Source organism: Phocoena sinus, chromosome 1 (genome assembly GCF_008692025.1).
Source record: "Phocoena sinus isolate mPhoSin1 chromosome 1, mPhoSin1.pri, whole genome shotgun sequence".
Taxonomy (NCBI): domain Eukaryota; kingdom Metazoa; phylum Chordata; class Mammalia; order Artiodactyla; family Phocoenidae; genus Phocoena; species Phocoena sinus.
Genome location: NC_045763.1, coordinates 104,477,105 through 104,599,000, shown reverse-complemented (window position 1 = coordinate 104,599,000; position 121,896 = coordinate 104,477,105). Strand labels below are relative to the sequence as shown.

Here is a 121,896-nt window from a genome sequence, read left to right as displayed (position 1 = left end):
GATCCATATGTGCCACACTAAAAAAGAAAGAAAGTCAACTTTTTTCTCCTAGTTATCTGCACACAATATTCATCACTGAGAATTTGGTCAAACAGCGGAGGAGAACTTACCCAAATCCTAGTTCCCTTCTTCCTCTGTTGTCATCGGTGAAGCTAAAAAAAGTTTCTGAAAGTAGCAAGTTGTGTAGTATTGCTTATTATTCCTGCTAGAGAGGCTCAGTCTTTGGCTCACAGATGTCAGTGACAAAATCATGGCTGCAGGCAGTCTGCAAAGCAAGAAGCAAGAGCCACCAGGGAAAACAGACAAGGGTCTGGGCAGGAGGGGCCACCTTTACGAGGATCTTAGGGAAAGCCACGTGGATAGGAGGGGAGAAAACACACAAATAAATAAACTTCTAAATTAAGATTTAAATCCAGTTGGTGAGTCAGAGTTCCACCGTCCCAAGAAAAACCTGAAAAGTTGTTAAAAAGTCAGAGCTTGGATTTTCTTTTTTTAAAAAAGTGAAAAGTGTATGTAAACATTATAAAGTAAACAATTGAAAGTAATTTTGAGGCTTCTATTGGAACATAGCTTAGGCTCCTTCTGGGGATATTTTTATGATTAGAAAAAAAAAAAAAAAGCCAAACTTTTTATCGTTTCTTTGTGTTAGGCGGTGCAATTTCATCTGTGTGAACCGTGGCTGCGTCCTTCCATTCATACCAGTGCTTCTGGCAGGAACCTTTTCCAGAAGAGCACTTATTGGGGGCCCTATTTGGTACAACAACCGAGTACATCTTGCACTTTGAACGGGACTCACATTCCAGCCAAGTTTATGCCCCTGGAAGGAAGGAGGCCCTTGGTACAACGCCCTGGGATTTCTCCCCACTTTGTACCAGCCCAGTGGACAGAGGGTGGGGCTAGGGGGGCGGTCAATGCCTTAACAGCCCCAGCCTTGAACTGCAACAGCAGTTTGAAAGGAAAAGGTACAGTGTATGAGCACGTGTCACCTTTCCTGCCAATAAGTGTCAGTTGTGACCCATCCGTGGTTTTACGTACACCTGGGGCCACCTGGTCACGTCCAAAGCCAAGTACCCTTTCCTCCTACCAAGGGCCTGTACCTCAACAATCCTAAATCTTCTTTTAGGAGGCATGATAACTGCAAGGGCTCAAAGGGCACTGGCTGTTCCTAACACAGCACCTGTTTCCACCTCCTGTTTGCACAATCACCTGTGACCCACCTCCTCTAGAGTGGCCCAGTTAGGAAATGACATGCAGGAAACAGCCAAATCTAGTGCTATCAAGGCCTCCTTCCCTTCCTCTAGTCATCCGTGCTCTGATGGGGCGGACCTGCTGCCCGTCTTCCCGCCACAGATGCTAGGCCTGGAATTCATTTGTGCTGCTACCATTAGTGCAAAATCTAGTTTCTATTACGTGAGTGGTCCCCTCTGTGGGCAAAACCAAAAGGAAAAAATTCGGTGGAAACTTGCCTCCTGGGGGTGATTTGGTGATAAGTGCAGAACGAATCGTGGGTGACAGAGGGAGGGAAGTGGAGGGGAAGATGGTGAGCCCGAGGAGTTGGCTGTCTGGCCCACTGTGACAAAGAGCTGCACATGAATGGCCATCATTTTGTATTACTTTATTGCTCAAAACAAATGGATCTTTTTCCCCTTTGGAAGACAGAGCAGTATTAGATCCTTCAGAGCCAGGATAAAAGCACAGAGGATTGCAATGTGGGGCGTGAGTCACCAGTGAGCCTCAGGAAACCCCACTGAGATGCTTCCGAAAAGCCAGCGCTGTGCAGGGGGAGACACTTCGGGGGGCGGAAGATCTCTTTGGGTCCGTTGTCCTTCTGGTATGAGTGATCAGGCAAAACGGACTGTTCTCAGGATCTACTTTGTAGGCAGTTCACATGGCAATATAAATTGCTGGGTTTCCTTTGTGTTCCTAATAGGAAAGCAAACATACCACAAAGCATACCCTTCCTCACTAACCCCCTGCAGGGGATTTTAAAAAGACTTGAAGGACTGAAAAGGTCATAGAAAATGCATGGTTCTTCCAGGTAATTTCTGATTCCGTGAAGTCAGTCTTGCAAGCAGCAATTCACCTCCACATTAAGGAGCCCACTCAGCCCACGAAGGTTGTGGGGTGTCCGTGGTTCCCCCTGCAGACGCACAAGGCCTTTGCCTCTCACAAAGGGCGGGACAGAGAATAGAGGTGGCTTCTTCCGCCTGACACACCCTTGGCACCACTGACCCTCCGGGAACGAGCTCCAGACATCTAACTCCCAGGATCCCCCTTCTGCAATCCCCAGGGCCCCCTGAGGCACGGTGGCCTCCGAACTACGGAAGTGACTGTCCATTCCTTTCCTTGTCCCCAACCTCCTCTTCCTTGCAGGCCTTCTTACTGCCCTGGACAGAGGTGGCTGTGCATTTTTCTTCATATGCATTCTTAAGGCTAAGGTGGCAAGATAAGGTGCTTGGTGGAGAGCCAAATTCTCGATTCCAGGGCCATTTCAGCACTCATACATAAAGCAGATACGAAAGAAATGGAAAAAGGGGGCAGAGAAGCAAAAAACCAAACCAGAACAAAATGCATCTGGGCTCAACAGGAAGTTACGGACTGCAGGTTTAGATTTCAAATGTGGTCTAAACCCCCTGAAAATGGGGGTGGGGGAGGGTAGTAAAAGCCACACATTAGCCTTCGGCACTGGGCTGTGTTGTCCCTCGGCAGGGGTGGAGGGTCGCCTTTAGCAGCTCTCTCAGCACGTGCCTCCGATTCAGAAGCCGGCCCTTCCATTCTCACCCGAGACAAAGAACTCTGAACGCCTTCACCCCTTCCTCACCACAACCCCTCGAAACAAAAGGTAGAAACACACACAAGCCAGAGATCTATAAACCAGTAGGAGAAAAAAATTAGACAGAGGTTAACCATTAAAAAGCCGCCGTCGGGAAAACACACACTCGATTGTTCTATCAGAAAGTGCCGTGGGAAGAAGAGCCGTGTGCTGGTAAACATGTCCGCGCTCAGAACTTGACATGCAGAAAAGAGAGAGCGCCGAGTCCCACCTGAGATTAGAGAGGACTGGTTTTTAGTGTAACACACATCACGTAAAAAGATCACTGTCCTCTTCTCGCCCAAACTGCTCCTCGAACGTCCCTGCATCCCGGCCTTTCCTGGCACCGGCTAGTCCATCTCCATGGACATGAGCCGGCGGCGCTCCCGCCTGGTCTCCTGGACCTCCTTCTTACAGCACCAGTGTGAGCTGCAGTACCCGATGAGGCAGGACAGGAGCCCGATGACCGTGGACAGGCCGACGCCGATCAGCAGCGGGTACTTGAAGGCGTTCAACACTGGGAGGGAAAGACCAGAGGGAACGGGTCAGTGATGCGAGGCGGGCCTCGGAGAAGACCGCCGCCTCTCCCCTCTCCATTGCCACGGCGTCTCCACCAGGGATCTGACCTCATGCATCCTGTACCCAGCACCCGGCACGGTGCTTGAGACAAGAGCAGCTCGGCCATACGTGTCCAAAAAATGAGCAAAAGTCTCCCCACCCAGTTCTGTGCGGGAAGGCAGTAGAAAGCCAGAAAAAAAAAAAAAAAAAAAAAGATTCTCCTTCAATGTCTTTGAATGTCAACTTGCTTTTTAGGGTTTTGGCAGGAGATTGATTTTTAAAAGTCAGTATAAGGGCACCACACATTCGGCAGCAGATGCATCCTTAAAAAACCACACATAAATCAATTCTATGCATCAGATAACTGAAGTGTACTAGGGGAGCTATTTTAAGTAACACTATAGTAAATTATCTAGCAAAGTGAATAATCACTCCCTACTTGTTTAGTAAATCTGGGTTTTCATAGCGAGTGACTGCAAGCAAGACATTTCTAAGAGGCAAATATGGTATAAATGACTAAGTTGAGGGAATGTACAAATACTGTTTAGATCCCACACCCTCAAATCCCACGTCCCCGTCCCCCAAAGTACCAGCACGCCTTGGGTGGAGGCTGGCACTGTTGTTGTTTGCCTGACATTTAATACAACAGCCCCAGGAGAGATTATTATCCCATTGAACAAGAGGGGAAACGAAGGATTAGAAAGGCTAAGTCACCTGTGGAAGAGCTGGGGTTCCAATTCCAGTCTCCGCCAAACTGACACATCATCAGGGGAACACACTCAAAGGCTCCTACTTAATCCTTGGTGGCACCTGGACTTGAATTCTCTCCGAGTGTTTTCAGTTAACGTTTACTCTGACACTTTTTGCAGAGAAGACATGTTTCTCATTAACCAAGGAACAACTGCCCACACTCTGAGAGGCCAGGGAGCAGAGGCGTGGGAAGGGGTCCCGCTGACCATGGTGCTTTAGGCTGACTGTGGTGGTCAGTGTGGGCCAAGGCTGGGAGCTCCCCCTCCCATCCAGGAGGAACTCCCTTTACCAAGAAGCAGAACTGGCAGGAGGACAAGAGGGGCAGGAGCCCACCTGCAGCCCCTCCTAGAGACCTGGACCCACTCTCCTGATCTGGTCTCTGCCCCTGCCTGGTAGTATCCGTGCCAACAAGAGGACACAGCAAAGTGGGTGTGTACAGAATTTAGAGAAAGCATCGAAAATCCTTCCAGTAAGTCTTTAAAATCATTTCCCGGTGGTAGCTCCAGCACACACGATACCAAAGCTGGGAAAACAGCAAGGGCTGTGTGTGCTCTTTCTGGGTACAGGCCCGGGCCAGGCTAGAGAGAAAGCAGGCACATTCCGCAAAGGGTGGGAACCTGGATCCCGTCAGCAGCAGCAGAGCATGGAGAGAAGACATTCCCCAAACACCAAGAGGGTTATCTGCGTGTCATTCTTACCATCCATCTTCACAGTTATAAAGATGGGCTTGGACTGGATCTCTGCCTCTTTCTGCCAGGAACCGGTGGGTGATTTCACCCACGGGGTCACGGAACAGTAGTAGTTGCCAAAGTCCTGGTCCTCGGAGCCATGCACTTGCAGCAAGAACTCTAGCACGCTCACGCGCTCCAGGCTGAGGTCGCTCTTCCAGTCCCTCTGGGCCGTGTTCACGATCCCCTTCCGATCCAGGGACGACAGGAGGACGGGAGCCTTGTCCAGGCCGAAGGAGTGCACCGCAAACCAGGCCACGTCAAAGGCCATGTCGTCTATGGATGACCAAGCCAAAACGCTGGGGTCAGTGCCACAGGCAGAAGTACCAAGTACGGCTAACATGCCTGTAACCTGACTGTGGGCCAGCACGGCTCTACGTGCCTTGGGTCTCCCCAAATCCTCTCAACAACACCCCATGATGAAGGTACTATCACACTTCCCACTCTGTGGCGGGACCAAATAACTGAGGTCACACAGCAAGGAAGTCACAGAACACGTGGCTTAACCCAGGAGTCTAGCTCCGGGATGCACCCTCTTCACCACGCCACTGCCACTACCCAGCTGAAGGAGCACAGCCCCAAACTGTCTCCTCCAGAGAACACGGGATGAAAGGCTGGTGGTATGTGGTGACGTCGAACGCTCTGTCTCCCAAAGAAAGCAGGGTCCTTTGGCATTTTAGGCAGAAGGACCCACGACAGGAAGGACACGAAAGTCATAAGGAATGACGTGGACATAAAGTGAATCGTACAAAATGGAGAGTTGTAAACAGTTTAGATTTTATTGTTCACTGTGATTTTTTTTTTCCCCCTGAAGTGCTTAAGTTCAAAACAAGAGGAAAAAAATGTCAAGCTGAGAAAATTGAACACAGTTTAACAGTCCCAGAGAGTAATGCTGCGGAATCATAAAGTACTCTGCAAAATTAAGGTTCTAACAGCCTCACATAAATTAATATGGGCATAAGAGAAAGACGGTTTTGGCACAAGTGGTCGTTCTCATAGAACGTGGAAATAGAGTGTACATCCTAAACCTCTGACCTCTTCTTTTGACTGCTACCAAGTGATACCAGCTGTGTCAGGTCTGAGAGTCACCCAGCAAGCAAGAAAGGACTGGGAGGCCACAAACACTGCTTTATCTTACGATCGCTTGACGGGGCTTTCTGTACATGTGTTAAATAACATAATTTTTGTTAAACAAAAAGTAACATCCATTTAGTAAAAATACACTAATAACCTCAAAAAGCATATTATAAGGCAAATAAATTACATTCAGATTCTTACATATTAAAAAAATAATATAAGCAAAATTAGAAGCAGGAATTTTTTTTTTTTTTTGGCCACATCACATGGCTTGCGGGATCTTAGTTCCCCAAACCAGGGATCGAACCCTGCAGTGGAAACGTGGAGTCCTAACCACTGGACAGCCAGGAAATTCCCCAAAAGCAAGAATTTCTAAAAAATTATTCAAATGATAATTCCTTTTCAACTCAGTCTAAAAATGTTAAGGGCCACAGGCAAATCTCAACTCTACATATGTGATGTCAGCCCTCTACTCTGATGCACCAAAATATCATTTTTTCCTCCCCATCGACCCACCGTGGCCCTTGAACACAACATTTGATTGTTCCGAGGGTGAGGGTCATCTCTTGCAAGAAGACCAACACCCTGGGGGCAGAGGGAGTGCGGTCCTCACACTCAACGTCCTCACACCCTCACAGTGCCCAGGCAGAGTGGGCCCCCAGATCACTCCCAGGTCCTCAGTGAAAACTAGCTCGGTGTCGCTGTCACCTGCAGGCGCCGGGTGGTTACTGAAGGCAAAGAGTCACAGCTGTGTCCCCATTACTTGTGCCCAGACTCTGACCCCAGTCCCGCTGTGCCGTACAGTACGGTGGCCAGGCTGCAGGGTCAGGCTACCCGGGCTAGAATCCCAGCACTGGCTCTTGTTAGCCTAGTGACCTGGGTGAGTCACTTAAGTTCCCTGTGACTTAGTTTCCTTATCTGGAAAAGGAAATTACAATAGCACCCATAGTTAGCTAGCTTTATAAAATGCTTAGAACGGCACCTGGAATATAGTAAGCACTCAGTAATAGTTGGCCGCCGTGAACATCCTTACCACCACAGTTCAACATACACGGTCTGTACTAAGAGATGCTGTAACAGGAAGGGTACTGCCGCCTGCAGCAGATGCTCGTGGTGCTCTGCCCCAAACAGCTGGATCGCTGGGCCCCCAGATGCTGCAGGTGCCGGATGCTAAGCTCTCACACCGGTACCCTTCTCCAGAGGACTGGCCTTAGCTGACAGAAGCCACCTCCTGGAGAGCCACTCCCGTAGGTGAAGAAACACTACCCCTCCCCAGCCATTCCCTGTGGATAATGACTGACAAATTAGGGTGGTGGGGATATAAAAGCCCAGTCCCTTAGCTCAAGGAGGTCACACTCCATGGTGCAACCCATGTTCTGGAGCTCCCCACAGGGAGTTAGACTTGTTTTGAAGATCTTTGCCTGGCTTCCTTCCCTGCTCTATCCTGACTCCCTCATCGTTTCCTCCTGAGGGCACATCTTCAATTAATCACTCTCACGCTTGTCTCGGGCTTTGCTTCTAGGGAACCTGACCTAAGACACCACCTCTAAAGGGCCGTGGTCTCCCCCTGCCTCTCCCCCTGCCTTGGCACTCGGCCCACTTGGGCCACATGTCCTTTCCGGAAGAGAATCCCTTCACAGCCCACAGGATGCGAGAGGAAAAACGAAATTACGACCTGTGTTTAATTATTCAGAATCTTCTACCCATGCAGTCTAAGAGTGCAAAGTTCTGGAAAATTGTGATCTGCAAGATAACAGCTACCTATAGCTTTTGCAATTACACTGGAGGAAAAGACTTATATTAAGGGCACAGTTGGTGACCCATCAATTTACTGAGAAAGAGCATTTAAATGATTTATTTTTGTCTATCTCTATAAATGAGCTTTTTAAATTTTTAAAAACTTTTTTTATAAATGAGCTTTAAGGGTAAAAATGGTATTACATTATTCCAACTTTTGAAAAGGATCTCCCCGCCCACCCCGCCTTCCTGGCAGTCTCCGCAGACGTGGTGGCTCAATCAAGACCTACAGGCTCCTCCTTCCTAAGCCCCAGGACAGAGCTGACCCCTCTATTGTTTTGGATGGGTTGTTTTCTTTGCCTTTCCTTACATCTTCCACAAACTCTTCTCCTTTTTCCTACCTCTAAAGCTCAACCACGTTCAAGTCCCCTGTGAGAGTCAATTTCGGTATCAATCAACTCGTCCAGGGGTCAGTAAACTACAGCCTGCAGGTCCAATCCAGCCTACCACGTGTTTTTGTAAATAAAGTTTCACTGGAGCACAGCCAGGCCCATCTGTTTACATTGCTCTCTTCGGCTGCTCTCTCTCTACAACAGCAGAGTACAGAGATCATCTGGCCCACAGCGCCAAAAATACTTTCTACCTGGGCCCTTTACAGAAAAGGTTTGCTGACCCTGAACTAGCCGCACCTGAACCTTCAACTGGAGTCCCTGCGGTAGCCGGACCTCAGGGGGTGGTGGCCCGAGCCCCTCCGCTGTTGGTCACCCCAGATCCAATACAGCCCAACCTCACTTCGCTGACAGCCTGCCCTTAACACAGAATGTAGACCTGTCTGCTCTGTATTTCTTCAGAGTGTTAATCGCTATCTGATACTATATCATATGGTGATTTCTTTCTTGTTTGTCTCCTTAACTAGGCTGCAAGCTCTACGAGGGCAGACATGGTGCATTTTGATCACTCCTCTATTTCCAGCAACTAGAACAGCACCTGTTTATAGGAGTTCAATAAATAGCTGAATGAATGGATGAATGAATGAAAGACAAAAAGCGAGGGAGCCAGACTCTGCCAGTGGGTTGCAAATGAGACTGAATCAGCCCCCGAAGTGGCCACTAGATCACCCTGAGAACACATTCAAATGTCTGGTTGTGTTTCCAAATCGTCAAACAGATAGTTGCATCCATTCAACACATCCTTATTAAACACCTACTGAATACTGCCGAGCTAGGCAGTTTCGGAATAAACAGCCAATCCAATCCCTGACCTCCACATCTGTGTAACGTAGTGGGGATGATATGAGAAACACTTACAAAAAGAAATACGGGGAAGGGGAAGGATGGAGAAAAGTACCTGGATCCAGGGCTGCTCCTTCAACAGTGATGATACAAAACAATTTGATGAGATCTCCCCGGATGACTGATGGCGCGTCCGAGTGCACAGAGGCATTAAATATAGGACCTGGAAGAAAGCAATGCCACTTCATGATCCTCTTTCACACTTCTGTTTAAATCCTGTTCTTGGTGTGCAAATGGGCATCTAAATGTGGGATCCCCTTCCTTGGAACTGAGCTAGACATTCACAAAATAGGTGTCCTAAGATTGCTTTCCTTCTATTCAGAGAGACATGTGCATTAAGTATACGAGCTTCATCTTAAGGTTACAACCATGGTCTCATTTGAAGGCCACCCACCTCCCACCCTGGTACAGCCTGGGCTGTTTCTGGCTGCACATGGTTCACTTCCAGGCCAGAGTGGCTCAGATGCCAGAGGGTTCAGGACTAAATCAGGGACGCTTTTGGTCCCGAAAGAGTGAGCAGCCTCATTGTATTGGGTGCTGGCGACGGGCCCTGCTATTAAGAGGCTGAAATCCAGTAATGCCAACAATGACGACATTTCTATAAAGCACGGTGGGAGCACTGAAGGCGATTCATTCCAATCTGCTGTGAGAAACTGAGGAAACGTGGAAGCTCCTTTTAAGAACTACCCAGGGGCTTCCCTGGTGGCGCAGTGGTTAAGAATACGTCTGCCAATGCAGGGGACACGGGTTCAAGCCCTGGCCTGGGAAGATCCCGCATGCTGCGGAGCAACTAAGCCCGTGCCACAACTACTGAGCCTGCGCTCTAGAGCCTGCGAGCCACAACTACTGAAGCCTGCGAGCCTAGAGCCCGTGCTCCGCAACAAGAGAAGCCACCGCAACGAGAAGCCCGCGCACCGCAACGAAGAGTAGCCCCCGCTCGCCGCAACCAGAGAAAGCCCGGGCACAGCAACGAAGACCCAATGCAGCCAAAAATAAAAATACATTTACAAAAATAAATAAGTAAAAATAAAAACTACTCAGATAGGATCTGTCTTGCATACCTTTCTGAAACTCTCCCTTGATACCCAGTTTACTTTTATAAAAGACCCCTTTCCTTCTTCCAAAGGCCAGAGGATGTTTCTACACAAACCATGCTGACTCCTCACTGTATCATCGACTCACGGCAAGGCAGAGTTGTTCCAAGTTTCTAAGTTGTAAGGCAATGAGCCTATGTATGACCAAGAAAATGTGAAGAATTAAGTAAAAAGAATTTAGGGCTAGAAGTTAGTAACATTTACCACAGGGTCAGTTGGATGCATTCGACTGTGGGCTATTATTGTGCCATTTCATAACTAGGCACAAATAAATGACTTAATAAATTTAAAAAAAAGTAGGTACGCCTTGTATGCAAGAAATCTGCAGCTCCGATCCCCTCCTTAGGCAGAGAGAAGGGCTAGGTACTGCATTCCGTTTTTAACCCCTTTACAGCTCACTTTTAGGTGACAGTATTACATAGCTTTAGGCCAATCTGATCCTAAGAGCTTAATATTCACCATATGCCAATTCCTAATGTCTAGGAATAGGCAAACCTGAAGAAGATTCCAGAACACCAATGCTAGGGGATTTCCCTTGGGTTTTCTGGAAAGCAAAGATAGATGGCCCTGGACAATGATTCTGAAACTCACTAGAAGCTAAGAATACAGGTGTAACTACCTTTAAAATCAGATTACCAGAAAGGAAAAGGTACTTTTTGTTTTAACATCCAAAAAAAAATGACTGTGAGAAAGAGTAAAAGGTCAGATGAACCAATGAGGCAAAAAACTGAAAAGACTATACTTTCATTTCAACATGAGTAGTAAGATGAATTCATCAGATGGCTTTCTTAACACCGAGTCCATGAGTAATCCGTGTTTTGCTGGGAGAAGGGTGAAGGACGGTTGTAGAACATGGAAACCTTGAGGCATTAGGCAGCCCTGGGCAGGTTCTGCTGGGTACTCAGATTCAGTCTAGGGCATGGAGAACGTAACAGAATGGCAGTCCCAGGACATGGGGAAAGGGATGAAAGCAAAAAGGACAAGGAAACTTTACCTACTTCTAGACATCATATCCTTCAATTAACTCGGCTCAGCCATGGTTCCCTCAGGTCCTTACCACCCTGGATTTGCTCTGTTTATAGCAGTGAGGTGGGAAAGGATTAAGCCAGTCGCTCTGAGTTGGCTCAGTGGTAATGACTGGGGGGACTTCATGCCATATATGGTCATCCATGAGGACAGGTTAGTAGCGACCATGGTGAGCAATGGGGACTGAATTTTTTTTCTCTGACTAGAAATTTCATGGTTATAAATAGAACTATACTATGGGGCTTCCTTAAAGTATCCAGACCCCTTCTAAGAGAACACAAGATAATAAAACACAAGGAGATCCTCATAATGGATTTAGGTTCTTATTTACTTAATTTGAAACAGCAGAGAAATTTGGACATATTTCCTTTACCTTATTTGGATAAATTTCCTTACCTAATTTGGACAAATTTCACTTTCTTTTCTTTATATTTCCAAAAAAAATCCAAAATGCCTTCTAGGTCACAAGTTACTGTTCTCATTTCCCCTCATGGCCGTGGGAACAACAGAGCATTTGTGCCATGCTCACCATGCAGACAAGGACCAGGGAAAAAGCCTGCATTGTAAACTATTCACAGCAGTGGATTTCCTTCGAACGAAATGCAACTCACTGTTAATGTGGGTCATTATCCCAGGCTTAGAAATATTTTTATTATGGTCAATTTCTGTGGTAATGCTGTTTTCTTGAGGGGATGTGTCTGGTTAACTTCACAGATGACAAACTACAGCACAGATAATTTAAGTGAACAACCAGAGTCACTACATGTCCCTGGATCCCTAGTCTGCAGAGTACATGGACCACTTAGCTTTTAAACACAAACATTGACACAAACCATGCGCCAACTCTCGCCCCTACAAAAAGGTTGCAAATGACAGTATTTGTGTGAAAGCCAAAACTACAGACTGTCTGCATGTCCATCAATAGGATAATGGTTAACCAAATTCTAGCAAGTGTAGTCATTAAAGTTGGTATTTACCTAGAATTTTTTATAACATGGAAAATGCTTATCTTATAATGGTGGGGGAGGGCAGAAAGCAGGCCATAAAATTGCATATACAGCCTGATTTCAAAGTTATGAAGAAAACATGCAAGGGAAAAATTCTAGGAAGACGAATACCACCAGTTAACAGCCTCTGGTAAGATTATGGGTGATTCTTCCTTGTATTTTACTGTATTTTCAAACTTCTCTGTTAAGAGGAAAAACTTTATTATTATTCTTTTAAAAGGCCAAAGTCCTTCACATCATCACATTTAAACCATATTATTCCTCCTCATACTTTGAATCAGTAGAAGTTACAACTCAGTAGGACCCCTTGGGGAACACAGTCCGCATACCAAGAGGCAAGTGTCCTGAAAGCAGAGGACGGAAAGGTGGACACCAGGAAGGATCTCTTTGTTACATGCGTTTTACCGTGTGCTGCTAATTTTTAGGAAGTAAAGGCTCTCAGTATCAAGTCAATGTTTTCTTGGAGCTATTCGGGGCTATGGCATTGTGCTGGGTGCTGGATTTGATGGCAGCTCCTCTTAATTAAACTGTGAACTGGCCATGACAACTCCATGGATTAAATAAAGCAAAAACCTGAGGCAGTCTATTCAACCTGTAAGCTACAGTGATTTCATCTGTTATGTTGAGATTTAAAGAACTGAGAAATAGATTCAATTTCCATTCCTCAACTAGAAATACATACAAAAGATTTTATGTCTCCCCTCTTTCTAAAAACAGTTTTAAAGAAACATCAAATAACAAATGTAAAACAAATTGGAATAAAATCCTATAGGCAATAAAACAGATACACAGATAAAGGGCAAAAACCACACATAATCATCTGAACCTCAATAGTCACAGAAAAAGCGTTTGACAACACCCAACACTTCATCGTGATAAAAACACTCAACAGATTAGGAATGAAAGAAAACTTCCTCAACTCAATATTTGGTGTCTATGAAAAACCCACAGTGACCGTGATACTTAAGGGTAAAAGATACTTCATGGGGAAAGTTCCCCCTAAGATCAGGAACAAGAAAAGGATGTCCACTTGTGTCACTACTATTCACCACTTTACTAGATTCCAGCCAGGGCAATTAGGCAAGAAAAATAATTAGAAGGCATTTAGTAAAACTGAATAGAAGAAATAAAACCATCCCTATTTGTATCAATAGATCACATGATTCTATACTTAAAAAGCCTAAGTAGGCTGGGGGGAAGATGGCGGAAGAGTAAGATGCGGAGATCACCTTCCTCCCCACAGATACATCAGAAATACATCCATACGTGGAATAACTCCTACAGAACACCCACTGAACGCTGGCAGAAGACCTCAGACCTCCCAAAAGGCAAGAAACTCCCCACGTACCTGGGTAGAGCAAAAGAAAAAAGAATAAACAGAGACAAAAGAATAGGGACGGAACCTGCACCAGTGGGAGGGAGCTGTGAAGGAGGAAAGGTTTCCACACACTAGAAGCCCCTTTGTGGGTGGAGACTGTGGGTGGCGGGGGTGGGGGGGAGCTTCGGAGCCGCGGAGAAGAGCACAGCAACAGGGGTGCGGAGGGCAAAGCGAAGAGATTCCTGCACAGAGGATGGGTGCCCACCAGCACTAACCAGCCCGAGAGGCTTGTCTGCTCACCCGTCGGGGTGGTCGGGGGCTGGGAGTTGAGGCTCAGGCTTCGGTCGGAGGGCCGGGAGAGGACTGGGGTTGGCGGCGTGAACACAGCTTGCAGGGGTTAGTGCACCACAGCTAGCTGGGAAGGAGCCCGGGGAAAAGTCTGGACCTGCCGAAGATGCAAGAGACTTCTTCTTCCCTCTGTTTCCTGGTGCACGAGGAGAGGGGATTAAGAGCACCGCTTAAAGGAGCTCCAGAGACGGGCGCGAGCCGCGGCTAACAGCGCGGACCCCAGAGACGGGCATGAGACGCTAAGGCTGCTACTGCTGCCACCAAGAAGCCTGTGTGTGAGCACAGGTCACTATTCACACACCCCTTCCGGGGAGCCTGTGCAGCCCGCCACTGCCAGGTTCCCGTGATCCAGGGACAACTTCCCCGGGAGAATGCACGGCGCGCCTCAGGCTGGTGCAACGTCACACCGGCCTCTGCCGCCGCAGGCTCGCCCCGCATCTGAACCCCTCCCTCCCCCCCCGGCCTGAGTGATCCAGAGCCCCCGAATCAGCGGCTCCTTTAACCCTGTGCTGTCTGGGTGGGGAACAGATGCCCTCAGGTGACCTACACGCAGAGGCAGTGCCAAATCCAAAGCTGAGCCCCTGGGAGCTGTGAGAACAAAGAAGAGAAAGGGAAATCTCTCCCAGCAGCCTCAGGAGCAGCGGAATAAAGCTCCACAATCAACTTGATGTACCCTGCATCTGTGGAATAACTAAAGAGACAACGAATCATCCCAAATTGAGGAGGTGGACTTTGAGAGCAAGATTTATGATTTTTTCCCCTTTTCCTCTTTTTGTGAGTGTGTATATGTATGCTTCTGTGTGATATTTTGTCTGTATAGCTTTGCTTTCACCATTTGTCCTAGGGGTCTATCCGTCCGATTTATTGTTGTTGTTTTTTTACTATTTAAAAATTTTTTTTCTTAATAATTATTTTTTATTTTATTTTATCTTACTTTCTTTTATTTTCTTTTATCCTCTTTCTTTCTCTCTACTTTTTCTCCCTTTTATTCTGAGCCGTGTGGATGAAAGGCTCTTGGTGCTGCAGCCAGGAGTCCGTGCTGTCTGTGCCTCTGAGGTGGGAGAGCGAGCTTCAGGACACTGGTCCACAAGAGACCTCCCAGCTCCACGTAATATCAAAGGGTGAAAATCTCCCAGAGATCTCCACCTCAACACCAGCACCCAGCTTCACTCAATGATCAGCAAGCTACAGTGCTGGACACCCTATGCCAAACAACTAGCAAGACAGGAATACAACCCCACCCATTAGCAGAGAGGCTGCCTGAAACAATAAGTCCACAGACACCCCAAAACACAACACCAGACGTGGACCTGCCCACCAGAAAGCCAAGATCCAGCCTCATCCACCAGAACACAGGCACTAGTCCCCTCCACCAGGAAGCCTACACAACCCACTGAACCAACTTTAGCCACTGGGGACAGACACCAAAAACAACGGGAACTATGAACCTGCACGCTGCAAAAAGGAGACCCCAAACACAGTAAGATAAGCAAAATGAGAAGACAGAGAAACACACAGCAGATGAAGGAGCAAGATAAAAACCCACCAGACCTAACTAATGAATAGGAAGTAGGCAGTCAACCTGAAAAAGAATTCAGAATAATGATAGTAAAGACGATCCAAAATCTTGGAAATAGAATAGACAAAATGCAAGAAACGTTTAACAAGAACCTGGAAGAACTAAAGAGGAAACAAGCGACGATGAACAACACAGTAAATAAAATTAAAAATACTCTAGAAGGGATCAATAGCAGAATAAATGAGGCAGAAGAACGGATAAGTGACCTGGCAGATAAAATAGTGGAAATAACTACTGCAGAGCAGATTAAAGAAAAAAGAATGAAGAGAACTGAGGACAGTCTCAGGGACCTCTGGGACAACATTAAACGCACCAACATTCGAATTATAGGGGTTCCAGAAGAAGAAGAGAAAAAGAAAGAGACTGAGAAAATATTTAAAGAGATTATAGTTGAAAACTTCCCTAATATGGGAAAGGAAATAGTTAATCAAGTCCAGGAAGCACAGAGAGTCCCATACAGGATAAATCCAAGGAGAAACATGCCAAGACCCATATTAATCAACATGTCAAAAATTAAATACAAAGAAAACATATTAAAAGCAGCAAGGGAAAAACAACAAATAACACACAAGGCAATCCCCATAAAGTTAACAGCTGATCTTTCAGCAGAAACTCTGCAAGCCAGAAGGGACTGGCAGGACATATTTAAAGTGATGAAGGAGAAAAACCTACAGCCAAGGTTATTCTACCCAGCAAGGATCTCATTCAGATTTGATAGAGAAATCAAAAGCTTTACAGACACACAAAAGCTGAGAGAGTTCAGCACCACCAAACCAGCTTTACAACAAATACTAAAGGATCTTCTCTAGGCAAGAAACACAAGAGAAGGAAAAGACCTACAATAACAAACCCAAAACAATTAAGAAAATAGGAATAGGAACATACATATCGATAAGTACCTTAAATGTAAATGGATTAAATGCTCCCACCAAAAGACACAGATCGGCTGAATAGGTATAAAAACAAGACACATATATATGCTGTCTACAAGAGACCCACTTCAGACCTAGAGACACATACAGACTGAAAGTGAGGGGATGGAAAAAGATATTCCATGCAAATGGAAACCAAAAGAAAGCTGGAGTAGCAATTCTCATATCAGACAAAATAGACTTTAAAATAAAGACTATTAGAAGAGACAAAGAAGGACACTACACAATGATCAAGGGATTGATCCAAGAAGAAGATATAACAATTGTAAATATTTATGCACCCAACATAGGAGCACCTCAATACATAAGGCAAATACTAACAGCCATAAAAGGGGAAATCGACAGTAACACAATCACAGAAGGGACTTTACCACCCCACTTTCACCAATGGACAGATCATCCAAAATGAAAATAAATAAGGAAACACAAGCTTTAAATGATACATTAAACAAGATGGCCTTAGTTGATATTTATAGGCCATTCCATCCAAAAACAACAGAACACACATTTTTTACAAGTGCTCATGGAACATTCTCCAGGAGAGATCATATCTCAGGTCACAAATCAAGCCTTGGTAAATTTAAGAAAATTGATATTGTATCAAGTATCTTTTCCAACCACAACGCTATGAGACTAGATATCAATTACAGGAAAAGATCTGTAAAAAATACAAACACATGGAGGCTAAACAATACACTACTTAATAACGAAGTGATCACTGAAGAAATCAAAGAGGAAATTAAAAAATACCTAGAAACAAATGACAATGGAGACACAACAACCCAAAACCTATGGGATGCAGCAAAAGCAGTTCTAAGAGGGAAGTTTATAGCAATACAATCCTACCTCAAGAAACAGGAAACATCTCGAATAAACAACCTAAACTTGCACCTAAAGCAATTAGAGAAAGAAGAACAAAAAAACCCCAAAGTTAGCAGAAGGAAAGAAATCATAAAGATCAGATCAGAAATAAATCAAAAAGAAATGAAGGAAACAAAAGCAAAGATCAATAAAACTAAAAGCTGGTTCTTTGAGAAGATAAACAAAAGTGATAAACCATTAGCCAGACTCATCAAGAAAAAAAGGGAGAAGACTCAAATCAATAGAATTAGAAATGAAAAAGGAGAAGTAACAACTGACACTGCAGAAATACAAAAGATCATGAGAGATTACTACAAGCAACCCTATGCCAATAAAATGGACAACCTGGAAGAAATGGACAAATTCTTAGAAATGCACAACCTGCCAAAACTGAATCAGGAAGAAATAGAAAATATGAACAGACCAATCACAAGCACTGAAATTGAAACTGTGATTAAAAATCTTCCAACAAACAAAAGCCCAGGACCAGATGGCTTCACAGGCGAATTCTATCGAACATTTAGAGAAGAGCTAACACCTATCCTTCTCAAACTCTTCCAAAATATAGCAGAGGGAGGAACCCTCCCAAACTCATTCTACAAGACTACCATCACCCTGATACCAAAACCAGACAAGGATGTCACAAAGAAAGAAAACTACAGGCCAATATCACTGATGAACATAGATGCAAAACTCCTCAACAAAATACTAGCAAACAGAATCCAACAGCACATGAAGAGGATCATACATCATGATCAAGTGGGGTTTATTCCAGGAATGCAAGGATTCTTCAATATATGCAAATCAATCAATGTGATACACCATATTAACAAATTGAAGGAGAAAAACCATATGGTCATCTCAATAGATGCAGAGAAAGCTCTCGACAAAATTCAACACCCATTTATGATAAAAACCCTCCAGAAAGTAGGCATAGAGGGAACTTTCCTCAACATAATAAAGGCCATATATGACAAACCCACAGCCAACATCGTCCTCAATGGTGAAAAATTGTAACCATTTCCACTAAGATCAGGAACAAGACAAGGTTGCCTACTCTCACCACTCTTATTCAACATAGTTTTGGAAGTTTTAGCCACAGCAATCAGAGAAGAAAAAGAAATAAAAGGAATCCAAATTGGAAAAGAAGAAGTAAAGCTGTCACTGTTTGCAGATGACATGATACTATATATAGAGAATCCTAAAGATGCTACCAGACAACTACTAGAGCTAATCAATGAATTTGGTAAAGTAGCAGGATACAAAATTAATGCACAGAAATCTCTGGCATTCCTACACACTAATGATGAAAAATCTGAAAGTGAAATCAAGAAAACACTCCCATTTACCACTGCAACAAAAAGAATAAAATATCTAGGAATACGGAGACAAAAGACCTGTATGCAGAAAAGACAAGGAGACAAAAGCCCTGTATGCAGAAAATTATAAGACAATGATGAAAGAAATTAAAGATGATACAAACAGATGGAGAGATGTACCATGTTCTTGGATTGGAAGAATCAACATTGTGAAAATGACTCTACTACCCAAAGCAATCTACAGATTCAATGCAATCCCTATCAAACTACCACTAGCATTTTTCACAGAACTAGAACAAAAAATTTCACAATTTGTATGGAAACACAGAAGACCCAGAATAGCCAAAGCAATCTTGAGAACAAAAAACAGAGCTGGAGGAATCAGGCTCCCTGACTTTGGACTATACTACAAAGCTACAGTAATCAAGACAGTATGGTACTGGCACAAAAACAGAAACATAGATCAATGGAACAGGACACAAAGCCCAGAGATAAACCCACGCACATGTGGCCACCTTATCTTTGATAAAGGAGGCAGGAATGTACAGTGGAGAAAGGACAGCCTCTTCAATAAGTGGTGCTGGGAAAACTGGACAGGTACATGTAAAAGTATGAGATTAGAACACTCCGTAACACCATACACAAAAATAATCTCAAAATGGATTAAAGACCTAAATGTAAGGCCAGGAACTATCAAACTCTTAGAGGAAAGCATAGGCAGAATCTTCTTTGACATAAATCACAGCAAGATTCTTTTTGACCCACCTCCTAGAGAAATGGAAAGAAAAACAAAAATAAAAAAATGGGACCTAATGAAACTTCAAAGCTTTTGCACAGCCAAGGAAACCACAAACAAGACCAAAAGACAACCCTCAGAATGGGAGAAAATATTTGCAAATGAAGCAACTGACAAAGGATTAATCTCCAAAATTTACAAGCAGCTCAATAACAAAAAAACAAACAACCCAATCCAAAAATGGGCAGAAGACCTAAAGAGACATTTTTCCAAAGAAGATATACAGACTGCCAACAAACACATGAAAGAATGCTCAACATCATTAATCATTAGAGAAATGCAAATCAAAACTACAATGAGATATCATCTCACACCGGTCAGAATGGCCATCATCAAAAAATCTAGAAACAGGGGCTTCCCTGGTGGCGTAGTGGTTGAGAATCTGCCTGCCAATGCAGGGGACACGGGTTCGAGCCCTCGTCTGGGAAGATCCCACATGCCGCGGAGCAACTAGGCCCGTGAGCCACAATTACTGAGCCTGCGCGTCTGTAGCCTGTGTTCCGCAACAAGAGAGGCCGCGATAGTGAGAGGCCTGCGCACTGCGATGAAGAGTGGCCCCCACTTGCCGCAACTAGAGAAAGCCCTCGCACAGAAATGAAGACCCAACACAGCCATAAATAAATAAATAAATAAATAAATAAATAAATAAATAATTTACAAATATCTAGAAACAATAAATGCTGGAGAGGGTGTGGAGAAAAGGGAACACTCTTGCACTGCAGGTGGGAATGTGAACTGGTACAGCCACTATGGAGAACAGTATGGAGGTTCCTTAAAAAACTACAAATAGAACTACCATATGACCCAGCAAACCCACTACTGGGCATATACCCTGAGAAAACCATAATTCAAAAAGAGTCATGTACCACAATGTTCATTGCAGCTCTATTTACAATAGCCCAGAGGTGGAAACAACCTAAGTGCCCATCATCGGATGAATGGATAAAGAAGATGTGGCACATATATACAATGGAATATTACTCAGCCATGAAAAGAAACGAAATTGAGCTATTTGTAACAAGGTGGATGGACCTAGAGTCTGTCATACAGAGTGAAGTAAGTCAGAAAGAGAAAGACAAATACCATATGCTAACACATACATATGGAATTTAAGAAAAGAAAAATGTCATGAAGAACCTAGGGGTAAGACAGGAATAAAGACACAGACCTACTAGAGAATGGACTTGAGGATATGGGGAGGGGGAAGGGTGAGCTGTGACAAAGAGAGTAGCATGGACATATATACACTACCAAACGTAAAATAGATAGCTAGTGGGAAGCAGCCGCATAGTACAGGGAGATCAACTCGGTGCTTTGTGACCACCTAGAGGGGTGGGATAGGGAGGGAGTTGCAAGAGGGAAGAGATATGGGAACATATGTATACGTATAACTGATTCTCTTTGTTATAAAGCAGAAACTAACATACCATTGTAAAAAAAAAAAAAGAATACAATTACTTTAATTAAAAAAAAAATGACCACACTAACAGTGTCCTCTGGGCTGATGGGACGCACTATGTTTATAAACACTGATTAGGGGACTTCCCTGGTGGCACAGTGGTTAAGAATCCGCCTGCCAATGCAGGGCACACGGGTTTGAGCCCTGGTCCGGAAGATCCCATATGCCACGGAGCAACTATGCCCGTGCACCGCAACTACTGAGCCTGCGCTCTAGAGCCCACGAGCCACAACTACTGAAGCCCACGAGCCTAGAGCCTGTGCTCCGCAACAAGGGAAGCAACCAGAATGAGAAACCCTCACACTGCAACAAAGAGTAGCCCCTGCTCACCGCAACTAGAGAAAGCCTGTGTGCAGGAACGAAGACCCAATGCAGCCAAAAATAAATAAATAAATTTATATTTTAAAAACCCACAAGTACTAGTATTTCTAAAGAAATGTTTCAACTCCACTATAGGAGGAAGACTCCATCTAAATCTGGAGCAGACACGTGATGACTTGAGAATTTCTGAAACACCTGTCTATCTTTGAAAGAAGCACAAAATTTTAAAGTCTCAAGATTGGAAAGAATGTAATGGTCAAATACTGTGACCAATCAGCTTGTGTTTTAAGTCCTTCTCTCTATATTCGCCAAATGTCACCACCAGCCTATGAATCACGCCTCTGATGATAAGAAACTTGCTTCTTCCTGAAGCTCTAAGTGCTACACAGTCATTCCTTATAAAGACCAACTTGAATCCAAGGCTTTTTCTGTATTACAAGTGTTGTATTCATATTTGTATTCTTAGGACCTAGTAAGACACAGGAACACAAGTGCTCAGTGAAGTTGGTTGTATCAAATTGAAAAATTTTCCTTAGGTCATATATTACATTGCAGTCTAGTTAATTGTGCACAAATTTTATTTTCCCAACTGGATTGTAAACTCTGTGAGGAATGACATCTTGTTTTATGTATCTTTGTATCCTCCGCATCCCCTAGTATGGTATTACGCACATAGAATGTCCCAAATAACTATTTGTTGAATTTAAAATGTGAATGAATAAATCTTATTACTAAGCCATTTTCAGGGACATAGTTTTATACTGCTCTTCAAAGCTAAGGACAAACACTTATATTCCATTTCTAAGACTTAAAAGAATGACTTCAGTTACAATTTTCTTATACCTAGAAGTTTCTACACAAAGCAGCCTATTAGATTATGGAAGAAGACTGGTACTTACTGCTTGTTAATTTTTTTTTTTTGCATTTTTTAAAATTGAAGTATAGTTGAGTCACAATATTGTGAGTTTCAGGTGTACAACAAAGTGATTCAGTTATATACGTTTTCTTCAGATGATTTTCCATTACAGGTTATTACAAAATATTGAATATAGTTCCCTATGCTATATAATAAATCATTGTTGCTTATCTATTTTATGTATAGTATCAATAGTTTGTATCTATTAATTGTATACTCCTAATTTATCCCTCCCCCTCTCCCTTTCCTCTTTGGTAAACATAAGTTTGTTTTCTATGTCTGTGAGTCTGTTTCTGTTTTATATATAGATTCATTTGTATTATTTTTTAGATTCCACATATAAATGATATCATTAAAAAAAAAGCCTAAGTAGTCAACAACAACAAAAAACTATTAGAACTAATAAACAAGTGCAGCAAGGTTGGAGGATACAAGACCAATTTATAAAAGTCAATTGTGTTTCTATACACCTGCAATGAACAAATTGAAAAGGAAATCAGGAAAGCAATTAATTTATGATAGCATCAAAAAGAATAAAATACCCAGGATAAATTTAATGAAAGAAGTTCAACATCTGTACATTGAAAGCTACAAACACCACTGACAGCAATTTTAAAAGATCCAAATAAATGGAAAGACATCTCATGCTCATGGATTAGAAAACAATATTGTTAAATAGTAATACTCTCCAAACTGATCTACAGATTCAACACAATCCCTATCAAGGTCCCAGCTGTCTTTTCTGCAGAAATTAATGAACTGATCCTAAAATTTATCTGGAAATGCAAGGGACCCAGAATAGCCAAAACAATTTTGAAAAAGAACAATGCTGGAAGGCTCACACTGATTTCAAAACTTGCTAGAAAGCTATAGCAATTTAACAATGTGGTTCTGGTATAGGAAAAGACATAAGGATCAACAGAATAGAAGTGAGAGTCCAGGAATAAACCCTTATATTCCTGGTTAAATGATTTTTGACAAGTGTACCAAGACAAGTCAATGGGGGAAAGAACAGACTTTTCAACAAATGGTGGCAGGACAACTAGGCATTCCCATGCAAAAGAATAAAGCTGAATCCCTTCTTCATACCACACACAAAAATTAACTCAAAATGGATCACAGCCCTAAATGTAACAGCTGAAACTGTAAAACTCTTAAAGGAAACCATAGGTGTAAATCTTCACAACCTTGGGTTAGGCAATGTTTTCTTAGATATGACACCAAAAACACAAGTAACACAAAGAAAAAATAGATAAATTGGACTTCATCAAAATAAAAACTTGGGTGCTTCAAAGGACCCAAGAAAGTGAGACAATTAAGAAAGTGAGAAGACTACAGAGTAGGAGAAGATATTTTCAAATCACATATGTTGTTAAGGGACTTTTGTATTCAAACTATGAAAAGCTCTACTAGCCAACAATAAAAAGACAAATCAATTTAAAAATGGGCGAATGGTTTGAATAGACATTTCTTCAGAGAGGATACACATATGACCAATAACTATATGAAAAGCTGCTAAACATCAACAGTCTTTAAGGAAATGCAAATTAAAACCACAATGAAATACTACTTCACATCCACTAGGTTGGCTATAATAAAAATGATGGAAAATAATAACTAGTGAGAATGTGGAGAAATTGGAACCCTTACACACTGCTGGTGGGAATGTAAAATGGTGCAGCTGGTTTGGAAATCAATTTGGCAGTTCCTCAAATAATTAAATAGAGTTACCATATGATCCAGCATCACTCCTAGGTGAGAAATGAAAAATTATGTCCACACAAAAACTTGTATGCTAATGTTTATGTCAGCATATTATTATTCATAATCGCCAAAAGGTGGAAACAATCTAAAGGTCTATCAACTGATGAACAGCTAAAAAATGTGTGGTATATCCTCACACTGGAATATTATTTAGCCATAAAAAGGAATGAAGGATTGATACATGATATAATGTGATGGACCTTGAAAACATTTTGCTAAGCAAAAAAGCCAGTCACAAAAGCCCACATATATGCTTCAAATCATATGAAATGTCCAAAAAGGCAAATCTATAAAGATACAAAGGAGATTAGTGGTTGCCAGGGGCTAGGAATAGAGAGTAGAGGGAGTGACTACTAACGGGTACAGAATTTGCTTTCTGGAGTGATTAAAAAGTTCTAGAATTAGATACTACTGATGGTTGTACAATATATATCTGTGAATATACTAAAAACCACTGAATTGACAGTTTAAATGGGTGAATTTTATGGTATGTTAACCATATCTCAATAAAGCTATCTCAAACAAGCAGATAGATACACAACAAAAGAAGCGTGTGTTTCCTCTGCTCTTTCCAAATCTAAGGGTTTAAATCAATATTTACTCTTAATCTACACATTAAGAGATTATTAGATGCCAGAAGATTATTTCATTATACACTATGATAAGTTATAATAATACAAAATATTAATAGAAAACAAACTTTACTAAGGTATAGTTTACCTTTAATATAAACGGTAATAATTAAATTCAACAAATATCTTGCATTCATTGTATTGATCAGTTAATACCTGAATCTTTACAGGTGAGTATGAATATACACATTCAGAAACTTCTAACTGGAACCCAAGGCACATTTAGTGGAAACATTCAGTATTAAACTCAAAAGTGATGATCCTTCACTTTGATATTCTAAATAAGATTGGGAATCAAAACCTTTTAAATCTCTACCTGCTGAAACACAGATACACACACAGATTTGTCAAAGGAGCTTAATGAATTTCACAGATAAACATTTCCATTTCAGAATATGTATGTATGCTATTAAAAAAAAAAGTGGAACTTTCCACCTTATAGCATAAAAACATTTTACTTACCAAAGATAAAATCATTCAGAATGGACACCAAAATGCTCATTTTAATTAACCCTCCCATAGGTGAACACCACTAATAGTTATTCTTAAAAAAACAGGTTGACAGATATATTCACCCATACCACCACAGCTCTGGAGACTGGACTAATTGGAAATATTTTTCTAGTCCAAAAGCAAGGTAAAGCATAGCCCAAAAGGTTGGGATACTCATCCCCTGTATGGAAATACTGCTCTGATAAGTTGGGCCAAGAACAGTACCCATCACCTTCAGTCCTAGGGACCTCAAAGAGTGAAAGCCACAGGCTGGATAAGACTTGGGTCTTAGCTTTGAACCTTCCACTCTTGGCAAGTCATTTAACCCCTCTGGAGGCTCAATTCCTTCTTATCTTTATACTCCATCCAACATGTTCCTTGAAGGATTTGATATAGGTGTATGTCAGCTGATCTATTTTTAAAAATGAGGGTAGTATGTTCACACAAAACCTTGTACACAAATGTTCACAGCAGCATTATTCATAATAGTCAAGAATTGGAAACACTCAAATGTCCATTAGCTGATGAATGGATAAATAAAATGTGGTATATCCACACAATGGAATATTATTCAGTCATAAAAATGATGTGCTAATGAGAATTTATTTTGCGTTAAATGCTACAGTACAAAAAGAAGGGGATGTGTGGTTTTTTGGTGTTTGATTTTCTTAAAAAACAGTAAGTAGTATTTGTAGTTGTGAGTTACATAGGTTTATGTGGAGAGAGCACAGTTTGCTATAGCCACCAAAAAAAAAAAGAAAAGAAAAAAAATTGTCTCGCCAACACGTCCCAAGCACTTTGGGATTCCTAAACTTATTTTCTGATATAGAAAATACGATATTTACTGGCATTTTTTTTGCGCTTCTCAAGACAAAAATGGCAGGGCTTCCCTGGTGGCGCAGTGGTTGAGAGTCTGCCTGCCGATGCAGGGGACACGGGTTCGAGCCCTGGTCTGGGAAGATCCCATATGATACCAAGGAGCAACTGGTCCCGTGAGCTACAGCTACTGAGCCTGCACGTCTGGAGGCTGTGCTCCACAACGGGAGAGGCTGCAACAGTGAGAGGCCCGTGCACCGCGATGAAAAGTGGCCCCCGCTTGCCGCAACTAGAGAAAGCCCTTGCACAGAAATGAAGACCCAACACAGACAAAAAATAAATAAATAAAATTTAAAAAAAAAAGCTTTAAAAAAAAAAATGGCATTAAGTAAAAGTTACATGTAAATTTGATTCACAGGTACTTTAAGTAAAAGTTACATGTAAATTTGATTCACAGGTACTTAAAAACTTAAAAGCTGCAACTGAAAGAAAAGGTCCCCAATATTCAAATCATTATATTTTCTTTTTCTGACTACATTATGGAGTTTATACCTCATTTATTTCATATATGTTTTCTTTAAAGCACTGTTCCTTTTGACATTAAAGTTTTCATTGTACTACATTTTTCATGTAACACCAAATCCAGGACTGCATTCTACAGTGCTTTTTCCCTCACACTGCTGCCTAAAAAAACAGCTAGCGCTGTGAATTTATAACATGTCAAAGATGACACAGAAACTACATTTATTTTTGTTCTTTTTAAAACGCTGTGAGCAACATTTATCAAGATATTGTGTTAAATTACTGGCATTCTCTCGGTACTAAATAAAAGGCTGCAACTCTCTAACATTAAAGCATATATATGTATACATATGCATATATATATAACAACAAAAAATTAAAAATAAATTTAAAAAAAGAATGAAGTACCGATACATGTTGCAACATGGATAACTCTTGAAAACATCATGCTAAAGTGAAAAATGAGGGGATGTAGCAAAAGCAGTTCTAAGAGGGAAGTTTACAGCAATACAATCCTACCTCAAGAAACAAGAAACACCTCAAATAAACAATCTAACCTTACACCTGAAGCAATTAGAGAAAGAAGAACAAAAAAACCCCGGGCTTCCCTGGCGGCGCAGTGGTTGAGAGTCCGCCTGCCGATGCAGGGAACACGGGTTCGTGCCCTGGTCCGGGAAGATCCCACATGCTGCGGAGTGGCTGGGCCCATGAGCCATGGCTCCTGAGCCTGCGCGTCCGGAGCCTGTGCTCCGCAACGGGAGAGGCCACAACAGTGAGAGGCCCGCGTACCGCAAAAAAAAAAAATAAAACCCAAAGTCAGCAGAAGGAAAGAAATCATAAAGATCAGATCAGAAATAAATGAAAAAGAAATGAAGGAAACAAGAGCAAAGATCAATAAAACTAAAAGCTGGTTCTTTGAGAAGATAAACAAAATTGATAAACCATTAGTCAGACTTATCAAGAAAAAAAGGGAGAAAACTCAAATCAATAGAATTAGAAATGAAAAAGGAGAAGTAACAACTGACACTGCAGAAATACAAAGGATCATGAGAGATTACTACAAGCAACTCTATGCCAATAAAATGGACAACCTGGAAGAAATGGACAAATTCTTAGAAAAGCACAACCTTCCGAGACTGAACCAGGAAGAAATAGAAAATATAAACAGACAAATCACAAACACTGAAGTTGAAACTGTGATTAAAAATCTTCCAACAAGGGCTTCCCTGGTGGCACAGTGGTTGAGAGTCCGCCTGCCGGTGCAGGGGACAGGGGGTCGTGCCCTGGTCCAGGAAGATCCCACATGCTGCGGAGTGGCTGGGCCGGTGAGCCATGGCCACTGAGCCTGCGCGTCTGGAGCCTGTACTCCGCAACGGGAGAGGCCCGTGTACCGCAAAAAAAAAAAATCTTCCAACAAACAAAAGCCCAGGACCAGATGGCTTCACAGGTGAATTCTATCAAACATTTAGAGAAGAGCTAACATTTATCCTTCTCAAACTCTTCCAAAATATAGCAGAGGGAGGAACACTCCCAAACTCATTCTACGAGACTACCATCACCCTGATACCAAAACCAGACAAAGAGTCACAAAGAAAGAAAACTACAGGCCAGTATCACTGATGAACATAGATGCAAAAATCCTCAACAAAATACTAGCAAACAGAATCTAACAGCACATTAAAAGGATCATACACCATGATCAAGTGAGGTTTATCCCAGGAATGCAAGGATTCTTCAATATACGCAAATCAATCAATGTGATAAACCATAGTAACAAATTGAAGGAGAAAAACCATATGATCATCTCAATAGATGCAGAAAAAGCTTTTGACAAAATTGAACACCCATTTATGATAAAAACCCTCCACTAAGTTGGCACAGAGGGAACTTACCTCAACATAATAAGGGCCATATATGAGAAACCCACTCTCAATGGTGAAAAACTGAAACCATTTCCTCTAAGATCAGGAAGAAGACAAGGTTGTCCAGTCTCACCACTATTTGAAAATTTTCTTGTTTCTTGATGTAGGCTTGTATTGTTATAAACTTCTCTCTTAGAACCGCTTTTGCTGCATCCCATAGGTTTTGGATCGTTGTGTTTTCATTGTCATTTGTCTCTAGGTATTTTTCTGATTTCCTCTTTGATTTCTTCAGTGATCTCTTGCTTATTTAGTAATGCACTGTTTAGCTTCCATGTGTTTGTATTTTTTACGTTTTTTTCCCTGTAACTGATTTCTAATCTCATAGCGTTGTGGTCTGAAAAGATGCTTGATATGATTTCAATTTTCTTGAATTTACTGAGGCTTGATTTGTGACCTAAGATGTGATCTATCCTGGAGAATGTTCCGTGTGCACCTGAGAACAAAGTGTAATCTGCTGTTTTAGTATGGAATATCCTATAAATATCAATTAAATCTATCTGGTCTATTGTGTCATTTAAAGCTTCTGTTTCCTTATTTATTTTCATTTTGGATGATCTGTCCATTGGTGTAAGTGAGGTATTAAAGTCCCCCACTATTATTGTGTTACTGTCGATTTCCTCTTTTGTAGCTGTTAGCAGTTGCCTTGCGTACTGAGATACTCCGATGTTCGGAGCATATATATTTATGATGTTATATCTTCTTCTTGGATTGATCTCTTGATCATTATGTAGTATCCTTCCTTATCTCTTGTAACATTCTTTATTTTAAAGTCTATTTTATCTGATATGAGTATTGCTACTCCAGCTTTCTTTTGATTTCCATTTGCATGAAATATCTTTTTCCATCCCCTCACTTTCAGCCTGAATGTGTACCTAGGTCTGAAGTGGGTCTCTTGTAGACAGCATATATATGGGTCTTGTTTCTGTATCCATTCAGCGAGCCTCTGTCTTTTGGTTGGAGCATTTCACCATTCATATTTAAGGTAATTATCGATATGTATGTTCCTATTACCATTTTCTTAATTGGTATGGGTTTGTTTTTGTAGGTCTTTTTCTTCTCTTGTGTTTCCCACTTAGAGAAGTTCCTTCATCATTTGTTGTAGAGCTGGTTTGGTGGTGCTGAATTCTCTTACCTTTTGCTTGTCTGTAAAGCTTTTGATTTCTCCATCGAATCTGAATGGTATCCTTGCTGCCTAGAGTAACCTTGGTTGTAGGTCCTTGCCTTTCGTCACTTTAAGTATATCATGCCACTCCCTTCTGGCTTGTAGAGTTTCTGCTGAGAAATCAGCTGTTAACCTTATGGGAGTTCCCTTGTATGTTATTTGTCATTTTTCCCTTGCTGCTTTCAATAGTTTTTCTTTGTCTTTAGTTTTTGCCAATTTGATTACTATGTGTCTTGGCCTGTTTCTCCTTGGGTTTATCCTGTATGGGACTCTCTGTGCTTCCTGGACTTGGGTGGCTATTTCCTTTCCCATGTTAGGGAAGTTTTTGACTATAATCTCTTCAAATATTTTCTCAGTCCTTTCTCTCTCTCTTCTCCTTCTGAGACCCCTATAATGCAAATGTTGTTGTGTTTAATGTTGTCCCAGAGGTCTCTTAGGCTGTCTTCATTTCTTTCCATTCTTTTTTCTTTATTCTGTTCCACAGCAGTGAATTCCACCATTCTGTCTTCCAGGTCACTTATCCGTTCTTCTGCCCCAGTTATTCTGCTATTGATTCCTTCTAGTGTAGTTTTCATTTCAGTTTTTGTATTGTTCATCTCTGTTTGCTCGCTCTTTAATTCTTCTGGGTCCTTGTTAAACATTTCTTGCACCTTCTCGATCTTGGCCTCCATTCTTTTTCCGAGGTCCTGCATCATCTTCACTATCATTATTCTGAATTCTTTTTCTTTTTCTCCATTTCATTTAGTTGTTTTTCTGGGGTTTTATCTTGTTCCTTCATCTGGTACATAGCCCTCTGCCTTTTCATCTTGTCTATCTTTCTGTGAATGTGGGTTTTGTTCCACAGGCTGCAGGATTGTAGTTCTTCTTGCTTCTGCTGTCTGCCCTCTGGTGGATGAGGCTATCTCCACTCTCACCACTATTATTCAGCATAGTTTTGGAAGTTTTAGCCACAGCAATCAGAGAAGAAAAAGAAATAAAAGGAATCCAAATCGGAAAAGAAGAAATAAAGCTGTCACTGTTTGCAGATGACATGATACTATACATAGAGAATCCTAAAGATGCTACCAGACAACTACTAGAGCTAATCAATGAATTTGGTAAAGTAGCAGGATACAAAATTAATGCACAGAAATCTCTTGCATTCTTATACATTAATGATGAAAAATCTGAAAGAGAGATTAAGGAAACACTCCCATTTACCACTGCAACAAAAAGAATAAAACACCTAGGAATAAATTTACCTAAGGAGACAAAAGACCTATATGCAGAAAACTATAAGACACTGATGAAAGAAATTAAAGATGATACAAACACATGGAGAGGTACACCATGTTTTTGGATTGGAAGAATCAACATTGTGAAAATGACTCTACTACCCAAAGCAATCTACAGATTCAATGCAATCCCTATTAAACTACCAATGGCATTTTTCACAGAACTAGAACAAAAAATTTCACAATTTGTATAGAAACACAAAAGACCCCGAATAGCCAAAGCAATGTTGAGAAAGAAAAACGGAGCTGGAGGAATCAGGCTCCCAAACTCCAGACTATAGGACAAAGCTACAGTAATCAAGACAATATGGTACTGGCACAAAATCCGAAATATAGATCAACAGAACAGGATAGAAAGCCCAGAGATAAACCCACGCACATATGGTCACCTTATTTCTTTTTATTTATTTTTTTTTGTGGTACGCGGGCCTCTCATTGTTGTGGCCTCTCCCGTTGCAGAGCACAGGCTCCAGACGCACAGGCTCAGCGGCCATGGCTCATGGGCCCAGCCACTCCGCGGCATGTGGGATCTTCCTGGACCGGGGCACGAACCCGTGTCCCCTGCATCGGCAGGCAGACTCTCAACCACTGCGCCACCCGGGAAGCCCTGGTCACCTGATTTTTGATAAAGCAGGCAAGAATATACAATGGAGAAAAGACAGCCTCTTCAGTAAGTGGTGCTGAGAAAACTGGACAGCTACATATTAAAGAATGAAATTAGAACACTCCCTAACACCATACACAAAAATAAACTCAAAATGGATTAAAGACTTAAATGTAAAGCCAGAAACTATCAAACTCTTAGAGGAAAACATAGGCAGAACACTCTTTGACATAAATCACAGCAAGATCCTTTTTCACCCACCTCCTAGAGAAATGGAAACAAAAATAAACAAATTGGACCTAATGAAACTTAAAAGCTTTTGCACTGCAAAGGAAAACAAACAAGATGAAAAGACAATCCTCAGAATGGGAGAAAATATTTGCAAAGGAAGCAACTAACAGAGGATTAATCTCCAAAATTTACAAGCAGCTCATGCAGCTCAACATCTAAAAAATAAACAACCCAATCAAAAAATGGAAAGAAGACCTAAGTAGACATTTCTGCAAAGAAGATATACAGATTGCCAACAAACACATGAAAGAATGCTCAACATCACTAATCATTAGAGAAATGCAAATCAAAACTACAATGAGGTATCACCTCACACCGGTCAGTGTGGCCAACATCAAAACATCTACAAACAATAAATGCTGGAGAGGGTGTGGAGAAAAGGGAACCCTCCTGCACTGTTGGTGGGAATGTAAATTGATACAGCCACTATGGAGAACACTATGGAGGTTCCTTAAAAAACTAAAAATAGAACTACCATATGACCCAGCAATCCCATTGCTGGGCATATACCCTGAGAAAACCATAATTCAAAAAGAGTCATGTACCACAATATTCACTGCAGCTCTATTTACAATAGCCAGGGCATGGAAGCAACCTAAGTGTCCATCGACAGATGAATGGATAAAGAAGATGTGGCACATATATACAATGGAATATTACTCAGCCATAAAAAGAAATGAAGTTGAGTTATCTGTAGTGAGGTGGATGGACCTAGAGACTGTCATACAGAGTGAAGTAAGTCAGAAAGAGAAAAAGAAATACCGTAGGCTAACACATACATATGGAATCTAAAAAAAAGAACCTAGGGGTAGGTCAGGAATAAAGACAGAGACGTAGAGAATGGAGTCTAGGACACGGGGAGGGGGAAGGGTGAGTTGGGATGAAGTGAGAGAGTGGCATGGACATATATACACTACCAAATGTAAAATAGCTAGCTAGTGGGAAGCAGTCGCATAGCACAGGGAGATCAGCTAGGTGCTTTGTGACCACCTAGAGGGGTGGATAGGGAGTGTGGAAGGGAGACGCAAGAGGGAGGAGATATGGGGATATATGTATATGTATAGCTGATTCACTTTGTTATAAAGCAGAAACTAACACATCATTGTAAAGCAATTATACTCCAATAAAGATGTTAAAAAAAATAAAAAATAAAGTGAGAAAAGCCAGACACAAAGGTTACATATTACATTCCATTTACGTGAAATGTCCAGAATACGCAAGTTTATAGAGACAGAAAGGAGATTAGTGGTTGCCGGGGGTAGGAGGTTGGGGAGCTAAAGGGTGTCAGCTAAGGGTGCAGGTTTCTATTGGTTGTAATGAAAATGTTCTACAATTAACTGTGGTGATGGTTGCACAACTCTGAATATACTGAACACCACTGAACTATATATTTAAATGGATAAATTGTATGGCATGTGAATTACATTTCAGTAAAATTGTTTAAAAACATGAAGCCATTGGATCAAAACCCTAGGGTCCCTTCCAGCTCAATCTAGGATTCAACAGGGTTCCCTGCTCACCTGAGGTTTGGAAGTCTATCTCAATAGGATTGGAGAGACTGGTTGCTGCTTCTCGCCACAGGCTGCCCCTAACAGGAGACCAGGCTGTCACCATGCAGCGGTACAGCCCTGCATCCGAGACCTGAGTCTGGTACATTCGATAGCGAAATTCATCTTCCTGCACTTTCTCTAACACAACGCCATCCACCCGCGATGCATCTGTCCAGTTCTCCAGCTTCACCACAGAATCCTGGTCCAGGGAGATGATGTACTTGGTTTCGTTAGGACTGGAGAGGTCCCCAACAGGCTTCTCAGCCATGATGAGAACCGAGTAGCGTGGCGATTTAATATTTTTGGAAGACACTTTGCAAGTCATCTCAAATGTATTTCCGGCAGCAAAGAAAGGCTTGGGCTGCCTTGCCTTCACCACAAGCACGGAATCTGCAACGAAGTACCAGAAAGACATGATTTCTAACAGGATTAGGTAAATGGATATGCATCTGAAAGCACAATGTCAGGGAAATAGGAATTTATTTGCAAATTGCCGCAGAGTAGCGTTTAAGAAAATCTGGAAACTCAGAAAAGAAATCACGTGTGTCAGTAAGCAGGCTGAAATCCACCACACTGGAAGAGGTAGAGCAGTCTGATTCGATTTAATGGGTGTGAGGGAACAGGGGATGGATGGGTGAGAATTTGTTTTTAAGGATTTTCAAGTCCTTGAGAAGTTTCACCCAGAGAGAGGATTTGGGAAGCTGCTGGTGCCCCGAAGGGTGTGAGGGAAAACTCGCTTCTAGTGAACTGGGGAAGACAGGGCTCTGGGCAATGCCATTTGCCTCTCCCCTCTGAGGCTCCACTGGGTGCAGGGAAAGTACACTTAGCCTAACCAGCCTGCTTGGAAGAGCAGAGCAAGGGAGCAATGGGTTCTCTCTGTTTCATCATATGATGGTAACATTATAAAACAGATTATTACTAAAGTGACTGGGGCTTACACTTGTAGATCCAGTCATTTCCACAGAGATGCTATATTAACATTTTGAACCAGTGTCCAGGGCTACTAACTTAAAGTGTGTGACTCCCTGCCTCTCCGTCAAAAAAAAATAATCCCTAAGCATATACACATTAGAATTCATCTGTATTATAATAGCTCAGTGTCAGGCACTTGGAAGGTACTTAAATATTTGTTGAACGGATGGATAAATGAATTAAACACAACTCTTTTATCTTTTAATGAGATAATTCTATAACCCATCTGGTACCAAACAAAATTTTTATGTTGGGGTTATTTTGGGAATAGTTGTTCCACCGAACCTATCAGGAGGACATGTATGTTACAGGGTCTCTCCAGAACCACTGATTCCTGAGGTTCCACTGAGCCATTCACATTCTTTCTTGGAGTTTAAATTTGTGAGATTAGAAGAGATCACTAAAGGTTAAACAAAAAGAAAAGTCCAAGGACTATGTCCTCAGGTATCTAATGTCCGAGGATCAGGAAAATGAACAGAAATCAGCAAAGGAGGCTGAGAAGAAGACTTACGAGGTTGGAGAAAAGCCCAGACGGTAGTATCCCACAAGCCAAGGAAAAGCCAAAGTATTTCCAAGAAGAGGGAATGATCAACTGTGTTAAGTCCTGCTAATAAGTCAAGTAAGATGGCTAACAACTGGACTTTGCAATACGTCAATCACTAGTCATCTTAACAGCCGGGGCAAAAGCCACGTTAGAGCAGATTAGCGAACAGGAAGAGAGAAAATAGAGACACTGAGGACAAACGAATCAAATCCTTTGCCTATCAAAGGAAAGGAACAGAAATGCGTGGGCAAGGGGTATGGGGAACAGACAGATGGAGGGGAAAGCAAGACCAAGATGAGTTTAGTTTTAATTAAAAAAAAAAAAAACTCACAACAAGAGATCTAAAATAGGCCAGTGGGAAACAAGGGGAGTAGTGATGTAGAAAGATAGGTGTGTTTACAGGATAGGCTGTTTGGAACTGAGAGTACTGAGCTCTCAGTCATCAGAAGTGAGATGTCTAGTGCAGGGTGTGAGCTTGGGAGTGAATAACCAAATAGGACAGAGGTCATAATGACTAGAAAGGAGGACAGGGGACTGAGAATGAAAGGTTTCTCAACCTTAAGATGCAGCTGGGAACCACCTTGGGAGCATCTGACAATTCCAATGCCCAGATTGCACGGAACCTCAGGCCAATTAAGACAGAACCTCTTGTGGGACTCAAGCATCAGTATTTTTTTAAAGTTCCTCAGGTGATTCCAATGTGTGGCCAAATGTGCCCCAGCGCCCATATGGACAGTGAAACTAGCAAGAGAGGAGGAAAAGTGGAGAGTGGCTGCGAGACAAAACTGAGCATCTTCAAAGAACGCGTGAGGAGGACCCAGGAGTTGATAGGTGACGGCAATGAGAGGAGGTGGAATGATCTGATGACAGGAGATCTGAAACTGGATGTTTTTAGGGAGGAGGGAAAAGAGCCTGGAGGCTGCAGTGAGGGACCAGGAGGGCACCTGACTCATCTAGGCCCGGTTACACTGTGGGAAGAAAACACCACCACTCAGGAAGGCTCCAGGGGAAATGGTGTCCTTGGGGAGAGCGAGGTGGGTCATGTTTACTGTGAGGAAGAGAAAGGACTATTCAGAGATGAGGTCAGGAAGCAGGAGATTTTGCCAAGCCCTAGAGGGCCCTGTTTGGGGTTTGGGGATTTCAGAGGCGTGGCAATGAGGCGACAGAAGCATGTGGTGGGCTGTACGGTGCTTCACATCCAGGGCACGAAGGAGGACCCGGGAGGCCTGGCCTTCCTGCAGTGACGGACTAGACCAGGGATAAAAGACTCGACAAGTCTGACATCCCAAGGCACACAGGGCTCTGAGCATTCGGAAGGATACACATCAAAGAAACTGTTTCCCTTAAGTTCTTGTCAGCTCTCCCCCGGAACACTCTCTCTGAATGGGTGACTGACCGCTCCGGGGCAGGTGCAGTGGCCTGGGGCTGCCCGCTCATTCTGGGGCATCTGAAACGTGCCTGCATCCAGCGGGAACTCACGGACCTGGATACACTCTCAAAGGCGTGTGCAAAGTTTGGCTTCAGATCACCCAGCGGGGCCACAGTGTCGACGGCGTACACCAGGCACACTGAGAGCTCCTACAAGATGATCTCCTACCACCGACCAAGCCCCAGCCCTCTCGCTGGACTTACCCTTCTCAACGTCATCATCGTAAAGGGGTTCGTGCTGAGGATAAGAGGCACAGTCACTGGAGTGTGAATTTCTTGGATCCCTAGTGTACATGGAAACCTGTGCCTCTGAAAATGCACAGTGGGATGACTTAAGCCAAAACAAAACAAAAATGTTCATGAACAAGGAGGAAGTGCCTACCTTCTGATGCCCAAAATATGCTGACAGGTTTGGAGAAGACGTCCTTGCTCTTCACCCAGCTGTTGTTACGCTGTTTGGTCCAGGCAGACACAACACAGTAGTAACTGCCCCTGTCTTCCTCTGTAGTCCTTTGGATTCGGAAATTGAACGTGTCTGTACGCTCCTTAGAAAAAATGAAGTCTCCGTCCTGGGCCCGTTGCTTGCTCCTCTCTCCATACTTCAGCGTCCAGTCCCCGTTCATGACTGCGAGGAGCTCGCTGGCCACCACGTCATCGCTGCGCCGGTTCACCCTGTAGTACCAGGACACCGTGAAACGGACACTCGCCTCGGTGCTCTCCACATCCACTATCCGGCATTCCAGCTCGGTGAGGTCGTCTGAGAACTCAGGGACCTTAGAAGCATTCAGGTACACCTGATAGTCTGGTTCTGAAAGAGAGAGAGGGGCCAGGATTAAAAATAAAAAAAAAAAAAATCAAATCAGACAGAGCAATTTACCAAGACTTAGCAAAAGGAACAAGATAAGCACTATTGTTGTCCTGACAATTAAATGCCCGTTCTATTAGCTACAGTGATAGAAACGGAAGTCTTCATGTTGTATGGGAAGGATCCTCTGAGAGTCTGTTATTGCAAAACTTGCACAACACTCTCCCCACTGTCCCGCCTCAAGAAAACCTCCCAAGGCCAGAAGTTAAGTGTCCCCACTCAGAGTCTTGATCTTTCTAGAGGGTGAAGCCAGCTGTTAGTTTCCCCAGGAAGTTGGAGTCTTCTGAGAAGAATCTCTTAAGAAGTTTGGTGTCCATGCTCTACCAAGACGTCCTCTGGCATGCCAAGCAGTGCCCACAGACCTCCAAAGCCCCCACTGGCACAGCACTGGAAAACCCAACCTCAGAGTACATTCTAGCTCTTGAGGCCAGTCAACCCACCGTGTCACGGGTTCCTGCCATCCTTGGCTTTGACCCAAAGGCAAGGCCCTCAGGTCATCATTCCTCCTGTGGACAGCCATCCCCCAACTCCCCAAATGGTATTTTTTTCACTGACACACGTAACTCTCCCATTCAATTCTGCCAACCTTGAAGGCAGCTCACTGTGATCCTGGCTCTAGTAGAGCCCGCTCACTATGACCATCCTGCTTCCTGCCAGGCGCAAATTCTGATGAGGGAGGGAGGGAAGCCAGCAAGTGCTCTCCTAGTGTCCCCACTGCCACTGTCTCAGTCCTGTTATTTTTCACTTGTATAGAACCCCTCCTCCTGTGAGGTTCACTGTTTGCATTTAATCCATTTCTGCAACTCCACATTTCAAAGCCTCCCAGGAGCTGGTATGAGGACCCCCTTCACTGCTTCCTTTCCTCTACCAGTACCTCCTCTGCATGTCACGTCTAATTATCTGAAGTTCTCCAGTCACTGCAGTCTTGCACCACTGGGTGACCTGTTAGCGGTGGCCTCTCCTCTTTTTTTTTTTTTTTTTTTTTTTTTTTTTTTTTTTTTTTTTTTTTTTTTTTTTGCGGTATGCGGGCCTCTCACTGTTGTGGCCTCTCCCGTTGCGGAGCACAGGCTCCGGACGCGCAGGCTCAGCGGCCATGGCTCACGGGCCCAGCCGCTCCACGGCATGTGGGATCTTCCCGGACCGGGGCACGAACCCATGTCCCCTGCATCGGCAGGCGGACTCTCAACCACTGCGCCACCAGGGAAGCCCTGGCCTCTCCTCTTGACTGCCCTGCAAACTTGCTCTCATTCTTCAGTGTCACCTCCTCTGCGCTCCCTTCCTGGACACCCTTTCTCTGTGTTCCCATAAACCGTGTAGGTACTGTTGTAAAGCAGTTATTACTCCTTGCTTGAAGGTCTTGTCCCTAAGGTTCAAACATACAGCCGTGTATAGAGTAGTCACTCAATAAATGTTTGCTGCCTTGATACTAAGACTTCTGGAAAAAAGCTACATTTTTCTCCTGTAGCGCTTTGCCTGCTAGGAGACAAATGATTCTACCTAACCAGAATTTTCCATTTGCCAACACTGTATTCACATCACCTCCATCAAACAGTTTAGTTTTATTTAACGTTGCTTTTATTGATGACTCATATAAATTATAAACTGAGGTCAAGGAACTGTTGTTTTGTGATTTATACTTCTAACGAAATGTATAACATCATGACTTCCCCAAGAATGACTCAGTGGCCAGGAAATGGAAAGAACTCAAACTCCTAATTCCCTCAAATGTCATCTTCACAAGCATTTAATTGCAAGTGAGCCTGGACCCGGTTCCATAAAAAGCTGAACCAGGGCTTCCCTGGTGGCGCAGTGGTTGAGAGTCCGCCTGCCGATGCAGGGGACGTGGGTTCGTGCCCCGGTCCGGAAAGATCCCACATGCCGTGGAGCGGCTGGGCCCGTGAGCCATGGCCGCTGAGCCTGTGCATCCGGAGCCTGCGCTCCGCAACGGGAGAGGCCACAACAGTGAGAGGCCCGCATACCGCAAAAAAAAAAAAAAAAGTTGAAGCAGCGCAGCTCTGCCAGCTGATGGGAGAATGTCCTCAGTGATGTGGACATTACAGAGAAATATGCTAGAATGTCATCTGCCACCTCGTTTCACAGGTGAATGTGCAAAGATACACAGCTTGGGGGTTTCCTGGCCCTGGGCAGCGTGCTAACACACACGCTGCCTCTCCAGTGACTGCTGACTGTGGAACAAACACTGAAATGTATTTACACCATCACACACATATGACGAGGTATTCCCAACTTAGCCCACATCCAGGGTTTCAGACCCTTTCCTCATGTGGGACTTCAGCACAGCAACTAGAGTGAGGACAAGGACAACCAAGTTCATTCAATGTGGAAAGGACAGACTTGAACTGGTTGTGCGCACAGCAAGACTGCCCTCCTCAGTCCTGTCAGGACCAAATGGGAACACCAGATCATCAAGAGCCCTCGTGAAGCAGCAGCAGCTTGCTCCACTCCGAGCACAACGCGAAGACCCTTCGCATGTGTCACCACATTAACCTGAACAACAAACTGTGAAGCAGTAAAGAGCAGTGGTGAGGAGCCAGGGGTCTGGAAGTCAGACTGTATTTGAATCCTGGCTCTGCCTTCACTTGCTGTGTGACCTTAGGCAGATTACTTAACCTCTCTGGTGCCTCATCTGTAAAAATGGGGAGAATAACAGTAACCACCTCATAATGTTATCATGAGGATTAACAGTTAAAATAATACACGTGAAAGTGCTTAGACTGGTGCCTGGTCCGTGTATGTGTGGCAGGGGGTGTGGGGGGTGTACGGGCAGAGGTGTGTGTGGAGTGAGGTGAATTGGGTTGTGAATGTGTTATTCTTGAAATGCAATGGAGACACCAAGTCAAGATGCTAAGGACACAGCTCTGTGCCAGTGTTCGAACCTGGAGTGTAAGAAACAGCTGGGGCCAAAGCAGGGGAACAGACAGACAGACAGACACACACACACACACACAGCTGAAACCTCACTCCAAACACACACAGCTGGCTCCTCCTCCCAACTTTCCAACTGCTGCTCCTGGTACCACACCCCACCGTTCACTCTCCCAGTCCCCCCTCTTGAAAGGTGTGCCATATCCCACTCTCTTCAGACGGTGCCTAAGTCTCACCATTCTCCCTCCTCAGCGTCTCTTCCACTTCTCACATTCCAGGCCTCACACACAGTAGGTGCTCTATAAATATCTGTGCACAGAAGTGAAAACCTCACGACCACCATTCCCATCCTGGCCCTCTGCCACCAGCCAAGACTATTATAATAACCTTCCAACCTGCCTCTAGGCTCACACCACCACCAGGTCATCTGTTCAAGAAGCCTCCCAGGGGCTTCCCTGGTGGCGCAGTGGTTGAGAGTCCGCCTGCCGATGCAGGGGACACGGGTTCGTGCCCCAGTCCGGGAAGATCCCACATGCCGCGGAGCGGCTGGGCCCGTGAGCCATGGCCACTGAGCCTGCGCGTCCGGAACCTGTGCTCCGCAATGGGAGAGGCCACAGCAGGGAGAGGCCCGCGTACCGCAAAAAAAAAAAAAAAAAAAAAAGAAGCCTCCCAGTAGGTGGCTTTTCTCTCACCTACTGAGTGAAGAACACACTCGCCAGCCTGGCATTCAAGGCCCTGCAGGGTGTGAGTCTAAGCCCTCTGTCCAGCTCCACCGCCCACTGCCCTCTTGTACACGCTCTAGACTCTGTGCCAGTGGCGCCTGTTACCACTCCCTCATCACCTCCTCTGCTTCTTCCCGCCTGTTGCCTCTGCCTCAGAGCCCGGGACACCTGCTCAGTAAGGCGCTGAGTAAACGACTGAGCTGATTCCCCCATTCCACTCCCTCCTCTCCCCCTTGATGGATCTGTTTAAATCTATGTATCCAAATGTGGAGAAAGGAGAGTCCAGGGGTTGCAGTGTGTGTGCATCTAGTTACAGGAATGCCAGCTTGGCAGAAGAGCAAAATCTCTTCATTGACTGGTTGGTCTCCTTGTTCTCTGTTAAAACTAAATCTTAGGCCCGCAAAAGGAGGATCCTAATGCAAAAACAAACACGTGGCTTCTTGTGGACTTACAAGGCATAAGTTCCAGTGATCTAAAGGATGTGCAAAGGTCATCTGAACGATCCCTCAGCCTTGGAGGTCGCCTTCAGACTTACACTCCTAGAAAAGATATGACTCCACTACGTCAGAATGGTAGGTGTGTGAGTGGGTGCCTATTTCTTTTATGTTTTGGTGCATGTATGGAAATCTTCCTTTATTGTTGTTTCACAATTTTAAAACTTGTTGGCAGAGATTGGGCCTATTCCTCAAGGTCCGTCGTGCACAGACCTCTTCAGGTAGCCTCTCCTACCGAACAGGAAGCCTCCTGTGAACTCACCAGCCTGTCCCAAACTCTACTTCTTATTCAGCAAACATTCACAGAGACCCTACCACCCGCCAGGTTCTCTGCTCTCTGAGGACTTTACTTGAACATTCCCTTGAACTTCAGTTACAGGTCTGTCTGCCTCATGGACCTTCTATAGGGCTCTTCTCAGGGTCTGGGACCCATTATTTGATTCATCTGTGTGTGCTATGTATGCAGTGCCTTGTACATAAAAGACATTAACACACTTGCTGAATTGGACTAAATTTAATATTTTGCATAAAAATGCTCATTTTCAGCATAAGTGTTACACTACTGATTACTGCTGTATTCTGCTTGATCTCATCAAGAAATCATCTAAGAATGTAATAGTGGTTATGTTTAAAAAATGCTTATCAGTTAAAGATGCGTACTAAAGTATTTAATGGCAAAATGACATGATGTCTGCGATGTGTTTTACATTCTTCCAGAAGGAAAAGAAAAGAGGGGGGGGCTTCCCTGGTGGTGCGGTGGTTGAGAATCTGCCTACCAATGCAGGGGACACGGGTTCGAGCCCTGGTCTGGGAAGATCCCACATGCCGCGGAGCGGCTGGGCCCGTGAGCCACAATTGCTGAGCCTGCGCGTCTGGAGCCTGTGCTCCGCAGAGAACAAGAGAGGCAGCGGTAGTGAGAGGCCCGCGCACCGCGATGAAGAGTGGCCCCCGCTTGCCACAGCTAGAGAAAGCCCTCGCACAGAAACGAAGACCCAACACAGCCATAAATAAATTAATTAATTAAAAAAAAAAAAAAAAACAACAAAAAAAAAAAAAAAAGAAAAGAGGGGGCAGGGGAAAGAAAGAGAGAGAGAGAGAGTGTATGTACGTGTGTGTGTGTCTAGGGGAGGGAAGAGAGATGAAATAAGATTAGCAAAATACTATTAACTGTTGAAGCTGGTGGTTTGTTCTACTTCTGGGTAAATTTCTACTCCAAAAGTTTAACACAAACAAACAACCCACCCGCATCGTAAGCCCTTTTAGAGAATACTGAGGCCAGTCTAAGGCACGACATCACTAACCTTCCAAGAAACAAGGATCTCTCCCTAATCTAGCTCCCAGGACGACCTGCTCATTTACACACCACCTCCTGAAGCTGTGGCCTCCCATACTGCAAGCCCCACCAAGAAAGACTTTGTTTTTTGATGATGGGTCATTAAACTCCTTTGTTATAACTTCCAAAACAATGAAAATGTCCCGAATCATTGGCTAATTTGTAAAAGCAGATATTTTGTGCCTACCACATGCAGGGACCCGAACCCGGGGATGTCACAGATTACCTCATTTATTCACTCTCACAACAATTCTGTATGGAAGGTACAAGGATACTAATAACTGGCATTTATGGAGGGCTTCCTGTATGCCAGGGACCAGGCCATACACTTTCCTTGCATGCTGGTTTAATCTTCAGAACCACCTTACATGATAGATACTATTTTCACGTACTTTTCCTAAACCAAACCAAACCAAAACCGAAATCGAAGCCCAAAGGAGGTCAAGTTCAAAGACAGCTCTTGCACAGTGCGTGGGGGGTGGGGAAGCAGAACCATAGGAGAGGCGTTGGCTCCGTGGCCTGGCTCCCACTAGGGCCGAATCGCACAGCCTCATTACACACCCAGTTATTCATGCTTCTCAAAGCCAGCTCCATCCCAGAAGACAAGAGGGATGATAACAGCTGAGGCACTGATCCTGAACTGCGTACAACAGGGCCATGTTCTAATGCCCCCTTTGAAGTTTAGTTAACTTGGGAGAGCTAATTAGCTGGACAGGCTGCAAGCACGAGAAACAGGAGGAAGAAGGCCCTTTCTTCTGCCGATGCCAGTTTTATTACCCTGAACTGGGCAGGTACTTTAGATGCAGCTGAGCGAGTTGACTAATTGTCAAAGAGTCGCCACTATCATCATTGGTATACAACAATTAAATATTCTCTGGGGGGCTTCCCTGGTGGCGCAGTGGTTGAGAGTCCGCCTGCCGATGCAGGGGACGCGGGTTCGTGCCCTGGTCCGGGAGGATCCCACATGCCGCGGAGCGGCTGGGCCCGTGAGCCATGGCCGCTGAGCCTGCGCGTCCGGAGCCCGTGCTCCGCAACGGGAGAGGCCCCAACAGTGAGAGGCCCGCGTACCGCAAAAAAATAAAGAAAAAAAAATTCTGCAGATCTAAATCTTATCTTCTGTAGACGGCAAAGAACTCTCAAGTCTCTCCCAAGTACTTAGCAGATTAACAGCTCCTTTTAAAGAAAAATAATTACCTTCCTCGCTGGCACACGGCTGGAAGAGGGAACGGTCCGCAAGTGGGGAAGAATGCAAATCAGGTGCCTAAGCCCGAGTAGCACCACTCGGCTCTGCCGTTTCCTGCTCCTGTATCTGAAGCCCGTGGAACCCTCTCCAATTAACACCACAGAAATCTGGGACTTCGGGCAGAGAACTCAACCATGAACTGATTAGTATCCAACTCTTGCCAAGGGCTCATTTAAGACATCTGATAGCAGAGAGAGATGGCTTCACATGCAGATTAACCAGCCATTCCTCCCGATTCTCTGTAGTTTTCGCCATATACTAAATTGGATCAACACAAAGCGACATTCGTCCTCCACAGTAACTCAGTCTCTTACAAAAACTCCTTCACACACTTAAGATTTATGCCTTCAGCTTTTATGGGGAGTGGATATAAGAAACATCCACTTAAACAATCACTTAGAGCGTGTGTAAAAGAACAGTTGAAAGCACTGTCCATTATGCTATCGAATGCCCCTTAAATTCAGTGCCAAGAAAAAGTTTGTCTCTCTTTTGTTTGTTTTCCATCATCAGAGGAGGACTGTATAATCACATCTCTTTTGCCTCAACTCTCCAAAACTTCAGAGGCAAATTCAGTGCTCAAATGCAGTCACTAATCCATCCCAACCATCTTGCAATACCTATTCTTTGATTTTTTTTTTACCCCTTTTGATCTTGATTTTATTTTTGTGCCTCCTGCTTTAAATTGGACTTCGTTTTGCAACCCAACTTAAATCTTTTTGCCTTCAAAAGTAGGGCATCCATCCTAAGTAAAGAGATTTTTTTCTTACCCTCTAAAAAATTATAGTCCTCCCAGCTGCTACAAGTGCTCCTGGACTTGACAGACCCATTCACGTCATTGCCCCGATGTCTCTGGTTAACACGATGGAACGTGAGAAGACCCCAATCAGCTTCAATCCCTCATCTACTCAGTGCACCCAAGCACATGAGGACAAGGACGACCCAGCTTTTAGGACTCTATGCTTTAGAGTTTCAGGAGTGAAGCTGATCCCCAAAGCCAAACTGTTTCCACATAGGATGACAATACTCGGGACAGACTCCCCTCAAGATGAAAATACTTGGGACAGACTTGACCTAGGGCCATAATTCTGTCCAAGCCATTCTAAACATTTCTTTGGAAATAAAAGGAACAAGCATTAACCGCTGCATAGATTCTACTTTCCAAAGATGATGCAGTAACGTTTCCCATCTCACATGCCCTTTCTGAAATGTGACCTTGCTGGTCTCCCATTAAGAGATGGCGTCTCTTTCTCTACCCCCTTGAACTTGGACAGACCCTGTGATGGCTCTGACCAATAGAAAACAGCGGAGGTGCACTGTACCAGTCCCAGGGATAGCTTTCAACTAGCCGGGCACTTCTACTTCCTGCGTCTTGGCAGCCAGCCGCCACGTAAGAAGAATGCCTGTCCTGAGAAGACGGCGCCATGAGAAACCCAAGCCACATGGACAGGGCCTGGATGAGACACCACTTGGGGACAGAGAGAGATGCCCTGGAACGTGGTGACAAGTGCATGAGAAAGCCATCTGGAAGGGGATCCCCAGCCCTAGCTGTCCCAGCTGTCACCATGTGCATCAGAGATGAATCCCATTGAGTTCTTCCCTAATTCCTGACCTTCAAAATTGTGAGCAAAATGAAAACCAGTGGTTTTCAGGTGGGGATTGGGACAGTACCTCACTCGCACTGTTTGCGGGGATCAAATATTTAATGCGTGTAAAGCCCTTGGCCTAGTCCCTGGCACGCAGTTAAGTGTTCAATACACGGTAGTTATTATGTTTAATATGTCAGGTAGCAAAATTGAGCATTTTGTGTAATAGATAGATGACCTATCTAAACAGACTACTTCCTGTCTTATTGCCACCTCTCAGTTAGCCTCAGCAGGCCCCAATTTACATGTGGCATGGTATCCACATGCATACGCAGACATGTTGTAGATCTAGAGAGAATCACACAGTGTCAAACCAGGCCTGATCACTGCTGAGCGGGAGTGGTGTTAGTGGGAGGTCCTGGAGAAAAAGCCTACTGCTGTACTCAGGCCCAACTCGCCTCCTGACAAGTGTCCAGGGAGCTGTAATGGTATGAGTCACAGGCACAGGGAAGGAGGAGAGATTTAAGGGGAAGACAGGAGAAGAATACCACTTACACTCCTGACAGGTTTGCCCATGTGCAGTATCTCTGAATATTCTGAGCTGAACTTATTGTTTTCTTTGCAATTCTTCTTTTCCTATGCACATATTTTAACATATCCATGTGTTGGTGCTGGTTTATCTACCCATCAGGCCAGTGTTTACTGAGTGCCCATTACGTGCAAAGAACTGTGAGAGATGCGGGGTCTGGGGCCTTAGATCAGCCAGGGAAAAGCACACTGACAGCTTTCGCAACAACCGTGTTGGATCCTCAGAATAATAACCAAACCTTTTCCCACAATTTAGTCTCTTTATTTCTTCCCACTCTCTGGAGAACACAGCCACCAACAAATCCCTTCCAGCTAAAAGAGCCCATTCCCTCCCCGAGTTCCCGTCCTGTTTCCTGACAGTCTCAGCATCTCTCTCCCGGGGTAGGCTGGGATCAGCGCATGAGGACTTCAAAGAGGCCGTCTAAGTCGGTGGGGGAGGGGTGCGGAGCATCTGTGTTGGGAACTGACAGCACCGCACAAGGCACCGAGGATCAGGGCTGTGAGACACATTCAGCTCCAGGGCTGAAAACTCTTCTTCTGGTGCCGACAACATCTGTTTTATTTTGAAGGTTGCTAAGGAGAGTTCTAGCTGGGCTAACGTTGTTCCAGTTCAGTACTTCATGATGAGTTTCTCGCACGGGGTTCAGACGGCAGGAATAAAAGCTTGCCAGATGAACCCGCTCCTTTCACTTTGCAGATATTAAAGAATCACTTTGCTACCAGGGATGACTAACACCCCGCCTGGTCTCGCTCAGAATTGGACGGACCCTCCGCTTACTCTCTTATTACTCGTCTTCTCCCTGCCCCCTCGGTCCCCACTTGCCAACTCCCCATCTTTGCCAAATAACAGCTTATTAGGAAGAAACAGACAGTGAATGTGCCACAAGCCCAGGAGAAGATTTCACTGCAGAGACAAGGAAGAGCTGAGAAATGAGTTGGGGCTCACGGCGGGAGGATGTTTAGCATTAGACAAAGGAGGAAATGATTTCCGAGCCTTTGAAGATCTGTTTTACCTCCTAATAGAGCAATGCCAAACGCCTTCATGCGGGCTCGGAACAGTCAGGGGACAGTAGAGAGACCAAGCTCAAAACAGGGAAGAGGCTAACCGGCAGGCCTGTCTCCATCTTTGCAGTAATGGACTTGGGAAGCGAAGCACTCCACACTCCACCCCGCCCCATCCTGCCTAAGTCCACTTGCGATTAATTACAAGATAGTAACAAAATTAGGAAAAGTCGGCCCTGGAGGGCAAGCATTCAGGAAAATAAGAGATGGGGAAGGTGAGCCTGGTAAAAAAAGAAGAGGATGTGACAATGACCTTCACATATATGACAAGTAACAATAACATAGGTGGCAAGGAGGGCAACAGTTGAGGGCCACTCTGTTCCTCCCTTGGGAATCGGACGTGGGGAGAGAGCCCTCCAAAAGAGCAGGGGAAGCAGGAAGCCCCCTGGATTTAACTGGTATCTGTTAAAAAAAACAATTCATTTGGGCATTCCAGGGCATTCGGTGAAAAAAACGTGTTCCATTAACTAAAGGAATTCTTTTTCTTCCCTGGGCTTTAGAAAAGCCCCAGCTCCTGCCAGAGTACCTAGGAATCTAGGCAAAGGAAAGGGAGAATGGCAGTGTTCTCCCTCCAACAAAGATCCATTTCAAAGAGCCATTCAGCAGGGCCCCCGACCCTGCAAATCTCGACAACAAAAGGAATATATATCCTCTCAGAGGAGGGTACTGAGACAACTGAGGCCACATTATCTAAACATTTCCCTTGCCTGCCAGATTCTATTTCAGCCAGTTTTGCTTTCTCCCCCAGCTTGGGATCTATGCAGGAGAGAGTATGCTTGTCCTGATATCAAGAAGGCCCAAACAATGCAGAACACACAGCTCCCTTACTCCTCTCCATATCCCAGAGGAGGGATTAAGCCAGAGAGGTGAAGAGCCATCCCTCCAAACCACTCACCTAGCCAGGTCACAGCCACAGCACCTGGGGCCGACATGGCCTCTGCCACCTTATGCCAGCTCCTGTTGTGCCCGGGTGTCCAGAGCGCCACGTGGCAGAAATAGTAGCCAGCATTTTCTTTGCTAACATCTCGAACCAGTAAATGGTAGGAGCGTGCATCCACGTGACTCAAGGCCATGTGAGGAGAGCTGTGCACCAGGGAATCATGGTCCAGCCGAGCCAACACATGGGGGCCGGGCAAGGTGCTGTCGGGCGTCCTGCTGAAGTACCACGTCACCGCGGGTCGGACGTCGTCCGCTCGGTCCGTTGTAATGTTGCAGGTCAGGTCCAGCTCCTTTCCTTCAGCCACAGACACATTCCTGGCCACAGCGGCTCGAAGAACTGGAAAATTGAAAACAAGGACATCTAGATAATCTCCATCGTATTTGCTGCTTCCACCCCCGTCCCCTTAGATCATCTCCTTTTACCTTCTTATTTGCAACATTCAAGTTAGAAGGCTTTGTACAGTTTTAAGTGCTTGAGAAATGTACTGAATAAATGAATGAAACATACCATATTTCTTTTTCTTTCATTAAAACAATAACAAGCACTTATATATATATGCTTACTATACGCCAGGCACTCTTCTGAGTGCTTTATAAATTTCATCTTCAAAACAACCCTACGAGGTAGTACAGTTATCATCTCCATCTTACTGATAAGGCAGTTGAAGCACAGAGAAGTTAACTAACGTGCCCAAGGTGCCACAGCTAATATGTGACAGAGCTGAGATTCAAATCCCGGCTGTCTGCCTCTAGGGACTCTGCTCTTAAGTGTTACGCTATTATCACGTACACTATCATTTGAAAACAAGTCTGCTGAACATTACAAGACTAAAATTATACTTTCTCCATATGCACGACAGGCCTTGGGTGACTTTCAGAGAAAAGACAGCTCAGCTCTGGCCGGTACATACTATCAGTTGGGGGCCAGGAGCTGGAGGGTAGGAAGTGAGGGTGAAACCATCTTCTGGGTAAAAGGGGGCAGGGAGGATCCTAAACAGAAGGACTGGGAAAGTGAAACCAGACAATATGCCTAACGAGTCAAGTCTTCCAAAGGCTATGCACTTAGAGCATCATTTATTCTGGTCCACACACCCGCCTTAAGGTCAAGAACAAAGCATATATTCTAAAACCAAACCACAATGATTTCTGGATTACCCATGCCACTGCCCTCTCTGTGTGGATAATTAAAAGTAGACTATATTTAGACGAAGCACTGAAGGATTTGGTGTAGTCTCCAGGCAGATGTGGTTTCAGCATTCCCCTGTCAAAGCTTTTTACACGGAAACATTTTAGTTTATTCAAGGGATTTTGTGCAAAGAAGTTGAACATCTGTAATCAGAGTAGAAAAACATGCAACACGTGCTAATGCTCTAGGAACAACTGCTTAGATGATAACTAGCCGACACCTCCCAGGGGATTCAAGTGGACGCACAGCACGGTCCTGGTCTTCTAGCAGGAGTCACTCGGCACCAGCTGCGGTCCCGGGTCAGCTCAGCGACAAACGCTGTCACTCAGTTCGGAAAAGACGCAACCCCAAAACCCATGCCCTTTGGAGTAAATGACTTTCATATAAATATTTCCAAAGGCTGACGATATTTCCAACAAGTGTTTCAGGCCAAGTTCAACATCTGCCTTGATGATGACAGAAAATGAGGTGGGCATAGTATTAGAAAAAGGAATTTGAAGTCTAATTTCTCACCTCCACCCACCTTCTTCCAAATTCCTCCTCCTCCTTCAACCTTTAAACGAGCCAAAAATAATAAGAGATATCTTTTGAGAGGAGTCAGTATGGAAACTGCTACCCTGAGCCTGTGCTGCGGTTTGAACCTCCCCACGTACAAACCGTGGTCAGGGATCCCAGAATACTGCCAGAGTCCCTCTGTGCCGGCCACCACTACTGGTGGTAAAAGAAGGCTCAGGAGGGAGCCAGCTGAGGAAAGAAGAAGTGGGCAATATGCAGCTGTGGACAGTGTGCATGGAGAAAACAGATTCTTGCGTTTAGAAATACTGGCAGAAACATCTCTTTAGCAGTATAGTTCACTTTCTAATTTTTTTTCCCTGCAAGTGGCTAAAAACCTTGTCACATCACTAAGCATAGTTGTCACATGTTCTATGGGATTGGAGGGTTGACTGCTGGGACAGGATGAAGCACGGTGAAGGGAAAACAAGAATCAGTTCTAAGGACTCGTAATGCAAGAGGGGACCTCAGACTAAGCCTGGAGTGATGCAGGCTTTCTCCTACTGGATATAACTGAACCTATAAATTAGACACCAACATCTGCATCAACCAGACCACTCCTAATATAGGGGGGTTTACTGCCACCTACATGACCTACAGCCCCACCATTTAAGTAGCTTTGTGCCATTTATCATAACAATGCCATAAGAATACTTAAGAAGCTAGCTATGGACAACATTCGTAGCAGCACTATTTACAATAGCCAAGATATGGAAGCAACCTAAGTGTCCATCAACAGATGAATGATTCAAGAAGATGTGGTACATATATACAGTGGATTATTAACCAGCTGCAAAAAAGAATGAAATAATGCCATTTGCAACAAAACCCGTAGGGTATTATCCTTAGTGAAGTAAGTCAGACAGAAAAAGACAAATAGTGTATGTTTTCACTTATATGTGGACTCTAAAAAATGAAACAAACAAATCAATATAACAGAACAAAAACAGACTCACAGATACAGAGAACAAATCAGTGGTTACCAGTGGGGAGAGGGGGAGGGGGTGGGGCAAGATAGAGGAAGGGGTTCAAGAGGTACAACTACTAAGTATAAAATAAATAAGATACAGGATGTAGTACACAGCACGGGAAATATAGCCCATGTTTTATAACTTTAATGGAGTAAAATCTATAAAACTATTGAATCACTATGTTGTACACTTGAAACTAACATAACATTGTAAATTAACTACACTTTAATTTAAAAAAAAAAGCTAGCTATGGAGAATGCAGGTGCTGAAAATGAGAGAAAGACCATCACTGTAGTGTGGTGGTTCTTAACCTGGGGTCCACAAAGAGAATTTAAGGAATCTGTGACATGGACAGGAGAAACAAATTGTCTTTGTTTTACTAACCTCTACGTGAACTATAGCAGCTCCTCTCATTATGAAACTAAGCAACAAACCAGCGTAGTATTATCTGTCCCTGGGACCTTGTTCCCAATAGAAATCACAGATATTTTCACATCACCTTACAACTGTTGCAGATATCTTAAAATATCATTTATATTCATCACGTATCAGAAATTACAGTAGTTGCTAGGCCTGCCACTATATCTTATTATTTAATGCAATAATAAAACACTATATTATTATATAACAAATTTGTCTTAAAATATTTTGATTACTATTCAATGTAATTGTTTTCCTTTGTCAACCTCCACATGGATTTTATGAATCAAAACATATTAACTCTGAGAAAAGGTTTGTGAGCTTCAAAGGACTGTCAAAGACGCCCATGGCACAAAAAGCTACGAACCCCCAGGCTCAGGTGAGAGCCAGACACTACTGCCTGCCTAATAGACTCAGGGTGTTCAAGTCTTATAACTATACTCTGGGTTTTGTGGCTTGTTGGAAATGAAAAAAAAAAAAAAAAAAAACCTTTACAACTGAAATTCTTGTATGAAAAGATAATTCACTGCCAAGCTGAAATTCTTAACCCTCCTGCCCCGTTAAAACAGTTGTTTGATGCAAGCTGAATATCCATGGTTTCTTAGGTCAGATTCCTGGCAGAACACTTCCGAAAAGGCAGGTGACCTGAATCCATCTGGGAAGTGATTTCTGCAGCCAGGAGAACCAAGACTGAGTGTGACCTGCAGCCCCTCTTGTCGGCAAGAGCACCTCCAACCTCACTGACGGCCACGGTCACTCAGTGGCCAGTCAGTGCTGCTTTTCCCAAATCCAGCTCCTGTGTCGTGGTGTAAACGCTGGGTAGAGTGCTCAGGACAATGCAGCTTGCAGAGGAAAAACACTCCCCGTGTGTATCGTTTCCTGCTTTCCTTCCAACCTCAGCAACAGAGCGACCACACACTCTTGTTTATAGTCAGGAAATGAGTCCAGCCAAGGTCTTCCCAGTTTACAAAACAGGAGGCAGCAGCAACAGCAGCAGGGTACTCTGAGATCTGGAGATGTCAGACTCTCGGCCAACCAGGTCTATCCAACCATCCACAGCAGTGACATCACCCTGAGATGGGCTCTTTATGCTTTCTCTCTGCCAAGCCAGAAGCTCCGTGAGGCCTGGGAACGATCCTTAAGCATCTCTGACCCCAGAGCCCAGGACAGAACTGAGCACACAGTAGGTTCTCTACTGATGCCTGTTGGAAACTGAGTCAAAAATGGCCTGTTTTTCTTTCCTATTTGTTTTTCTTTTATTTTTATGGGTTTTCGAAAATGTATTTTGCATTTCCTTAATTACTCCTCTAGCAGGAGTAAGAAGGATTTTGTTTGTTGTTTTTGAAAAGGCTGGTTCACAGATGACAAAAACTTCTTGCGTATAGACCCCAGGGCTGAATGCTTCCGGGGTATGTGGAATAGAGGACATAAGAAGAGGCCCAGCCCTAGGGAATCCCTCACCTACAAGGGGATGTCACATCTGAGGGGACCTGAAAGGCAGGTCTAGAGGACCCAAGTCAGACGAGAGGTTTGGGGATGAGCCAGACACGTCCCCAACAGCTGTGGGGAAGGGCAGATCCAGAGATTTAGGAAACACCAAACAAAATGAAGCCAAGGGAGCGGGCTGGGGGCAGCTCCACCCCAAAGCCCCTCTGACCACCAGGCCGGACCTCTCCTGGCACTTAAAAGGACTTAATCTTTCAGTCACAAAATTCTCATAGTATCTTATGCAACCTGCAGCTTCCCAGGGGTCTCGGCATTTGGCACAAAACAAATGCATCCTCCCCAAACCATTAACACCACCCTACTCCCTCACCCGTCAACGTGAGGCCTCCCAGGAGGAGCAGAAACGTTGTCAGAGAAGAAAAAGGCTCCCGCCCGAGTTCTTTACACCACATTGCCCTGAATAATATATAGTCTAAAACATGCAATTTCCAGAAACTCACCTGTTGGCTGGATCACCACGGTGGCCACATCCACGGCTTTTTCTTGAATTTCTTGCCAGTTACCCTGCTCTCCGATCCACTCGCTGACGATGCACCTGTAGGAACCCTGGTCGGAGGCCAGGGCCCGGGACACGGAGAGGCGGTACCCGTCGCTCCCCACGGTGTCCAGGCGCACGTCCCCGCTGCGGTAGCGCTGCTCGTAGCCGGGGCCGGGCCGCAACCTGCCCTCGTGGGTCAGGGAGAGGATGCTCCGGCGGGCGGGGCCGCGCCACACCTCCCAAAGCAGCGCCAGGTGCGTGTGCAGCGGCGACGCGGTGGAGGCCGAGCAGCGCAGCTCGAAGGGCTCGCCCTCACGCAAGCTGGGGCCCGGGGAGGGCTGCGGGCCGGCGGCCACGCGCAGAGCATCCGGCAGCACTGCAGGGAGAAAGCGGAGCCGTCAGCACACCGCCACCCCAGCCACTGCGCAAGTGCCCAGCACCGTCCGGGGCTTGCGGCACAATTTCCTCCTCCCCTCCCCTGTTCTAAAGCCCAGATGGGCACGGCTGCCCATTGTGCTTCATCTATGATCTCAACTTTCTGACTTGAAAAAAGAGGAGACACTAATAAGACCCCTGGCTAGAACTAGGTGGTGCAAATTCCCTTTTGGGAGCTGTGCCTTGGAGTTCTACTTCTGCCACCTTTAGGCAAGTCACTTTACCCCTCCGTGCCTTGTTTTTCTCAAGTCTAAAAAGGGATGACAACGAGACCTATCTCCGGAAGTTGACTGAGAATTAAACCAGTTATAAGGGAAGGTGCCCAGGACGGTGCTTGGCACTCAGCAATCACAATCAAATAACCAGCCGCTACTGTCCAACACTCCTTTGTTAGGACACAGGCTGGAGTAGAGAACCTGGGGGATCTTCTAGGAGTTAAGGCAGTGTAATCCACAAAGCACAAAAGCACAGGAGAGCTTCCTGTGCCTTGAGGCCTGGGGAATGTCTAAGAATGACTAGGGTGAGCAGAGGGTATCTGTAGGGTAGGAACCCATCCAGGAAAACCGACGCCTCAGCTATTTAACTATTAGGACCCACTGGGGAAAAGCTGGGCTCTTCCACAGTCTAGAAAAAAGGGGCCAGAGATCAGGGAAGCGTCGGCGACTGCTCTTGAGGAAGGGAAGCCACACGTGAAGTAACCATCGAGGAGGCCCCTACCAAAGGGCAGGGACAACCTCTCAGGCTTGCCTACGGGCTGGCTGAGAGAATCCCCAAACACCACTGTGCATCATCTCCTTGGGTTTTCCTGCCATCCCACACTCAGAAACGAATTCAGTGTCCTTGAGAAGGGACTACTCTAAATAACGGAAAAAAAAACCTGCTACATGTTTAGAAGGACACATCACAAAGACCTATCTCTATTGCAAATGAATAGAATGACCTTCTACTATACACATCAGTCTGTGAGTCCAGCTAACAGGACTCAGTTCCCAAGACCAGTTATCCCTGAGGCCATGGATATATAGTTTGAAGACCCATGAAGCTGAAGGCCAGAGAGACACTAGACCACGCATGGCAGCCACGAGAGGCTCCACTTGGGCAGCCAGCCAGTCTCTTTCACGGCCATCCATCTGCTTTCCTGACCCCAGGAAAGCCTCTCCTTACTCCCGCCTTTCAAAGACTGGAGAACAAACAGAAAGATACTGGGCAGTGGGGGCGGAGGGGTAGGTTCCCCCCCGCTGCCTCCAACTCCTCAAGATGAGAATTACACATGGAGACGAGGGTGCATCTGACCTAGTGGAGGTGCACCGTGTGTGTGATGACTACAAAAGCAATGCATTATTAAAATCGTTTGCTCTTGCCCATTTACTAATTAGCTGTGTGATTTTAGGCAAGTCATTAACCTACGCTCTTCCATTTCCTCATGTGTAAATTAGGGAAATACCCTGCCCTCTCTTCTTCATTGGGTTGAGAATTGAATGTGTGAGTTAATCAAACGGGACTTGGAAAATGAAAAAACAAACGAACCCAAACATTCCAGATACATAAGGTGTGATTACTTGCACAGCCAGGCCAATAAGGTTGCAGTGACCACATCGTTCTTTCTCCACATATGACCCCTACAACTTCTAAATCATGAAGGGTACAAAGAAAGACATGAGCTTGTAAGTATCTGTTAGCCATAAACCTGAACAGAACACCAGTGTCATCATGACCGTCACCTTCTCATCCCTAACCTGACTGTTTTACTATGGCATTGCTCTGAGGCTTTACATGTCCTAACTCACCTTGACCTTTACGGAAGGTTTTCCAGAGGAGGAAGCTGAGGCATGGGACATGCCCACGGTCACAGAGCTGACAAGTGGGAGAGCGAGCCACGGGACTTACTGAGCGCAGGCAACCTGGCTCACAGCTGGAGTCGCCATCACATACCACTCTGCCTCAACTCACCAGCCACGGGAGGGCTCACAATCATAACGGAGTGAAGAGAAAGGGCCCTCAGAGGGCACCTGGCCCATCCTCTGCCTTTAATCAGGTAAGACATTATTCCTCCATCGGACAGAGGTGGGAGCAGACACCCAGAGGACTTCAGTTTCTGGCACAGTCCCGCACAGCTGAGTGGCAAAGGAAAGTCCGGTCCCCCAGCGCAGCGACGCCCCCCGTGAGGATGTACCTTTAACTTGCACTGTATCCTCATAGTTGCCCTGGACGGTGGCGTCCGTGCTGGGGGTGGAACACTTGTAGTGGCCTTGGTCTGAGGGCTGGACGTTCTTTATGTGCAGTTCCACGGCGTCGTTGGCCGTCCGCCACAGCACGATGTCACCCCTCTGCAGGCGCTCACGGTACAGCTGGGCGGGGAAGCCCACCTCCCAGGTGCTGGCGAGCTCCACGAAGCTGCTGCCCGAGGCCAAGAAGCTCCAGTCAAAGTTCTGCTCGCTGGGGCCGTCGTAGTCGCTGACGTTGCAGGGGATGACCAGTTCAGTGCCCACCACCCGCACCAGACTCCCCGCGGGGACCCTCACCACACGCCCTCGACAAAGAGCTGCAACAACAAGAGGTGAAAGGCAGGGCTTGAATCCAATAAGGTCTTCCCAGTATAAATGTGGTAAAACTGTGGGCGCTCCGGCTCCCAGGCACATGGTGGACACGTGACATCGACCAGCTGGGGAAATGTGACACTGACCGGCGTGCTGCCAGTGTCTGTGCAGAAGAAGGCTGAGCCCACCCCAAGGACCCCAAGCCAGGAATACCCCCCTGCGGTGAGTACCTCTCATGCAACAGTCTCCTAGGATATCCAGGGAGGAAGAGAAGCACTAAAAGTAGGCTAACCATGAGCTTGAATAGCTTTCTCCCTCCTGTTACTATTTAACCTACTGTGATCACTCAACATGAGGCAGAAATACTTTAGGTTTTGTGTGAAAGAAAAGGACACAGCTAATCAAGTATTTACATTTCTTCCCACCCAATGTCAACATTCTTCCCTAGAGACCACCCCCTGGGGGCTCCTGAGACCTGATTTACAATGATGGCTGCCAATTTTTAAATCCTAGAGCAGCCTGCTGATAAAATGATTTAACCCTGGTTATCTGACATTGCCTATAAATTAATTTTAAAATATGACGACTCTACCAAGTATTAATTTTCTATTTTCTGGCTCATTTCCTTCTCTCTACTCTTCACCCTGATCTAAATTCAGAAAGAGGACAGAGAAGCACAAAGGGAGACAATGCCTGCTCTGGCTGGTCGCTGGGCATTGGTAGGAATGCAGCGGCTTACTGGGGATGAGAGGCCTGGTGGACAAAGCCAAGAGTTCACTGGCATTCCCTGCCCCAAGTGCAGACCTCACAGGCCTCTGGGATGGCCCTTAGGGACCGTCACCTGTGTGTCCTTTAAGATTGCTTCTTTGGGGGTGGGATAGGGAGGGTGGGAGAGAAGGAGATGCAAGAGGGAAGAGATATGGGAACATATGTATATGTATAACTGATTCACTTTGTTATAAAGCAGAAACTAACACACCATTGTAAAGCAATTATACTCCAATAAAGATGTAAAAAAAAAAATTGCTTCTTTGCAATGAACTTCAGCACATTTTTTTGCAGTGCATTTATACCTGTGTTAGCATTTCAATTCAGACCAAATGAACTTGCACGGCTCTTTCCTGATGTTCTATGAATAGGTATAGCATTAAGAGATACAGGAGAGGGCTTCCCTGGTGGCGCAGTGGTTGAGAGTCCACCTGCCGATGCAGGGGACACGGGTTCGTGCCCCGGTCCGGGAAAATCCCACATGCAGAGGAGTGGCTAGGCCCGTGAGCCATGGCCACTGAGCCTGCGTGTCCGGAGCCTGTGCTCCGCAACAGGAGAGGCCACAACAGTGAGAAGCCCGTGTACCGCAAAAAAAAAAAAAGAGATACAGGAGAAAGCATGGGCTCTGAAATCAAGGAGACAAGTTTAAACTGAGAGACCTCTCTTAGCTTTGGCTTCCTCCACTATAAAATGAGGAAAGAAGGCTTCACTGAGTTGATGAAATAAAATGGCTAGCTGAGACTCTGCCATGTAGTAAGAGCTCGATAAAATGGAACTTCTATTATTTATTTTCAGTTCTGTGTTTCTGTCATTTGTTATGGGTTGAATTGTGTCTCCCTACCACCACCCCCCACATTCATATGCTGAAGTCCTAGCCCCCAGCACCTCAGAATGTGATCTTATTTGGGAATAGGGTTGTTGCAGATGTAATTAGCTAAACCGTAATGAGGTCATACTGGAGTAGGGTGGGCCCCTAATCCAACGACCAGTATCCTTAAAAGGGGGGAAATTTGGACAGAGACAAGCACTCAGGGAGAGTGCCATGTGAATATCAAGGCAGAGATTGGGATGATATGTCTATGATCTAAGGAATGCCCTGCACCCCCAGTCCCAGGAATGCACACTGGGGCTGAAACAAGGTCAGAGTCCTCCTTGCTCATTTTTGCTGAAGCTGCTCAGGAAGACACTTTCACCTACTTTGGAATCAGGGTACTACAGAGCTGCTTTGCTCTGAAGCTGCATGTGGGCAGCCCTCCTGACCAGGTGAGGAAGCCATCTACAGCAGAAGAGACCCAGGTCAACAGTGGGACCAAAGAGGCACAGAGAGTGTGCCCTCGTGACTAGATGGCATCATCTGAGCCACTAGATCTGCCATACCTTCTAAATCATTCCACATGCACACACACATACACACAAACACATACACACACGTGCACGCACACACACATACACACACACGTCTTCCCCTGGACATTTCAATTCCTTGCAATTCCACTCACACCCACTTATATTCCTTAGGCTAATTTCTGTCACTGGAAACTCAGGGCACTGAAATAATACCCAGCAAGCAGTGAGGTCATCATCACCACATTTCACAAAGGAAACAGGCCATCCTTTTTACATTTAATTTCAGAGATGACTGGATAATTCTGACTCTCCCAGAGAGACACTTCAGAAGGAAGCTTCAGGACTTCCCTGGTGGTGCAGTGGATAAGACTCCACGCTCCCAATGCAGGGGGCCAGGGTTCGATCCCTGGCCGGGGAACTAGATCCTACATGCATGCCGCAACTAAGAGTTCACATGATGCAACTAAGGAGCCCGTGTGCTGCAACTAAGACCTGGTGCAACCTAATAAATAAATAAATATTTTTTAAAAAAAAAAAAAAGAAGAAGAAGGAAGCTTCATGGTGGAGACCCGTAAGAGGGAACACAGCCTAACGCTTATCCTCCTTGAGCCCAGTTTCCATATGTGAAATGGAGACACACCCTTAGGGCTGTGTAAGGATTAATTGAGCCACAGAGCACTCACAACAGTGCCCTGCACGCAGTAAGGGTCTGCGGTTACCCGCTTTGCAGGCCGCCTCTAGAATAAACCTGATCACAATCATTCACTTTGCTTCCTTGACAGGTTTACAAAGGAATTTCCTAACATGTAAACCTTTGCAATTTCTAGCCCTTGTCAAGAAGTTCACCAGGGTTAACAACCGGCTCAACGGGGCCCTTCCGCATGAGGCTACATTCCTTGTAAGGTGTCTGTCTTTATTCTTAGTGAGTGGAGCTCAGCAAACTGAGCCAGCTGCTTGTGTCAGCTCTCCAGTCCTGCTTCCACAGAGTCACCCAAGTCATCTTTTTAACGCACAAATCATATGTCACTTCACTGGTCAGAAGTATCTCATGGTTCCTCATCACCTACAGGATACACTCTATCTTCCAGACCCCCCACTGCGATGCCCCTGGTTCATGCCACCTTCCGTCTCACCTGAATTATTGCAACAGCCTCCCAACTGGCTGCCTGCCTTCCCTCTGCTCTTGCCCTCCACTCTCAACACAGCCAAGCCATCTTTTAAAAACTTAAGTGTATTATATCCTTACTCTGCTCAAAGCTTTCCAATCACTCCCCATGTCACTCAGATAAAAGCCAAGTCCTCACAGAGGCCACCAAGACCTCACAGGACCTGGCCCTCTTTTCTTCTCCAAGCTCCTCCCTCCACTGCACTCCAGCCATGCTTTCCTCCTAAGACTCTCGAGCAGACAGACCTATTCCAACCTAGGGCTTCTGCACATTTTTCTCGGTCCGGAGCACTCTCAGACGTAAACCCCACTCCATCACCAGCTTCACATTTCATTCTAGTGTCGCCTTATTAGTGAGGCCTTTCTTGACCACTTAAAATTGTACACACCCACCCTCATTCTTGCCAAAATTTCTTCTTATCACTAATATTCTTTATGTGTATCCATATACTTTTGCTATTATTTATTATCTGCCTTCTCCCACCAGGATGCAAGGTCTAAATGAGCAGTGATTTTTATCTGTTTTGTTCACTGAGGAATGCCAGTGCCTAGAACTGGGCCTGGTACATAGTAGTTGTTCAATAAATACTTGCTAAATAAATGAACGAATAGAAGACACACAAGATCCTTCATAGTCTACCATTCCAGCTTCATCAGCTACCATTCTCCCAGCCCTTAGTCCTTAGACTTCAACAAAACAAATGGCCCTTCAGTCTCTGGAAATGCCATGCTCTCTTGGGCCTCACAGCCTCTGCTTCTGTGCTTCCTTCATCTGGAATGCCCTCCCAGCAATCTCTCAGCCTCTTGCAAGAAGCAGCTCCAGCACCACCTCCTGTGGGAAGGCTTCCCCATCTCCCCTGGGGTCACTTAGGCACTCCTGCCTCAACTCAACCTGCAGAAGTACCTTCGACGCAGGCTATGTCACAGTGCCGCTGGAAAAAGCCAAGCAGATAGGAACAGATGCTTGAAAGATCAAATGCTAATCTAAAAAATATATAAACCCGAGCAGTGTCGTACATGCAGAACTGGGATGTCCCCTCATCTGTGCAAAGCAAGATTTTGAAGTTTAGTTAACAGAATTTCAATTTGCTACCAGCAGTCTGCTATTTAGCACATATTTCCTTTAATATTGTTAAATAACAGCTAATAATATTTAAAAAATAAACACAACTTGTAAAACATAGAGCAGCATATGGCTCTTTCCAAATCAAAAAGAATATCTGCAAAGCCACACATTACCAATTTCAGTTGAAACCTCTTGTAACAGTTGACTAAGGGGAAAAAAAACAAAATTTTCCTCTGGTTTTCCAAATTCTACCAGTATTTCAAATGAAGAGTCCCAAACACTTTGGCACCTGAACTGTTTTAGGTTAGCTTTCTATAAAAATGTCTTTACTAAGAAACAATTTAAATTTGTTTTCAGGGGTCAATATAAGAAACCATTATATGAAAAGCATTTCTTTATTAGTTTTAAAAGGACTACTGAGGCCACTATTGTGTTGTTCGATGACACAAGAATCCATATGATAAAAGTCTCTTAAAATTTAGTACCAGAAAAAAAATACCAGTTGATGGACCATTGTGTGTTCTTTCCCCAGCAAACTAGAACTATATAGGCGTCTCTCACCACTCAGGTCAGTAACCACAACTCAAGTACCTTTGATACTCAACACAAATTACGGTACCTTAATAGCACATTTTGTGCAGTATATTAAGGCTCTGATGCTAAACCTCTCTCTCATAATCCCAATTACTAAGTGGCCCAGCACCACATCACCGTGCCCTGGTGATGCCCAGACCCTCTTAGATAGGTCTCAGAACCCTGCACTGCTTCCTAATTCCTGTTTTTAAAATTTCTGCCTAAACCTACCAAAACAAAATAAAACAAAGAACACACAAACAACCCTGAATACAATTGTTACTGCTTCATCATCTCTTTTACCCGTATTCCAACTTCCAAGTCCTGTTTTCCCCGACATATATAAAATTCATGTGTCCTTTTGTACCTTAGCTTCAAGGAAGTCTAGTACGAAATATGATGGTGAAATATGGAAACCATTCACAATCTAAATTTCTAATAATTATCTCTCTCCTCTACCTCTTACACCTTCCTGTGCCTTCTCTGTCACCCTTGTACTTTTGATTTCTTTACCCTTAGTTTAAGGTTTATTGCATGTATGTGTGTATTTCACTGTAAATTGCCTCAAGTATGTTTTTTGGGAGGAGGGGAGATAAGTGAGGTATAAATTTCAAAAGACTAATAATGGAGATGAGACACTTTCTGCTATGATGGACTAGCTTGTATCAGATCAACTCCCTGCCCCCTGCCCCCACCCCAGAACAACTACAAAAGATGGACAAAACACAAGAAACAGATCATTGAATGCACTGGTGATCAATCCAGGTATCCGGGACTAAGGGGCCAAGATCACAGAAACACCCCAAGGTGGGCCTGACAACATGCACAGCTTTTTCTCTTCAAATATTTGCCAATTTTAAGTTGTGCAGTAAAAGGTAGTACTTCAGAACTGCCAATGCCTCATGGGGCCAAGAAGACAGCAACTGAAGTTCAGGGCCGTTAAGAAAGTCATAGTCTAAAACAAGCAAACAAACACAAAAAGAAAGTCATAGTCTGAGGTGGGGGGAGTTGGTGGGGGAAGATTGGTAAGTGTCCGAGAAGTTAAACAGAAAATAAATATTAAGAGGCTAAGAGGTTAAGTAAGTTTTTCGACCATCTCACAGTACTGGGGAAACAAAAATTGGAATTCCGAGTTTACAAAAGACGGCGGACTATAGTAAACACCCCAGACTGAATTACAGCCCTGGAAAGGGCTATGCCTTTGGAGTAAGAGCAAAGCTGAAGAAACAACCAGCTCTCAAGAATACTGAAATCTTGTCTCAAAACATCTCAATTCCTCACTGGATTACAGTGAGCTTCTCTTACTGTATTAGCCTGCTAGAAAGAAAAATAAAAAAATAAAACGTAAATCTCCTTGTGAAGAAGATAACATCACACAGAGCCTCTACAATTTTTCAATATTCAATCAAAACCTACCAGACATTCCGTACAACAGCACCAAATGACTGAAAACAAAAGACAACAAACCAGACAATAGAAACAGATGCACAGGGATCCAGATATTGGTGTTATCAGACGTGGACTTTAAAATAACTATGATTAATTTATTAAAGAAATAGACAACAGGATTTCACTTCTTAACTTTATTAAAATAATCAGATTAAAATCCTAGAACTAAAAAAAAAAATCTAAAATTAAGAACTCAATAAATGGGTTTGATATCAGATTAGATGCAACATTAGTCAGTATAAGATATCCAAACTGAAGCACAGGGTGTAAAAAAGATGAAAAATGCAGAAAAGAGTCTAAGAGACACATGAGAGACAGTAAAAAGGTCAAACACGTGTAACAGAGTCCCAGGATGAGAAGGAATATGATAGAATTAGAATTAATTTCTGAAGATATAATGGTTAAGGTATTTCTTAAACCGACAAAAGACATCATGCCACAGATTCAATAAGTACTATATACCTAAAGCAGCACAAATACAAAGAAAACCACACATAGGTACATCATTGTAAAACTGCTGAAAGGCACGGAAGGGAGCAACAATTCAATGATACCTGACTTTCAATAGAAACAATGCTCTTAAGACAATGGAATGACATCTTTTTTTTTTAATATTTATTTTATTTATTTATTTACTTGGTTGTACCGGGTCTTAGTTGCAGCAGGTGGGCTCCTCAGTTGAGGCATGCAGGCTCCTTAGTTGTGGCACACGAACTCTTAGTTGTGGCATGCACGTGGGATCTAGTTCCCTGACCAGGGATCAAACCCGGGCCCCCTGCACTGGGAGCGGGGAGTCTTAACCACTGCACCACCAGGGAAGTCCCTGGAATGACAACTTTAAAGCGATGAAAGAAAGTAACTACCAACAGAGAATTCTACACAGAAAAGATATCGTTAACAAAGGAAGGCAAAATCAATATGCTTTCAATCAACTCTCAACCAGGGAAAGAGAATTAATAAAAAGAAATGCTAACGAAATACCAAAATGATATACTAAAGGGAGTTCTTCAAATAGGAGGAAGATGACCCCAGATGGAATCATGGAAATGTAGGAAGGCATAAAGAGCAACAGAAAGGGTAACTGTGTGGGTAAATCTACTGAATGGTGACTATGTAATACAATATTAGTAATGTCTTCTGGAATTTAAAACACATGCATAATTAAAACATATGACAACAACAGCACAAAAAGCAAGGGAAAGAGTGAAATAAGTGGAGCCTAAATGTTTTCTAAGGTCTTGCATTTGATAAAAGGATCATCAGTAGACACTAATAAGTCGACAATGTATGTTCTAAGCTCTAGAATAACCATAAAAATGAAAGAGTGGATAACAAACTAATGAGAGGGGGATAATAAAAAATACTTGATTAATCAAAGAATCTGTAATTTCAGCTAAAATCATATAAGCTTTTCTCAAGTATTTACTTTGTAATGTATTCACTTTGATTCATCATCAAACTTCTCTCCACAACGCTAGGATAGAGTAAGAGGAGGAATAATAACATACTGCACCTCTCTTATATGCCAGACCACCCCTATCACAGAACCAAGGAAACTGAGACTCAGAGAAGTTAAATAACTTGCTGAAGGTCATAAGAGCTATGAAGTGAGGGACTCAACCCAGGTTTACCTGGCCCATGCACTGCACTGTCAAGGCAAAGATGGGCTGGGCTGGTTTTGTCTTCAACTGCATTGTTGATACTACCATATTCTGTTGATTTTGTCTTTGCTCTGAGTAGGAAGAAGCAACGGCTTGAAATTCCCTATAAAATACTTCCAATTCTCCACGGGCAATGTGAACCAGATAGGTAACAAAGTAACCAAAATGAGTTACTAAGGGAAGAAATATACATTCTTGGCATGAACTAGAGGAGAGAAATCCCGTTTTTAGAGAAACGGGATTGTTAAAAATAACTTCCAGTTTCTTCAAAAATTTTTTTCTGATAGACTGCCTTCATTATTTTAAGTGATACTAACTCTACATCTCACACTTTCATGTTCAAAAAAGGTGAAGAGAACTTCATTCTAAAAACATATGGGAAGGACTTTTGGAAGCCCACCTCTCTGACTTTTCAGCGGTGCAGATAATTTACATGCAAGAGGTAATTGTTTCCAGATTCCTATTTGCCTACCTCTGAAGTACTCCAGAAAATAATTAAATGCCTTCAACTTTCTTCCATCATGTAGAATGGACGGAGATAGGCAAGAAAAGTCGGGCAAGTTTTTCAGTGCAATTATTCCTGCAATGTTTATTTCAACAAGCACTATTGGCAACCATGAGGAATCATTAAGAGAGACAAGCTAATGAAGATGAGACTGTATTTATCCACCCTCTTCCACCCCCTTATGATATCCATGGGAAATAGATTTTATTTCCTGGGTTATCATCAATATTACTCTAAATCAAGGCCTGTAGAGTACAGCAGATCTGCAAAGGATTTTTGCAATTGTTCCTATTATTGCTCAAATTTTATCACCTCACCGCGCTGCCTAGAAGCAAATAATCTGATTTTACAAACGGAGCCATTTGTAAGATAAGTATTGTAAGTTACTGAATCCAGTAGAACAGGTAGAACGGAAATACCGAAACCGAAGAGCTTGTGGTATTTCACTCTGCCTTGTAAAATGACAGCTAAATCCCCCTTCTCCAGTCCTTACAAGGCCTTTAAGAGAGACCAGGGGCCTATGGATTTCTATACGAAGTTCCCAGTCCACACGTGATTTAGAAGTGAATACACAAGAAGGTTAAACCTGTAAACTCTCACAGAGCCTTTATTGCAGTATCTGACTTAACGAATGCAAAACCTTTGTCTCTGCTGGACTGCCACTGAGAGGTCTGGCAGGAAGGGATCATGCCGGCTTTCATCTAGACAGTCCCTAAGTGATGAAAATGCAGCAATGTACACATTAAACAAGTTACAGCCAGCGGAGAATGTGTAATGAAGTCACATATGGCAGTACTTCAAAATCCCATCCAAACACCAATAAGGTTCTACTAGAGTGGGCCTTAGAATCATTTTTTTAAAAAAGGTTCAGCTAAGACCTCAGAGAGATAAACTAGACAAATGCAGTATGACTCATTTAACAAACAACTACTGAGTAAGAAGCCCTCGTGCTGGATGATATGTGAGAGAGGAAGGTAAATCAGCCTTGGACCTTCTTTTAAGGGACTTATGGCATGTTGAGTCATAAGGGGCACGTGAAAACTCTAACAGGAGGAAAGATATAGTAGCCAAAAAGAGGTACTAGCAAGTGCTGTGGGGTTCCTCAGAAAGTGAGGGTGCGTCCCTCCAAAGGGATTAGTGAAAAGCTTCATGCAGTGTCAACATTTAAATTGGGCCTTTGAAAAATGGCTGGGGAGTAGGGGTTGTGCAGGGGACACTGCGAGGAAGATGATCAGAGTTAGTTAAACGGAGGAGCATAAGCAAAGGCCTAGGCGGGGACATGTGGGGAGTGGTGAAGAGTAGGGCGAGCGGAGCAGTGCAGTTAAGAGCAGGCTGGAGTGGACACACACACGCGTGGTCAGTCGGGAGCCCTCTACGTGATGATGGGGCCGGGGGTTGGGGGAAAGGTTGGTACAAGAATCAAAAGAAGAGCAAGGGCAGGGAGTCCCTGGTGGCGCAGTGGTTGAGAGTCCGCCTGCCGATGCAGGGGACTTGGGTTCGTGTCCCGGTCTGGGAAGATCCCACATGCCTCGGAGCTGCTGGGCCCGTGAGCCACGGCCGCTGAGCCTGCGCGTCCAGCGCCTGTGCTCTGCAACGGGAGAGGCCACAACAGTGAGAGACCCATGTACGGCAAAAAAAAAAAGAAAAAAAAGAGCAAGGGCAGGAACGGAAAGGCAGCAGCTCTAAGAGCCATGCTGGAAGAAGAATCCATTGATAGACCCGAGATGAGAGACATGCCAAGGGAAGCTGAGCGCCGCCAAGGAAACACAGAGGAGAAAAGTAGTCAGTGAGATTCAGACAAGCTGAAAGGTCCGCCAGGTATGGAAACCCCCCAGTCCAAAGCTATCTGAGCCCCAGATAAATGTGGAGTCACATGCTTGGAGAGGAGATCTAGTGAAGATATGGGAGATGTGGAGGTCCATGGGGTCACCGGGGGACAGAGTACAGAGAAGAGGGAAAGGGACAAAATCATAGTGAGCTCCTATTATTGAAGACACAAGCAGAAGAAAAAAGGCAAAAAGGAATAGTAGCCAGTTAGGAAGAAAATCAGAAACGGCTTATGTCCTAGCAGCCAAGGGATGCAAGAATTCCAAGAAGGAAAGGCTGGAGTGATACCTACTGTTTTACTTAAGGACATACCCATCTACTTGCTCCTGGGAGGCTGCGAGCTCCTGAGGCAAGACCTGGTTCCTATACTATCTGCATCCTGCACAATATCTAGAGTAGAATCCTATTATGCTTCAGTTTGGAAAAAATGAGCAACCATGTCAAACCTGCAGAAAAGTCAAGGCAGACAGGTGCTGTGAAAAGACTTCTGCACTGATGACCACGCAACCACTGGTAACCTCCACAGAAGCGCATTTGCAGTAATGTGGTATGGGACTTGGAGAGTAATAGCCAGGAAAAAGGAATAATCAAGATGTAAGTAAGAGAGCGTACAGCCGTGAAAAGACCCCAAAGCAGGCAAGAGGAGATGAAGGGCACAAGTGGGCAGTTTATCCTGGAAAGTCAGCCAGTTGGTTCCTCTCAGCACCTTCTAGGCACTGCGGACATTCGGCCAAGAGTCCCTGCTCAAAAGAAGCTTGTGTTCCAGTTAAGGGGAGAGTGGGAAAACAAGCCCAGAGCGCTGATAAATGCTATCAGGATAAAATAGGCCAACGTGCTGGTGACTGGGGATGGGGGAGGGCTGCTTTTAGCCAGTGTGGTCAGGAAAGGCCCCTCTGAGCAGGTCACCTATGAGTTCAGACCAGAACGAGGAGGAGGCAGGGGTAGAACTCTGGGGTAAGACTGCTTCAGGCAGAGAGACCCGCAAATATAAAAGCACTAAGATGGAGCAAGCCTGGTGTTCAAGGGATAGAAGAAGAGATCAGTGTGACTGGATTATAATGAACGAGGGTGCAGAGGCCTTGGAGTCTGGTTGAAATAGGAAGCACATAAAATTAGGGAATGATAGAGCCTGCTTTATTGTAGAAAGCCCTCTGGTTGCTGTGTGAAAGACGGATTACTGTGGGACCAATTTGGAAGCAAGGACACCAGAATGGAAGAAGTTACGGCAGACCAAGCAAAAGATGATGGACGTTTGGCCTCAGCTTGTAGTGGTGGTGATTCTCAGGAGTAGTCAGATCCAGGATATATTTTGGATATAAAATGAAAAGACACGCTGCCATTTTGAATGTGGAAAGTGAGGAACACAGGAACTGGTATGATACAGGCTCTGGCTTGAGCACCTGGGTGCATAGTGAAGCCACTAACTGAGAGGGGAACGTAACTGACAGGAAGGAATTTGTATCAGGCAAGGCTAGAGTTTTCTTCCAGCCCTTTGAAGTCTGAGGTGCCTGCTGGACATGTGAGTGGGGGTACAGTGGAGTAGGCAGTAAATTTATGTGTCTGGCGCTCGGGGAGAGGTCCAAGCAGAGACATTCATTGGGGAGTCATCAGCACATAAACGGTATTCAAAGCCACAAGTGGCATGGGATCACATAGGGACAGAGTGTATACATACAAAGGAAAAAAGAGCCAAAGGTGGAGCCCTTACCTTTTTCAGAATTTAGGTTTAAAGGATGGGTAAAAATATAGCAAGGTTTGAGGCAAAAAGCTTGAGGAACCTTAGGTTGGTCTCCAGTGTCCTCAGTGAAAGTAGCAGAGAGGGGTTTAGATCCTGGAGATTGTGGACAAGGTTTTAGAATAAGAATTAGAAGGAATATAGTGGAAAACCATCACAAAACTAACACAAGGTTCACTGAGGCAGTAAAGACACCCTAACTGGTAGCAAACTCAGGTGGGCAGGTTGTAGGATTTTCCCCAGCAAGATGATAAAGCTCAGACTTAGAGACTATGGTTGGTGTGGGTTACTCAACTACAATATGAGGACTGGCAAAGAAATGCGGCAGAGGGTCCTTAGGATGTTAACAAGCTCACTGCTGGCATGCTGACCACCAGGATGAGAGCCCAGGAAGTGAAAGTGGCTTCGGAAAAAAGGTCAGGGGGATCACAGTGAGGATGAAGAATAAGTTCAACACATACGAGGGGATCTGAAAGGAGGAAGGCAAAGCACTTGTGGTCACACAGGGAAATATCAGAGTTGACAATCAAGAGGTGATAAAAAATTTTTTTAATTTTTAAGAATTTTTCAAAAATTAAAAAAGTAAATAAAATTTTAAAAAATTAAAAAATTAAAAATTTTTAAAAATTAAAAAAATTTTAAAAAGTAAACAAATTAAAAATATAAATAAATAAATATTTTAAAAATAATAATAAAAATTAAAAGTATAAAAAATTTAAAAAACTAAAAAAAAAAAGGTGAAAGAACTCAGAGTGATGACATGGTCCAGGTGTGGCCATTAAATCTCACAAAGTTGTTATTTTTCTCAGGAGCTAAGATGACCATAGAAGGCGAAGTTCCTGAGTCCTTGCTGACCTGAGCTGGCTGCAGAAACACAAGGAAGGGACAATATGACTAACAGACCATGGGGGTGAAGAAGGGAGGTACAGAGATCTAAACCTTGCTCTCACTTAACATTTACACGACAGTTTCTGGCTCTGGTCTGCAGTCATTCATATCTGCAAATCTTCTTTTAGCCTTCATGCCAGGAGAGGAGGGACAGTAAGCATCTGTTTCCCCAGGTCAAACAGGACCTTGGTGATAGAAGGCTTCGCGCTCCATGGGAACTGACAGGCTCTTCAGTCAACGCAACTTTCCTTAGCTTTTGCTGCTGAGATAACCATGCCCTCTGGCACTACAGACAGGAAACGCAAGGAAGACAGGAGATGCAACTGAGGAACACAGCTGCAAGTCACTTCTTAAAGACTGGATCATTAACTAAGTGAACTTCTTACCACTGAAGCACTAGATCACCTAACCAGGATGTCGCTCCAGTTCCATGGCCTTTGAGAGATCCCAGGAGGCCAGTCATGCCAAATCCTTAATTCCACATTATGAAATTGTGCAGGTTTGTGTTGAGTCAACATGGCTAAGTTGGAACTACACTTCCTGGAAACCTTCTCCCTGTGCAGTTCTGGGTTAGAGTTGGACAAAAGAGACGTTAAGTGTGTGTGAGATTTGGGAGGTGCAAGGGAAGCAACAGCCATTATGCTCTGGTGGTCGTCAGGGTTCAAGGCAGCAAGAGACAGATGCACAGGTGTTGGTGGGCTCCAGTTTGTTCTAGCTCTTCTTTCTGCTCTGCGTTTCTTCCCAAATGCTATCTTTACTGACCAACTCGGCTCCAAGACCACCAGATGCTTGATTGAAAACTCATAGGTGGTAGCTATAAATAGGCAACTACCCTTACGCAGACTCTTATACCAGACCCCCCCCCCCCAAGTCCCGTGTGCCCCACTCGCAGTCCCACTCTGCCTGGCTTCCCGATTCCTCTGCCGGAAACAGCCTGTCCACCCCCGCTAGTGCTTCGGGGGGATGACTAGTGGCTTTTCCTTGATCCCTTTTCAGACCTTCATTTCCCCAGCTCCTCCCAAAATTGTGTAGTCTAATTCCTCTACTAAATGGCTTATTCCATAATATTCACAGTGGCTCTGCTCCTCTGATGGAACACTGATACATAAGCCAAGTACGGAGCAGAAAGCTTCGCCCTCAAGGACTCAGTAACTGACAAAACCCACCTTACATTTATAGCATGGCTTTAGAGTTTTCAAATCCTGTTCACATGATTTAATACTCAGCCTTGAGAGGATTAAATAAGGAAACTGAGGTTCCGAGAAGTTAGGTGACCAAAGAACAACACAAAGACGCAAAAGCCACTTCGAGCCAATCTGTACCGGTGGGTAACCAAAATAACTCAACAAAACATGAAATGATTCAAACAATTCTCTGTCCAAGGATCAGAGACAGAAAAAGCTGAGGCAAGATCTAGCCACAAGGATTATTTTAGAGTGTTCTATAAACTTAACAGCTGCTAGAGGCCCCAGCACTGCCTAGCACCCCTCACTACTCAGCCATTTTCAATCCTCCCCATGTTTGAACAGGCCAGCAGAGTCTGCCAAGTTCTGTGTGAACACCTGGTCCTCCTTTCAGTCTAGGTTAAGGAGAATGGGAGCTTCACATGAGTTTAAACTTGCATCTGGGCATGAACGCACCTGAGCTGTTAGTAAAATTCTCCCCGACTCCTTCCCTTGAGGAACTTTGTCCTCTTTCCCCCAATTTTACTGTTTTCTATGCCCATTTTCTGCTCTTCCTTTGCCTTGTCCATCCTTTCTCCCCAACAAGGCCTTAAGCCTGCCCTTGATATTTACAGACACACTGCCAGATGCCATGGGTGGTACAGAGGTCTATGCCAGCTTCCCCAGTGAGGCCCAGTGAGGAGTACAGTTTGGTAGTTAGACTTGAACAAAAAAAGACTCTGAGTTCACATGCCCTTTAAGGAACAGACCCTTGACTCCATTGATCCAATATTTCATTCCTTCACTCAGCAGCTCTTTATAGCACACCTACTGGGTGCAGAACCACATCATCAGGTGAGTCGATGAGCCAACACCTAGCCGAGTGTCAAAGTTAAGGACGATGGAACAGCGTGGCAGCCTCACAGAAAAGTGGGGGGAGGGATAACTTAGGAGTCTGCGATTAACAGCTACGAACTACTATATATAAAACAGATAAACAACCGAGTCCTACTGTATAGCACAGGGAACTATAGTCAATATTTTGTAATAACTTATAATAAAGAATGTGAAGAAGTTATATATGTATAACTGAATCACTTTTCTGTACACCAGAAACTAACGCAACACTGTAAATTAACTATACTCCAATAGAAAAAAAAAAAAAGAGGGCTTCCCTGGTGGCGCAGTGGTTGAGAGTCCACCTGCTGATGCAGGGGACACGGGTTCGTGCCCCGGTCCGGGAAGATCCCACATGCCGCGGAGCGGCTGGGCCCGTGAGCCATGGCCGCTGACCCTGCGCGTCCGGAGCCTGTGCTGTGCAATGGGAGAGGCCACAGCAGTGAGAGGCCCGCGTACCGCAAAAAAAAAAAAAAAAGAAAAGAAAAGCTGGGAGGAGATGAGTCCTGCAACAATGAGAATCTTTTAAAATATTAAGTTAATAAATGACATGAGGGACTTAGGGAAGACAGAACAGAAAAAATAGACATTCACTCAGGACATCAGGCTTAAACTCCTTTAGGTGACATTCCAGGCTCTTCACAATCTTACGACTCTCTCTCCAGCCTCAACCCTTTCCCTCTGAAGCCCCTACGACTTAACCCTCCATTCCAGCCACCAAAAAGTTTTCTTCACACGCAAGCTTTTGTAAACAGGTGTATTTACTCACGCTCTTCCCTCTGCCTGAAACAAATAACCCGTGCTTTCTCTAGCAGACAAAGCCTACCGATGGCTCAGACTTAATGAAGGCCATCTTGTGGAAACCTTTCCTGATCCGCCCCCAGCCCCCGCCTCCAGCCCCAAGCACAGTTCAGAATGTGCCTACTGAGGGTCGACTCGGCATGGACACCGTGACCATCCCAGGCTCATTTGCTCGTCCGCCGCCCTCGCGGGACTGCGAGCTCCATGGCGGGGCAGAGGGCTCGCTGCTCATCACCACATTCCTAGCCCAGCAACATGCTTGCGGATGCAATGGCTGGGATCACTCCTATCTCAATGAACTTCTGCAAACTGGAATTTTAGAGCCAGAACTAATCTTTGGACCATCATCTAAGTGGGTTAACAGGAGTTACTTAAATCTCATTTGTTTCAGAAATTGCCCCTCATGGATGAATTTTCAGAAAAGCTCTTCGATAAGCTCATCACAGAAAGGGAAAAGCATGCAGTCTGAGCAACCATAACGCACAGCATCATCAACCGAGAGACCAGTTCTCAGCACCCCAGGAAGTGATATCATCTCAATATTCCAAACCCCAAATTTTGCCACATCCGTTTTATTATCACTCTTCGGGGCTAAAGAAGCCAACAACTTGGGTGCTTTGGATCCTTACAAAAGTTTCCCAATCCAGACATAGCACTAAAGCCTAAAAAAAAATGCATATACAGGTAGAGGATACAAGTAGTGATACAAACAGGTATGGAGGATTGTGTCAGCTGTCCCACCTTTTCTGCAAGAGCACCTCTGTCTAAACTAGCCCAGAATGCTCTCCCTTTTCATTAAACTTTCAGCATTTTTTTTTTCTAATGACCCTTAGACACTTCTGGGGTTTTTTGTTTTTGTTTTTGTCTGCGCTGTGCAGCCTGCAGTATCTTAGTTCCCCGACCAGGGATCGCACCTGTGCCCCCTGCAGTGGAAGCTGGACCGCCAGGGGATTCCCCTTAGACACTTCTTCGAGCCACCTCTTTTCCTGGGTATATGTCCTGCCTCCACATAGAGACTGGCAGCTACAGGAGTCGGGTCTGTGACTATGTCCTCATATGCCCGGAGCTCGAGACTAAAGCCTGGCACAGGGTAGTTAATAAGGAGTAGTTACGACCCAGGCCAATGGTGAGACAAGGCACATGCTGCAGGCAGCAGCCCCTGCCCCTTCCCGCAGACGTGGCCAGAGCTGGCCACTTAGGAGAACAGAGATGGCAAGAAGGCAGCCCGTGGTTTGGACTAACCCAGCCACCAGGCACGTGAAGCCTGCACTGGAACCGAAGAAGTACGCTTCCCCACGCTGTGAGCCACTGACACGAAGCCCAGGAAGGAGCAGATGCCAGTCGGGGATGGGAGAGGCTGTGACAACCCCATAAAGGGAGGAACGGGTGGAGGGGGTAGAGAGAGAACAGTGAGAACCATGAGTCGTTTGTCTTCCACACGAGCTGCCAAGGAGAAAATGGAGAAAATCACATGAGGAAGAATGAGGACTTTCTCATCCCTGCCTTTTCACGTGTGGACTCCATTTCTCCTCCCCTACCCCATCCCACCAACCTGTCTTAGAAATGAAGGCACCTGCCATTACTTCGGAAATACTACGGTAGTAACAGAAAAGATAGTACGCACACAACGAAAGATAGTGAGGAGCACACAGATAACCTCTGTCCCTTTATGACTTAAGGCCCACAATACAGACTTTATATATGTATTTCATACATGCGTTGTATATGTCATATACATTATACATGCACACATGAGATACATAGGCGTTTTCTAAACACATCATTTAATCATTCAATAACTCAAAGTCCTAAGACACTGGGGTAAACAAAAACAGACCTGGCCCTGCTTTCATGGTGATTACAGTCTGGGGTGAGACAGACACTCAACCTAGTAAACAGAGCATTATAAATCGATGGCCATGCTCTGAAAGAATGGGTCCAGCGAGAGCCCAGGACAAAGGAACGGACACAGCTGTGTGCTTACTTTACAGGCAGCCTCCCCCCGGGTCAGAATGCGTGCTCACCTCTCCCAGGAAGTGAGGCTTGAACTGGGCTCCAAAGAGTCAAACAAATAGAAGGAACTCCAAGACAATATATAAACACAAGAGGGGCAATGTGTACGCAGATCACATAGCTGTTTCTAAGGGCACGGAGTGAGGGATGCTTGGGAAGACTTCAAGCGGAGTCATCGAAACTTAATTATGGGCTTCTTTACTCTGAGGTCCAAATGGTGTCAATGAACGCACTGGAGAGAACACAGAGCTTGCTTTACCATTGCCATTTCCGTAGGACCAAACATACCTTGCTGTGGGATAACTCCTGTTAGGCCTGTACAGGGGGGTACAACTGGGCAGTATATACCACCTCGCTGCCTCTGTGACACCCCCGAGCTGTGGTAACAGAAGCACTGTCCCCCGTTCCTTACAAGCCGGGTTCAACACTAAGCTTTCTGGGACTCATATTGATGTTCGGAAAAAACTTGTTTGCGGAATAAACTGTTATTAAAGTGGGACTCTGATGAATAGACCACACGATTGCATAAACCTTGTTTCCACAGAAGAAATTCCCCATCCTTCCTCTAAAACTTATGCGTCTCTTATCTGGGGACAGTCTTTTGAAGAGATGCTCTGATAAACTAGCTAAGGGGAACTACATCAGCAATGGTTTTGTGAGCCATTTTCCTCTTAACAAACAACCAAAAATAGGATTATGGCCTGACTTATCACCTTAGTTTAGCAGGCTAGCTTCCTGTGGGCCCCAGCAGACCCCGCCAGCCTCACGCATATGGGTTCTTAGCTTCTCTGTGGGTGCCGACAATGCTGCTGACACCTTTCAGGGTGATTCTGATCCCGTTCTTCCAACCTCCGTGACCCAGAGTTTAATATCCACACTCCCTGAGGTCTCTCTTACTGTTCCAGCTTAAGTCAGCTAATCCCCAAATGGAACACCATCCTGCGCACGCTGATTTACGCCCCCCTCTGAGAAACGGTGCCGCTCATTTTCCTACCTGAAACGCTTTTCCTGCCCTTGGCTCAAACCGCCTTCCAGACCCACGTGCTCCACGGAGCCTCACGATAAAGCAGCTCCCGGCCTGTTTTATCCCTATAATTCTGACAGCTCCATACGCACAGCTATCCCATAATGCATCCACTTAGATGTTTAAAAAAGCACCAACAATCCATCCTGCTGTTCAGTTGTAACTGGCTCGGTTTCCATTTTGGACTCCATTTCCTAATTCCTTTGTCATCTTTCACAGTGTCAGAAACATGGTAAAGGGTCTCTAAATGCTGCTGAAGTACTAAAAAATAAGGCCACAAGGAAAAGCAGGAACGTCATATATCAATAGTTGGGCATAATGTATTTATTCGCGACTGTGTTCACTTCGACCAACGTGACCGAGTGCCTGCCACGGTACTATGGTCTTAACTTGGAACATACTGTATGGATTTCCCAATCAAAGATGATGGACTATAATGCCTTCTAATAAATAAGGAAATATATGGATGTGCCAGCCTTCAGAAAATGGAAAAAATGAACAGCTGCGCCAAAAGTGGTTTGGTTTTGCTTTTTTTAAACTCCTCACTGCAGCATAAGCCAATAGCAGCACACTGGACAGACACCAGATCAGCTAACATTCTGTTCTGAGGACATCCTAGAGGGGCAGTGCATTTATAAAGCACTATCCACCCCTTTGCCCCCAGAATAGCATATGACAGCAAGCCACCTCAAATGCAGTGGAGAATTCACTCCCAGAGTGTTCTCGATGAGCCCCCAAAAGACCCATGTCCAAGACATGGGTCAAAACCAGCATCCACAGGTGCACCTCAAAGTAGCCAGAGGGCTGGGCAGCAGCCGGCATGCAGTAAGGACTGAGCTCATAACACATAACCAACAGCATGGAGGGTTCCAGAAGGTTTCCTTTTCACTGTTAATGTATCCAACATCACTTGTGCCCTCCCCTTTCGGGCTAAGAGAATGAAAAGGAAGAAAGTCCCCAAATGCTAGAACACATCGCTTAGCCAATTAAGGCTACTGATTGGCAACGTCGGAATTTCAACCCTCCTACTCTACAGGAAGGTGGAAAATCCAAAGTGGTGTCAACGTTTGGACCCAGCTAAAGGTGTCCGTTGTCTCTTCTCGCTGTGGTTTGGGGTGTCAGGAAAAGGAGAACCATGGTGCATAACTGTCTACTGGTTCGACATGAGAGCTAAATGGGGAAGAAAACACAAATCACATTGCTGAGGGCTGAAACTTGATTACTCAACCGCAACTTACTTGTGGCTGATATCCTCAACGAAACTTACTTAAAAAAAAAAAAAAAAAGGGGCTTCCCTGGTGGCGCAGTGGTTGAGAGTCCGCCTGCCAATGCAGGGGACACGGGTTCGTGCCCTGGTCCGGGAGGATCCCGCATGCCGTGGAGCGGCTGGGCCCGTGAGCCATGGCCGCTGGGCCTGCGCGTCCAGAGCCTGTGCTCCGCAACGGGAGAGGCCACGGCAGTGAGAGGCACGCGTACCGCAAAAAAAAAATCAGTAATAAGGAACAGTCTGCCATCTAGAAACGCTTTATTGGTTTTACTGTTTTTGTGATTTTTCCCAGAGGTCCATCAAAAAATGCAGTTAGTGGTGGGGATACCTCGGTGACCTAGAGCACCGTGAGGAAAGATGCCAGTTTCACCACACAGGATGGGCTAGGAGGAGGAAGTAGTTGCTGCTGCAGTGACAGAACAGCAAACAGCTCCCAGAGCCCTCAGGGGCACCAAAGCCCCGTTGCAGAGAGGTGCCAGGCAGATGAGATAAAAGGTGCAGGCTGCACACAGGAGTGCTGGGCAAGATGGGCGAGGAGCCAGGGCTGGACCAAGCGGCCCATCTGGACCACAGCAGGGATCAGCATGAACTCGAAGAATTCTGGAGATGGAAGGGGGCCTTGGGATCAGCTAGCCCAGCCCCTTACCTTACAGAGGCTAAGAGCTATTCAGCAACTTGTTCAAGGTCACAAAACTAGTGAGTGGAAGATCAAGGGCCAGAATCCCAGCCTCCTGTTTTAAAAGACAAGGACACAAATGTTATCACATCTTAACTAACTGTATCAATCCCTTTCTATGTTTTCCAACATGTGTTTGACTCTGAATATCTGTACTAAGACAGAGAGCAGTATAGTGTATTGTGGTTATGAGCCCAGACTCTGCAACCAGGCCATCTGGGCTTGAACCCAAGCAGCTGGACCACTTGTGTGACTTTGAACAAGTTACTTCACCTCTCTGTGACTCAGTTTTCTCTTCTATCAAATGGAGGTCCTAACAGTACCTACCTCACGGGGTTATGAAGCCTACTAAATGAGTTAATATATAGAAAATGCAGGGCCTGGCACAAAATAAGTGTTACATAAAAGATAGGAAGAAATTTTTTTTATTTATTAATTTATTTATTTTTGGCTGCGCTGGGTCTTCGTCGTTGGGTCTTCATTGCTGTGTGCAGGCTTTCTCTAGCTGCAGCGAGTGGGGTCTACCCTTCATTGCGGTGCCCGGGCTTCTCATTGCCGTGGCTTCTCTTGTTGCGAAGCACAGGCTCTAGGTGCGAGGGCTTCAGCAGTTGTGGCACTCGGGCTGAGTAGTTGTGGCTCGCGGGCTCTAGAGCTCAGCCTCAGTAGCTGTGGTGCACGGGCTTAGTTGCTCTGCGGCATGTGGGATCTTCCCAGACCAGGGATCAAATCCGCGTCCCCTGCATTGGCAGGCGGGCTCTTAACCACTGTGCCACCAGAAAGTCCCAGGAAGGAATTTCTTAAGGAGGAAATAATCCTCATGTTGGCTCCTCCCCGGCCTACCTGCTCCCAACTCCCATTCATCCTAGTCACAGGTTAAGACCTTTTCCCTACAACACCTGGGACTAATGCTTCTAAAACGTCACTGCTTAGTCTCCTAATCCCTTCGGCCAGACCCAGTCAGATGTTAAATTGGCCAAAATGACATGAGAGGTGAAAACTTTGGCTACTACTCACCCAGCCCACTACCCCTCGGATAGGCACTTCCAAGACCCTGGACTCAGAAGTTACCTCTTTTGACCCTCACCTCCTGCCTTTCTGGCCCACCCACTCCCTTGTGCCTCTGAATCTGCTTTTTTACCCTCATCCTGTCCTCCAGGCCCTCAAACCTTCTGCGACTCACCAGGCCTTCCAGCCTCTCAGCTGCCTGTCCCACCTGGGCTCCTTGGCCAACTGTCTCCATGATGCTGTCAGAGCTTTCTACAGATACCCGCACCCCTCCTCTCACGGCAATATCACACCATGTCCCTGCCTTGTTCCCCGGATGCTGAACCTGGTGGAAGAAAGTCAGGAAACCAGGCTGAGTGCCTCCACTACAGACCTAAGCTAGCCCCACCCTTCATGGCTAACTGACCGCCTACCACATTCCCACAGAGCCCAGCCCGTCCCACTCTCCTCTAGCTCTGACGCTCTGAACATGGCCTTTGCCTCAGAATTCACCAAGGAAGCCCAGGCCACCACATAACCCATGTGTGAAGCCCTCTACTAGACAAGCGTTTCTCAAAATTTAGCACTCGAATCCCCTGGGGATATGGTTAAACCACAGACTCTGATTCAGCAGACTAGACTGGGCCCTGAGATTTTTCCCAGGTGCTGCCGACGATGTTAGTCCCCAGACCCCACTTTGAGTAGCAAAGTTCGAGGGATTTACATACGTGAAGTTCAATGTGTGCATTTTCCTAGACACATTATTTTTAATCTTCATGACAAACCTGCAAGAGAGGTAGCAGTCCCTTTTTACATGTGTAGAAAATGAGATTCCAAGAGGTTAAGAAACCTGTCCAGTTTCACAGTGCTGAAGGGTAGGATTCAAATGGAGGGCTGATTCCAAAGCCTGAGCCCTATTTTTTCTCTCCATATGTGATTTTGAAGAGCAGAAACAGTTTAGAAACACACGTCATGGTTTATTTGTAATATAAACTACTGAAATCTTAGCTGATGAAGATGGGAGAAAGATGGGTTATAATACTGCCCCGGAGTCCCCGTGCTGGAGATTCCAACTGACAGCTGAAGGCCTCAATGCAGCTGTCAGAAGGTTAATTCCACCAATCAACATGGACGAGGACACCCAGAGGAACATGGGGGAAACTTTCAAAAATTTATACAGAGAATGAAAGGGAACATATAGATGACCTCTAGCTGATAGGTCTGGGGATTCTGTGGCCACTCGCAGGGCTAAAAAGGCTGAGAGCACTGCAGAAACCATGTGTCCTACAGCACACAGCTCCTGCCCTATCCCCCTCCACCTCTCCCTTCCATCCTCTCCACAGCCTCCAAATCCAAGGCTTCTCTTTCTCTCTCTGGTTTTCGTGCAGCATTTGACTATTCCCTCTTTAACAAATCTACCTACATCCATCTCTGCTTGGCTTCTGATAGAGTGATCTCCTGGTTCTTCTGCCACCCCTGTGACTACTCCTTCTAGAACTCTCCCATTTCCTGCCCCCCAACTACAGGCATTCCCATGAACTTGCTCTTGACCCTCGCCTCCATCATCCAGGTGGTGCTGCACCTTCTGGGGATACCATCCACCACACATCTAGTGCATCCTGTCCCACCGTTGGAGGGCAGATCTGAGTTGGCTCTGTTCGCTGCAGAATCCCCAGCGCTCAGAACAATGCTTGGCCTGGAGCTGCAGGCACTCTCTCAATATTTGCTGAATAAATAGATGAGCTACTCGCCATGTCACTGAGCTTCTCATCTTCCATCTTCAAACTGCCCATCCTAAGGCCAGGCTGGGGTTCAGGGGCTGTGGTTCCCCAAATAAGAGACAGAAATGTCGATTTCCATCCAATCACAGCACACATAGGAAATGGGACTAGCTGTATGGCTCTCAGGGTAGACAGGGCTTCAGGTTTCGAGGCTGCTCTGATCTGTGGGCTCCAGGGGCTGAGGGTGTCAGTTGTCACAGTCAGTGCTTTTGAGATCTTGGAAAATTTTCCTCCACACCAACTGTAGTCTTTGTGAAGCAACAGAATGAGACCCAGTAATGAGACCTACCTACAACCCACCTGAACCCCATGTGGATCCCTTACCATGGCCCACAAGCTGGGAGGTTCTAGCCCAGTCCAGCCCTAAGTAAGAACAAGGAAGTAACAAGATTATTAGTACGTTCTTGGCTTGGTGTCACTTTTAAGGTCTGAGAAGTGACCCATCTGTCTGCATTACTGCCTCTGTTTCAGGATTCCAAGGTAGCACCCATCCCGAAATGTGCCTTGAAAACCCTTACGCTCAGTTCTGTTCTCCACGGTTCTAAGCCAAATTTATTCTAGACAGTGCAACAGTGGCCGAACACTGTTTCCCCATTCCCCTGAAATATCCTGAGGGATGCAAATGCTTTCACATTTGGCACTTATAAAGGTGCAAAGCAGGATGCAATTAAGGTCCCCAAACATCATACTTAAACTTGAATCAGGCTGCTTAGTGACTGCATAATCCTGCACAAACACATAGGGAGTGTTGTGGAGAAATCAGCCTTTGAAGAACACAAATGTGCCCATGGCGCCAGCATCTCTAGTCTCCTGGAAATAGCATTGCTGGTCCACGACAGTGTTAACTACTGGGTCTAATTCTGTTGCTTCGCAAAGACTACAGTTGGTGTGGAGGAAAATATTCCAAGATCTCAAAAGCACTGACTGTGCCAACAGCAGCGCTTTGCCTTTTCCAGAAGATAAACTACAGAGAATTTTTGCCGGTTCAAGTTATTTTCCCAAAGCGAAGAGTCAAAGGGCCTTGCTACCCTGCCTTTAAGAAACCAAGGCGATTAAACAGAATAGCTATGAACTGCCCTGACAGCTCCCCCCAACTTCGTTCGATAAAGTGAGACGCAGACACGCTGACAGACAAGCACACACCTTATTTAACTGCCAGACACGGCACTAGTATGGAAATGTACATTCAACCTATGGGGTAGAAATCAGCTCAGCAGCTCGGCACAGAAACAAAATAGACATATAAATGCCGACTAGCACGACTACCTTGTAAGGAATGATCACTGACAACTAGAGTTCCTATTCAGCAGGCTACAGCCGGGGCAGGCATTAATCAGCTTGGCAGATACAGGAATTCTGTTAACAAGGCTAAAATGAGAGCCGAGCACTCTCTGAAGTCCACAGCACTTCAAAGACCGTTGCGCTGGATGGATTGACTAGGGTTCCTCCTGCCAGCCTTTCTCCTCCAGCGCTTTCTGGAGGAAGCTGCAATTTGGTCCCTTTCCTCAGAGCAGGGGTGGTGACGCCTTAGGGGTTGCAGAGATGTCACATCTATGAGGTGCATCCTGGCACTGCCTCTCCCTTCCGGAATCGTGCCTGGGCTGCACTCGCCCCAGACCTTCCTCTTTTTAACCGCACTTTTGCTTTCAAACCAGTATTATACTTTTTCGTCTAAACTCATCTTGAGTGATACACAAAATAAGATTATGGTGAACATCGGTCAATCTTTCCTTAGTTGAGACCAAATTTGGGTCCTGTGATCAAATTCTGGCTCAGCCATGCAGTAGCTGTATGATTCTGGACAAGTTATTTAACTTTTCTGGGTGTCAGTTTCCTCATCTGTAATATGGAGAAAATAGCAGACCTTTCTCAAAATGTTGCCGTGAGAATTCAATAAGAAAATGTCCGTAAGAGCCTGACGCTTGGTATGCACGCTATAAATAGCAGCTATTATTACTCTGTACCTGTTAGGTGCAGAGCCCTGTGTAGAAGCTATGAGAAAAGACCAAACAAAATACTCAGTATACGGACACATGTACCTTATATATGAGTGGCTATGCCTGGGCAGTGGGAGGGTGGGCACATTCATCCTTTTACCTTATATCCTTTATAAGTGACACCAAGACTGCAAGCTGTCCCCCAAATCTGTTCTTCTCTTCTTCCACAGTAGCCAGCACACGGCTCCCACATTCCTCTGCATTTCCCGGCTTCCCTTGCAATTAGTGTGGCCTGGACTAAATCCTCTGCCATGGACTGTGTGCAGAAGTGATGGGGGCCACTGCCGGGCTTAGCCCAGGAAGACTACATGCTCTTTCCCCTTTACAGGACTGGAAGGGCAATGGTGACAACCCTTTCTAAGTGATCTTAGAAACTAGGGGCTGGGGCTTCCCTGGTGGCGCAGGGGCTTCCCTGGTGGTGCAATCTGCCTGCCAATGCAGGGGACGTGGGTTCGAGCCCTGATCTGGGAAGATCCCACATGCCACGGAGCAACTGGGCCCGTGAGCCACAACTACTGAGCCTGCGCATCTGGAGCCTGTGCTCCGCAACAAAAGAGGCCGCAATAGTGAGAGGCCCGCGCACCGCGATGAAGAGTGGCCCCAGCTCGCCACAACTGGAGAAAGCCCTCGCACAGAAACGAAGACCCAACACAGCCAAAAATAATTAAATAAATAAATATAAAATAAATTTCAGAAAAAAAAAAAAAAGAAACTAGGGGCTGAAGACAGCAGAACTGCCCATCAGCCTGGGAGCCAGAATGCCTGTGTGCAACAGCGATCAGACCCAACCATTTCATCCAAAACATCCCCAAGAAGAGTTAGGAAAGACACTTCCATTGTTTGAACCACTGTTCTTTGATTCCATTTGTTAGAGCAATTTAGCCTACCTAATACAATAATACATTACCCTTCTATGTTATTTGGATTTTAAAATATAGATGTAATGTTTTTGTTGTTTAAAAACTACTTCGATGGATTTGCAAGTATTTTTTTTAAAAGACACACATTAAGAGAGTATCTTAGTGACTTCCCTGGTGGTCCAGTGGTTAAGACTCCACGCTCCCAATGCAGGGGGCCCGGGTTCGATCCCTGTTCAGGGAACTAGATCCCACATGCCGCAACTAAAGATCCTGCATGCTGCAACAAAGATCCCACATGCCGCAACTAAGACCCGGCACAGCCAAATAAATAAATAAATAAATATTTTTTTAAAAAAAGAGAGAGAGAGTATCTTAATCCCCCTCCACAATTTTCATACCTTCCTCTCTAATTCATGCTCCACGCTAGGACTGGCCTCCTCAAACACATCACCACGTTGTATCAATCTCACACTGCAAATTTTCAATGGCAACCCATGACCCACAGAAAAATGATATACACGTGCATTCATTCAGTCAGCCAATATTTATGAAACACGTACTCTGTGCCAGACACTCGATTAGTAAGAGGAATACTATAGTGAACAACACCAACCTGGTCCCTGCCCCACGGGATACAATCAGGGTGAGGATTTAGACCAGGAAGAGATAATCATATACAGTGAGATAAAGAAGTGCTCTGATGGGAGAAGCACAGGCTGTGTGGCAGCACCCACAGGCCAACAAGCCCACCCACATAGTGAAGACTTCAGCACTGCAAGAATAGCCTTCAGAATCCATCCCAGACCCACTTTTCCAGTTTGCCCTCCTAGTATCCCTCCTCCCACCTTCAGTTACCTGGAACTTACATGCCCTTTTTGAATGAACCAGGCACTTTCACTCATCCACACTGGATGCCTTTCCCCAGAGCCTGGAAGGCTCTTCCATCCTTTCTTTCAAAATACTAATTATCCTCAAGGCTTAGCTTAAATGTCATCTCTTCAGCAAAGTCAACCCTGACCCCAAGTCAAAATTAATCACGCTCTTCCTTGCTTCCTACCAGCGCTTGGTTTCTATGTCAGGTATTTCATTCTGGCTTGTAGTTGGCTGCTTTATTAACTGTCTGCCCACCCCCACTGACCACTCAGTGAGACACTGTGTCTTGATCATTTGTCTGGGACGCTCTTACGGACACACTGGGCATTCAAGAAATGCTGTATTAAGTGGATGGATGAGACGAGTCAGACATGGGCAATGGAAGTGAAAACCTGCTTTATGAAGCTGAGTGGGTTCTGTTGTGACTGTGATAGGTACACTCATTTAGGGAAGCTTTATGGAGGAAGTAGTTTTAGGGGGAAAAGTAAATACACAGGTAAGAGGAGAGAAGCAGGAGAGGCATTCCCAGGTCATGGGAAATGGAAAGGCCAGAAGATTCACATACATTCTATGTAAAGGATAGCAAACAGGTTCCTTAGAATGAAGCATCTGAATCAGACAGAAGACTAGAGGGGAGAGAATACAAGGGGCAGAACATCCTCAGAAGGAAATCATAAGGGACTAATGAGCTAAGGTGGGACCTCCAGAAACGATCCTTCAGGAAAACGATGAACTTAAAAGGGAGGCTGGAGGAAAAAGTCCAACAGGTACAGATGTCAGATCTGTGTGGGGAGCTGTCAGAACCCGAGCTAGGACAGTAACTTTAGATACAGGAAGGACAGGGAAGACGCTCGAGTCTGCACTATGGGAAAAGGAACAGAGTTGGGCGACAGTATGAACGTAGAGGTCAGAGAGTGACAGCAAGATTATGCCCAGGTTGCAATACAAGAGCAAAGATGATCTAGCATATCATTATATTGGGTTTCAGGAATCAGTACAGTGCTAGAGTAGGAGTACCACAGGGAGGGCCTCCCGGAGGTCACACGGAAGCCACACCAAGTGAGACTCGGTACAGCAAGCTATCAGGTGAACATGAAGTGCAGGGACTGTTAGGGGACAAGGCATTGGCTGGTGACACCACACACACTGCCTGTGTGTAGTTGACATGAGATGTCCAGCCAGGGCAGGATATACTGGAATACCTCCGAGACTTCCCCAAGCTGTACTTTCCCCACTTCTATTTTTGCTTTTGCTGGTCTCTTTGCCCCCTCTCCCTTTTTCTCCCTCACCATAGTTACTCACGGACATTCTTTTCAAATTTCTACCTGGCCTCACCCTCTTAACTAGTACAGGGGCTGTGAATCGCACAACTTAGGGGAGGGCCATTCACACAGAGGACGAAGTGAACAGCAGCTCCTAGAGTTGTGCACTCAGTGCACGGTCTGTGCAACCAGTAGCCGTGGCCCTGCTTGACCCAGACACATCAGCCAATTATGTAATGGGTGTGGACTACCACCAGCAGTGTGCAACAAACGGAAAACTTACAAGGGTCCCAGAGTGAAAGGAAGAGAATAAAAGCACTAGGACCACAGACCACAGAAGAGATGCTACAAAATTAGGTGAAAGATCTGGACGCTTTCTGCACCTGGTTGCAGCTAAAGCAATGTGGCTGGGTGAGCCCTTTTAGGGGCGGAGCTCCAGAAAACCCCTCAGACATGAAGGAAAAAAACACAGTAGCAGCTAGAAAGCCTGCCCCCGCCCCCCACCAGCAGCAGGAGTCATGGGAGTTGGGACAGTGTGGAGCCTGGTGCCAGATGGACGGGAGTGGCTGTGGAAGGTCTCCACTGGGACCCTCTGACCGTAAGTGCAGAGTAGTCATTTACCCTGGGTGCAGCTGGGACAGACACCACACACCATGGTGCTTTATAAAAGATTCAGCTCTGCCTTCTCTAGCGGTGTGGAAGAGAACCCCTGGTCAGGTCACAGAATTCCTTCTGTTCTGGTTGACAGTGACCAAAGGGCTTCAGGAATAGCAAAGCTTTTAAGAGTCAGCCTTCCTGATCCGTGGTGGGCACTTAATCAGCAGATTATTTCTGTGGCTGATAACTACTTGGTTATATTAATATAACCATATTATACGATGTGAAGATGGTGTCTGTGTGTATGGGTGAATGGAAGATGGAGAGGGGAAAAAAAAAAATCACACCAAAGATTCCTTGGGTTGGGGGAGGGCGCTGGGCCAAATAATCAAGAGGCACCACGGTTGAGAGAGGGTGGAAAACAGGGGACAGTAAGGGAGAAAAAGTAACAGGTAGGAAAAGTTGAAGAAACCAAGGTTCCCAGGTCTTTGTGTGCAAATATGCAGCGAGGCAGCTTCAGAGGAGCTGAAGGAGAAGACTGAGGCAGAAGAGCTAGCCACAACTAACATGACAGAGGGACCCGCGCACCGATTTTTACTGTAGCGCTCGGGGCCACCCGGTGACCTTCGCAGAAGGAAGTTGGCGGATCCTCTCGCTTCCCTGGAAAGGCAGCCCGGCGCGGGGGAGTGTGTGTGGAGTGCGGTTCGGCCGGTCTCGGCCATGGCGGGGCAGATCAAAGCCGCGGATTTCCGCTCCCGAGCCGGGGACGCGGGCCGGGACCACAGGCACCTTCCGGGCCGGGAGTTCAAGGTGAGCCGGCCGCGGGCGGCTAACAGGTAGGGAGGGCCCGGGGAAGCCGGCCTGGGGCCACTCCCCCCCGCACATGTGCGGGCGAGGCTCGGCCTGGAGCACGGCGACTCGCACCCCGCGCGATTCGCGCCCGCTCCCCGCCGGGCCCCGCCGCCCGCGGATCCCGGCCCGCTCTCCCGGGAGTGGCCCCGGCACCGTCGGCGCCCCAGGCCGCGCGCGGCAGCCGCGCCCCACCGGTCCCCCCGCGCCTGGCCGAGCCCCCCGCGCCCCGCCGGGCCCCGCGCGCACTCACCCAGCGACAGGAGCGCCAGCAGCAGAGGCCTCGGCGCCAGGCGCCCCATGCTCGCCGGGCGGGAGCGACTCTCCCCCTCCTCCTCCTTTCCCGCCGCCTCTCCTCCTCCTCCTCCTCCAGCTCCGGCTGCTCCAGAGTCAGCGCTCCTCCGCCTGGGCCGCGCGCCTGCTCCGCTCTCCTCGCAAGCCGAGAAATCCCAGCGCTGGGGCCGACGTGCGCCCCTCGCTCCGCTCCCGCCCGCCCGCCCGCCTCCGCCCGCCTCCGCCCTCCTCCTCCAGCCGGCCGGGCACCGGGAGCCGGGCGCCAGGGCCGCCCAGCCGAGCCGAGCGTGTAGCCCCGACCGCTTCCCGAAAGCAGGAGGGAGGAACCGCAGCGCTCGCCCGCCCGCGCCTCCCATCCGGCGCTTTGCCAGCAACAAACACAAACTTTCCCAAGCCCCTCCCCGCTCCAGGTAACAGAGGCAGGGCCGGGGCCACCCGCTTAAAGGGGAGGAGACGCCGAAGCCCCCCCATCTCCCCCCTCGGGGCCCCCGCCCCGCGGCAAACTTTCCTCCGACCTTTAAAAGTTGGCCTTAGAAAGACTCATCTGGAAATCCCATCGCTTGAGCTCCATTCCGAGCCACCCCGCGTTCCACCACTCTGGAGTCACCCACGCGGGGCTCCAATTCCCTCAGCTAACTCCCCGCACCTTCACCCACTTGTCCTGAGCTAAGCACCCCACCAACCAGCCGCTTGGACCTGGCTAAATATTATTCAAATATGACTGAAAGAGATGTAAGGACTTTCTTTGTTTTTAAATATTTCTTTTAGTTATTTATTTGGTTGCACCAGGTCTTAGTTGCAGCAGGCAGGCTTCTTAGTTGAGGCATGCATGTGGGATCTAGTTCCCTCACCAGAGACTGAACCTGGGTCCCCTGCATCGGCAGTGCAGAGTCTTAACCCCTGTGCCACCAGGGAAGTCCTGAGAGGAAAGGACTTTAAAGGCTGCGGATTCTCGCCTCCAAGGTGCAGAGGCCTTATTAAGTGTTTGGTGCCTTGCCCTGGGATTCACATCGAAGTGTCAAGACCAGAACCCAGATCTCACAGGCTCTGCTCACTGCCCTGAGGCTGGGTGGGCCTGCCTCGCCTCTCCTCACCCACCTCCTTCCTTCTCAGGGGTGCCTATGGCACTGATTAACACTCCCCACAAATAGACCCATGGGGGGAGGGGGGCAGACCCTGGGAACCCAAGTGTATTAATAGCTACAGTACTTCATATGGAATGTACTCTTTAGACTTTTTATTTATTGCTTTAAGTGGACACAACTGTTTGCCAATAAAGATTCTTTTTTTCCCCCCATAATGGGGCTTTGTGCTTTTGATTTGAATACAAAAGGCCCGGTATTGGGGGAAAAAAATTAGTGTTCATTGTTTAAAACTTGACAAGGATAATTCAAACATACAGGGAGCAGAACTGGTGCCCCCGCTCCCCAATACCACAGCCTTTAATTAATATATGCAAAACAAATCACAGATGTTAATGGGAAACTGCCCCAGTTGGGGAGAGGAACATTGCTTTTACTCTGATAATCATTATTTCCACTAACAAGTGTTTCTTATTTCCACTAACAAAATTGCCTAAATTTAGCCAGGTATGAACCCTTCTGCAAGAGGCTCTTAAAAATTCATACCTGGTGGGACAATAATGTGAATGTACTTAACGCCATTGAACTGTACACTTTAAAAACAGTCAAAATGGTAGATTCTATGTTATATATATTTTAACACGATAAAAAAATTTTATTTTTTATTATTTTATTTTATTTTATTTTTGTTGGGGGGGCTGCATTGGGTCTTCACTGATGCGCGCAGGTGCCCTGGCTTCTCATTGCAGTGGCTTCTTTGGCGGAGCACTGGCTGTAGGCGCACGGACTTCAGTAGTTGTGGCGTGCAGGCTCAGTAGTTGTGGCACATGGCCTTAGTTGCTGGCCTGTGGGATCTCCCCGGACCAGGGATCGAACCCATGTCCCCTGCATTGGCAGGCGGATTCTTAACCGCTGTGGATTCTTAACTGCTGCGCCACCAGGGAAACACAAAAAAAATTTTTTTCAATTCATTTTTGTCACCAAGCCTTTTTTCATGCCATTTACCCACCCTACAATTCCTCTCCATTTCCCATCCCATAGAATTTTTCAGGCAAATTTTTCAATTTAATTCAATCAACCTTAAATGCAAGCCTAATATTAGGCCTTGGGGGATGCTGGAACTACAGAGAAGAGTAAGGCCTGGCTTCTCCAGAAGCTCAAATCTTTCCCTTTCTTAACTATGCACAGTGCTTAATGTCTGAAGCACACATTCTGGCACTTGGTCACGATTGGTTTAGCACATGCTATGGACCGAATGTCTGTGGACCACCCAAATTCATATATTGAAGCCCTAATCCCCAATGGTGTTTGGAAGTGGGGACTTTGGAGAGTAATTAGGTCCTGAGGATGGAGCCCTCATGCATGGGATTAGTGCCCTTATAAGAAGAGACATGAGAGATTATATCTATGCTACGTGATGGTATAGCAAGAGGGCATCTGTCTGCAAAGTAGGAAGAGATGCCCTCACCGGGTACTAAATGGACCAGCACCTTGATCTTGGCCTTCACAGCCTCCAGAACTGTGAGACATAAATGTCTGTTGTTTTAAGCCACCCAGTTTATGATATTTGTTATATCAGCCCAAGCTAACAACATACACATCGCTCTCATCTCTGTCTAATAACGGAAGGGCCGAAGAGACTGTCACATGCTCATTTTACATCTCTCACATCACTGCAGAGTCCATGTTTGCTAAAAACTCTTCTGTTTAACAAACAAAGTGCAAGTCTGGGTGTGTGCCTGGCATATGGTAGGTCTTTAGTAAATATCTGTAGAATGAATTAATGCTAGGCACTGGGCTAGAGCCTGGGAATACAGGAGTAAATATAACAGTTCCTGCCCTTGAGGTGCTTACAGTCTGTGCATCCTGACTTAGTAGGTGTGACAGCATTTGCAGTTGTGACACAAGGGAGTGGCCAGTCCTGGGGAAGCTTGTCCAAAAAAGCTCAGAGGGGATGACTGTGAACCAAGTCTTGAATGATCAGCAGGTCTTTATCTGTGAGGTGGAGGGGTGATCTTACAATAGATGTTGTATATTTAATGTGATTCTTCTCCCCTGCCTTCCCCACACCTAGATGTTATTAAATCAATGGTGCATCTCACAATCATGGAAACAACAGTGGTTAGTTGAAATGGAGAGAAGAAATAAGACTGTCCAGGCAGGGCCAGTAGACTGAGGACTAAAAATGGGTGGCCTGTTGGTGGTGGGCAGTTAACTGTGTCATGAAAGTCAGCCCAAGACAGCTGTTGTTGTAGCAGAAAATGAGGCTACATTAATAACTCCAGATGCTTGGTCGTAACACCACACCCTTTGCATAGCCCTGACTACCAAAGGATAAAATATGTTTCGAACTAAAGGAACATAGCACCTGAAGCAGACCAGCACAGTTTGTTAAGTCATGACTCTGGAATCTGATGATGCTTTTATTATGGAAGATATTTTTTTGCCAGAGCGAGTAACCCCCTATACAGGTAAGGCCCCAACGAACTGTTCTCAGTTTGCTTAGTCTGTAAACTTGCCTGGGGCAGGAAGGCTCACTGACCCACACCCATCCCCAAGGAGGTGAGTCCCGCCTCCATGAGTTTCCTGCTAGATCACAGAGACCCTCAGAGGCTCTGGTCACAGCAGCCAGCCATTACTGTCTCTTGATTACACGGATCTGTCTGCAGACATTACCCCTGAAAACTCCATGAGGGTCCCACAGACTCACTCCTAACAGGTTTTCCTGCTGAGATCAGTAAAATCACATTGTTTAAAGTTGAACATGGAAACGTTAAAAGGTCCCATGGAATGAATTTGCCGATTTTGCCGATTGTCCTAAGTTCACCCAGACCTTATGTGTTAGCTTTGCCACCTCCACCAGCCCATACTCCCTCTCTCTCTCTCTCTCTCTCTCTCTCTCTCTCTCTCTCTCTTTCTGTTTCTCTCTCTGTCTCTCCAGATGACCTGGACGCTACTTTAGCAGAATGGCCAGCAAAGGCGTGTGTTCAATGGCGACAATTCATTACACTAATCAATTTCATTAAATTGTCCTTGAATTGTTTCCAGGTGTCTATTTCCCCTATTGAAGTTAAACAGGGGATTACTAAAAGTAATTACTAAGTAATTACTAAATTTCAAAAAGAAATTTAAGATTTAATCATGGAATTAGAGAATGGAATTAAGAGTTAAAAAGGGAGGGGTGGTGAGAGGAAGCCTTCATTTCCTGATGAGTGAGAGTCATTCAGTGCTGGTGAAGCCGTGAGGGAAGTTGTGGAATGCCCATCTGACAAGCTTCAAAAACAGTAAGGGGCCTTATCTGTTTGAAATGGGTTAAGCGTGGTCCTGCCGATGGCTGTGCTCTGTGACCTCTGGCCTCAAAGACCAAAATGGGAGATAGTGAGGAAAGTGTCCTGAGATGCCTGGAACTGCCCCTGATTCCTGGCCAGAAGTGACTTCCAAGCACTTACTCCTGCAGGGACACTGGGGTGAAAATGTGAGAAGAAAAATAAGAAAATGGAATGAGACAAGTCTTTTGCAATAAAAGCTTTCTACAAAAGTGAGGCATTATGACTATATTACACGTATGCATAGCCCTTGCCCTAGAGGAGTTTATAATCTAGTTTAATGTATCAAAAGACCTGGAATGCTGTAAAGGAAGGGGAGAAGATTGATGCCAGAAGAGCAAAGGAAATTGAAAGGGAGGCAAGGAGATTAGAGAGGCACCGGTTATTGTGTGTAGTATTGTGCCAAAATACTATCATCCGGGCTGAAAATACCTCCGACGATGAATAGAGACAGCAGAGTCCATTACAAGAAGGAAGTGCAGCCACATCGCAGAAGTTGGAAATAGTTAGAGGGAGCTCGGGATGTTGGGGGAGATGATTTACCGAAAGCTAGGGCTGCCGAATGTGATGGTACCCAAAGGTGCCCACCTGGCCTGAACTTGTGCCCTGGCCCCGAGCTGGTGTGCCGGGGAGGGGGCTTTCTGCCTTTCCTGGAAGGTACTTTACCCCGGTCTTCACACAGAAACATGGGTGGGGGTGGGAGTGTCCCCCTTCCTTCCCCTGACCATTCCTCCACCAGCCTTTCTCACCCAACTTGAGCTCTGCGTGAGGGTTCAAATGGAACAATGCCTTAAGTTCTAGGCACTACATCTTAAAAACACTTGCAAACTAAAATGCATCCAGAGTAGAGCTACTAGCTAAAATACAAGATGCCCAGTTGAACCTGAGTTTCAGATAAACAAAGAATACTTTTTCAGTATAAATATGTCCCATATATCATATGAAGCATACTTAAACTGTAAAAGTATTCCTTGTTTATCTGCAACACAAATTCAGCTGGACATTCTACATTTTTATTTGCTAAGTCTGGCAACCCTCATCCAGAGAGGAGTTACCTTATATGGAAATAGGTTCTTCTCGAAGACTTGGAGAAGACAACAGGGAGCTCTGAATAGTTATCTTCAGATTATGGTGAAGTTTCGCGTTTCAAAGGAGGAATAGACTTGCTTCGGCTGTTATGTTGAGTCACTGGGTAAAAGTTGCTAAGAGACTGAATTGGCCTCATTTGTCATTACCAAGTTAGTCATCAGTGATGAGAGGAGCTATGTTATTTGGTGTTATCCTCTCCTCTCTAAAAAGCATTCAGTGAAAGGTTACATGCCTACCTGTAAGGGGGGCCATGGGGGAATTACTGTGTTGAGTGGGGCACTAGACTAGCTGCCTTCAAAGGAAGTCCTTTCCAACCTCAAGACTGTGTGATTTAACTAAATCCAGGCAACTCTCTTTTCTAGTTCCTCTTCCAAAGTTAAGTCTTTGTCTCTGCTGTTTCCTTTTCTTGAACCTCCACCCGTTTGGGCTGGGCTGGTGTGTGCCCTTGCAGCATTAGAGAACAGGGCACGGTCAGATGTCAAAGCTGTATGGAAAACTAGGATAATACCCCTGCTACCTACCTACTCTACTGCTGGGGACTCAAGATTAATGATTGCAAAACCAAGCTACCATTTTTGGTAGATATCTCCCCATTTTTATCCATTTTGTAGCTCATAATGGCCCTCAGCAAGTCACTGAGCAGAGAGATACATTTTTGCAACCTTGTCTGTCCTGGAAGGTACTTGGGGTTTTGCAAGCCAGCCACTTCAGGGATACTTTACTGAATGGCTTTCCTTTCCCTGGGGCAGAGGCCGGTTTGTAGCCCCTGCTTCAGTAATTCTTTCTGGCCTAAAATTGTTGTATCCGTGCTTTATGACATAAAGCCTCTGCGGCTGGCCTGGATCACCCATTTGCCTCTAAGTTAGAAAGAATGCAAAGTTACTTTCCCCGAGGAGAATCTTGGCGGCCTGCCCACGAAAACCCTGGCGGTCTGCTTCCCAGCCGTAGTGGGTGTGCTTGTGTGGCCCCAGCCTCTCACAGGAGGATGTCAGAGCTGCTCCAGGTGGGCTGATTGATGGCTAGCGCAGTATTTATGGAAGATTACCGGCGTCAATGCAGTCGGTACGTTTCTTTAGGTACCCTGAGATCTACCCCTGAATTATGAATTAAGCAGACCATCAGTGAGCTTGATATCTGGCTATATCCTATCGGCACCCCCATAAAGTTGCTTTCATGGAATTGCATTTTGTCACGATGTGCCATCAGTCTGTACTGAGGGATGTCCTAAGGAACAGTCCTAAGGACAGGTTTACAGATCCTCTTCATCACATTAGGCAACAGCCTCTCTACTTAGGACCCAGCGAGAAATTTTACTCTGGTCCCAGTACTACAAAGAGTTGTGCTTTTCCTTAGCGACTGGTTTCTTTTTACCTAATGGACTTTGTAAATATTATAACTGGCAGTTTTCCTTTTCATGGTAGTGGTTAGAAAGCTTATGGTCAAATCTGTGGCCTTCCTCTAGCAGAAAGGAATAGGACTTCCAGCATAATTTTTTTTTTTTTTTTTGCAGTACGCGGGCCTCTCACTGTTGTGGCCTCTCCCGTTGCAGAGCACACAGGCTCCGGACGCGCAGGCTCAGTGGCCATGGCTCACGGGCCTAGTCGCTCCGTGGCATGTGGGATCCTCCTGGACCGGGACACGAACCCATGTCCCCTGCATGGGCAGGCAGACTCTCAACCACTGCGCCACCAGAGAAGCCCCAGCATAAATTTTGAATTACCTCACTTCCAGCTCCTCCTTCCCTTGCCACCATAATTTTCCCTTTCCCTCATTTTATCTTTTTTCATTTGCATTTCTTTTATTCTGTTCAGGCAGTGACACAATGTAGGAAGCAGTTTCCTATCCTCCCTACTGTAAAATTCTATTCTACACCTCCTGCCCTTCAAGAGACATTTTAAATTCTAACTCCTCATTTGCAGATTAAATACAATGAGGTAATAATCACAAGAAACGAACTCTGCTTCCAGGCAAAGGCTGGAAGGTGATTCGCCTGTGTCAGCCACCCTTGAACTCGGAGTACTGTTGGGATGAAGAGGGCACTGAAACCCATCAGAGTCTTCAGAGCTCCTGAGAAAGCACATCGTTTCCAAGAGCTGCAGGCAGCGGCCTCTCCTCCACTAACCCTTGAAAAGTGTGCTGTTCCTTCGTCTTCACTGATTAGCAAATATGAGAAAGAGCTCGCTCTCTCCAAGCACACAAGGGTTGGAGGGTTGGAGTGGTCTGCGAGTGTCCTGGGCAGATGGATGGTAAGTGACCCCAGATTCCATGCAGGCAACCGCTCAACCGCTCAGTGTGACGGTCCTGCCAGCCCTGAACTGCTCTGCTGCTTCTCACTTCTTAGCGTCTGCTGCCATCCTGTCCTCCCTCTGCAGTGCCTCTCACACTGCTACATGTAGCCACCCCTTAGGTTAGGTTCCCTTGAAAGCAAAACCTGAGACCCTGACTTGGGTGTGAGTGGCTGATTTGGCAAGTGATCTCAGAAAGCAGTACTGAGGGAGCGGGGGGGCAAGTCGGGGAAGGAAAGAGAGAGAATAAAGAGTGTGTTCTCCAGGGGGCCATCTGTGTCCCATGTGCCTCAGAACTGTCCCCCAGGAACAGAAGCCTCAGGCATTGGCCCTCTGATTGTCATGTCTCAACAGCTGAGGTTGGCCCCCAGTGACATTAACTCCTCCACGCCTCTGTCTGCAGCTTCTGGGCCCAGAGTCCTGATGCAGGCAGGTGGAAAAACACGGGTGTGCTTGGGCTGGGCCACTGACAGCATGCACTGAACTGTCCCCTGTCTTGGCTGCGTGGAAACCATGGGAGGGGCCCAGGGCTGTGTCTCGGGGCATCTACTATGGCTACAGCCCTCCCTGTTTCCCCAGGCTGCTGTCCTCACCATGCCTTGTGCATATCTCTAGCTCTGTATTTAATGCATGTGCCTTATAGTTGCACAACTGTCCTGTATTTACATCTGTCTCCCCCGCCAGAATGAGAGTAGAAGCTGTGTTCCACTCACCCAGCACCCAGCACGGTGTTCGACACATAGCAGGCCTGCTTAGTAAATGCTTCCGCTCCAACTGTTAGTGTAATTTTATCCCTTATCTATTGAAGTGCCATATAAAATTTTATTTGAGGAAAAAATAATCCAAAACCACTATCTACTCTAACCCCCTCGTTTTACAGATGAGGCATCTGAGGCCCAGAGAGCCCAAGTAACTTGTCCACGATATCACAGTATATTAAAGTGATTACGGAGTATTAAAATGATTTCACCAAGTACGCCAAATGCAGACAAGGGAGCTAACTGGAGTTACAGTGTGAATTATTAGCACTTCAAACGGAGGGTATGACCACCTCTCTTCTGGGTTTCCAGGAGGAAATTGCTTAAAATAAATTTACTTGGAACGTTCTTGAGATCTGATTAAAGAGGTGAATGGCTCGAGTGAGGCTCTCTCTTCTAGGAGAAGATATTCATCCTCTGTAAACACATTTGCAGGTAACGTACCAAGGACTTTGAATCAAAAGGAACTCATTTAGCATTTCCTTCCACCAGGCTGTTCATCTGACAGTGGCAGCTATAGGAAGAATGTTGTGTTTGTTTTTAATAAAAAATGAGGTGTGAATGGTACTACTATCTTAATAAACTGGAAAAGCCTTCTGCCAGCCCTTGCCTTTGCCCATGCTCCCTTCCTACCTCTAGACCATCCTTCTATTGCTGTCTTGGGCACATGTTCGATATACACAATGCCACGGGTGGTCAAAGATTATGATGAAAACAAGAAAAATAAGATTTGACCACTTCTCACTGCATGCTAGTATTAAAAACAAAACAAAACAAAAAAACCTGAAACCCCTTATTTTGTGGGGAGGGGGGTTGTCATGTGAGTCGTGAGAACTAGTCATTCCTGCCAAATAAGAGAGTTAGGGGGCTTCCCTGGTGGCGCAGTGGTTGAGAGTCCGCCTGCCGATGCAGGGGACACAGGTTCGTGCCCCTGTCCGGGAGGATCCCACGTGCTGCGGAGCGGCTGGGCCCGTGAGCCATGGCCGCTGAGCCTGCGCGTCCGGAGCCTGTGCTCCACAGCAGGAGAGGCCACAGCAGTGAGAGGCCCGCATACCGCAAAAAAAACAAAACAAAACAAAAAAACCAAACAAACAGAGAGTTAGGATTTATGTGAACAGACCTACTCGTACTAAACTTTTATTTGCCCATACATGGGTCAACATTATTCTAGAAAAGAGGGGCTGGTGTAGCATTTCCATGGTCCATGACACTGTGACAAAAACAAAAAAGAACCTGGTGAGTGTAAGGCAGACATCTTCTCCTCATCTGTGTGGCCCATTCTTAAAAGTTTTCCTTTGGACACTCATCTAAGCCAGAAGCACCTAAAATCAAATGATGGAGAAAGCAACGGTGCTGTTTTTCTTCAGGCGATGTACGATAAAAGTTAAGAGACCTGAAGTGGAGTCACACAGCATAGGTAAACGTTCAGGCTCTGCCACTGACAAAAGCTCTCTGACCTGACCTAAGTGATTTAAACTCTCTGGGTCTTTTTCCACATCAGTAAAGTGGGGACAAAAATACTATTGTTTGTGGGATAACTGAGCAATGGTAAATTACACATTTCTGTGGTAGAAGTTGTTGGTTTGTCACTCAACGATGAGTGCCCCCACCTCTACCTCCACCATGACAGACACCCAGATGCCACCAGAATGTGTGTCCCATTCCACCGTGTGGAGTTATCACTGAGAATCAACTCTCCTGCAGGGAACTGTATTTCTACTCCCTTTCCATCTAGATGTGAGTAAGTATGAGCAGAAATTCCATATGTAACTTTGAGGGGAGCAGGTTAAGAAGTAGTTCTGTGGCTTCTTTATAATCTCTTTCCCCCATCTGCTCAGTGAAGCAGACACCTAAGGTGACAGAACCACGAGATGGGGAAGAAACATGAGTCCCCGAATCTCTACATGAAGGAAAGCTGCCCGCAACCAGGAGCACCTGCCTTGTCCTGTCATGCTAGGGAGAAATTAGCTTGGAAGGTGTTCAGTCACTGAAATGTGAGGGTTTACTTGTTACAGCTGCTACAGTTACTCTAAGTAATATACCTCCCTTCCTCTTTTCTAACAGAACATCACTGTTGCTGAGAAGTCCACCCGCTTCTATTGAACCGTATAGCTCAAGGGAAACTGCCTCCATCCCCTGGCCCAGCGGGTAGTTCCTGATCGCTCTACAACATGAGCTCTCTAAAGCTCCAAGGCTAAGCTTCATAAATTCTATTCCCTTGTCAGTGATTAGTTTAAGCATGAACATGTGAGCAAATTCTGGCCAATGAGAGGTCAAAGGAGGTCTTCTGGGAGGGGTTCTTGGAAAGGTCTTCTTTTTCTTATATAAATATCGCTACTCTAGCTTTCTTACCATTACTGGGTTTTTGTTTTGTTTTGATTTTCTTTTTATTATTATTTTTAAGTTTTATTGAGGTGTTATTCACATATAATAAAATTCACCAATTTAAATATACAGTTTGATGAGTTTTTACTAATCTAGACAGTCATATAATCACAACCACCACAATCATAATAAAAAATATTTCTACCTCCCCCAAAGTTTCCCATGCTCCTTTGAGGTCAGTCTCCTCCCTCTGTACCCTGTCCCTGGCAACCACTGATCTGGTTTCTATCACTATAGTTTTGCCTTCTCTAAAATGTCATATAAATTGAATCATACAGATATAGTCTTGTATGTCTGGATTCTTTCACATAGCATAATGCTTTTGAGATTCATCCATGTTATTATATGTATCAGCAGTTCATCCATTTTTATTGCTGAGCAGTATTCCATTATAGATATAACACAATTTGTTATCCATCAGTTGATGCATACTTGTGTTCTTTTAAGTTTTTGTCTATTATGAATATAGGTACTATGAACATTTGCAAGCAAGTATTTATGTGGACATACATTTTTTTCTCTTGGGAAAATGCCTGGGAGTGGTATTACTGGATCATATGTTAGGTTTGTGTTTAAATTTATAAAGCACTGCCAAACTGTTTTACAGATATTTTGGAATATATTATTTGACATTCTTACCAGAAACATATGGGAGTTTCAGTTCTTCTACACCCTTGTCAGCACTTGGTATTGTCAGACATTTTTAACTTAAGCTATCCTAGTGGGTCTGTAGTATAATTTTAACGGGTTTTTAATCAGCATATCTCTAGTGACTAATCATGTGGAGTATCTTTTCACGTGTTTATTTGCCATCTGAATATCTTCTTTGGTGAAGTGTCTATTCAAATGGTTTGCCCATTTTTAATTGGGTTATTTCTCTTCTTATGAATAGCTTATAGAAGTTCAATATGTGTTTTGAAAACAAGTCCTTTACCATATACATGTTTTGCAGATATTTTTTTCAGATTCATGTTTGCATGGTACATCTTTTTCACCTCTTATCTTTACCTATCTGTGACTTTTTACTTAAAGTGCAAGTTTAGTAGATTGTATCTAGTTGGGTTGTGCTTTTTATTCTGTCCTGACAGTCTCTGCCTTGTAATTGGATTGTTTGAAACATTTACATTTAATGTAACTTCAATATGGTTGAGTTTAATTCTATGATCCTGTTTGTTTGCTATTCATCTCAACTGATCTTTTCTTTTCCTGCCTTTATTTGGATTGAGTTTTATTTTGTTTTTAAGTATTCCATTTTATCTTTTCTTTTGGCTTTTAGGTATACCTCTTTGCTATTCTTTTTAAAAGTGGTTTCTCTGTTTACAGTCTGCATCTTTAACTTGTCACAGCCTACCTCATATATATAGAAGAGGTTACAACACTACTTCCATTTCCCTTTCTCCTCCCTTGTGCTATTGTTTTCTTTAATTTTCTTCTACATTTGTTATAAATCTCAGACTACATTATTGTTATTTTTGGGTTACACAATCAATTACCTTTTAAAGTAATTTAAAAATAAGGAAAAATGTCTCATATTAATCTACATGCTTACATTTCCAGAGCTCTTCATTTCCTTGTGTGGTTCCCAATTTATATCTGGTATTGTTTTCCTTCCACTTGAAAAACTTCCTTAATATTTCTTGTAAGTGTACTACTGCAGGTGATAAATTCTCCAGTTTTTATTTGCCTGAAAATGTCTTTATTTTGTCTTCATTTTTTGAAGGAACAATTTCCCCTGGATGTAGAATTCTAGATTGTAAGTTTTCATTTTCTTTCAGCACTTTAAAGATGTCATTCATTGTTTTCTGGCTTCCTTGACAAAAAGTCAGCCTTGTCAGCCTTATTTTTGTTTTCCTGTACACTGTATATCTCTTTCTGTGGCTACTTTAAAGATTTCCTCGTTATCATTGGTTTTCAAAAATTTTATTAAGATGTGTTTTGCTGAGATTTTCTTTGTATTTATCCTCTCTTGGGTTTATTAAAATATTTAAGATCCGTGGCTTATAGTTTTCATCAAATTTTGAAAAAATTTGGCCACTATTTTTTCAAATGTACTTTTTGCTCCTGCTACCCTTTTTGTCTTTCTGAACTCCAATTATATGTATGTTAGTCACGATATTACCCCATAGGTCACTGTGGCTCTGCCCATGGTTTGAAAAACATTATTCTGTCTGTGCTTCAATTTGGATAGCTTTTATTGCTATCTCTTCAAGTTCATTGATCATTTCTTTTGCAGTATTGATTTTGCTGGTAAGCCCATCCAGCAAATTTTTCATTTCAGGTATTGTATTTTCAGCTCTAGAGATTTCTTTTCATTATTTTTGCAGTTTCCATTTATTGCTTCATTATCTTCGTGTTCTATCTTGAATTCTTCGACATATTTATAATAGCTGTTTAAATTATTGTTTGTTTGTGTTTTCTTTTGGCCACACCACATGGCTTGCAGGATCTTAGTTCCCTGACCAGGGACTGAACCCAGGCCCCAGCAGTGAAAGCATGGAGTCCTAACCACTGGACTGCCAGGGAAGTCCCTAAAATTCCTTTTTTGAAAATTCCACCTTGATGTCATTTTTAATCTGTTTCTACAGACTGTTTTTTCTTCTGGTTAAGAAGAGGCACATTTCTCTGCTTCTTTGCATGTTCAGTAGCACTTGGATGCTAGGCATTGTGGGTATTATATTGTTGAGTATCTGGATTTTGTCATCTTCCTTTAAGGATTGATAGGCTTTATATGGGCAGGCAGTTAAGTTACCTTCAGATAAGCTTGATTTGTTTTTTTTTTAACTATTAAAAACTTTTTTTTATTCTTAGAAGTAATGTATGCTTATTATACAAAAGTTGGAAGTCTAAAAAGTGTAAGAAAAGGAAATAAAACAACACAGAATATAATTATCCAGCAATAACCACTATTAATATTTGTATATTTCCTTTCAATGTTTTTTACCCCTTAAGGATAAATTTCATTCAAAAAATACATAAACAATATTATAATGAATAAACAGCTCTGTTTCCTGCGGGTTTTTTTCTTTTTTTTTTTGTGGTACGCGGGCCTCTCACTGTTGTGGCCTCTCCCGTTGCAGAGCACAGGCTCCGGTTGCGCAGGCTCAGCGGCCATGGCTCACGGGCCCAGCCACTCCGCGGCATGTGGGATCTTCCCGGACCAGGGCACGAACCCGTGTCCCCTGCATCGGCAGGTGGACTCTCAACCACTGCGCCACCAGGGAAGCCCTCCTGTGTTTTTTACATTACATTTTCTCATGTTATTAAAAGTCTTTTATAAACTTTTTTAGCCTTTTATTTTGAAATAATTTCAGATTTACAGAAGAGTTGCAAAGGTAGCACAGAGTTCCTGTGTCTCCTTGTTCCAGCTTCCCTTGATATTAACACCTTCCATAACCACAATACAGGCATACCTCACTTTATCGCACTTCAATTTACTGCACTTCACAGATATTGCATATTTTTACATACTGAAGTTTTGTGGCAACCCTGCATTGAGCAAGTGTATGGGTGCCATTTTTCCAACAGCATTTTCTCACTTTGTGTCTCTGTGTCACATTCTGGTAATTCTCACAATATTTCAAAAGTTTTCATTATTATTATATTTGTTACAGTGATCTGTGATCAGTAGTCTTTGATGTCACTATTGCAAAAAGATTGCAAATTGCTAAAGACTCAGATAATAGCATTTTTTAGCAACAAAGCATTTTAAATTAAGTTATGTATATATATTTTTTTAGACATGACATTATTGCACACTTAACAGACTACAGAATAGTGTAAAAATAACTTTTATACGGGCTGAGAAACAAAAATTTCATGTGACTTGCTTTATTGTGATAGTCGCCTTATTTCAGTGGTCTGCAGCTTAACCTGAAATATCGCTGATGTATGCATGTACATTTTATCTTGAGTTGCCAGCCAGATTTAGCAAATAAAAACACAGAACACGTAGTTAATCTTGAATCTCCGACAAACAGTGAGCAATTTCTTAGAACAAGTATGTCCTAAATATTGCATGAGGCATGTGTGTATATGTATATACACACACACACATATGTATTTTTACAAAACAGATTGATTCTTTTGAGGATTTTTTAACCTTTGCTAAGGCAGGTAGCCTTTAGGGTTAGTTTAACCTTACCATTAGCCTTACTACTAAGGCATGACCCTTCTGGAATCTCTACTAAATGCTCAGGTATACAGAGAAGACTCTCCATTCTAGCTGGCTTGAATACAAACAGCTGTCATTCCTGTGTGAACAATGGGAGTTGTGCTGCTTCATGGGTTGTTTTATTGTCCAGCCTTGTACAGTTTTACTCTTGAGTTTATACAGCTTAGTATTCGACCAAAGACCAAAGTTTCCCCTTAAACAGATCACGGGGGGTTCTTTCCCTCTGTAGCTTTAGTCTCTCTAGCACTCTGCCCCCCATTCCAAACTCCACATCCCCAAATTCTGATTGTGTCTCCCAAGCTCAGAGTGGCTGCCTGCTCTGCATGGGTCCCCTTCCTGCTCTGTAATCCAGAAATGTCTGCAGGAAGAAAGCCAAAGCAATGGTAGGGCTCATCTAATTTTTTTCCCCTTATCTTGGGGCTCACCCTGCACTGCTTGTGAACAATGATGGAAAACAGTTTTTTCATATATTTTATCCAGCTTGATAGCTGTTTATGACAGAAGGCAATTCCAGTATCGGCTACAGCTTGATGGCCAGAAATGGAAAAGTCTCTTTTTTCTTATTAAAAAAACAAAGCAAAACACATACACACATGGTGTCTTCTTTCTTGGATGCTGCCGTGCTTGGTTGTGATGATGGTTGTGTTAGCCAGGTTATAGGTGTGAGAAAAGCTGGCTTGCAGACAAAGCCAGTATGATAAGAATGGTAGGGACAAAGTGGGAAATTACCTGGGTCCTTGGTGACATTGTTGATCCACTGAACTAATCAACCCAGGAAACACTTCTCTGCCTCCTTGGAGACATACTGCTATGTGAAAAAATTTTTTTTCTTAATTTTTAAGCCAGCTGGTTTGCAATTTTTGTTACTTGATGTCAAAAGTATCCTAATTAATACAAATTAATGTACTAATAAAATAGCTAATGTTCAGTAATTGTTAGTAATTTAAAAAATACAGTTGTAAAGCACTGTGTGCTAACTAGCTCATGTGCTGAGAGATTTATGTATATTATCTCACTTAATATCATGGTCAACCTAGCAGGTAGTTAGTACGAACCCCATTTTACAGATGCAGAACTTGAGGCTGAGAGAAAAGCACATTTTTCAAGCTTACAGATTTAATCTGTGGCACTGCCAGGATCTAATCACAGGCCTCTCTGACTTCAAAGTTACACTGTTCGTCTTTCTAATATTGGTTTTCAAGTCCCTGAACTTAATCTAGACCATAGTTCTTTTCATTAAAAAGGAGAAAACCAATCAACGATAAAAGTACCTTTCAGGGCTTCCCTGGTGGCGCAGTGGTTGAGAGTCCGCCTGCCGATGCAGGGGACACGTGTTCGTGCCCCGGTCCGGGAAGATCCCACATGCCGCGGAGCGGCTGGGCCCGTGAGCCATGGCCGCTGAGCCTGCGCGTCCAGAGCCTGTGCTCCACAACGGGAGAGGCCACAACAGTGAGAGGCCCGCGTATCGCAAAAAAAAAAAAAAAAAAAGAAAAAAGTACCTTTCAAGGTGGGAATCCAGGACACCCAAATGTTAGCTCAGTTGGGGGAGAGAAAGTTCTAATCTAGTCTTGGGTCCTAACTTCCCCTGCCTGCCGGTTTCTGAGGATAAAGTTTTGCCTGCTTTCTGCTAAGTCAGCACAGCTGGCTTAATCTGAATAAAGACCACCTGAAGCAAGAAAGCACCTGGGAATTAGAGTTCGGTCCCCAGCAGCTAGAGATCCAGATGTACAGCAAGGCTGAAACAGCAGGCAGGGAGTATCATCAGGGCCACCTGAGTTGAGGGAAGTTTTCAAGTCAGAGTCAGGGCCACAGCAGGTGGGAAACAGAAGTTGCTGGGAGAAAGCCAAGTCCCATGTCATGGCCCTGCTATCAGGAAGCTGAATTGGTGCTAATTTAGAGATGCTGGAAAGAGCCACAATCCTTAAAGCTTACTCTGTCTGTGCTAGGAATGCCAAAGTCATAGTTTTAAAACCTTGAGGGATGTAAAAAAATGGACTGCATTCTGGTGGTATACAAATAGAGTAAATCCTTTAGGAAACTCTTTCCTAAGTCACTTAGTGTAAATGAAGTTTCTGAGAGCTGCTATCAGCAGAGAGGAAGAAAGAGATAGAGAGACAGAGAGAGAAAAACTCAGGAGCAGGGCAAGAAGATGGACAATACTGAAGCAGGGAAGCAAGACTAGAGCTGGTCTCCAGTGGGTCAACGGCACTGAATCCAGTCGATCCTTCTGCAATGATCGACTCTAGGCAGACTCAAGACAAGAACAGGGGGTGGGGGACTTCCCTGGTGGTGCAGTGGTTAAGAATCCGCCTGCCAATGCAGGGGACACGGGTTTGATCCCTGGTTCAGGAAGAGCCCACATACCGCGGAGCAACTAAGCCCCTGCACCACAACAACTGAGCCTGTGCTCTAGAGCCCACGTGCCACAACTACTGAAGCCCATGTGCCTAGAACCTGTGCTCCACAACAAGAGAAGCCACTGCCAGGAAAGGCCTAAGCACCGCAGTGAAAGTAGCCCCTGCTCGCCGCAACCAGAGAAAGCCTGCATGCAGCAACAAAGACCCACACAGCCAAAAATCAATGAATAAATTAAAAAAAAAAAAAAAAAAGACAAGAACTTCCTTGATGGTGCGGTGGGTAAGACTCGCACTCCCAATGCAGTGGGGCCAGGTTCGAGCCCTGGTTGGGGAACAAGATCCCACATGCCACAACTAAGAAGCCCGCCATGTGCATGCCGCAGCTAAACGTGCTGCAGTGAAGATCCCGTGTGTCGCAACTAAGACTCGGCACAGCCAAAATACGTAAATACATAAATAAATATTAAAAAAAAAAAAAAAGAACGGGCATGAGGCTGAAAAAGCACATTTCTGTTCCTAACCTTTTCCAAAAGAGTTGGGCAATAAACTGGAGTGAGTCATGGAGTCATCAGTAGAAAGGAGGGCACTTGGAGGGTTGGAGGGAGTGTGTGTGTGTGTGTGTGTGTGTGTGTGTGTGTGTGTGTGTGTGTGTTGAGGGGAGTGAGCCACAAGACAGAGAGAAGGACGGAGACTCACCCTTCTCCCCAATCCCAAGAAACCTGAACATGATAATAATTTGGGTAGAACTGCCTTCAGAAGTGAGGAGGAAACAAGAGACATCTAGGCATGACAGACTGAGTAAAAAGAGCAATAAAAATTTCATTAGCTATGCAGGAGAACATGGAAAAATGAAAACAGTGAATTTGCTGGTGGGGGGATTATGGATGATTATGGATGATTTTTTTAAAGTCTGTTATTTCAATAAATAGCTTTTTTAAAATGGCATCCTGTTTGAGAGTCAGGATTTGGTCTGGAGTCCCCGTCTTGGAATTTACTCCCTGCCGGAGGGGCTGGTAGCACTTTAAATTGATCCTGAGAACAAAGAAGGGAGCCTTTGCCACATTTTAATGGCCTCCAGCTGCCAGACCAGCCCCACCCAGGCCTTAGCCTTGGCCACACCCTCAGAACGCTCTGCTTTTGGGCAGTCTGTGCTCCCTGAGGTTTGGCTGTCTCTGACGGAGTTAGATCGGCTCCCTGGAAAATGTTACTGCCAGTGTCACCAGCTGCGGCCGACATCTTGCCTTTGGCATGAGGACCCTTGCTGGCTTCACCTTCCCGGGCTCTCCCACAGGGAGGTAGTGGGCCTCTCTTCTCTGCAGCTTCAGGGTGGGCAGGGAGACTTGCTGGAAGGCCTGGGCTGGTCGATCAAGGAGTACAAAGGCCTGACAGTCCCCATGCCAAGTGGTCCATCCAGCCCAGGTAAAACGATGTGACATGTAGCCTGTGGTCCAGCTCCACCTTCACGGCATCTCATGGGGGAGGTTCAGCAAGCTAACCCATTTCACAAATCACCAGATTGGAAGGTCCCTCCCGCTTTCTCCCAGCAATTTAGATGCTTAAATTGCTTATCTCCTGTATTAATTAAATTTTTTAACTTTTAAATGAAATGAAATGACTTTGAGTTTTCTCAAAAAATTAAAAATTACCATACCACCCAGCAATTCCACTTCTGGGTATTTACCCAAAAAAATTGAAAGCAAGTACTCTTACAGATGTTTGTGTACCTGCATTACAGCAGCATTATTCACAATAGCCAAAATGTGGAAACAACCCACACGTCCATTGACAGGTGGTTGGATAAAAAAAACATGTTATATACAAACAACGGAATATTATTTAGCCTTAAAAAGGAAAGAAATCCTGACATAAGCTTCAACATGGATGGACCTTGACAATATCATGCTCAGTGAAAGAAGACAACTCAAAAGGACAAATATTGGGTGGGCCAAAATGTTCATTCAGCTTTTTCTGTAAGATGGCCCTAGTAGCATTTATTTGTCTTTAACTTCATTTGAAACAATTTTATTAGATTGTATGTGACAACTTTCTTATCAGCGTGCATTTTAAAAAAGACATCAAAATTGGTGAATTTTTGTGTAGCCATCTTAATACTGAAGATGGAAGAAAAAAGCAACGGTTTCGGCATATTATGCTTTATTATTTCAAGAAAGGTAAAAACGCAACTGAAACGCACAAAAAGATTTGTGCAGTGTATGGAGAAGGTGCTGTGACTGATCGAACGTGTCAAAAGTGGTTTGCAAAATTTCGAGCTGAAGATTTCTCAGTGGACGGTGTTCCACGGTTGGGTGGACCAATTGAAGTTGATAGCGATCAAATCAAAACAACAATTGAGAACAATCAACGCTATACCACGTGGGAGACAGCCGACATACTCAAAATATCCAAATCAAGCGTTGAAAATCATTTGCACCAGCTTGGTTACGTTCATCACTTTGATGTTTGAGTTCCACATAAGTTACGCGAAAGAAACCTTCTTGACCATATTTCCACATGCGATTCTCTACTGAAACGTAAAGAAAACATTTCGTTTTTAAAACAAGTTGTGATGGGCGATGAAAAGTGGATACTGTACAACAATGTGGAATGGAAGAGATTGTGGTGAAAATGAAATGAACCACCACCAACCACACCAAAGGTCAGTCTTCATCCAAAGAAGGTGATGTTGTGTATATGGTGGGATTGGAAGGGAGTCCTCTATTACGAGCTCCTTCCAGAAAACCAAATGATTAATTCCAACAAGTACTGCTCCCAGATAGACCAACTGAAAGCAGCACTTGATGAAAAGCATCCGGAATTAGTCAACAGAAAATGCATAATCTTCCGTCATGATAACCCAAGACCGCATGTTTCTTTGATGACCAGGCAAAAACTGTTACAACTTGGCTGGGAAGTTCTGATTCATCCGCCGTATTCACCAGACATTGCACCTTTAGATTCCCATTTATTTTGGTCTTTACAAAACTCTTTTAATGGAAAAAATTTCAATTCCCTGGAAGACTGTAAAAGGCACCTGGAACAGTTCTTTGCTCAAAAAGATAAAAAGCTTTGGGAAGATGGAATTATGAAGTTGCCTGGAAAATGGCGGAAGGTAGTGGAACAAAAGGGTGAATACGTTGTTAAATAAAGCTCTTGGTGAAAATGAAAACTGTGTCTTTTATTTTTACTTAAAAAACTGAAGGAACTTTTTGGCCCACCCAATATCTTATGATCCTACTTATATGAGGTACCTAGAGTAGTCAAAGTGATAGAGACAGAGAGAAGAATGGTGGTTGCCAGGGGAAGTGGGGATGGAGAGTTAATAAGTCCACAGTGTCAGCTGCGATGATGAAAATGTTCTGGAATGGATATTAGTGCTGATTGCACAATGTGAGTGTGCTTAATGCCACTGAATTGTCCACCTAAAATGGTTGAGATGGTAAACTTATGTCTATTTTACTACAACAAAAATTAAATGAAACGTATTAAGTAATTCATTTAGTCAACGAGCACTTATGAGGAACTTATATGCCAGTGTTGTACTAGACAGAATACAAAAAGAGAGTAAAAAATTTTACTGCTCCCAGGGAGGTCACCATCCAAAGTGTCAAATACAGTCTTGCCAAACTAGACTCATTTCCTTCCTAGACACTGTTAAGGGAATCCATAGATAGAAATCCATCTATTTCTGCCAGAACTTTTCTTTTCTCAAGTCTTAGTCCCCTCTACTCAGTCCCTTTCTCCCCTGTACTTATACATACCTATGTACCTTTACTAACACTTATAGCATCATAATGTAATCACTGGCCTGTATATCTGTCTCATCTGCTAGACTCTGATCTCCCTGAATCACCCTGTACCTAGACCCTAACATCAGAAATGCTGTATTCATGTGTCAGACGGAGAATGTGGGATAAGAGTCTTGCTACTCAAAGTGTGGTCTGAGGACCAGCTGCGTCAGCATCACTTGGAAGCTTATTAGCAGTGTAGACACTCAGACCCCATCCCAGACCTATTTAATCAGAATCTGCATTTTTATAGGACCCCCAGTTGATCTGGGTGCACATTCCATTTGAGAAACCTGGGGTTAGAGGTTAATATATGTGGAAGGTGAGCATGTATTTGGGTGTGTGTGTTCACACACACTTTTTATGGGGTCTGACCATCCCCTAAGGAGACCCTAATTGGTAGCCTCTGGAAGCATCCCCTCTGATTATTCAATCTGTCTCTAGTCTCACCCACAACTTTCCTCCTAAACAGTGGCTGAACTGGATTTAAATAAGCAGTAGAAGAAAATGAGCTGTAATAGAGAGGATTCCAGCCAGCCTGGGTAAGGTTCCACTCAGCACAATGGAACAGTTACTACTTCCTCATGTCAAATCTTATTACCACAGCAAAACTGACATGGCAAAATCCCTCGCATAGTAAAGATTTCTGCTTTCCAGCTGATTCTCTACGTCTTTCAAGGAAGAACTTCAGATTCATAGTATTTTTTTTAACATCTTTATTGGAGTATAGTTGCTTTACAGTGTTGTGTTAGTTTCTGCTGTATAACAAAGTGAATCAGCTATATGTATACATATATCCCCTTATCCTCTCCCTCTTGCGTCTCCCTCCCACCCTCCCTATCCCACCCCTCTAGGTGGTCACAAAGCACGGAGCTGATCTCCCCGTGCTATGCGGCTGCTTCCCACTAAGCTATCTGTTTTACATTTGGTAGTGTATATATGTCAATGCTACTCTCGCACTATGATTTTAAAGGTACTCAGTTAACGAGCATTTGTTAAGCTTCTGCATTAATTCCTTCATCTCACAGGACAGCAAACCAAATGCCGAGTGAGATTGGAGAAGTTTGAGTTGATTTGGCCCTTAAGATCAAGGCTAGACAGAAACTGTGAGCACCTGGCAGATTAATGAGTTGGTAACCCATCAAATTGTTATTTTTTAAATATTTATTCAACACTTATATGGGATTCCAAGAATTAACTGATCTTCTGTTAATAAAAATTGCATATAGAAACAGATCTTCTTGTTAATTTATTCCTACTGGCCAAAACAGAGTCTGGGCACCAAAAAAAACCTGGAAAAATATTTTCCATTTTCTGATGTTCTTATTCTCACTTCCATTTTCTTTTACAATTTTCTAACAAGACAACTTCATGATGGGAATATGAAAGGGTTTACAATTTAATTAAGTACTATGTTGCCCTTATTTAGGTTCAGAAGTCATCTAATTGTGACTTCTAGCTTCAGGTATGGTTGCATCAAGCACCTGTATGTGACACTTCTGTCTACAATCCACAGAGACAGGTCAATTTAGCAGAGTGTTTTGTTTTGTTTTTTTAATTGAAGTATAGTTGATTTACAATGTTATATTAGTTTCTGGTGTACAGCAAAGTGATTCAGTTTTATATATTTATATACGTATATTCTTTTTCATATTATTTTCCATTACTGTTTATTACAGGATATTGAATATAGTTCTCTGTGCTATACAGTAGGACCTTGTTGTTTATCTATTTTGACAGTGTTTTTCAATTTACTACTCAAGGGTGCTGTGTGTTTTGTGGAGACAGACCAAAGCATATCCTATGCTCATGACTTTAGGGGAAATCTAAATTAAGTGACAATCGTTCCCATTTATAATAGTGGTGTTCTGTTACCCTGGGCAGTTGCTTGGCTGGATCTTATTAATCCAGCTCTGACTGAAATCTAGATACATCTAGGCATATCTTGAGGATTAAAGGGACAAGCTGCCGGGAGACTATTTGCATGAAGGGTCAAGGAGTGTCAGGGAAGAAGGGACTATTGGGAAAAAGAGGCATCCTAAAGCCTCAGCCCCACAAACTTGTCTCAGCACTTCCCATTCTCTCGTGGCAGCTCCATTTGCCCTAGGACAACAGCAGGGGCCTTTGGAATGTTTCCTGGCTTCTCCCCCTTCATCTTCTCACTGTGTAAGGGTGGACCTGATCCAGAATGTGGCTCTGGCACTGAGGAGTAGCAAGTTCAGTGTTCCTCACTGCAGGCACCAGAAGCAGAGCATCAGGGGACCAATGGGGACCAGAGAAGGAGAGAGGAGGATGGAGGATGTCACATGGCAGTTGGAAGGGCTTGTCCATGAGCACAAGTGAGCCTTCCTGGGGTCCCCAAAATAAGATCAGAGAGCCAGCAATAACACTATTAGGGTAAGTCTATTTATATCTTATGCTCATTTGTTCTGATGAAATGAGCAATAAACTAGGAGTCAGAACCTTTGCTTTTTCCTACTCAGGTGACCATTGGCATTCAGTGACCTCTCTGATCCTCAGTTTCCTCATCTGTAAAACAGGACAATAATAACTGCCTAACCCCTCCCAAGAGTATTGAGTTTCGTGTGATATAAAGTACTTGAAAATGTTTTGTTAGCTATAAACGAAGTAAGGTATTAACCAGAAGAGAGTCAACCCCCAAGGTCACAGCCTAAGAGAAGGGGCTGTAGACTAGGATGAGAGAGGCACCTAGGAACCCAAAGTGAGAGATTTTACATTTGTGCCAAGAGAACAAAGAAATGCTATGAGACAGCCAACTCCAGCTTGTTGGCGGAGAAGCTGAGTGTGAAGGGTGCTCCTCGGAATTGTGTGACAGAGAGCTCAGGTTCTTTGCCCTCCCACCATGTCTCTTCGTGTTGTACTAAAACTTGACTGTGTGTTTGAATCACCTGTACTAGACTTGATTGGACAGGACTGTCAGCGCTGGTATCTTCTGGGGGGAAAGAAACTAAGTAAGAGTTAGAAGCAACGGGCATAGTCTCTGAGCGGACATGCCTATCTCTGTATTATCCTGGGTGGTGGCAGAAAAAAAATTAATACAAGATTTCCCAGACTAGCATGTCATATCCTGTCTAAAAGAGGGCTTTCCCAGGCAGAGAGGAGGCTCACTCAGCATTCTGTAGTTATTGCCATCATGTCATGGTCTTGGGTTCGTTGATAATAGTCAACATACAGAGAAGCACAGGTTGTAGCATGCAGTGCCCCAACAGGTTCTGGCCACACAAACCAAGCTGGTGACTTGAATGGTAGAAAGCCTTCCGTAAGAAATTAAAGTGGCCTCGATTATGTTAGAAATCACCATTAGCCTCACCGGGGTGGATCCTATCACAGTGGAAAATTTGGGTGTTTTTCCAGGTTAGGTAGGGTGTGCTTTCCTTGGGAAGGAATACTACAGAATGCTGTGCTAATCACATTTGGACAAAAAGCATTGCAGATATTTCCGTGTTCCACACAGAAAGCCTCAGCAGTGAAACCAGAAAATGCAATCTTGGCAGGGACTGCTGGGGTTCCTGGAAAGCCATTCGGTGCAGACACCTGGGGCCAGATCCTTGGAGCAAAAGAGGTATTCCCTTCTTCTCCTGGGCAGTGATAGCTGTCTTGTGGTCCACTCCCCAAGGTCTAAACGGTTCAGCTGTCAATCAAACAACCTTCAGTCAGTCATCAAGATCCCTTTCTGCTCTAAATTTCTATGAGTCTGTAATCAAATACCCATTGCGCAAGTAAGTATTCAAGGCTCTATTCCTGGCATTGTGGAAGTTACGTGGTCTCTTCTTCCCATCCCCCATCCTCCCAAGAGCTTATCTATTTAAAAAACAGGTGAATAAAACTGTTCACATCTATTTAACATCTTCTGTTAAAGCATTGCAAGCAAATTATTTTTCCAGATAGTTGAAGCTTACTTACTCCATAAGTGCCAAGGATTTATTTGAATCTGTTTTGATGGAAACCTTTTCAAAATGTATTATACAGCTCTCTATTTTCTTAAAATGATAGTCTGAACATTATGTAGCCTTTCTTTAAGTTACTATTCATTTGTAACCATTTGTTCAACAAGTGTTTTGTATGTAACTAGTATTGGTTAGACACTCCTAACCCCTGGGAATATGACAGTGAGCAGTACGTAAATCCTGTCCTCCAAGTGCTTCCAGGTGATGGGGAGACAGACAAATTAGCAGGCAGGTGTTTTACAGAGAGCTACCACCATGATAGGGTAGGGGGAGAGGAGGACTTTATCTAATCTTGAGGTCAAGAAAGGCTTCTAAAGGGAGGCTCTTGTAGTTGAGAACAGAAGTACCAGCAAAAATTAGTTGAAACAGAAATGAGAAATTGAAAGGCATCTTTAAAGAAGAGAGAATTGCAAAAGCATATGTCAAGACGTGCTATGGAGGCTTGAGGCAAAATGCAGAGAAGATGGGGGGGCGGGTTGGGGGGGGAATAGTAGGGGAGGGGATGTGACATGATGAAGCCCACAGGGCACCTGATGCAAAGAAGGCTTGAGTCTAGAGACAATAACAGAACCAGGACACACACCAGGAGCTTTCTATGTCTTTGGATAGGAATTGCATCTTCATCTTTTCAGTCTGTGCACAACGCAATTTGATTAATTGGTGGACAAATGTTCATTGGCCACCTACTAAATGCCAGGTGTTGATAATAATAATGGCTAATCATGAGTGCTTACTATATACCAGGCATATCACTAAGCGCTTTAGAGGTTCCCTTTTTTAATCCTCATGAAATAGGCATCAATATTACTCTCATTCTATGGACGAGGAAACTGAGGTTCCAAGGACTTAGGCACCTTGTCCACAACCACACAGCTTCTGTTCTCAACTACAAAAGCTCATCTGGCCCATACCATGGCAGGTTCCACAGATCATGAAGAAATATCTAGGGAGATTTTTGCAGAAGTGCATGGCATTTTAAAATGACCTCCACCATCATTTCTGTCCTAGTCTATAGATCAAAGCAGTCCCAAAGATCTCCAAGTAAAGGGAGAGGAACTTGACCTCACCAGTGGATGGGAGGAGAGTATCATGTCACATTGTCAGAAGAGCATGAGGGGTGGGAGATATTGTGGCTGCCGTGTTTGGAAAAGGCAATCTGCCTGGGGGTACCTTGGGAAAAGGTCCACAGATTGAAGGCTTTACCCACTGCATGGCTGGGCCCATCGTGCAGTGCATGAACCGCAGAAACCCATGCAGCAACCTCGGCCCCATCAGTTTTGCTTTGGGAGGCTCCTGACTGAGTGAATTACAGAGGGAAGGAGTGTTTTCTGGATCTCCATACTGAACCACCTGGAATAATTTTTACCTTGCATTGCTAAGGTCTTATCACCAAGGCTTGTGTGCACAGCTGGGTGCACAGCTAGTAATCATTCCAGTGATGTGATGGTCTCCAGTCTACCAAGCATTGTGGGAAGCTGTAAGTGGGGACAACTATGAGGGGGGCAGTAGTTATAGTGTTTGTTCATGAGACTTGATTACACCGGAGTCACTACCTCACCCCAGTAGGCTGTGTTTCATTGCGAACTGCGAACGTAGGAAATAGTTACTCTTGAAGAGCCTATTTAGGAAGGAGTATCCTGGAAAGGACTGGTATTTCTCTTAGTAAAGTGGTTGGAGGCTCAGTGTATCCAGGTATACATGACATCATTTGCTGGTTTTCTACCAGCCGAGACAAAGAAGCAAGAAAGTGTTACAAAGCAAAACCAAACAAACAAAAAAATACCAAAATAATCCCAGGACCCTCTGGATGACCAAATCCATTTTATCGCAGCAGGTGGCCAGAGAAGTGAAATAGTGGGACGAGAGCTCAGATAGGTAAATTGCAGAGGACCTTGAACATCAGGCTAAGGGGTTTCATCTTCTTATTTAGACTAGTCGCTTCCAAACATTTTTGATCAAGCAATACATTAGTAGGACATTTTTTTTTTGAGCACTCCTTGAAATGAATACTCATCATGTCTGCACTAATATACAATGTACATTATACAGCCTTTTCAAGGATAGAATTAAGGCAGAGACCAGATAATTATTAATGATACTTCTAATATTTTTTTCTGTACCCTGACAGATCAGCACACACATCTCATGTTGGAGGCCACTGGCTCAGACAACGGGAGATCTTTGAAGGGTCTCCTTGCTGCCGGCAGAGGCATGGTCAAGCCAGCACAGGAGGAAATCTAAGCTGCTGGAGACTCAAGCAGGAGGTGCTTGTTATCTCTAGACCTGGGCAGGCCCTAGCCCTCTCTGTGGTTTTGTTACCAAGAGAATCTATTTATTATTCACGAGGGGACGCACCAGGTTCCCTCCTCACTTTTCCCATCTCTCTCCTTTCCCAGCTGTTCAGGATTGGAATACTCATTGCATTGTTCCAGCCACTGAACAAATTGCACGGAGATCTGTAGACCTGCAACATTTCAAATAAAGGAAAGTTATGTCTCATTCTGTCAAAGCTTTTTCTTGACCCAGCCTGAAAAGATATCCGGTCTGCCTTCCTCTGTTACCATGTGATACAATTTCTCTCATCACCAAAATCTTGATAGCTCCCTTTCTCTGGCGGCTTGTGTTGGAACTTTGTGAATCACCCAGTGGGCCAAGACTGCTGCTCTGCGTAGGAGAATATCGGATAATATTGTGTAATAAACATTCAGCAGTGTGAATACGCACAGCTATCAAATGTTAATTCTCTTGGCAGGCTTTAAAACAAGTACCAGGGACTTCCCTGGTGGCGCAGTGGATAAGAATCTGCCTGCCAATGCAGGGGACATGGGTTCAATCCCTGGTTCGGGAAGATCCCGCATGCTGCGGAGCAACTGAGCCCATGTGCCACAACTACAGAGCCTGAGCTCTAGAGCCCGCGAGCCGCAACTACTGAAGCCCGCATGTCTAGAGCCGGTGCTCCGCAACAGTAGAAGCCACACAATGAGAAGCCCGTGCACCGCAGCGAAGAGTAGCCCCCGCTTTTCGCAACCAGAGAAAGCCCTCGCAGCAACGAAGACCCGATGCAGCCAAAAATAAATAAAATTAAATCTTTAAAAAAAAAAAGTACCAGTGTGCACTGAGGTCATGCTTTGGGCTGTCTGGTCCTCTTGTTTGTCAGTAACCCTGGGCTGGCTGTTGGTTGGAGTCCATGGGCTTGCACTTTCCAACTGGTCATGGAAAGCCTGTCAGCCTATCCCCTTCCATTACTGCTACCTTTCAGTGGATGTGGCCTATTTATTTATTTACTTTTACTGGCTGAGGTTGGGAACCCAGGTTTAACTAGCTTTTCAGTCTAATGGGGAAGTGGGCTTGAGATGGGTGGCAATGATCAAGCCAGAGCCTTGTTGTGACTCTAGGGCCAGACTAGGGTGAGACAAGTGAGGTACCCAGGGCACACAGCTTGAGGAGGTATCAGTCTCAGTATCACCCACGTGCAGGGCCAGCGCCTGAGAGGGATGCCTCCTCAAATGTTGCCCTGCTCTAGGGGCCCCCTTTCCTCTCTAGACTGACTTAGTGCCCAGGATTGAGCTTTTGAGATATGGGGAGATGGATCAATTTTACCAGGGATTAAGCTGAATCCCATCTGGTCTAAGTGTATACCAGATTCTGAGGTTTTCCCATTAGTCTAGAAGGGCTGAGCCCAGATGGAGTTGGGAATGTAGCCCATCGTGATTCAGAGTTTTGAAAGTCTCTATCTAGGCTAGGAAAACGAAATAGCAGAGACTGGGGGAGGAGAAATAATCCATGTCTCTTGCATTTGCACACGTCGTCATGGCCCTTGGTAAGTGGACCGTGGCAGTTCCTCTGCTTCTGGGAGCATTTGAGTCATATGTTTGCATCCTGTTGGTTTAAGGAGCCTTAGTCTTTTGAGCTCTGACCAGTGGGCCATCTGTTACCGAGTTAAAAATGTTGCTTCTGCAAATTGGCTGCTCTGCCTGCCTGCTCAGCTTCTAGCCCATTGGCAGCAACAGTTTGAGTGTAATTCCATTCGCTCTTTCATTCTTTCCAGGTCCTTCAGTAAAGAATAGCACCTCATGAAATTCTTCCAGCTCACACACTTCTAACCTTTGAGTCAACCTTGAGGGTAGGTCAAAGGGTATCAAAATGGCTCCAAATGCACAGATTAAGCAGCTCTCTGTCTGAACACAGTTGAAGTATTCAATAAAAGGAAAAACTGGAAGCAAGGATTGTTTTGTTTTCTTTCTTCCTTTTGAAATGGTGACAAGTTGGAAACAATCTAAATACCCTAAACAAGGGACTGGCTAAGTCAGTTACAGTACAGCAACCTGAAGGAATGCTATACAGCAATTAAAATAAGAAAATAACCTATGGAAGTATCTTTGTAATGTAGTGTTACACTTTACAAAAGCAGAATACAAAATGGTATGTTCACTATGTGAAATATGTGAGTGCATGGACAGAAGAAACACGCATATGTAAAACTGCTTGCGTGGGGGTGGTGAGTTTACTGGTGACTTTTTTTTCTCATTTAAACATGCTTTTTATGATGTTATTTATATAATGATATTGGCATTCAAAAAATTCCTAAACACTTTGAAGAAAATGAAGCTGATCTGATGAAGGTTGGAGATTTGTGTCATTCAGTGAATGCATAGACCCCCCTCTGACAGGCTGGAGTGTGGGCCCTGGCTTCTAACTGTCTGGGTTGAGACCCGACTTTGCCACTTTCTAGCTACGTGACCTTGAGCATATTCTTATCTCACCTGTCAAGTGGAGTTAAGAATCGTGTCTATTTCACAGGCGATTGCAAGTCTCCGTGAGTTAGTGTATGTATAGTGCTTAGAAAAAAAATTCCTGGCCCAGAGCGAGCATTCAGTAAATATTAGCTTTCGTGATTATATTGTGGATCTAACCCACATCAACCTGGGCAGAAAGCGTAAGTCAGAGGAATTCCTCTGGCTTGACCATGACCCATACTCATAGGTCTTCTCTGATTTTTTCCAGGATGCTTCAAGGGTATTTGGCAAGTGAGGGGGTCCTCGCTGCCTCAGCTGGCTGGCAAAAAGGCAACCACGCTAGCTGGAGGCCCGCTGCCTCTATGGAGGGGCTGGTTATCCCTCCCAAAGTCGGAGGGGCACCCGCTGCTGAAGGTGCAGGGCTGGCTGTCAAGGTGGCCACTACTGCAGATGCCGCAGCTGGTACCGATTCCTGTGGATGCCCAGAGTCACACGCCAGCTGCCCCACGTCCATCTCCTCTGTGCCCTGCCACCTGTCCTGGAGAGAGCATGGCTCTCCCTTTTCACATGTATACAGACCACGCACCCTCAGTCCATGGGGACAGGGACAAGTCTGAGTGACAACAACACTGGGCTGCTCTTCACACTGTCCCTCCTTCCACCACTGGGTCAGAGCCCGAGCTGAAGACTGTGTGTGTCTGGCTGACTCGCCCCTCTTTCCCAGGAGGCCCCAGCAGTCTTCTTGCCACCCGCCTCCCACTTGCCAGTGGGACAAGCCCAGATTTGACTGTATCCTCACGTGAGGGCGATTCTGCTCCAGCTGGGACCCCATGCAACGCAAAGCCAGACAGACATCCAACCTGGAGAAAACATTTGGTTTCGGGAATGAGGACAGATGCCCAGACAGCCAAGGGCAGGGATGGCTGGAGTGTGGGGAGCAGGTGCCTGAGGCTGCTGCTGACTGGACACCGAGGCTGGAGGGAGAAGGAAGGACAGGGAAGGCAGCTGCTGGAAAGGAAGAAGGGAGGTCCCTAGCAGATGCTAAGAAAACCCTCAAGCTCATTTGCACAAGTCAGCTTCAATCTCCCCAGAGGATCTCCCTCAACCCCTACCACTCCACACCCCCTATTCTTTTCTGGCTTCTAATCTTTACAGAAAAGAGTGTTTGAGGTTGGCGGGAGGGGCTGTTCACACGTGTGATTGTCTCACATACTTTGTTCTGGAGACAGACCTATTATCTCAAGTAATGCTTCCTTTCCCTTTCACCAGAGTGGGATTAGAAACGGGGACAAGTTTCCTTAATAAAGGGGAGGGGGTGTGTCTGAGGAAACCTGGATGTTGTGAAAAGGGAAAAAGAGACAACGTAAAAAGCCCTGGTGGAAATAAAGTGCTCAACCAGTCCTGTATCCATTAAAGTAATAACATCATTGCATGGCAGGTTTATCACTCCCTTGCAGCTCCTCAGCATAGGAGCTGTGGCTTTTTTAAAAAATGAGAACAGAGTTGCGAGCTGCTGCTCCAGTGTGGAAGGGCAGGTCTCCCTGTCCCTCCCCTCAGCGATCCTACCTCACCACGCCGCCCCCCAACCTTGGACTTCTCCCAGCCTCTAGACCCGTCACTAAAATTCATTTCACTCTTTAATTAGATTTCATGGAGTAAGGGATTGGGAGGGGTGCTGGGAAAGGCATTCATATGACCTCTTTCTGTAGAGAGGGGTAATGCTGTTGATAGGGAGGTGGGACAATGGTTGCTATGGAGACATATTCCCAGACATACAGACACACACTCATTTAAATGCCTTTTTTTTTTTTTTTCCAGCAGGGAAAGGATCCGGTGCCCTATTTTTAGTGTCAGATTTCAGGAAAACAATTCACTTTCGTTTCATCACACACACACTGCTGGGTTTTAAAGTAGGTCACATTTTCTAAACATATCAAGAGCTCAGATCTGTCTTGCTTGAGTAGTGCAAGGTTCCACAGAAGATTTTACTGATTGAGACGAAGATCTCAGACTCTGCCTTGGTACAGTTTTCTTTCATCTCTGTTTGACAGGCATTAGAATAGGCAGAATGAATAGCTGTAGGTAAATTTACATTTTAAAGACTAATGCAAAATGTCTGGGCAGTGATAATGGTAAGGGGAGGTATAGAAATTAAAAATGACAAACTGGTCTGTTATTCTGTTATCAGATTATCACTGATTATCATAAAAAATAGTCCTCTAGTGGGAATTCTACATAGCCCATTGGGGAAGAAATAAGTCCTGACTGGTAGCTGTCCAGTTTAAATCTGGGATCTTTGTTCCAGTTTGACTGGGAATGTCAGAATATGTGAATCCAGTGTTTGGGGTTTTATTTCTGTCCCATGCCAAATAGTAATTTTTTAAGTGTTTCTGTCTACATTTCTTGCTTTGTGCTCTTCACCAAATTTCACAACCCATCTGTGACGAGAATATCCTATTGACTGGAATGAGCACTGGACATTCCCCAGCAGAATTAGCCTGAGGCGAGATTGTGAATTGGCGCATAATTTCCAGCAGCCCTAGACTCACCCACTCCCCTGGATCATCCCAGGACCTCCTGCTCCCTAGGTTTGGTTCTTTCTGAGGTGGCAACAAATCCCGAGTAATTTAGGAGGGATTACCCTCTCCTCCCTTGAAACACATTATATATTAAGTGAGTCCTTTTTTTTCTAATGGGGGAGCTATTTTTACACTGGTGGAGACTTCTGACTTCCCTTTCATAGCATGGAGCGGGAAACTTCCTGTGTGTAGAATCAAAGGTACCCTGTGGTCCACAGCCTTAAAAATAATAGTCTGATAGAAAAAGAAGTGAAATCATCAAGATAGAATACTGACAGTGGTATCCTAAGTAGTGGGAGTTCAGCTGACTAATTTTCTCCTTCCTAACTTTTCGTATTTTCTAAACGTAGTTGAGCATACATTGCCTTATTAATCAGAAAGTAATAAAAAATTAAAACAAAAATGATAAACTCAGGCAGACACTGGCTCCAGGACCCCCAGGTTATGCAGCCAGCTATGCCAAGACCCAGTCCTGCCAACCAGTGGACCAACAGCTCTTGTACCAGGCAAGGCCTGGCAGCCAACAGGGCCAGGGCCAGCCCCACCTACCAGCATACACACAGTAGTCAGACCTTCCACAAGAGAAGGGCACACGCACCCCACATAGAGGTGACCCTTAGAGCATATAGCTCTGGTGACCAGAGGGGAGTGTTCTGCTGGGCCCCACAGAACATCAACATAAGCCCAATTCTCCAAGATCAGAAAATGTAACCAACCTACACAATACACACAAATAAACACAGGCAAAATGAGGTGATGAGGGAATATGTTCCAAATGAAGGAACAAGATAAAATTCCAGAAACAGAACTAAGTGAAGTGGAAATAAGCAATCCACCTGATAAAGAGTTCAAGGCAATGATCATAAAGATGCTAAATAAGCTGGGGAGAAGAATGGATGAACACAGTGAGAAGTTTAACAAAGAGAAAATATAAAGAAGACCCAAATAAAGCTGAAGAATACAAAAACTGAAATAAAAAATAGACTAGAAGGAATAAACAATAGATTAGATGAAACACAGGAAAGGATCAGCAAACTGGAAGACAGAGTAGTGGAAATCACCCAAGCTTGGACTTTAAAACAAAAACTGTAACAAGAGACAAAGATGGGAGCACAAGCAAGAAGAACTACAATCCTACAGCCTGTGGAACAAAAACCACAGTCACAGAAACACAGACAAGTTGAAAAGACAGAGAGCTATGTTCCAGATGAAGGAATAAGATAAAACCCCAGAAAAACAACTAAATGAAGTGGAGATAGGTAACTTTCCAGAAAAAGAATTCAGAATAATGATAGTGAAGATGATCCAGGACCTCGCAAAAAGAATGGAGGCAAAGATCGAGAAGATGCAAGAAATGCTTAACAAAGACATAGAAGAATTAAAGAACAAACAAACAGAGATGAACAATAAAAAAAACTGAAATGAAAACTACACTAGAAGGAATCAATAGCAGAATAACTGAGGCAGAAGAACGGATAAGTGACCTGGAAGATAGAATGGTGGAATTCACTGCTGAGGAACAGAATAAAGAAAAAAGAATGAAAAGAAATGAAGACAGCCTAAGAGACCTCAGGGACAACATTAAACGCAACAATATTCGCATTATAGGGGTCCCAGAAGGAGAAGAGAGAGAGAAAAGACCAAGAAAATATTTGAAGAGATTATAGTCAAAAACTTCCCTAACATGGGAAAGGAAATAGCCACCCAAGTCCAGGAAGCACAGAGAGTCCCATACAGGATAAACCCAAGGAGAAACAGGCCGAGACACATAGTAATCAAATTGGCAAAAACTAAAGACAAAGAAAAACTATTGAAAGCAGCAAGGGAAAAACGACAAATAACATACAAGGGAACTCCCATAAGGTTAACAGCTGATTTCTCAGCAGAAGCTCTACAAACCAGAAGAGAGTGGCATGACATATTTAAAGTGATGAAAGGGAAGAACCTACAACCAAGATTACTCTAGGCGGCAAGGGTCTCATTCAGATTCGATGGAGAAATCAAAAGCTTTACAGACAAGCAAAAGCTAAGAGAATTCAGCACCACCAAACCAGCTCTACAACAAATGATGAAGGAACTTCTCTAAGTGGGAAACACAAAAGAAGAAAAAGACCTACAAAACAAATCCAAAACAGTTAAGGAAATGGTCATAGGAACATACATATTGATAATTACCTTAAACGTGAATGGATTAAATGCTCCAACCAAAAGACACAGGCTTGCTGAATGGATACAGAAACAAGACCCATATATATGCTGTCTACAAGAGACCCACTTCAGACCTAGGGACACATTCAGGCTGAAAGTGAGGGGATAGAAAAAGATATTTCATGCAAATGGAAATCAAAAGAAAGCTGGAGTAGCAATACTCATATCAGATAAGATAGACTTTAAAATAAAGAATGCTACAAGAGACAAGGAAGGACACTAGATAATGATCAAGGGATCAATCCAAGAAGAAGATATAACAATTATAGATATGTAAGCTCCCAATGTAGGAGCACCTCAATACATAAGGCGACCACTAACAGCTATAAAAGAGGAAACCGACAGTAACACAATAATATTGGGGGACTTTAACACCTCACTTACACCAATGGACAAATCATCCAAAATGAAAATAAATAAGGAAACAGAAGCTTTAAATGACACAATAGACCAGATAGATTTAATTGGTATTTATAGGACATTCCATCCAAAAACAGCAGATTACACTTTGTTCTCCAGTGTGCATGGGACATTCTCCAGGATAGATCACATCTTGGGTCACAAATCAATCCTCAGTAAATTTAAGAAAATTGAAATCATATCCAGCATCTTTTCTGACCACAACGTTATGAGATTAATAATGAACTACAGGGGAAAAAATCGTAAAAAACACAAACACATGGAGGCTAAACAATATGTTACTCAATAAGCAAGAGATCACTGAAGAAATTAAAGAGGAAATCAAAAAATACCTAGAGAAAAATGACAATGAAAACACGATGATCCACAACCTATGGGATGCAACAAAAGCTATTCTAAGAGGTTATACAGGCCTACCTCAAGAAACAAGAAATATCTCAAATAAACAATCTAACCTTACACCTAAAGGAGCTAGAGAAAGAAGAACAAACAAAACCCAAAGTTAGCAGAAGGAAAAAAATAGTAAAGATCAGAGCAGAAATAAATGAAATAGAAACAAGGAAAACAATAGCAAAGATCAATAAAACTAAAAGCTGGTTCTTTGAGAAGAGAAACAAAATTGATAAACCATTAGCCAGACTCATCAAGAAAAAGAGGGAGAAGACTCAAATCAATAAAATTAGAAATGAAAAAGGAGAAGTTACAACAGACACTGCAGGAAT

General features: G+C 44.7%; 1 protein-coding gene across 1 annotated transcript; it reads right to left on the bottom strand.

Annotated features, from left to right (window-relative positions):
• Positions 1-551: 551 nt before the first annotated feature.
• PTGFRN (prostaglandin F2 receptor inhibitor) lies at positions 552-86,204 on the bottom strand. The gene is made up of 9 exons (XM_032643800.1): positions 85,985-86,204; positions 55,340-55,708; positions 52,694-53,107; positions 47,575-47,955; positions 36,286-36,711; positions 32,930-33,349; positions 9,010-9,117; positions 4,819-5,124; positions 552-3,329 (listed from the first exon to the last, which is right to left on the bottom strand). Exons 1-9 carry the CDS (start codon positions 86,031-86,033, stop codon positions 3,163-3,165), a joined length of 2,640 nt encoding a protein of 879 aa, XP_032499691.1. The 5' UTR covers positions 86,034-86,204; the 3' UTR covers positions 552-3,162.
• Between the last annotated feature and the right edge of the window lie 35,692 nt (positions 86,205-121,896).

Excerpts from the sequence above, each read along its gene's own strand:
- PTGFRN (XM_032643800.1), bottom strand. The coding sequence starts at position 86,033 with ATGGGGCGCCTGGCGCCGAGGCCTCTGCTGCTGGCGCTCCTGTCGCTG. Across the intron at positions 9,118-32,929 it reads GATAGACTTCCAAACCTCAG|GTCCTATATTTAATGCCTCT; the intron begins GTGAGCAGGGAA and ends GCTTTCTTCCAG. Across the intron at positions 5,125-9,009 it reads AGGAGCAGCCCTGGATCCAG|ACGACATGGCCTTTGACGTG; the intron begins GTACTTTTCTCC and ends GGTCATCCATAG.